This window comes from Puma concolor, chromosome E1, assembly GCF_028749965.1.
Source record: "Puma concolor isolate L17-30 chromosome E1, mPumCon1.1.hap2, whole genome shotgun sequence".
Classification (NCBI taxonomy): Eukaryota; Metazoa; Chordata; class Mammalia; order Carnivora; family Felidae; genus Puma; species Puma concolor.
In genome coordinates this window covers 12,082,495-12,223,217 of record NC_141680.1, presented here as the reverse complement: position 1 = coordinate 12,223,217, position 140,723 = coordinate 12,082,495, and the positions used below count along the sequence as shown (strand labels likewise).

The window sequence follows — 140,723 nt, the reverse complement described above, 5'->3', positions numbered from 1 at the left end:
CCAATTGCCTTCTTCCAGTCGTGGCGCATGCCGTGGCCATCACAGAACAACTGCGCCATTCCGCTGGTGATGTGTAGAAAGAGTCCCTGGATTCGGAGCCCCAGTGAAGTCCCCCCAGAGGGCTCCTGGCTGAAGCATCGCCTGTCCTGGCCGGCAAGCTACGGTTCAAGGAAGTCTGACCGTGGGCCGTCTGAATCAAGGGAGTAGAATCAAGAGAGTTGAATCAAAACGCAGATCCTGAGCAGTCTCCACAAATGCCCCCACTCCACCATGATGACTTAAGTATCTCCAAACCTCGCACCTGGAGCCTGCTTCCGATCCTGCGTCCCCATCTCTCTCTGCCCCTCCCCGGCTCCTACTCTCTCTGCTTCTGCCTCTCTCAAAAATAAATAAATAAATAAATAAATAAATAAATAAATAAAACATTTGAAAAAAAAAAGGAACTCCAACTCACACAGGCTCACACGACCCCCCGAGGTTCTGGGGTCAAGCAATTCCTTCCGCTCTGGTTTTCTCAGAGTGTCCCCCAACAGCCCTGAGAGGCAGGTCTGTGAAGCGGTCCCCCAGGGCCACACACTGGCAGTGAGCGGCGCTTTCCCGAAGGACTTAGGCGTTGGGGCCTCATCTGAAAACCAGGAAGCCCACTTCTCCGGCACCTTTGATACTCACCCCCACATCAAGTCTCATTCTGCCTGTCCAGGGGGATGCTTGGGCTCAGGCTCCGTTTCTTATGCTCCTCACAGCACAGAGTAACTAAAAAGGATCCCTTCTTCCTGCCCCTGCTTGCATACTTTCTGCGACGGGGAGCTCCTCACTTCCAGAAGTCATTCCTTTTGTGGAATCGGTCTCCTTTCTGTGACTGTCACCCACTGGGCCAGGTTGCCTAATACCAAAGAATATGAATCACGAATGACCATGTTCTCTCCTCCCTCCTTCCTTGCCTCCCTTTTGCCCATAAGTCACCCACGGAAGGACTGGATACAGGGGCACTGTCTGGGGCTGTCCTGTCCTCCTGGCATGGTGTGGTGCTTCTTCACCCCGAATCAGGCACGGCTGCCTTTGGGGAGAATCCTGCCGTCTCATTTTCCCTTGGCCTAAAATAGCCACTTCCTTACCGGGAGACGCAGCGTGGGGGGGAGCAGAGAAAGGGACGTGGTAAGCCACCCAGAGATGCCTGGTTTGCAAACATTCCTGGAAAGGTCAACGTCGACATCAGCCAAACACATCAGGCAAGGCACTTCCGGCCGGCCATTAGCCCAGTGTAAACACAATGGTGAGGAAAGTGAAAACAGGGGCCCCGAAGCAAAATAAATGTCATGACTGAATGTATCCTCTGTGGAGTATGACTTCCTTCTAAAGGAGTTTGTAGCTGTCTGCAGATAATATCAACGCCCCCTTTCTCACTTCCCATTGGGTTAAAGCGATAGACAGCTGGACCCCGGGGTCACACTAGGTGAGATGCACGGCCCTTTTAAGAGAATTAAGTAAGTCTCCCTCTTAGGGTTGCATGAGCAATCTCACAGTTCAAAGACAAGCAGTGCCGTTTTGAGGTGACTGTCCTGCTTTCCCCCTGTGTCATTGGTCTCCGGGCCTGGCCTGGGTGATGGGTCCTTGTCCTCCAGGTAGGACCTGGCTACCAACTTCTGCAAGGAAGTGGGCCATGCCCTTTCCTAAGCACAGGGGCACTCTGTGTCACCTTCTTCCAGCCACCTCCCCGCCCCCAGCAGGGTGTCTGGGGCACAGTAGCCTCCCCCCCCACCCTGGGATCTCTGCATCTGGTGCCGCCCACACTGCTGAGGGCTCTCTCCACTTCTGCAGTTGAAGAAATGACATGACTTTCTGGGAACCACTTAAAATACCCTGTGATCTCTACCCAGTCCTCCTGCTGGCCTCAATGTCCCTGTGCTTGTGGTCCTGCTGCACGCCCCCCTCCCCCCCGGCTGGAGGAAGAGAGGCCATATATGTGTCCCCTGGGCCGTCCCCACTGTCCCCACTGTGTGGGTGAGAAGGCAGAGAGTGGGGCCGAGGGCTTGTCTGAGCACTATTCAGAGGACAGAAAAGAGGGGTTGGAGGGCAGGGGGGATGAGGGAGGGGGCGGGAGAGGGCAGATTTTCCCTGAAAGGACTCTGGCTCTATTGGAATTCCTAGCCAAGGCAGGAGAGCCCCTCCAGGATTCCGAAGGCCTCTAGGGAGGAGCAGAATGGAGGTTCGGCAGCTGGGCTCAGTCGTTGTTCCTGAGCATGGAGGGGAGGCTGCTGGGCCGGTCTCCCTGAACAGATCAGAAGCTGCCAGCCATCACTGAAATGTGCACAGTCAGACGCCACCCAGACCTCCTCAGTTGGAATCCGCATTTCAAATGGCACTTCCCGCCATCCTTGCATTTAACCTTCCAGAAGCAGAGCACTGGAGTTTGAGGATCGTGGCCCCGGGCTCGGTGGAGGCCCGCTCTAAGAATGGTCGTTCGGAAGCCAACAGTTTGCCCAAATCTGGAATCCAGAGCTGAGTCGAGGTGTACTTTTGGATTCAGAGCCCCGAACCAGTCTAGGTTCCCTGTAGAAATGAACTTTGAACTAAGGTGGTGTAGCGGGGCCCCCCAAAGATACGACACGTCCCAGAACCTGGGAAGGTGTCTGTACTGGGAAACGGGGTCTTCGCGGATGTAATGGAGGATCTTGAGCCCAGCTCATCACGGATTACGCAAGGGGTATGTCCCAAATTCCATGACAGTGTCTTTATAAGAGACAGAAGAGGAGACGCGCAGGACAATGAAGGCAGTGACTAGAGACAAGCCAGAGATGTCCAGAGCTTTCAGAGGGAGCGCAGACCCGGCCTCCAGAACGGTGAAAGAATCGTGTCGTGTCATTGTAAGCCAACCAGTTTATGGCATTTATTACTATGGCAGCCTTGGGAGACAAATACGGGGGTCTTTTCTGACTGCGGAAAGGAAAAAATAGCCAAAAGTGACTCAAGAAGGAAGCAATGACCTAGCCAATCCCCAGCTATAGCCGTCTTAGCTTTGTTCCCAGAATTAGCTCACTTTCCTCCTCGTTTCCTTATTTCCTTTTTATGCTCCATGAAACCCGAGTACAGTCGAGACCCGGGGCACCTGCTCTTGCGTGTCTGGCGGATCAACAGACCATCAAAGTCACCGGAACAGCTCCTTCCTGCTCCCAAACATAGCGATTTTATTTGCCCCCAGCTCTACCTTGTTTGGAAATTATCTAAAGCGGTTCTGACATCGTAAATGGAGTCATATTTTAACTGCTTACGTACCACTTAAAAAACAGACCTGATCTAACAAGCCCTTTGGCAAATGATCCTCCAGGGCTGAGGCTGCTAAGCTTCGATGACCATCCATGAGGTCAGTTTAAAGCCAGGCACACTAGTGCACTGGATTTGAATGGACAGAAACTCTGAAGGCCCCCGGCCTATTAGATAATTTCATCATTTCCCTTTAAAAAGTTTTCAGAATTCAAAGATCGAGATTCAGGGCAGAAATTCTCAACTCTGACTCACATTGGAATCATTGGGGGAGCTCAGAAATAATAATGGCAGTGTTTCTCCCCAGTTAATCAGAATCTTGGGGGGCGTCCGGGAAATCACCTACCTCGTTGGGCAGAGCCCCCCTCCTGGGGCTCTGCGGAAGTCCCCTGTGCCAGACCCTGCTCTCAGCCTCCCTGTGCAACCTGGGCATGGGCAGGTGCCCAGGGCTGGCCAAGCAGACCATGCCGACCCTGGACTCTGAGTTAGGGGCTGTGACGTCAAGGAGTGGGACCACCCAGGACCCGTGGGCGGTGTCCAGTGTTGACGGTGACGGTGGCACAAGCCGAGGACACAGGCTCAGAGAGGTCCGGTGACTTGTCCAGGGCCCCAGGACTAAGGACTAGCAGCCAGGATCTGAGGCAGGCCTCTCCCGGCTCCAGAAGTTCACAGATCCTCAAATACGCAACTCAACGAATTCAGACGATGCGAACACACCCGAGAACCAGAACCCAGATTAAGAAACGGAACACGGCCAGGGCCCTAGAGGCTCCCCGGTACCCCTCTTCCCAAGTGCAAGCACCGTGGGATTTCTGAATTGGCGCCACTTGTCTCTGAGCTTTACGTAAGTGGAAGCATACAGGTCGCACTCTTTTTGTAGCGGACTCCTTCCGCTCAACATCATGTTGGGGAGATTCGTTCACGCTGTTGTCCATAGTCGGGGTTTCTTCATTCTCCTCCCTGGGTGGCGTGGATGTACCACGATGGGTTTACCCACGCTGTTGTGGGCGGGCACTCGGTATTTCCGGTTTGGGACCGGGACAGACAAACGGCACTGCTCGCAACATTCTTGTGCCTATCTGTTGGTGCCCTGGTGTAACAACCTCCTTACATTAGTAGAGCCGGTGTATGTAGCTCACAACAAGCACCTTGGCTGATGCAGGGTACAGACACTCTTCTTAGCCCCATTTTACAGAGGAGGAAGCAGGCTCGGAGACGTTCAGCCTCTCGCCCAAGGTCACACAAGTTACAAGCAGCAGAGTCTGGGTCTGGACCTGCCCGCACCTGCCCTCCAAGCCACCAGCTCAGGGACGCGTGTTCATCTCCGGTCCCCTTGGCACTGACACCTGCTGAGCGGCAATCTCATAGGTCAGCACCTACTCCTTGGACGAAGCTGGTGGAGCGTGGAGGGGAGGGACAGACAGCTGCCGAGCCCCGCTGTCCCAGGCGCGCCTGGCATGTCGCTGGCACCCCGGCTTCCTGAGGAGAGGATCGGTCTTCTCCCGGAGAGATGTGTCGGGGAGGACAGGATGAGGCCAGCCCTCAGATCTAGCAGAGCATCACCGAATGGCCTGGGCAGAAAGGACATCCCAGACTCGAGACTCACGCCCTACCTCTCACGTGACCCCTAAGTATGGGAATGGCATTCCCACAGCAGGTGCACATGTCTGGAGCGTGTCCCAGCTCTGCTCACCATCTGGCAGCTCTGGGCCAGGGAGCCGTCCCCACCTACTCGCCACCACAAATAGCAGGATGTCATATGGTGGCAGGAGGGAGGGCCCAGAAGGTTGTCCTGGCTGCCCAATGGCCCAAGTGATGAGCCACCCTGTGACTCATTGGAGCAGGGGTCATTTCCTTGCAGGTGGAGGAGTGTGCCAGAGGCCAGGCTCGTACAGAGATCAGTTTTGGGGACAGGTCACGGGCCCTCCGCCACATCCCTCTGTAAACAGCATTTGAATTGGATTCACTCCCACCGGAATCAGAGGTCAGGACCCCAGGGCCTCAGGAGTCGGCACAGAGGTGAGAGGTCACCGGTGGCATGTCTGACAGGATGCTGAGACCAGATGTGCTGTCCTGGTGTGTGCAGTCCAGACCTCCCTCGGGTCCCTTCCTGAGGGGGCTGCACGGCATGGGGCAGGGGTGCGCATACAGCCTTGCAGTCACAAAGTGCGGTGTCTGGCCAGCCACAGCAGCATCTGAAAATTTGCTAGAAGTGCGTGATTTTGGGCTCCTACTGAACCAGACGCCCTGCAGGTCAGGCACAGTGCTGTCGTCATAACCTCCAGGTAACTCTGACGCGCGCTCAAATGGGAAAGCCACGGACACATGCAACCATATGAAGTAGGGAGACTCCAAAGGGTCGAGCCGGTTGTCCAAAATCACACAGTAAGAGGGACTAGATTAGGATTAGATTCAGCTGTGAAAAACAGAAATAAAACCCCCAAAGAACCAAGGCTAACCAAAATAGCTTATTTTTCCTTCATGGTCTAAGATAGCTGCTGGAGCTCCAGCCATTATGTCCACAATCCAGGTGGCGAAAAGGAGGAAAGGGAGGAAGGCCATGCCCTGTGCCTTTAAGGATACTTCCTAAAATTTTATACATGGCTTCTACTTACATCCTTTCAGCCACCACGTAGTCCATTGCTTCAGCTAGCAGAAAGAGGGGCTGGGAGAATGAAATCTGTGTTCTGCCTACGCACACATGCAGATAAAACGCGGGGTTCTACTGCTGCGGAAGAACACAGACACTGGGGCGCGTGAGGCAGTCTCCGCCTCAAAGGCGCAGCTCCGAATCAGAGCCAGAGCTGTTAGTTTTACCGTCTGAAGTCGGGTTATGCCGCTGTTTGAACGCGGTCTTCCTCGTCTCCTTTTAGAAGCCCCACAAAGACCGAGCCTTCTTGAAATTCTTCTTGTTCCCCCCTGCTCCCCACTCCCTAGCACCGAGAACGATGCGTCGCATATAGTAGACCAAAATTTGTCACGGGATGTAAGTTTTAAGTAGATTAAATGAGATGCCGTATGGAAATAAACCCGGTAGAGATCTGGCACGTAGTAGGTACTCAGGGTGTGGCTGCTGCTATTTAACACCAAGCTTCCTGGTCAAGCCCAGCTGGCCCCCATCAGGGTTTCTCTTTCAGGCTTGAATTCTTGCTGCCACCCGCCTGCCTACCTGTAGGGACTTGTGGCAAACGCCACTCCCTGACTTGGGCCCATCCGTGGGCTTTCAAGGTCATCAGCGCTGTTTGACAGGGTCTGGGGAGCTCTCCAGCCACAGCCCAGGCGAGCGACTGGGTCGGTAGAGAAAATTCACATCGCCATTCCCCGTCCAAACCTGAAAGCTCAAGCACCGTGTCGGGCCCAAGCTGCGGTCGGTGCGATGTGCGTCCCCACCTGCGGTCGGTGCGATGTGCGTCCCCACCTGGGTCAGGCATGTTTCAGCCTCTCCCCTTTCTGCTCTGGGCTCTTCCTTCGTTGGTGCAGGTTCCGGGAACTCTGGCGACCCCACCCACCGCGCCAGGGGCCCTCCTCGTGTTCCCGGGTTGGGGTTCGCCATTGCCCCATTTTGCCTAAGTGGGTCAGGCTGGATGAAGCAGGGGAGGGGCTGTGTGCCTTGGCTGCCCTCCCCACTAAGAGGCACAAGCACTAACACAGCCTCCAAAATCCCATTTCACACGAATTTTGCCATTTGCACCAAGGCGAATGGGCCTTATTCAAATTCCAACCATCTATTGCCGAGCTGTGGAGCGGACAATAGTCCCTGTTGTGTCGCTCGGTCCTAACCGTCCTAATTACCGAAACCCACGAATTGCATGGACTATCTCAGAGTGAAGCAACCCGTTAGAGAGAATGGCCCTCATTGTATTTTTTTCTCTACAGATAGGGAAGGCTAGGAGGGCTCATCTGATTTATCGATAATGCAAACCTTGTCAATTCCTGAATCTCTCCGGCCGGACCTACGTAACTCCCAGGGCGATGGTGAGGAGCCAGAGAAGACGAGGCGTCTGTGGAAGGCCACAGCGGGCCCGTGTATTCGTCCTCAGAGCTGCGCCCCCTCAAGGACGACCTGAGACTCACAGGGTCCCCCCCTTAGCGCACCCCCGCCCCCCCCACCCCCCCACCCCACCCCGCGGCTCCCTGGCTCCCGTCACTTTCTCAACATTCAGGTCCAAACCCAAATGCCACCTCCTTGGGGAAGAGGGTCGGTCCAGTGACTCCTGGTCACAGTGCTGAGCCCTCCATTGCTCTTAGCTGTCACTTCTCTCTGAAACTGTCCTGTGCATTTACATGTTCGTTTCTCTTCCCTGCGGTGAGCATCCGCTCCGGGACCATGGGACCTGTCTGTCCCGCGTCCAGGGCACCTTTTGTTTCTAGAACAGTGTCGGGCGCCCAGTAGGGAGAAATATACGTTGGCTGAGTGACGGCTTGAGAGTGTGTTTGGGGGAGCAAGGGAGAAACTCGTCAGCGTGTTCTGCATTCTCTAAGTTCCCGGAGCAGGTGTGTGGAGGAGTATCTGGGACACGGAAGTACCTAGAGCGGAGTTGCGTGACTCTGGGATGCTCGGGGGGCTTACAGGTTAGCACGAGGAAGACTGATCTGCCAGCGTCACATAACTGCCTCGAACGGGTAGGGTGTCGAGTGGCAGGCGCGAAGGACAAAACCCAGTGACGGCTGTGAGGGCGCCCGTGATGCGGAGACAGCGACGGTTCTCCTCGGGGACAGGGCATGGAAGGGACCGTCCCTGTTCGGCAGCCTCCTCTGTCACCTCCGGACACGCACAGCCCCGCTCTTTCCAGCGCCATCAGGTCCACTCCCGGACCTTCCGCGACGCCCGCGCACTGAGCAGCAGCGCTCCCGGCCCCTTGCCCCTGCTGCAATGCCAAGTGCTCTGCAAGGTCCAGCCAGGATGGGACGGCTCCTGGAGCTCAGCGGGCAGCTCTGGGGCTGAGCCTTCGTTTTAGGAGTTTTAAAACACTCTGGATCCTTTTTCCTTTGCGTTTTCTCATCTCATCCTATCGGTAAGGATGGCAGCGTTCCAGGACACTGGCTCCAGGGACGGCAGTCTGGCTAATAAAACCTCAAGTATTCTGTCTTCAAGGGATGCCTTGACCTTGACCCGCATCTATGGGGAAGAACTGCCCGGCCGTGTCCAGTAAGGAGATGATTAAAAAGTATTTAGGGTTGAGACCTATTTTTCTTTTCAAAGCTCCTTTATTAGGAAAAAAAAATGGATTTGGAGGATGAGGTAGACTTCTTGCACAGAGAGGGTGTCAAATGTACTTTGTTTTACAGTCATTCTGCTTGGATAGGCTGCTCAGACCCAGCAGGCAGGGTACTACTCAGTCTGAGGACGGGCCGAACAGGAATCAGGTTGCTTTGGGGTGGTTTTTGTTCTTTTCATTTTTTTTTCTTTTCTTTGTTTAATGTTTATTTATTTATTTTTTTTTTTAAAGATTTTTTTAACGTTTATTTATTTTTGAGAGAGGCAGACTACAAGTGAGGGAGGGGCAGAGAGAGAGAGGGAGAGGGAGACACAGAACCAGAAGCAGGCTCCAGGCTCCGAGCTGTCAGCACAGAGCACAACGCGGGGCTCGAACTCACGGACCATGAGATCATGACCTGAGCCGAAGTCGGATGCTTAACCGACTGAGCCACCCAGGGGCCCCATAATGTTTATTTATTTTTGAGAGAGGGAGCAAACCAGCATGGGCAGGGGAGGGGGAGGGGCTGAGAGGGAGGGGGCAGAAGTTCCGAAGCAGGCTCGCTGCTGAGAGCGGACAGCCCGATGGGGGGCTCAAACTCACAAACCGTGAGGTCATGACCTGAGCCAAATTCGGATGCTTAACCGACCGAGCCACTCAGGTGCCTCTGGTTTTTCTCTTTAAATTCCTTCCAAAAGCAGGGGTGCCTAGGTGGTTCAGTTGGTTAAGAATCTGACTCGATCTCAGCTCAGGTCTTAATCTCAGGGTTGTGAGTTCAAGCCCTGCATTGGGCTATGAATGAATGAATGAATGAATGAATAAAATTAAACTCCCTCCAAAAGCAGAATCTATGTTCTTCTCTTGCAATCACCTTGGGCCTAATCCTGGGCACATCCATCTGTGAGGTCCTTGCGGGAGGAGCAGACAAGAGAAGAAAAGAACTTTCTCAAGACAGCAAAGTAACCACCCCATAATGAGACGACGATGTCACAGTGTGAGGAAGGACTCTGCTGAGAAATGGGGGGTCGGTGGCTTGCAGCTTTGTCCCAGTCTCTTCACCTGGGTGTGCTGTCCCGATCTCAGTCCTTGGTGGCTCCATTAGCTGAAGCCATCCCTCTTTCCTCGAGCCTGTGCTGGTGGGAGCAAAGGCAAGGCATCCACAGCCAGAGGGACGGGTTCCAGTGGCCTTCCCTCCCTGCCACCATCGCTATGTATGTGGCCATGAGTGTGGCTCGGCCCTGCTGCCTCCAGGGAGATGCGGTCATCGACGTGGCCAGAAATAAAAAAGGAAGACTGAACACTGCATTCACGTCCTGCTCCCAGAGCTGGGCTGGGTGAGGGGGGGGCTCAGCAAATGTTAACCATCATGGGGCTCTAGTGGGTCATGGCTGCTCCGGTAATAAAACCACCCCCAGCTTTGCAGTGCCATCATGAAGATCATAGGGACAAAGTTACAGAGCGGTGCACGTGTTATTATGCAGGTGGTTCCAGGCCTTGTTGGTGAGGAGTGAGGAACTAGGAGTTCTGCTATGTGATTAGAAACTCACAAATTTTCACCGACTCTAAGACGGGATTCAGGCCTTCTGGGGTCAACCGCTAATTCACCAGGTGCCCATAGGGAGGTGGAGTTTTGCCCACGAATGTACGGAGAATAGCTCTTCTTTCTCTAGAGAGATGGAAGGGTTCGTGGGTCCCTGTTCCCTAAACACCTAGCCCAGAAGTGTTTGCCAGATGATTTAAAGCAACGAAGTTCAGCCCCCGTAGGACTACACGTTATCGTAGAAATCAGGCCTGGGTTGCTTGTTCTGTAGCCTTAGTGAGCTGCAAAGGCTAAACTCAGGCTCAAGAGGGGACTCCAGTGCCCCGACATGTGGTCCGGCTGCTGATACCTTTGGGTTGATTCTATGGATAATAAAACGTTCCACAGAAGACCACCTGGGATGGGCCTTGGAGACTGATTAGTCAACCCCCTCCCTCTTCCGATGCCGGAATAGGCTGGAAGGAGTTACTAATAATCATCGCCATCACTGTAGTGTAAGGGCCAGTGACCATAAGCTGCTTTGATTATAATGTAAGTGCCTGACATTAAGGTTTGATTGCTGAGGCATCTGTTTCAAAGACATCCACGTCGAATAAGCACAGTGCCAGCTGTGTGACACAGTTACCAGCTATCCAATTGGATAAAGAGCCAGGCTGCCCTACGCATGAAGTTCCCCTTTTAGAAAGTCCTGGGTGACCCAGATCACGGACCCCTTGAGTCACTCTGCTTCTCCCTTCCGGCGCCCTAATTCCCACTCCGTGTTTCAAATTTTGTCAATAAAGAGTGAATCTGAAAAACCCTAGGCTCCCCACCCTCAACCCCAATAAAGGCAGAGCTCTTGGTCTGTTCTCGGTCATCTTTCTCTCTCTCTCTCTCCATGACCTTGCTGTGTGGTCCTGGGCGTGTGGTAATAAACTTTGTGTTTTCAAAGTTCTCTGATAGTTATTGCTGGGGTGTATCTTTCAATCATAATAAGAACCACAAGGGCTGGTCCAGCCATAACACTGGCTCTGGTCAGAGAAATATCTGTGGGGGCTCACCACAAACAATACAAGCCCAGGTGAATGCCCTGGTCAGTCCTAGCGGATAGCATCGCTATTGATAGGCTGAGACCGACACAGGACAACCACTACAGCCATGGTCATTATCGATCACCATCACCATCATCAGCACTAACACCACCATCATCATCAGACCATTATCACCACCAACATCGCCATCATCATAATCGCTAACCCCCCCGTGATCACCATCGTGGTCATTCTCACCAACATCACCGTCATCACCATCTTCAAGAACGCCGTCGTCACCGTCAACGCCATTGTCCTTGTCACTGTGATCATCACCAGCATCCCCCGCACCATCACCATCGCTCCCATCATCATCCTCTTCGTTACCATCAACCGCTGCTGGCACTTACTGAGCACTTACTGTGTATCAGGCACCGTGCTAAGCCCTTTCCCTGATTAATTTAGTTAATCTTTACAAGCCTTCCAGAGTAGATGCTTATTAGTATCTACTAATAAGCGGAGGCTCCATACATACGCAGCTCACCTAGCCAGAAAGTGGTACAGCTGGAATTTGAACCCAGCCGGTCCAGCTTTAGGAACTGTGAGCATTTGGCCAAGACCTTGCACTGAGAGGCAGATGGAGGCTGGAGGAAATATCTCTTGACTGAGTTTTCAGAATGACTTTCTGCTGCCCCACACTTGATCTCATGTAGCGTGGCTTGTAAGAAGTCAGCAGGGTGGGAGGCTGCCAAGTACTGACTGCTGGACCAGATGAAAGACCTTGGGAAATCAGATGGGCGGGGGGCAGACTTCTCCGTTCAGTTTGGTCCAGTTCTGCAACAGCCCAATGCACAGGTCCCTTTCCCCGTCAAAGGGAAGCTTGCTTAAGCCCCAGACACAAGCTGGAAAAACGACCTGACCTGGGCCACAGAAGGTCAGCCATGGATACTCCTCAGTAATCCTCAGACTCAGACTGTGAGATCCAGTTTTCTCAAGTCTTTTTTCTGCAGCCAGAACCCAGAAATGCTGTACTGTATCTTTCGTAGTTCAAACACACCCTTCTTTATGAAAAAGACCGTATAATAACGCTAAAGAACTTTAAAAAATAAAGACTACCTATATTCCCACCACAACATAGCTACTTTAAGGTTCAAATATTTATTGCCTTCCAGTTTCCTGTCCCCTTTAAAGCCACAGAGACTTTTAGCCATAGGACCTTATGGCCAAAAACCTTGTCTAGCTCTTTTCTTTTACTAATGAGGAGTGTGATGTTCCCAGAGTTATGTGATAGGATTTTACATGGAGGGAGCAGGGGTGACATCCTCGGCAGAGTTTCCCTGATGGGCCCTCTCACCACTTCTCTCGCTTGCCAGGCATACTCCAGCCTCAGGGAGGATTTGTTGCTTGGGCAAACTGTTCTTTCTTTATCCAGTCACCAAATGATAGCATTTTGGTCATTTTCAGTCTTAAAGTCTGTCTATTGAGCGGAAATTAAACTTATCAATGAATGAAGTCTATTGTAAAGTCATGAACACGGCAACTGTATAGTCAACTAATCTTTGACAAAGCAGGAAAGAATATTCAATGGAGGGGTGCGTGGGTGGCTCAGTTGGTTGAGCGTCTGACTTTGGCTCAGTTCATGATCTCATGGCTGGTGAGTTCAAGCCCCACGTGGGGCTCTGTGCTGACAGCTCGGAGCCTGGAGCCTGCGTCAGAGTCTGTGTCTCCCTCTCTTTCTCTCTGCTCCTCCCCCGCTCATTCTCTCTCTCTCTCTCTCTCTCTCTCTCTCAAAAATAAATAAACATTAAAAAAAAAAAAGAATATCCAATGGAAAAGGAGACAGTCTCTTCAACAAAAGATGTTGGGAAAGCTGGACAGCGACATGCAGAAGAATGAACCTGGACTACTTTCTTACACCAGACACAAAAATAAACTCAAAATGGATGAAAGGCCTAAATGAGAGACAGGAAATCATCAAAATCCTAGAGGTGAACACAGGCAGCAACCTCTTTGACCTTGGCCGGAGCAACTTCTTACTAGACATGTCACCAGAGGCAAGGGAAACACTATTGGGACTTCATCAAGATAAAAAAGCTTTTGCACGGCAAAGGAAACAATCAACAAAACTAAAAGGCAGCCTGCGGAATGGGAGAAGATATTTACAAATGACATGTCTGATAAAGGATTAGTATCCAAAATCTATAAAGAGCTCATCAAACTCAACACCCAAAAAACAAATAATCCAGGGGCGCCTGGGTGGCTCAGTCGGTTAAGCGTCCGACTTCGGCTCAGGTCGTGATCTCGCGGTCCGTGAGTTCGAGCCCCGCGTCGGGCTCTGTGCTGACGGCTCAGAACCTGGAGCCTGCTTCTGATTCTGTGTCTCCCTCTCTCTCTGACCCTCCCCCCATTCATGCTCTGTCTCTCTCTGTCTCAAAAATAAATAAACGTTAAAAAAATTAAAAAAAAAAAAACAAATAATCCAGTTTAGAAATGGGCAGAAGATATGAATAGACATTTTTCCAAAGAAGACATCCAGATGGCCAACAGACACATGAAAAGATGCTCCACATCACTTATCATCAGGGAAATACAAATCAAAACCACGAGATACCACCTCACATCTATCAGAATAGCTAAAATTAACAACACAAGAAACAACAGGTGTTGGTGAGGATGAGGAGAAAAGGGACCCCTCTTGCACTGTCGGTGGGAATGCAAACTGGTGCAGCTGCTGTGGAAAACAGTATGGAGTTTCCTCATAAAGCTAAAATTAGAACAACCCTATGACCCAGCAATTGCACTACTAAGTATCATTTACCCAAAGGATACAAAAATATAGATTCAAAGGAGTACATTCACCCTGATGCTCATAGCAGCATTATCAGCAATAGCCAAGCTATGGAAACAGCCCAAGTGTCCATCGACTGATGAATGGATAAAGAAGATGTGATACACACACACACACACACACACACACACACACACACACGTGCACACACACAGGAATATTACTCAGCCATCAAAAAGAATGAAATTTTGCCATTTCCAATGACGTGGATGGAACTAGAGTGTATTAGGCTAAGTGAAGTAAGTCAGAGAAAGACAAATGCAATATGATTTCACTCATGTGGAATTTAACAAGCAAAATAGATGAACATATGGGAGGGGAGGGGGAAAGAGAGGGGGAAACAAACCATAAGAGGCTCTTAACGATAGAGGACAAACTGAGGATTGATGGAGGGAGGCAGGTGGGAGATGGGCTAGATGGTTGTTGGGTATTAAGAAGGGCACTTGTGATGAGCACTGGGGATTGTATGTAAGTGATGAATTACTGAAGTCTACTCCTGAAACCAATATTGCACTGTATGTTAACTAGAATTTAAGTAAAAGTTTGAAAAGAAAAATAAGGAAAATTATGAATGAGTCAATTGCTAAAGTAGATGGAAATGTCCTTAACTTACAGTGTTCACCCCAAATCTACAGCAAATATCATATTTAACAGTAAAACATTTGCAGGGTGCCTGAGTGGCTCAGTCTGTGAAGTGTTTGACTTCAGCTCAGGTCATGATCTCGCAGTTTATGGGTTCGAGCCCCGAATGGGGCTCTGTGCTGACAGCTCAGAGCATCGCCCTCTCTCTGCCCCTCCCCCGCTCGCTCTCTGGCTCTCTCTGTCAAAAATAAATAAACATTAAAAAATAAACAATAAAAAAACAGTAAAACATTTGCCATGTTCCCAATGAGTCAAGAACAAGACAATAGTTACTGAAGCCATTACCTACCCACCATTATTCAGGGGGGTCCCCGGCCAGCCACAGAACAAGAAAAGGAAGATTATACAAATTAGAAAGATTGGAAAACAAGAGACAAAACTATCATCAATTGTTGGTAATACGGTTGACAGTCTAGACAATTCAAAAGAATCAACTACAAATTCATAGAAAATCAAAGTTAAAAGGAAACATTTACAAAGATTTACTGGCAATAACCAACTTTAAAAGTGAAGGGAAAAGATCAGTGATTTAAATGACCTTGTGTAGACATCCGACTACTTGGTTCTTACTGGTTGATGTGTCTGTCCTCCAGGCCGAGCCTGCAGGACTGCAGAACTTGGCAAGAACTTGGTACTGGGCCTCCTTCCCTCCAAGTCTCTGTGACGTTTGAGAGCTGGACGTCGGCTGTGTTAACCTCCTGTAGCAGCTACCTCTGGCCTCCCTCCCTCCCTCCCGCAACTGCTCTCTCCAGACAAGAAAACCCAGAGAGCCTTCTCCCTCCTTGGAAGGGCTGAAAGAAAACGCTGAGACCCACCAGACACATTCTGGGCCACGACAGCACCAGCGGGTTATTGTGCTGGTGGTGATCTCCTCCTGACCTAGAGAACTCAGAATACCCCGGGACAAAATCAATGTTGCCGGAGGGAAAAGCCCCAGAGGGCTGTTTGGACAAGGAGGCAACAAAGCTGAGAATTGTAGCCCAGGGCTTATCCTCAGAAACTGTCTGTAAATAAGCAGAAGGGAATGAGACTTGGTCTTTCATAACCTGCCGTGGCTGCCCTTCACATTTCCTTTTGGAAGTCCCCGCACAGAATTAGAGAAGAAGCTCCTGGGGAAAATTGACTTCTGAGACACCTGTTCCAGCTACTGTTGCTGGAAACAAACCGCCACACAGTTTGGTGGCATAAAATAATCCTTTTGTTGTGCTCACGGATTCCGTGGGTCAGACACTGAGATAGGTATAAAGAACCCGCTCGTCTCTGCTGCACCATGTTGGGGCCTCAGCCGGGGAGCCGTGAAGTCAGGGCTGACTTATTGTTGCCTTAACTCGCGGTCCGGTGGTTGAGACCGGCCCGCGGCTGGGACCTCAGCGAGGCTGCAGGCTGGAACTCACGTCTGGGGTCTCATCATGCGGTCTCCTTGCCAGGACTAGTCTGGGCTTCCTGACAACCTGACTACAGGATTTTGAGAGGTGGGCTCTAAGAGAAAGAGGCAAAAGCTGTATCACTTTTTTAAATTGTGGTAACAAAAAAAAAAAAAAAAAAAAACCCGCCTAACATAAAGTTGCCCATTGAATAACAGCTTCCTTTCCCGCCACCACCCCCAGCCCTTGTGAGCACCTTTCTATCTTCTGTTTCTCTGAATTTAACTTCTCTAGGGACTACCTTATACAAGTGTAACCCTTGTCCAAGATCATGGGACCATATACACGAGGGTTTATTTCTGGGGTTGTATCACACTTACGACAGCCTCAGAGACTAGATAGTGTCATGGAGGCCATAATCCCAAGCCCACCCAGACTTGTGGCACAGATCTCATCTCTTAATGGAAGGAGAGTCAAAGTCACACTAAAAACTCGACAGAACAAGAGAGATTGTGGTAATCATTCTTGGAAATCAAAAGCTGTCATGACACCCTCCTCTTGTTACCTAATCTGTCTTGTAAAAGGTTGCGAAAGGCAAGACAAACAGATAGCCCTCAAATAGCGAACGTGAAAAAAAAAAAAACCCAGGTAATATCAAGCGCTGGTGAGGATGTGGAGAATTGGAACTCGCATACACTGCTGACGCGAGCATAAATTGGAATAACCAGTTTGGAAGGCTGTCTCCCAGTATCTACTAAAGCTGAACACATGCAAACCTGTTGCCCAGCGATCGTGTCCCCAGGCCTACAAACGGGCACCAAAAGCCATAGATGAGAACGTTTAGGGGCTGCCATGCGGCTCAGTTGGTTGAGCGTCCGACTCTTGATTTTCAGCTCAGGTCACGATTGCACGGTTTGTGAGCTTGAGCCCCACATCAGGCTCTCTGCCATCAGCTCAGAGCCTGCTTTGGATCCTCTGTCTCTCTGTCTCTCTGCCCCTCCTCCACTTACACACACACACACACACACACACAATCTCTCTCTCTCTCTCTCTCTCTCTCTCTCTATCTCAAAAATAAACACTTAAAAAATAAAAATAAAATAAAATAAAAATTTTTTCCTCCTGGGGCACCCAGGTAGCTTAGTCAGTTAAGCGTCTGACTTGATTTCGGCTTCAGGTCATGATCTCACGGTTCGTGAGTTTGAGCCCCGTGTCAGCCTGCTTGGGATGCTCGCTCTCGCTCTCTCTCTCTGCCCTTCCCCACTCTCGCTCTCGCTCTCTCTCTCTGCCCTTCCCCACTCTCACTGTCTCTGTCTCTCGCAAAATAAATAAATAAACTGAAAACATTTTTTTTTTCTCCTCCTGTGCCATCTTTTGGCATAGATCAGTTCAAGGAAATCCCTGCCCTCTCAGTAAAACCACGTTTCTTTGGGGGTTCTATGAGGTTACTTTATCCAGATTTCAGTTAGCTCAAGCGTGAACTGAATAGATGCTGTTTTCGCATAGAAACTGACTCCTTTAAAACTGTCGCTCCTACCCCTCACAGCCATTATCTTTCTAGGAAGCTTCTTGTTTTCATTATTCGTTTATTTTTCAGTTACACAAGCCAGGTAACACCTGTGTGGCTTCCACTACTCTTGGTCCTTGGAACGCCCTGCTCAGTTGGTCATCGCATATCCTACCGTCGTCACTCAGCCTTGTCGCTGACTAGAGAATGACATTCTCCTTGCCTCTGACGGGGAAGAGCTGCCTCCTGGCCTCAACCACATAATCCCCATCGATACCAGGGAGCCTAGCCTCACGGCCGCAGCTCACACTCTCAGCCCCGGTTTACAGAGGACAGCTGTCATCGAGTTTCCCAGAGATGCCGATGCCCCCTTGCCCTTTTGCGTTAGTGAAGCTGGTGTCCCCTGGGCCCTCCCAAGGCCCAGAGTCAGGAGCTGGGGGCCCCGGTCTCATCCCACATATCCACATTCCCTACCACCACCCTGAACTCCAAGAGCCTTTCCGCAATAATGCGCCAAGGTGGTCCTGGCATCTGTGTCTAATTTACCGGAGGCTCTTATTAGGGACACTCCTGGCAGGGTATGAGAACAGCTCCAGGGGACTTTCTCGTAACAGGGATCCCCGGTCACAGGCGTGTATCTCTGTCTCACTAAATCTCTCCTCCCCGGGGTTCTATTGGACCCCACGCCCAGCTCAACACCCTCAGGACCCGTCCCCACCTCTGTTCCCCAAGCACCTGCTGGTCTCACTCCTTGATCCGAAATCCTGTCAGCATGGGAGCTCTTTCCTCTCAGAGCGGGGGTCTGCATCCCCTCGGACCGCATGGCACCGGGCCCTGGCTGTGAGCGGGGACCCGGGAAAGGGGTGGCAGCAGTGGGTGCTGAGAAGGACACGTACGTCTTGTGAGGCACCCGGCTCAGGTGGAGTCCGTGCCGGGTCCCCGGACTGTGGGAGGCTGCTCCCTTCCTTTCTTCATAATTTTTTTTAATATTTATTCGTTTTTGAGAGACAGAGAGAGACAGAGCGTGAGTGGGGAGGGGCAGAGAGAGGGGGAGACACAGAACGTGAAGCAGGCTCCAGGCTCCCAGCTGTCAGCACAGAGCCCGACGCAGGGCTCGAACTCTTGGGAACCGCAAGATCATGACCTGAGCCCAAGTCGGACGCTTCACCGACTGAGCCACCCAGGCGCCCCAAGGCTGCTGCCTTCTATTAAGACAGAGGTGCTGCTGCTGTGGAAGGATTCAGAGAAATTCTGGAGATTTCCACGGTGCTTGGGCTTGCCCACAGCGTCTCCATGCCAGGATGCAGGGGCTCAACCTGTGCCCTCAGGGCCCTGCCTTCCACGCGAGAGGCCCCCTGAGGCCTTGTGTGCTGTCTCCTCTGCAGCTCTGTCGCCCTGCCATCCAGTCCTCGTCCTGTGGGAAACCGGGCCTCCTTAGGCACTCCCTACAGGTTCCCGGGCCCTGGCCTCGGCACACCTCGCATCCATACGTGGCTGAACCGGTCCCGTCGTTCTTGTTTTTAGGGTTCCCAGGGCAGAGCTAACAGCAACTATCCAATTCTATAATCCCTGCCGTTCCAGCAGGCCACAGGTGGGGACTTCGTGACTGTTTTGCCGCCGCCTGTCACAGCTGTCACCTCCCCCTCACAGCCAGTAGTGGGGGCCCCTCCTGAGGACCCACGTGCCAGGGCCACACCTGGGGTCATCTTTCTTAGCCCAGGCTCCCCACATAGGAGGGCCTGAGGATTTACTTGGGCAGGTGACCCCAGGAAGGAGTGGTGAGTGAGGAGGAGGAGGAGGACCGGGCAGGAGGTGGGGGATGAGTCTCAGCAGCATGCAAGGACACACGATGCCGTTCAACCAGAGGCTGGCTGCTCTCCCGACCAGACGACCCCAAAGCCTCATGAACTGCACCTCGGGGGGCTCTTCAGCTCCAAGATGTTAGCGGTCACACGCACCCCCAATGACGTCGATTTGCTGGCACTTTGGGCCGCACCCTTGTGAGCGCAGATGGACTTCTGCACACCGTCTGCACTCTGCCCTGCGCAGGCCTAAGCCGCCAGGAGGAGCCGGGCGAGTGGGCATGCTCGCTCACACATGGCCACTGCAGCGGAGACGGGCTGAGAGGACACGTGGGCATTGTCCTTCTTCCAAAGCTTCTTGCGATCTGGTGGCCAGTTCGAGACGTGTTCATACACACACTGCTCTAATGTGCTCAGGAAAGGGCCCAAACCTCACTAGGGTGGTTCGGGGGGCATGAACCCCCATGTCCTGGGGGTGCCCGAATAGAGCAGCGGGCAAAGCGCATGCACACACAGAGCATGGACCGTTGGGGGGGGGGCTGCAGCCCCCGCCCCTCTAAACAACGTAGCCGCTCCCCATCCCAGTCTGAGCTGCCACGTGCAAAACAGGGGCAGTGTGGACAACTTGGGATTTTTCAAGAGAAGCTGAAAATACGGAAATGGTTCCATAAAAATCTGTTGGTTTTGGGGCGCCTGGGTGGCGCAGTCAGTTAAGCGTCCGACTTCAGCCAGGTGACGATCTCGCGGTCCGTGAGTTCGAGCCCCGCGTCAGGCTCTGGGCTGATGGCTCAGAGCCTGGAGCCTGTTTCCGATTCTGTGTCTCCCTCTCTCTCTGCCCCTTCCCCGTTCATGCTCTGTCTCTCTCTGTCTCAAAAATAAATAAAACGTTGAAAAAAAAAAAAAAAAAAAAAAATGGAGATTTCCAAAAAAAAAAAAAAAAAAAAAATCTGTTGGTTTTTACATGGTGATTTTTTTTGTTGTTGTTAATGGTGGGAGCCAAATAGAAAGTGTCTTTGGGGGCGAACAAATGGTCCGTGAGAGCAGGGGCTTTGCCGTGTTTCCTGCTGCATCCTGGCATTTAGGAACACCCAGGAACTGTCCGTCAAATTCATAGACTGGATCTGCCACTTAGCACTCTGTCCATGCAAAATCCCCCGGGCCTCCCTCCCTCTCCTCTCGCCCTCTCCTCCCCTGTCTGCTCCTCTCCCCCCCCTCCCTCTCCTTCCTCCCTCTGCCCCTCCCTCCCTCTCTTCGCCTCCTTCCCTCCTTCCCTCCCTAGCTCTCTGCTGGACCTCATTTTCACATTTCAAAACTTAGAGCTTTTATCTGGTAACCCTGGTAACTGACCTCTGGAAGCCTATGCGGGAGTTCTGATGCCTTGTTTTTTAATTCCAGAGAGGGGGGAAAAAAAACCAAAACATAAACCCTGCCCTTGGATGTAATTTCTAATCTCCCCTTCTCTTGTGTTCGTATTTAGATTACAAACTCACCTGGTAGGGGCTGTGTTTACAGATCTGTTTTGCACAGTGGATGGAGGTGCGACAAAGACGCCCTTCAAAGTTCCCCGCCCCCCACCCCCCAGCCACTAGAGAAACGCTTGTGTTTTTACATCGGGGCTTCACCGGGTGCCCATGACAATGCAGTAAACACAAGGGTGGCTGGCTGTAGCCAGGCTGAGGGCAGAGGCAGGAGCTCTGTCCCTTTCCAACGCCTTTTCAAGGGAATCCCCCATTGCCTACTGTCTGAACTTGGAAGAAGCCAGGGCAGAGGAAAGAATGAAAGCAAAGACTGGCCTGTTCCATTCTTGATGGAAACACCAGCAGCCAGAAGGAGACCACGAGGCCAGGCCGCCAAAGGGTGTCACTTGCTCTGAGCCTGTTCCCAGGTCTGTGAGCCAGCGATGTCTCTGATAGAGAACTATGCACGACCCATTGGCGTGTATGCGGGGATGTATATAAATATGTCTAATTTCAAAATCTACTACGTTTGCCCTTTGGCAGACAGAGATCATAATAAACAATTTTCCTTTAAAAAATTTTCAGACACTAAAAATGAGGTCCCAGGACAACTTTAAAAACAGGAATCCCAGAGAAAGTGCAAAATGCTTCCTTTCAATAAAAAATGGTCCCCAAGGCTACCTGCATCACTGTGATTTCTCAGGGTACCTGGTCCCACAGACAATCCTGAGGATTATTGGCTTTTTGTATGAATTTGCTGTCTTTTGTCTTTGGTCTAGTTTTTTTGTGTTTTGTTTTTGTTGTTTTTATAAGTACGCTTCACTCCCAGTGTGCAGCCTGACGGGGGGCTTGAACTCATGACCCTGAGATCAAGACCTGAGCCAAGATCAAGAGTCAGTAGCTTAACTGACTGAGCCACCCAGGTGCCCCTGGGTTAGTTTTTGTCTCATGCTTCCTTTTATTGAAAACCATGTTGGGTGATGGGCGTTGAGGAGGGAACTTGTTGGGATGAGCACTGGGTGTTGTTTGTAAGCCAATTTGACGATAAATTATATTAAAAAAAAAAAAAAAGAAAGAAAGCCATGTTGTGAATAAATATTAGCTGACATGGGGAGCCATTCATGGCAAATTTTTAAGGGGACGAACAACACAGATTACAAGGCAATATGATCCCAAATTGTTTTTTTTTTTTCCAAATTGGTTTTAAAAACACATATACACATTTGTAATACAGGAGAAGATAGGCAACAAATTGTTCATCGTGGATATCTTTAGGTGTTTGAAGAAAGTCTTTATTTTCCTTTGTGTGCTTTTTTTTTTTTTTTTGCATTTTCCAAAAGTTCCTCCACTGAATCTCTATTTTTGTTAATAGATTTTAAAATGATAAATATGTTTATAAGTTAAAAAGTTACCTAAGGAAACTACCATTAAGGATGAATTTGGGGGCTGGCAATAGAATGGCCTCTTTTTCATACCTAAGGAGCCCGGAGGTTGCCCTTTGCAAGCTCTTTGTCTATATGTGGTCTGCCATATAGCTCTTGCACATTGTAGCCTCATGATCCCAAAATGGCTACACTTTTCCAAGCATTGCATCCTCATTCCATCAAGAGAGAAAGGAGGAAGGAGCAGCCCCAGCCACACTTATTTATCCCCTTTTCATACAAGAATGGAAGTTTTTCTGGAGGCCCTACTCGACAGATTTCTGCTGATATATCAACAGTCAGAACCAGGCCACGTGGCCACCTCTAGATCAGTCACTGGCCAAGGGGAATGAGACGATCATTTCAGGCTAGTTCAGGCCCATCACATTTTACCCCTCAGGGCTGGAATGAAGGCTGGGTAGAGCGTGTGTAGACAATGGATAATACTTGACCAAAAAAAAAAAAAAAAAGTTTTTGCAAGAGATGTTCACCTTGCACTGTAGATTATTTCCGTCTCTCTTTTCCACCTGCTCACGACCCTGCCCCCCTCCCCCACCCCGATCACCACAAGATCTCCAGGAGCAGCAACCACGTCTCACTCAGGGCCACCGCACCTGACAGATTCTTCGGGAATGAGATGCTGACTGCCGAAATGCCAAACAGACTTTCAGACAAATGGCGAGTTTCAAAAAGGGAGAGAACCCTTGCGTGCCCAGTGTCCGGCAAAGATCCGGGGGCGGGAAGGATTTGGGCATCTTGAAGGATGTGTTCCTCTCTCTGGTTTTACTAGTTTTTCTCAGAGACTTCTTTACCACCCTGAGGTAGCTTCCCGAACTTACAGGCTTTCTCTTGACTTGTTTTTTAGAAGTTTAGCTGTCGGGGACGGGCGGGGGCTGAGCCCGTTTGGATTTCAACGGTAGCTTTTGGAGGATTCGCTTTTGTTATCCCTGTGCTTTTAGCTTCTCCAGACGAGCTGTGCCAATCCCCAAATCTGCTCATGCCGCATCCTGCCATCTGGCCTGGCCTCCGTTTCCCTTAGAAAACAATCCCACAGGAATCTTCTGTCGCTCTACCCACAAAGGCCATCTTAAGAGTGCTTTCTCTGCACATTTGTCTTCCCCACCCCTTGAGCAGGAGGCCCAGCTCCCTGGCGGGGCCCCCATCATTCAGGCCAGGCTCGGGGGCATCTGCCTGCAGGAGGAGCCGATAGCCGGTAAGCTAACATCTCCACCGGGAAATTCACTCTTGGCTGACCCCAGAGAGCCTTCTCGCTTGTGCAGTATCGTTTCTCCTGCACAATTAAAGGCTTCCCAAGTCCAACATCACTCCTTACGGCCCTCACCTCCTCACAGCGCCCAATGCACAGCCAGCCCGGCACGGGGCAGAGCGTCAGTCAATACTGACTGATACCCTAACCCTCATCACCCGAGCAATGTCATACTGATGACCATACCGCGAGCCTGGTCGCGCCGGTCACCGACACCACGGCTGAAAGGCGAAGGTGCGGGGGAGGGGGAAGGAGAAAAGACGCAGCGACATGACTTCTCTCTGCTCTGATTTTCAATTTTCTTCTCCTGTTCCCCTGGCTGACTTGGAGCTGTGGGTAGCTAACGCCCGAGATGTGGAAACCACAGCCATAAGAGGAAAGAGCAGGAAGCCGCCGGAAGACATCGGTCGGAATCACACCTTTGACTCGGTTCGTTGGGGGCCCCCTGAGCTCCAGGCACAGGGCCTGACACCGGACAAGGATGCGCTCTCATCCCTGGACGCCCAGGCGGGAGGGATGCTACGACTGAGATGCCCAAGTGCAAGATGGTTGAATTACTCGCCTGCCGTCACAGAGCTAGTACTTGGCAGATGTGGGTTTTGGCCTCTTCTCCAGATCTGTCCCCCAAGGCACGCGATTCAGCCAGTGCTGTGCACAGCCTGAGACCACTCCGTGAGGGGCTGCCCTGTTACCGATCGCTGCTTGGCTTCTGGCCTCCTCTTAACTGCTTCATAAATTAATTTTGCACCTTTATGCTTTCCGCACGGGATCATGCTGCAAGAAAACCCAGCTCTCGGCCAGGAAACCAGCGTGGCTCTGACACACAGTCCCAGGGCCCGCGTGGAGGACAGCGCTGCCTCCTGGGGGCGCTCGGACCGCTGCTGTTTTTTTCACAAGCTTGGCGGCCAAGGAGTTTTCAAAAGCCGCCCGTGAATTCACCTGCAGGAGGCTCCTCGGTTCCCTGGACTGGGGACAGCTCTTCCCATATAGCCTCCCTCCCTGCAGTTTGCTGCAATCCCTAGTCAGGAGGTGACATAAGCAGTCCCCCTTGCCAACTGTCACCAAGGCCACCTGGAAAATTGAGACTTACGCAAACCAGCAATGGCTAGCCAGAGGCGCGACACCCTCGTGCGCTTGCCCGTCTACTCCACTCGGGAGCTACGTTCAAGCCCGCCCCTTGCTGCCGGCCCTGGATTTTTCCAAAGCCGGAACCACAACGTACATTTTCTCCAGACTGAAAACCCGTTAAGATGCTGGGGAGTGTCTGGCATAAACAGGCTGGACACTCCATTGTCACGAAAGGCCGGACGTCCCCTCGGGTTCCTGGTTTCTTCCTGATGTCGGCACGACATACCCATTCCTGTGTCAATGTCCCAGTTCTTCCACCAACGGGCCGCACGACCCGAAACGAGTCAGTCATTCTGTCTCCCCAGGCTCCTGCTTCCTCGTCTGCAAAATGAGGGGCTCACCGGAGACAGGCACCGGGACCCCTCCAGTTCTGAACCGACGCGACTGTTCTCCTGCGGTTTGGCCTGGAGCCTTCTCTTCCCTCCCTTCTGTCTCACAGATCCTGACACAGTCCTAGGCACAAAGCTGCTGCCCAAGACATAGGGCCTGGACAGACCGGGGCTGTCTCCTGACAGCTCCGAGGAGCACACAGTGTGTTTGAACCAGAGAACCGGCAGGAACAGTTCACAGCTCGCAGAACCCCATTTTCAAAGTCATGCTGTAAGGAAAGGATGAAGGACAATGGGACAAATGTCGCTGTTCCCTCACCATGCTTCCCCCGTTTCTCAGCTTGGAGCTGGCTGGATTCTGTAGTTTGGGGATGTTATGAATGCCTCTGGCTACACACCGTCTCCTCACGTCCCAAGAGGTCTGGAAGCCCAGCCACGGGGCCAGAATGGGACCAGACACACAGCCTCCTTAGCATTCCAGTTGCCGGTTGCATAATAATTTGTAACGTATTGGGGGGGGAGGGGCAGAGGGAGAGGGAGAGAGAATATCAAGCAGGCTCCGGGGTCAGTGTGGAGCACGAGGCAGGGCTCGATCCCATGACCCCAGTATCATGACCTGAGTCCAAATCAAGAGTCAGATGCTCATCTAACTGAGCCACCCAGGCTACCTGACATAATCATTTTTAATTATAATTTTGCAACCAGGGTTAGTAACCAAGAAGCAAAAGACTTACAGTAAATCCAATGAGGGAAACAAAGTAACTTCTGGGGGGGGCGGGAGGTGGAGGGGGTGGGGAACGCAAAAAGGAAAGAAGGGTGAGAAAAACCAGACAGGCCATCCTGAGAAAAAGAGCATTTAAAAAAAAAAAAAAAGGATTAACAGAAGAGGTTAACGTTGAGGCTGTGGGGAAGCAGCTGGCAGATAGGAAAAAAACAACCACCACCACCTTGGCTAACTAACAATTAGAAAATGACTTAATAAAGAGATTGGAAAGAATATAGTATCAGAATAATAATGACTATTTTAGGAAAAAACCTAGTTCTGAGAACGGATTGTCTCTCATTTTTATTTTTTTAATTTTTTTAACGTTTATTTATTTTTGAGAGAGAGAGAGAGAGGGGGGGGGGCATGAGCGGGGGAGGGGCAGAGAGAGAGGGAGACAGAATCTGAAGTAGGTTCCAGGCTCCAAGCTGTCAGCACAGAGCCCGATGCAGGGCTCAAACTCACGAACCTCGAGATCGTGACCTGAGTCCAAGTCGGACGCTCCACCGACTGAGCCACCCGGGCGCTCCTCCTCTCGTTTTTGTTGTATCAAGGCTGGGGGAAGTCTGATGGAAAATAAGAAGCAGAAGGAATGAGGACTAAACTGAGTCTGAAAGAAATATGGTCGGATTCGTGTGCTGAAATGCCCGAAGGTGATGGCTTCCAAGAAATGAAACCACTAACATAAATGATTTGAGAAATTGGGCATAACAGAGTGTCTTAGAGGAGAGAATGGCTGGAAGGAATACAAAGAAAAGAATGAAATCTAGTTCAGAGAGAGAAGGCAGGCCATCTGCAGCATTGACCGAGGAAGAGGCTTTTGTCTGACGTTTAAGCAGTGAATCGTGGCTCGAGGCAGCCACTTCCTGGTATATGTTGCACTGAGTTTGGCCTCAACCATGACTGCTGCCTTTTTTTTTTTTTTTTAACTCACAAAATCAAAGTATCATGGAGCTTTTCCAACCTGCCTGAGGCTGTAGGCAATGAGAGAAAAGGATGAATCATGTGTAAGAATACGGCTTTGATGAAAAAGCCTTCAATCATCCGATGACATGATCGATGTAACAATCCCCATGATGTCCGTCTGACTGAGAAATGACTATTTTTGGACCTCACGTAGAAGAAATGTATCATAAGAACATTCATGGGTATTTGTGGCGTGGGTCCACTTAGAGCATCTCGAAGTTCCATTCTTAGATGCAGCCCGGTTTTTGTATCTGTTCTTGTGGTAACATTCGTTTTATAAGAAACATTATAAGGGGCTTTTTTTTCTGAAAAAGCAACAGCAGCAGTAGTAGCCAAAACTTAATAGTGCTTACCGTACATATGCCACTTCACACAGGTCTTCACATCCATTAACTCCCGTAACCCTTACAGTAGCCCTAATAGATGGGTGCTGTTATGATCCCATTTTGCAGATAAGGAAACTGAGGCACAAGGCGGTGAAATGACTTGTTCGAGGTCACACGGCCAGATCGAAGCAGAGCCGAGATTCTTCTGTACCAAACTCCCACGTGACTGCTCTCACACTTGGCAACTATTCATACTTTTCCTATTTGCTTCAAGTCTTCTAATAATACATAAAAGAGATAATAACGCTATACAGGAAGTTGCTGTGACATGCCTATCCCCCATCTCATGAACGTGAGGCATAGCCTTTAGCCCCTTTCAAAACACTTTTTTTTTTTTTTACTGATGTGTCTTGTATCTACAGACAATACATAGTATTCATTTTTCATGTTTCAAACACTTATAAGTAGTAATATACTGTATTTCCTTTATGCAACTGCTGTTTTCCTCTATTATGATTACGAGCTATGTTGACACAGATTGATCTCTTAGACGGCACCACCCAGTTCTGTAGCCGCTGGCTGCATTTGGAAATGAGCAGTTGAAAGGTGGCTATTCAGATTGAGACGTACTTTAAATACAAAATACATAGTGGAATTCAAAGCCAGTATGAAAAACAGTTAAGTACCTCTACTCATTTAACACTGATTACATGTTTAAATAATATTATGGACATATTGAGTTAAATAAAATATATTACTGATATTAATTTCACCTGTTTTTGTTTTGTTTGGTTTGGTTTTTTGGGGGGTTTTTTATAATGCGGCCACTAGAAAATCGAAGACAGCATATGTGGCTTGCATTTACGGTTTGTGTTATATTCGCATTGGGGAGCTGTGATCTACCTCATTCCTCCCAGTTGCCATCAGCCTGGGTTTTGCTCATTGGTGAAGGAGCAAGCCCCACATCTGAATAATAAAAACGAATATTTACTGTTCACATACACTTTTCTAAGTAACTTGTATATAATAACCCACTGAGTCCTCCTGGGAGGGTATGGGGCCGCGCACAGTGAGGTCCTTCAGCTCTCCAAAGTCACACAGGCTGAGCTGGGCCTGGAGGCAAGGCAGGCTGGCTCCATAGCCCTGAACTTGTAACTACCAACTTGACTGGGAAGGCTCTTTGAGCAACAGTGTAAATCTTCCCAAGGAAGCAATGACCCAACAGCTGAACTTTGGCGATGTCTCTAACAACACACAGTCCTTACGTATCAGGGAGCATCTGCCTTTTGGGACTCCGGGCAGAGCAGTTATGAACAGACTCACTTTTCAGCTTTAATGAAGCCGGCACAAGCAGATTGTTCTGACATCTGCTAGCAATGTTATGAAGTCAGCTTTACTCTTGGCCACTAATTATATTAACTATTTTTAGGGCGAACTGTCAATGCACCCTACTTGTTTATGCTTCCTACGTTTTCAATTTGTTTTCTGTAGCCATATCTATTTATACTTGAAGTGGTTTTTCGTTTTTTGGTTTTTTTAAAAGAGATGTCCTCATTATTCTGCCAACGATAAAGTTGAGACTTGTGATTAAGTTACAAAACACACCGGGAGGGGAAAGATGATGTGCGGTTGCCATGGGTTTGTTATCGATGAGTATCAGATTGCTTTTTGAATTCTGAATAAAAACTTCACTTCAACCTTTTGAATCATGAAGTTACAGAACCAGTAGAGACCCGAGGTCTCCTAGGTGTTGGTGAAGACCAGAGATTTGGTGTCAGGCCAGCTGTGTGACCCTGGGGCCAGTATCTTAACCATCATAAGCCTTGGTTTCCTCATCTAAGAAATGAAGATACTAACATCTGCCTCCTGGAGCTTTTCTGTGGATTAACTGGGATAACAATCATGACTCTTCCTTGTACCTATTTTTATTCCACAGTGGTTGTGGTAATTACTATTATTATTACCCCATCATTATTTCCCCCAGATGGCTCCAAGCCATTTCCCCAGATGCCTCTTCAAGCACACCTGGTCTGATCCCAACAAGCCCTTCTCCTCCACTCTCTACCAGAACTCTTAAAACTCCTCCCTGACGTGGAGAGGTCCATGGGTAGCAAGAAGAAAACCGCGCAGACCCTCCCTCCCCTTGCTTTTCCTCCGGGGTGCTCTGGGCAATTCTTGCCACAGAAAGCTGTACCAAGGCCCATCACTAAAGAGCCTCTGTAGCACACTCTCCAACTTCGTACTTCCTTCTACGCTCTGGCTTCCCTGGGATCCGCCTCCGTAAACCTCTCCTGATGCATCTGAAAACCTTAGCATCGATGCTTTTCTTGGGAATAGCCACCTTGCTCTTAAGTGCTATGGCTCATCTTGCTACCTGACCGTGGGCCTGCTTGCCTCTCTTTAAGACCCTTGATGGTAAACTGAGGAAGGTTGGGGTTTTCCCAGCTCATGACCTCTCCCACCCCCTAGCTAAGCTTAGGATGGGTGTCCCATTGCCCAGAAATTTATTATACAGCTCCCATATCATACTTGTTTTGTGAAGTATCATTACAAAACCACCAGGGGTCCCTTCCCTTTGGCCTAGGATTCTAGAGGCAAACCAGACCTTTGGAAGTCAGCCATGGATCTGAAGTCAGAAAGCAGTTCTCTGCCATGACCTCGAACTAAAGATTTTACAGATAAAGAAACTGAGACCTAGGGGCTTAAGGAACTGGCCCACAGGTATGGAGAATACCTGACCACTGACTTTCCTCTAGGATATATTTACTCCCGGCATTAGCCAATCCCCTTCTGCCTTGTATCGAAGTCAGGACGGCCTTCCCCACCCCCTGCCCGCACATTTAACATTGCATCTGTCATCTAGGAGATGCATATTAAATGTTAGATTATTAGTTCCTCCCCATCTAGCCACGCGGAGCTTTTAGAGGCATACACGACCTGACCTCCTCGGTCAGGGTTTGCTGCCTCTCCCCCTGGAGGCACGCGCGTGGTGTAGGAGCTGTAGGTTCTTCATCGCTAGGTTGTTAACGCCCGTAGAGCCCAGTGCTTCACACACTTAACAGGTAGTGGGTAAGTTGTTTACTCTGCGTGTGGTTCCAGACGGTTCTTTGGGAGGCTTTCTGGAGGGCTGGCCACGTGGAGCCTTACGTATCTCAGTCTTCCTTTTTTAGCTACTTTTGGACTCTCCTCGTCATGGGAATAGGAATAAGATGTTATTTCTGAAATAAATCTATTTCTGACTACTTAATAATTTAGCTGCTCCCTTTTACAATCAAATCCAAGCCAACCCAGACCCGTCAAACGCCCCTTGCCTAATAACAGCAGCCCCACCCACCGCCCCATTGTCCCGCCCGCGCTGTCGCCCCGCCCACGCCCTAGTGCGCACGCGCACAATCCTCTTCCAAGTCCCTCTCCCCGCCCCGCGGGCTCCTGGTGGTGACGTCTGGAATCCGCGACGCTTTGGGGGAGCTGACGGCCGGGGTCCTGCTGACCGGCGGCGTCCCGAGCGCCATGGCCTCTGCCGGGGTGGCCGCCGGCCGGCAGGCCGAGGATGCGTTACCGCCGCCGGCCGAGCCGCCGCTGCCCGAGACGAAGCCACTGCCGCCTTCGCAGCCGCCGCCTCCGGTCGCCGCGCCTCAGCCACAGCAGTCGCCGGCGCCGAGGCCTCAGTCACCTGCCGGCGTGAAGGAGGAGGAGAATTACTCCTTTTTACCTTTGGTTCACAACATCATCAAATGGTAAGAGCCCAAGAGAGGACCAGCCACGACACGCCCCTCCCTCTCCCCGCTTCTCGTCACCTGTTTCAGAGCTTCAGAGGCCGAGGTGCTCTCGGATACACCCCCATTTTACCGACGGGGAAACAGACCCGGGGGAAGAGGCCTTTCCCAAGGCCACACCTAGTCGCACCGTGAGCTCAGCAAACGGTTGAGCCCCGAGAGCTGCCAGACCTCGTGACTGCCAGGCGCTATTCCTAAAAATGACGCCAGTGTAGGGACTGAATGCACAGGCTCTGCAGTCACTACTCAAGTTTGCATCCCAGCGATCTGGAGCAGGTCAGGCTTCTCTGAGCCTCCGTTTTGTCACCCGATGTGGGTCATCTTCCCTGTGTGGCACACTGCTAAGTGCTGTGGGGTGTACGCCGTAAAAAGGGCCAACTTTCCACCCCCACACTGCTCACCAGTCTGAACGGAAAAAAAGACATGAGTGGGAATGACCCATAATTCAAAGAGATTGTAGGGTCGATGATAGGAATCGTTAAAAGAAACACAGATACAAGTTGCCCTGGAGTGCGGTGTTCTTACAGAGTGCCAAAGACGGTGATGTATCATTCCGTTGGCCAGACTTCAGGTCAGCCCGTTTTCAAACTGACCCTGTAAAGGGGGGAAAAAAAAAAGTACAACCAAAAGTCTTCTTGATCCCCATGTTTGCCTAAATTATTTTTGCCGTCATGTTACTAAATCCACATGGCACTAGGGGTCAGGGACACTAACAACTTATTCAGCCATTAAAAAACCAAAATAAGGTAAATTAAAACAGAGTTTTACTGTTATAGTAACATTCAGGTGAACATGAACGTGCTCTTGGATGTTTTGCTGAAATGGAATTGCTCCCCACGATATGAAAGTCCAGTGTGTCAACGGCCCAGCTTCTTTTGAGTTTAGCCAGACTAGATTCACTTGCTGTGGAATGACTTCATGCTTTTCCACCACTTTTCGAACAACTGCAAAGCCTTTGTTCTCACATTAGACCCTGCCTTCGTTTGGCTTCACTTGGCGTGAGCGTATTGTTGATAGGGTAAGGCAGACTCTGTTCTGTTCTCATTAGCCTGCGGTCCTCAAGTGGCACTTCCTGGCAGCAGTGACATATGGCAAAGAAACACAAATGCAGACCCCAAATCCCAGGGCAGTGCTGGATTATAAATGGCTTATCCAAACTCACCCAAATATATTGGTTTTAAGAAAAATGAAAACACAAGATGTATACAGTCACAGAGACAGTTCCTGGGCCCCTGAGAGTATATTCTTGCACCCCAGTAGAGCAGTTGGGTTGGGCTGGCCTTAAACACGGAGCAGTAAGGTACACACTAGAAAGAACACGGGCTTTGAAGTCAGGTAGTCTGGGATTCAAATCCGCACACTGATGTTTGCTTGCTTTGTAATCTTTGTACATATGTAACCTTCCCAGGCCTTAGTTCATCTCTCTAATACCTGAATAATAAGAATGGACCTCAGGGCGCCTGAGTGGCATGGTCGGTTAATCCTCCAACTTCGGCTCAGGTCATGATCTCCTGGTTCGTGGGTTCAGGTCCCGCACTGGCCTCTGTGCTGACAGCTCAGAGCCTGGAGCCTGTTTCAGATTCTGTGTCTCCTTCTCTCTGACCCTCCCCTGTTCATGCTCTGTCTCTCCCTGTCTCAAAAATAAATAAAACGTTAAAGAAAAATTACAAAAAAAAAAAAAAAAAAAAGAATATAAAAGGGGTGCCTACGCCTGGGTGGCTCAGTCGGTTAAGCATCTGACTTCAGCTCCGTTCATGATCTCCCAGTTTCTGGGTTCAAGCCCCATGTCAGGCTTTGTGCTGACAGCTCAGAGCCTGGAGCCTGCTTCGGATTCTGTGCCTCCCTCTCTCTCTGTCTCTCTCTCTCAAAAATAAATAAACATTTAAAAAATTAAGAAAAAAAAAAGAATGGACTTCAAACAGTGGGTTCAGATTACAGTTTTATAGTATTCGAGCTAGGTGATCTTAGCTTCTCTGAGTCTCTTCTCTTGTGAAATGGGATAACATACTTAAATCATGAGATCGTTGTGAAGTATACTCAAGAGCAGTGTTCTTTGAAAGATGGTGAGCTGATCACATATGTTTGTCTCTGTACCCTCTGAAAGGACAGTGAAGAGTGTTTAATGAAACCAACAAGAACAGGAGAAGAGGCAGTTATCACAAAATAGACGGCCAATGGCGCATCCATCCATCAGCCCCAAGAAGCATCCATAAGCAGCTGCCTTTGACCATGGCTTCCCCCCTGAATCTCAGGAGTTGGCAGTTCCAGGGCCCTCTTGGAGACAGAGGTGAAGTAGAACTATGAACAGGAGGATTACCTAAAGTCTGTTTAAGAGTCAGATCCCATAATTCTCTTCCCCGCTCCAAGCAAACAGGTGACTACCCTTCTTCCATCTTGGCAGACAAAGGGTTACTCTCTCCCAAGATTTATTTTTAAGGATAAGCCAGAGCATCTCTGGACTGGGGAACACCAAGCACATGGCAGGAGTTGGAGAAAGGGAGCCAATCCTGAAAAGAGGGATTAAGAGAAAGTTCACAAACTGAATTCTGAGACCCAGCCCTAGCTTTCTTTCCTGACCTGGCTTCGAGACCGTCAGCCAAAGAGACCGAGATCCCTCCTCTGGAGTGTCTGATCAGCCCCAAAGAAAAGACATTGGGGGCTTCTCAAGAAAGAACTTAGTTCATTTTAAGAAACTAAAAGTATCACTCTTTTTTTTTTTTTTTTAAGTTTATTTATTTATTTTGAAAGAGATAGGGAGAATGAGCAGGGGACCCGACATGGGGCTCGAACTCACGAACTGCGAGATCATGACCTGAGCTGATGTCGGATGCTTTACCGACTGAGCCACCCAGGTGCCCCAAGAAGTATCACTCTTACTAAGAGCTTGTACTGAGCCTTTTAGTGTTTTACTTTTAAAAAAAAAAATATTCTCCATTATTTATTCATACCCTGCTTTTTAAAATATAAAATATAAAATATTTATGTTTTCTATTCGCATTCAGCTTCCCCCTCCCCATCTGATGCAAGTCAAAATCAACACTTTATCATAGGATCATGCCTTTTTCTTCGTTCATTTAGTATAGTGAAAGCAGTGCACTATGCACATAATCCAAATAGTATTTTACTCTTAACTTTATGACTGGGCAGCCAAGGTCACCAAGCATGTGAAGAAAAGCCCTAGCAAAAGATAGGGCAAAACAGAAGAGCAAAAATCCACTCGGAGGAAAATGACTCAGAGAGAAGGAAAGATGCCTTCGCCGTGAAAAAAAAGCTAGGAGATGTGATGTTACAATACGTATTGGCGTGTATTTGGGTCTTTAGGCTAATGAGGAAAGGAGACAGACTGTGGTAGGGCCGGTGAAGGCAGAGGAGGCCTTGGGAAGCCTGGAGGAGTCGGAAGCCTTGTTGGGATGGATGCCAGTGGGGAGTCCTAAATTATGAAAGGGAGGAGGAAGAGCGGGGGCAAGGACGTGATGCAGCGGCCTCTTGGGGGTGGGGGTGGGGCTGGGGCAGAAGCGCGAGGCCAAGGGAGGGAAAACTGGAGGGCCGGGAAGAGCCAGCGCGCCCAGGACCACATGTCCCCCACCTGCACGGTCGTTCTGTCCTCTGGGGAATGGGGAGCTAGTGAGGACTTCCGGCCATGGAGTCAGATTAGTGCTCCAGATGGAGGTGGCTTCTCTGCCTGGAAGCCAGTGAGGACGCCGTCCTGGCAGGCCTGGCCGGAGGCGGTGAGGGCCAGGACCCTCTCGGTCATGCAGGCCCTGGATCTCTTCCTCCCCTGTAGCTTCCCCAGGGGCCCTTTTATTACGTGTTTACTCCTTGGCCAGGTGAGGAAGAAAGACGCTGCCGTGAGCTTAGGCCTTCTCTTCTCATAAAGAATTCAGAGTACTGCACCCTCAGGTACACAAAAGTCACAGTTGCAAACTCAGAATCGTGTGAAGTTCCCTCACCAGTCGTAACTTCTACTAATTGTGAGGATCCTGGCAGGAACCGTATATGCGTGTCTTTTAAAAAATTTCTGGAAACTGAGATCATACCGTACTGTGTTTGTTTTGCACTTGTTAGTCCGTTTTGGACACCTTTCCTTTCTCACACACGAAGGCCTTCCCCAGTAAGGTGGCTGCACCACCAGTTACGTAGCCAGTGTTCTGTTCACGGATACTCGTGGGTTTTCCTGGTTATTGCCGTTGCCGGCCACCCCGGGAAGCACCCTTGTATTTGAGAACGTTTATGAGGAGGCGAACCCTCAGCGGTAGAATTGCCGGAATGGAGGGAACAGGCGTTTTTCATTTTTCATTTTCACTCACAGCCATCGCTAAGTGAAGAGGGCGACATCCTCTTAGCCGTTTCTCCAAATCACAATCCTGTAGACTGGACTCCTTCGATTAACCCAAAATGGCCCAGAAATCTACCATCCAGAGAGCTTTTTTTTTTAAATTAACAGTTGTTGGGGCACCTGTGTGGCTCAGTCGGTTAAGCATCTGACTTCGGCTCAGGTCATGATTTTGCGGTTCATGAGTTCAAGCCCCACGTCGGGCTCTGTGCTGACAGCTCAGAGCCTGGAGCTTACTTTGGATTCTGCGTCTCCTTCCCTCTCTCTCTGCCCCTCTCCCATTCGGTCTCTCTCTCTCTCTCTCGAAACTAAATAAATGTTAAAACAAAAAAATTAAAAAAAAAAAAAAAAAAAAACCCGCTACAGTTGTAGTGGCACCTAGGTGGCTCAGTCAGCTCTTGATTTCGGCTTAGGTCATGATCTCACGGTTCGCAAGTGAGGCCCCCGAGTCAGGCTCTGCGAGGACACCATGGAGCCTGCTTGGGATTTGCTCTCTCTCTCTCTCTCTCTCTCTCCCCCTCCCCCTCTCTTTGCCCCTCCCCGAGTCACGTGCGCACTTGCACACTCTGTTTCTCTCAAAACAAATAAACTTAAAAAAAATACATAAAGATTACCGTTGTAAAAAAAATTAAAACTTTCAGTTGTAGATAGATTCAAAGAGCAACCCACAGATACAAAGTGACAACTGGGCCTGTCCCTCCCCTCCTCCACCTCCCTCCCGGGTCCCCAAACTGTACCGCCCTCCATTTCATGACCATGCTGTCCTTTCTGTCAACAGTTCCCTCCCCAAGGGCACTCCGTGGTCTCCGGCTTTTTGCTGTTGCACTCAGAGCTGCACTGACCCTCTTTGTAAATGCCGTCTTGTAAACTCTTGAGAGTCTCTAGAGTAAATTTCTAGCACAGGGATATGTGAATTTAAAATTTGGATCACAACTAGCAAATTCAGAAAGAATGTGCCAGTGTGTGCTTTACCAGCAGTGTATTTGTGTCTTTCCCCCCGTATCCCTGCCCTCCGCATTCAGCTTTTTCACTGGGGCTGATCTGATAGGTCAGAGAGGATATGTCGTATTGATCCGTGTCTTGCATTATCACATAAGCATCTTTTCGTATGCAACTTGTTATGTCATTTGTATTTTTTCCCCCCCGCAAACTGCCCACTTCCTATTAGGTCGTGCCTCTTTTAATGTGCTCTTTGTACAGCGGGGAAGGTATGCCTTTGTCTGTCAAGTGTATTGTAAATATTTTCCCCAAGTTGTTCCTCTTCTTTTGCCTTTGTTCCTGGTTTTTGTTTGTTTGTTTGTTTTTGTCATTTGGAATCATACCATTTTCTGTGGGCAGATTTCGTAAGCCTTACCTTTATGGCTTCTGAATTTTGGTCCTTACTAGAAAGGCCTTCCCACTCTGATAAAACGATAAATATTGATCCCCTTTTCCTAGGACTTTTACGGTTTCATTTTTTACTTTCAGTTCTGTGAAGCTTCTGGAATTTATTTTGATGGAAAGAAGGGGGCCCTGCTTTTTCATCTTCCCACTTCTCTGACTGAATATTCATTGTTTTCTCTGCTTGAGTCGCCGCCTTTTTCGTGCACTGAATCCCCATATGTGTTCTGTTCTACTTCTGGACATTCTGTTCTCCAGCACCAAACTGTTTTACTTCTTAAATCTTCATGGCACATTTAATGATCTCTCCAGGCTGCTCTTCCCTCTTTCCTTTCTTGGCAACATTTACCCATAGCACCTTGACCTTTCCTGGCCTGCTTCCTGTAGCTGGTCTGAGATGCTAGGAAATGCTGAAATGCTGAGATTTGGTTAGTGGAACATTTAGGCTGGAATCTGTCCCTTTACCTCCAAGTCTGTTGATAACACTCATGGTCCAGGTCTTCCAACCTCATTTTTGGATCTTACAGTCACTTCTTAAATTTTATTTTAATGTTTATTATTTATTTTTTGAGAGAGAGAGAGAGACAGAGCACGATCAGGGGAGGAGCAGACAGAGAGGGAGACACAGAATCCGAAGCAGGCTCCAGGCTCTGAGCCGCCAGCAAAGAGCCCGACGCGGGGCTCGAACTCACAAACTGTGAGACCATGAGCTGGACACTTAACCAGCTGAGCCTCCCAGGCGCCCCATGGATCTTATTTAGTTTCTTCTTAATTAGAAACTTAATTAGAAACTGCCTTTATCTCTCCTGTCTCTAATTCATCCTGTACGTGTTATCAGTTTAATTTCTCTCTGCTCACCAGTCTCTAGGGCTCCCTCCTCTTCCCATACTGTCCTTCCCAGCTGGTATCACTCCATTCAGGCCTCTGTGTGGACCTTCTTCAGAGGCTTGCCTGGACCACGCAGCAGAGAGCCCAGAGCCCCAGAGCGAGTCGCTGTGATCCTAGTGCCTCTGTGTGCGTGGAGTCATCCAGCCCTGTGCACACTCCAGGCCCTCTGCAGCCGTGCCCCCCTGCCCTGTCTCTGCCCAGGGAAATGCCACATATGCTTATGGACCTGCTCAGAGGCCACCTCCCGCACTGGAGGGCAGGTGCGGGGAGGGGGAGGGGGAGGGGTGGGGAGCACTCCTACTTCCTGTCTTCCTGGCTGGGATGCACCTCCCTGGCGCTGGAGAGAGGCTCCACAGACTTGCAGCCCTCCTGCTGTCTGCCCCGTGGTTGAATGAATAATTAAAACTACACATTTGTGTTAATTTTAAAGAATGAGGAAAGGGGAAAGAGAAATGTCAGTTTTATGCCGGTAAGAAATGTTAGCACTCCCAACTCTTTGAGACCTTTCCTGTCATGGATAGAAATCACATTGTAGAAGTACATGTAGAACAAAGGAGGAATAAAATGAGGCTCGTTGGACCAGGGAAAGTTCATTGCTTTTCCCCCTCAAACTTGCCAGATCTAATCTAAGTCTGGAACCAAGTGTCCCAGCCTAGGAATTCTGAATTGCAATTGTCAATACCTTGCCTTGATGGCTGTGGCTCACCTAGTACAAGTAGTCTATCAACGTGGGTACTTAAACAATTTTTCAAGTTGAATTTTTTAGTTCCTTAAAGTGTTCTAGGCTGCTGGGTAGGTAAAGGGGAACCATCTGTGACAGTGCAGAAGTAGTTTAAGTGACGAGAACAGAGCGTTGTCCTTTACCTCTCAAGCTGGGGCCATATCGCTGAAAACAAGTCCCTTTGTTGTCGAGGCAGGTCAGCAAGACCTCAGAGCCCAGGCGAGACCACTTTCGTGGATACGGGATGTTACTGAGCTGCTTCTTCCGATGCAAGGTCTATTTTCATCTGACCGGCCCTCCCTGCCAGCTGAGGCCTGTCCTCCAGTTGAGCAGGAAGCAGCCCTCACATCAGTGGAGAAGGCTGTGAAAGGACCCCACCGGCTCCCTGGGGTTTGTCTGTGCTCATGTGACTGGAGCCCTCTGTGCCCTTCATTTCTCCTTCAGGCAAATCCCAGTGAAAAGGGGGAGCACCCAGACAGGGAATATTTACAGCCTGTTTGGAAGAATTATTTCTGGGCCAGCTTACAAGCCTGTTGCCTCCTCTGCCACTTCATCTCTGTTCATCCAGCATACTTTAGGGAGCACCTGCCTGGAACACAGGCTCCGCGAAGGCAGGCACACAGGTCAGCAGTGACCTGGTGCGGCAGGACAGGTGCCGCGGGGAGCACGGTGCCCACGGAGTCTGGGGACGAGTGGGAAGTTGGGCCTGGAAGGGCCACAGGCTGCTTGTAGCTGGCCCTGAGTGGCCCCTTCAAGTGCAGACTTGCCCGGCAGGTGTTGTCTTGGAATTTTTGAGCTCAGACTTGGATTCTGTAGAGGTGGGTGGGGCAGAGGGTTTCAGGAGGAGAGGACCCAGGTCTGGAAGGGTCTAGAAATTGGTGCCAGTGAGAGGAGGAGGCAGGGGTAAGGAGGAGGAGTGGGCAGGACTGGAGGCTGGGTGCACATCAAGCACATGGAATTGGGGCATGTGGACGCACGTGTGGGGCACAGCGTTCCAGCTCAGCGCCCTCCATCTGAAATGCGGCGTACCGAGGAGGCTGGGGGTCCACTTTGGACATTTGCAGGTGCCCCCAGACTCCAGGGAGAAAACGTGCAGGAACCGTTGGCACAAGGGTCCTGAAATTCAGGAAGGAGGGCATGCTGGGAGTTGTTGGCATCTGAAGAGGTCGAAGTGGATGAACACATTCTGGGCTATTCTGTAGAGCAGTGTTTTTTTTCAAGTTTCTTTTAGCAGCAGAGCCTTTTGTTGCCTCTTCCTAAAGGGAACATTTTTCACATGTAATCCTGTGGGCAGATAAAAGCAAGGGTAGGAGGTTCAGAGCCCCTCTTGGGCGCTGGCAGAACCGAAGCAGGGAAAATACCAACGGCTGCTGGCTGTGTAACAGCGTCGTTGAGGGTGTGAGGGACAAGCGTCGTGTCCATGGTCATGGTACAGTGTTTTTGGAGGGCATTTTGGCAGTCTGTCAAAAATGGTAATGCACACAACCTTCAACCTAGAAATTCACTTCTGAGAAATCATCTTATCAAAATACGTGCACAAGTACTTACGGATATAGGTACAGAAGGTCCGTTGGCATTCTGATTGCAAGTGGTAAGTTACAAACATCCAAATTCCCATCAATAGCCAAATAATTTAGCTGCATAATTGTACATGTGGTAACATGGGAAGACATCCAAGGTGCAATTTAAGTGAAAAAAGCAAGAATGGTAACATTTTTGTCAAAGCAAGTAACAAAAAAGTCTGTATGTTTTGAAGCAGTCCGGAGCAGTACGTATCCCATGTTAACAGAGGTTATCTCTGGAACATGGATTAGAGGGACCTTCCTTTTCTAAGCCTTGGAGTCTGTTTTTTTTAACTGGTTTTCCCTCAAGCACCTATTAAGTAAAAACAACAGCCTCCCCCTCCCCCGCCACCGGCACCACCACTGGTTTAGAAAGACTCCAGTCTCTGAAGCAGCGTGAAAGGAGGAGAGGGTGAGAAGGACTGGTCCCAGGGTGGGTCAGCTATAGGACAGTGGGGGCGTGACACTGGGGGGGTCACAGACATTTTGAGGAGGAAGAAATGGGAAGGGGTCATGCTACCGCGTGGTCTCAAGTTTGGGAGGAGGTTGGCTTCAGTGACCGGCTGGGTTCCCTTTGCTTCTAAGTTACCAGTGGACACACTTGCCCAGCTGATGCCAGCTGGCGTCTTCAAGTCCCAAAGCACCCGTACTAAAACCTGAAGCTGCGCTGCGCTCAGCACCATTCTTAGGCCACCTTCCAAAGCCTGTGATGTTTGCCCCGAGGCTGGTGACACACATACAGAATGTCTGTGTGCACATGATGCCGAGTATCGCCCAGGGTGTGCTCAAAAGATGGAGAAGAAGTGGCCTGTCAATCAAGCCACAGCAGTAGTATTTTTGTCCACCTTTTCAAAACTCCTGCAAGCAGGACCAAAGTTCCCTAACCTGGCCCTTACTTGCACAATTTTTGTGCTTCTCGGCCTGGCCTAGTCTCCTTGTTTTTTTGTTTTTTGTTCCCCACCACCCCCACCCCCCCCTTCTAAAGTTGGCTGATGACTAACATTGAACACAAAGGCAGGCCCACTTGGAGCCTTCTGCCTTTATTCACTCAATATTTGGGCCTCTTTTCTTTTGGTGCGAGTATTTCACAGTCATCCTGGCCTAGCAGGTTCTCGCTTGGTTCGAGCCAGTTCCTGAATAGAGTGTTTTCCTCGCTCCAGGAGCTCTGGGTTATTTACCTTCACCAACTAGGGCAGGCTGAGAAGCTGGCAGCAGGGGCCTTTGCTGTAGGCTGCGTGCCCCCCTTTCCCCATAGCTTCCCTCCAGGCAAGCTTTTACGGGGCTCCTTTACCGAAAGTTCACCGGGTAAAGGATATGGGCAACCCTTGAGATTCAGGGGTTTTCAGAAGCGAGCATCCTAAGCCTGGCCCACTTTTTCTTTCAGAGTGAAATCTTCTTTGGGGGCCAGGTTATGTTTTGCTTCCAGACCTGAACTGTCATTGCTTCTGTGCAAATTCTCATTTTATGTATTTTCATTTGTTTGCTTTTACCGGGTCCTTTCAGACTGATGATGTCCATCAGTTTTCTTAAAACTGTATTTTTTTTTTTTTAATTTCAAAACTCCCTTGGGACTTACATTCGTAACAATGTGTTAACACATATGCCACCCAAGTATAATGATTTCAGAGATCCAGATGGATTCCATGCAGAGTGGTAGATTTGAGCTGAGATCTAAAATGATTAAAATAAAAGATACCCCCCCCTTTGCTTCTTTCTAAATGATTTACAAGTCTCGTGAATACCAATTACTCCTCCCTAGAAACTGGGATAAGGTGTACCATTAACTGTATATTTTTTTTTAATTTTTTTTAACGTTTTATTTATTTTTGAGACAGAGAGAGACACAGCATGAGCGGGGGAGGGGCAGAGAGAGAGGGAGACACAGAATCGGAAGCAGGCTCCAGGCTCTGAGCCATCAGCCCAGAGCCCGACGCGGGGCTCGAACTCGCGTAAACTGTATATTTAAAGCGAGGGCATCAAATGACAAGAAATGTTTGGCTGGTTAACAGTCCCTAGAATGAGCGATTCTCTATCTCTTGCCTCTGAGTTAGAGCTATTGGGAAATAGCGAACAGGGCCCTCTCATTTGCTGGGTGTGAGCGTACCCAGTGGATCACCAGGGAAGATGGATATTCTGTCTGCGTAAGCAGAGACATGATGAATAATAAACATGAATTAGCACCATCTGGGTTGAAATTTCCCATCAGGGATGGACGCTTATTAAAAAAAATAAATGATCATTGACAGTTTTCTCCCTCCTACGCCTCAAAGGGTGACTTTTAGCACAGCTTACCGAGTTGGCTTTTAGTTTCAGTCCCAACTGTTTGTTTGCAAAAGCTCATCCACTCGCTCATTTTTAAAAAATGTACAGGAGCAACCGACAGTCTGTTTCTTTGATCTTAGGTGAAGGTTTTGTTCCTGTTGTTAATTTAGTAGTGACAAGGGGAGCCCGGATCTCTGGGCAGCTGACAATAGCTAGCTGGAAGATGAAGCGAATGATCCTGTCTTTAAAATGAGCTTGACCCGAAGGCAAGGAATTTACATGACTGGTAGGAGAAGCTTGGTACCTGCTGAAAAATTTCCAATAGCTTGTAACTAATTTAAAATGTATGAATAGCTCCGTGGAAATGGGTGCTTATGTTAACAGGTTCAAGCATCAAAACATCAGCTAAAATTAGCTCTTGCTAGCTGATAAGGTTTCCTGATTGGCCTGGAAATGTCTCAAATTCGAAGAAATGTAGTATTTCAGCAAGTTTTGCTTGCCATTTCCTTCCCCCCCGGTGTTGGTAATGATGTGTGCATTCATTCTTGCAACAAATGTTACATGAGTGCCTACAGCGCCCGGGGGCTGGGGATACAGCTCTGAACATGGCAGACACAGTCCCTGCCCTCGGAGCTAATGCAGTGTCAGCGTCTAATTTTGCGGGTGCACCGAGAGGAGCTGCGATGGCAGTGCTAGGTGTGGGGGTGCCTTTAGTGAGCAGCTGTCACCAAAACGGTAAAAGAAAGCCGTGAGACAATGAATATTGTTTTGAAAGACTACAGGGTGGCTTCCTCCCTCCTCCCCCCCACCCCCCCACCCCCCGCCCCGAAATAGTTTGTTTCCTTTTACATTTGAGCGGGTTGTGAGCCCAGCACCTGGTCCCTGTCCTGTGGGGGGTGCACAGCCTAGTGAGGGGACATAGAAAACAAGGCATTCTAAAAGATGACGTAGGAAGACAGCGACTTCTGTGGGGTACAGGGGAAGGAAGCCAGGCGTTGCCGCACTCTGAGCCATGAATGCTAACGACCTCCCTCTGCTCCCTGCAGTATGGACAAGGACAGCCCCGACATCCACCAGGACCTGAACGCCCTCAAAACCAAGTTCCAGGAGATGCGGAAGGTCATCAACACCATGCCCGGCATCCACCTGAGTCCCGAGCAGCAGCAGCAGCAGCTGCACAGCCTCCGAGAGCAAGTCAGGACCAAGAACGAACTTCTGCAGAAGTACAAGAGCCTCTGCATGTTTGAGATCCCCAAGGAGTAGATGAGGCTGGCTTCCAGGAATGCCCGAGAAAGAAGGGGGAGAGCACATGGCCTTACCGTGTTCCCCCCCCCCCCCCCCCCCCCCAGCATAGCTCTTTCGGACTCCAGCTGTGAACTCTGTAACGGAGAGGCGGGGGCTGGTGTGGCTGCTGCCGTAGCTGAACTTGGCATTGACTAGTGTGAGGAGCCAGCGTGCGAGCTTGGCTTTGTCGGGGCCTCCTTGTAGAGTATATATCCATATGTCTAGATGCATAATAACTCGAGTGCCTGCCGGTGGAAGGAAGACTGTTCCCGGAGGCTGGGGAGTGGGTAGAGGGTTCTGCCCCTGCCTCCGGGGAGGGGCCATCTGCTGTGTATTCGGGCTCCGCGGGCACATCTGTAGCGCGCAGTGGGGAAGGAGGCCGCTCCTCTTTGCTTCCTCCCTCCCTCTTCTCCCACCCCTGGGTATGCTCAGTGTGTACCAGGTACACATTGTTCTCTTCACAGCAGTGTCATGAAACATTTGCATAGAATTCACTGGACAAATGGGGGCCACGCTCAGACGGCACGGGTTTAAAACGGTAAAAGAAAGCCGTGAGGCAGCGAATACTGTTTTCAAAGACTACAGGTGGTTTCCTCCCTCCTCCCGCTCCCCAGAATAGTTTGTTCCCTTTTATGTTTGAGCCGGTGAATGTAGCTGTGTCTTTGGGGGGCGTCAACCCAGAGCCCTGGGCAGCCCCCGTCTCCAGGTTCTCTGCCACCTACGTGTTCTTGTTACTTGTAGGTCTTGCTCCCTTTGTCTCCGTCCCCTTCAGTCGTTTTCTTGCTCACGAAGGACCAGCCCACTTCAGACCCCACAGTGCTGCCCACGGGGCCGGAGGGTAGTGTTGTTTCTGCACAGGCTCACACAGGTTCCCAGGTGAGCGGGCCTTGCCTCTTCCAGCGTTTCAGATTCCTGTGGTCCTGGTTTAAAAACTCAGTTTCCCCTCTGGCCTGGTCACTGAAGAGTCAGCCACCAACATTCGCTGCACCGCAGACAGAGGCGATCGTGATGTGCTCTTTGCTCGGAGAATTGCAGCTCTGAGTGACAGCTCTGATCACCCCTCAGCCAGGTGTGAGGGTATGGTTCTGGATCGTTCTGAAGGCGCGGGGATAGCCTACACCCGGAAGGTCTACAGCCCAGTTCTGGTTCATAAATGTTGATAACACCCCTCATTTCTGCCAGATGGGACCCTTATTTCTGCGCTCTTCCCTTGACTGTCAAAGATGAGGGGAGAAGTAACTACGTATTGGTTAGATCTAGAAATGGGCACATAAGCTGTGCTGACCAAGTAGGGGGCTTAACAGATGCCTGCCAGCTGACCTCTTTGGCAGGAATATTGGTTGAAGATGTTTTTAGCAGGGGCCCCATTTGTGTTGACCTGCGGACCTGTGAAGGGGGGTATCCGGTTTCAGTGGCCTCGGGCAGAACAGGCTCTGAATTGAGGTGGGTAGTGGTCACCTCTTAGACCAGTTCCCCCTGGAGACTGTTATTTAACTGAATCAGTTATTTTCGCAAAATCTCAGAGCAGCGTATGGGCCAGTTTTAAGGCTCTGACCAAATACGAAGCACACGGAACTACAAGACCCCCGGGGCCTTTCTGCAAGGCTGAAACAGACCAGGGCTCTCCCTGGGGCAGAGACCGAGCCTTTCCTGTATTCCAGGGTTTTGACTTACGGCGTTTTTCAAGAGTATAATTAAAAGAACTTGTACTCTGCTCTCAGGACATCTTGGTTTCTGTACTGAGAAATTCATTATAGGACACCTGTCTTGGATAGTTGAGAGGGAAGATGTTCATTTTGCTTAGAGGAGAGAGAACAAACTGTGAGAACCTCCACTCTGCACCCCCTCCCCCTCGGCACGTACACGCCAAAACCAGAGTAAAAACAGAATTACTTCCCTACGGAGCTGCGTCTGGCCCCGAGGACGGACGCAGCTGGCCTGGTGGGTCATCCCTCCCGCCTGGGACTGGCCCTGGGCCCGGAGGGGAGTCCAGTCGTGGCAGGGAACAGCCCTGACCAGGGCAGGGCTGAAACCGCTCCCTGGGACAGTACTGAATGCCCTTCCCAGGGCCGAGCACCTCTCGAGACCACCGATGGTTTGCATTACTGGGTAGCAGCACTTGTGCTAAGTACTCTGCAAACACCTCACTCCTCATGGCAACCCCACGCAGAGGGTGTTCTCTATAATTCGGGGGCGACGAATTTGGGGCTTGGCAGGTGTCCCTTGCCCCGAACTTGCAGTTACAAGTGGCAGGGAGAGCTGGGTCCCGAGCCGGGAACGGGTTCCCTCAACTGGCGAGGGGAGACCGGGAGGTGGAGAAAGCGCTGGCAGCGATGTGCTTCCAGGGGCTGGAGGGGCGCATGTGGCCAGGGGATCTTGAACTGTCTCCAGACAGCCACGTGGCAGGCCCCGGAGAGGAGTTGGGGGACATGGTTCTTACAGTTCTTACACGGTTCTTACACTGGATTGGTCTCTCAAGGCTCCGTTTCCTTTGGTAAAGCAGGGCCCTAGTGACACCTCAGGCCGACTGTGGGTTGCAGGTTTGAGGACGTTTCATTGCCCTGGGCCTGTAGGGAGTCTAGGACAAAACAGCTGGGACACATCCCAGAGGCCCTTTGTGGCTGCAGCTCTAGCAAGGACCAGAACCCTTCACCGTCCTGGCTTTCTAAGGAACCATTCCCACATAGATGGGCTTTGGCCCAATCATCTGGAGCTTTTTTGGAGCCATTTCTCCCATGGAGGTGGGTGGGGGGGGGGGGGGGGATATTTTCAAAAGGCCAGGGTCATCTCCAGTCTGCCACAGAAGTAAAAACCCCACCCCTCCCTTCTCACCCTTCTGTACCTGAGCCATTTCCAAAAGCAAAGAAAGCATGACTGTTTTAAATTATTTTATTTTATAAAAACAGTAACAATAACTTTAAGGACGGTCACACACACACGGTACAAACAGCTGGGTAAGATTTTGTTCATGTCCACGATGACATCAGAACTTTTAAAGTGCAAGGTGTGTGTTTTGTTTTCCTTTGTGCAATTTCACACACTCGTGTAAACAAGTCACTTGGCTATGATCTGACCCGCACCTCCTTAAGTTTTGGGAGGGCAGAGGCTTTCAGTAGCTGTCATGGCAACCCAGGATCACAGACAAGATAATGCCCCAGGTGTCCCGTCTTGACCCTCCAGGGGGCAGGACAGGTTTCTCAAAGCCCAACAGGGGTTAACTCACTCCCCCCACCCCCGTTCCTGTCTTTGTCAGAAACAAGACAAATTCACCCTCCGCCGGCCTGTGATCGACCCCCTGTCGCGGGAGTGGCAGGCGCCTGCGGGGAAGGGGGGGAGGGGGGGAGTCCCAGTCTCGTCCAGTTCTCTTTCCTTCCAGAGCAGATGACTGTCCCTTCTTCATTAGTGCCTCCCCAGTGTGCGCGGGCCCAGGGCCGCGAGGAGGGAAGACGCTAGTCCGCGCGCACGCGGCCCCGGGGGGCACGAGCTGGCCCGGACGTGACTTTGAAACAAAAAGGTCCTCCGCAAGTTCGGTCACCGACGCGGGGGGGACTGGGGGCTGGGGGCAGGGGGCTCCTAGCTGATGACGCAGCGCTCCTTGTCCTTGGCCTGGCTGCCGCCGCTGGCCTTCTCACGGATGTACATGAGGTCGCTGTGCACGCTGGGCCGGCGGGCGAAGGGCGCCACGATGCCGAAGGCGTCGCCCGGGTCCCCGCCGCCGCTGCCGGCTCGCAACAGCTTCTTGTTCCGCAGCGCCTTCTTGTGCAGCACGTCGCAGTACTGCACCGACACCTTGCGGTGCAGGTCCGGGCTCATCTCGCTGGGCAGCTTGGCCATGGCGAAGAGCGCCCGGAACATCTGGTCCAGGCTGCTGTTCTTCTTGGCCGAGATCTCGAAGTAGGCGCAGCGCTGGGGGTCGTCGCCCACCAGCTGCTCGATCTCGCGCTGCTCCACCTCGCGGTAGAAGTCCCGATCACCCTTGTTGCCGCAGATGACCAGCGGCACGTCCACGTTCTCCTTGGTTTTGTTCTTGAGACAGGACTTGGTGTCGAGGATCTGCTGCTTGAGCCTCTGCACCTCCTCGAAAGAGTCGCGGTTGTCCAGGCTGAACACCAAGATGAACACGTCTCCTGCGGGGAACACGGAGGGCGGAAAAGGAGCCGGTGAGGGCGGCGGCCCAGGGGACAGCTGAAGTTGGGCCGACAGGGGGGCCGCCCCGGCGCGGGACGCCCGGACCTCTCCACGTGGCGCGCGGCGTCGGGACCGGCCCTCGCCGGGCGCCCTCGGACCAGGGGTCGCCGCCCTCCCGGTGGCGCAGCTCCCTCCCCGCCACCGCCGCCCGAACCGGCCCCGCGCTCACCAGTGAGGATGGAGAGGCGCCGCATGGCGGGGAACGGGTGGTTGCCGGACGTGTCGAGGATGTCGAGCTGGTAGACTTCGCCGCGGATGGAGTAGAACTTGCGGTGGAAGTCCTCGATGGTGGGCGTGTAGGCGTCCTCGAAGCGGCCCGTGAGGAAGCGCGACACGATGGCCGTCTTGCCCACCTTGGACGAGCCGAGGATGACCATGCGGTAGCAGTTCTTGGCCGGGATACTCAGCTCCGAGTCGCTCGGGCACATCTTTTTGATCATCGCGGCCAGTTTCATTGGGCGGAGGGGCCGCGGGGGCGAACGCGGGGCCGAGAGAAGTACGGAGGGTGGCTGGGGGCGCGGCGCTGCGCTGCGCGGCTGGGAGGCTGCGCTCCGCTCGGGCTGGGGTGTCGCCTGGGGCTGGGCTCCGGCTCGAGCTCGGCTCCGGCTCTGGCACAAAGTCGCTCGCTCTGGTTCTCCGCGCCTGGAGGCCGCCCTTATATGCAGCCTGCGTGGCCGCCCCGCCCCGCGCCCTCCCAGCCTCTGTGCGTCACGCCCCGCGAGCCCCCGCCGCCCCTCCCGCGACCTCCGCGGGCCTGTGCCCGCTGCCGCCCGCTGCGCGCGGGGAGAAACCGAGTCCCAGGTCCCGCTGGGGCTAAGGGCGCGCGGACCCCTTTTTCCACCGCGCGGGGCCCAGCAGCCGCAAGGGCGTCGGGTCTGTAGTCCCGGCTGTGCCTCTGACCCTTCGTGGCTTGGGGCAAGGACCCCACCCGAAACGCGCACCCACACAGACCCGCACGCTCACACTCACTCTCTTTGGGCCTCAGTTTACCCAGAGAGTAACAACAGCAGTCCAGTCATAGCAGCGGCGTGATCGCAGGCGCTAAGCAGGGCTAGGCCCCTTGCGCAGGCCCTTGCGTACCCACCTTCTCTCCACCGTACGGAGAACCAGCCCCCGCCGAAGCCCCCTTCCCGTCTGCAAGCGCGCTCCTGTTCCCCGGAGGCAGCGTTGGCGCCGAGGTCGGCGCTGCGCGCTCTGGCCGCCAGAGGGCAGCAGAGGCCCCGCGGGCGCAGCAGGCAGGCCGCGGGCGCCGCTCTCCGGGCTGGAGCGGGCAACGGGGAACGGGGAACGAGCGGCAGGGTGGGGGTCTGCGGAGACGCGGGGCGCGAGGTTCCAGGCCGGGATCCGACATGAGCCGTTCACCGCCCCGCGCTCTACTGCGGGCCTCAGCGTCTCCTTTCGCCCAGCCGGGGATGCTCTGAAGCCGGGCAGGGATTTTCGGGCGGGGGCTGTCCGCATCCGCATCCTTTTCCTGGGCGGACCTACAGGACCAGAGACTTGCCCTTCGTTGGTCAGGCCTCGGCCAACGTCCCTTCCTCCTTCCCGCGTAGCATTTTGTGTCTTGAGAGTCTCTTGGGCGAACATTCCCATTTTAGAGCTGGGGAGCTGGGCCTGCCAGACACGGAGTGAGTGAGCGAGCGAGCGAGCGAGTGCATAAGAAGGCCCTGGGCACAGAGCAGCCTCTCGCCTTCTCTGCGTCCCGGGTTCCTCTTCTGGAGGATGGCGGTTCTGGTTCCCATTGTGGATGAGAAAGTACAAGCGGTTTAGGGGGCAGGAACTTGGTAGTAATAACAACAGTAAATGACCCATGAGATTGCAGGGCTGGGAGGAGCGGGGCGCAGGGGCAAACCCAGCAGGCGGCAGATTGATCAGTAACCAGGAGTGGGTTCACCTTATCCGGCCTCTCTGCGACAAGAGTTCCAACTGAACCTCACACCCTCCCCAGGGCGATGCCAGAAGAGGGTTTCTTTGTGCCATGCGCTTTTACATGGTTGCTTCTGGCAGCCTTAAGGAGCAGGAGCTATTACTGTCTGTATTTTACAGACGGAGAAACGGAGACTGCGGGGCTGGGGCTTGAACCCAGGGAACTGGCGGTCCTGGCTCTTAACCACCGACGGCACGCCTCCTGTGGCTCTGTCCCCCACCGTGGGACATCCGTGGCCCATTTCTCAGAGTACACCCCCATAGCCCCACCCCCTCCACACTTGTCCCCAGGCCTTGTGTCTCCTGTTGATGAGGGGCTTCGAAAGCACGTATCACAAGAGGAGCACCCAAGGGCTCACCCCTTGGGTGTCCTTTATGCAGGAGTTATGTGACAGGCCAGCTGGACTGGGTCCCCCCACCCCTCTTGACCCTGCCCTCCCCATCTGAGGTGAGAAAGAACTGAGCCGGTGCCCTGCACGCAGGGCCGCTGCGGACAGTGGGCAGGGCTTTTCCCCACAGAAAGGGACCAGACAAGGATGCCAGGAGGGGTGGTCACGGGAGGGGCTCACGTCACCCCCAGATGAGGGGCCCTCCCTCTGCCTCCCGCAAAGGCGCAGTATGGGCAGCTGGGCTCTGAAATCCAATGGCTTCTGGCTCCTTCCTGACGGCCCGTGCCAGGGGGCCAGAGTCGAGGTGGCCTCTACTCCTGGGAAGGCCACCGTGATGAGCAGAGGCTCAAGGGCGGCAAGGTCAAGGATTTGAACCCAGCTCTCCCTAAGGAGATCCAGTGGGTGGAACCCAGCCTGGATAGAGCCTCCCTCCCCCATCCCAGGGCAGATGTCAAGGTTGGTGCTGACATCGTGCCCCCAGCCCCCTCCAGCTGGTAAGCGCCAGTGGCAGGTACTGGGCCCAGCCTGGGCTCTCAGCCACAATCCCCGGTACTTTCTGGGCACGTCACCCCACCTCACAGATGCCAGGTTATGACTTGTCCTACGTGCGCCGACTTAAGCCCTGAGCACATCGGTCATTCATTCCCCAAATGGATGCCCCCCAAAGCCTATGCACCTGCCCACCACTGTGCGTGGCCCGTGGGGCCTCACTCCCCCAGGGAGCAAGCAGGGGTGAGGCTTGCTAGTTTGGGCTGCCTCTTTTCTGGCTTTTTTTTTTTTTTGCAAAGGCCTACCTCTTTGTTACAAAAGTAACACATGCTGATGTTTTTGAAGCATTGGAACTTCAGAAAGGAGCTGAGCGAAAGGAACTGGAAGCTGGACCTCCCTCTTAATGCCCACACCTCACAGGAATGAGGCCAACTCTGAGGCAGGCACCCACCCCTGCACACAGGGATGACGCCCCCACCCACCGCCAACCTCTTCGTTAATTGAATTACGCTTTTCTGTTCTTCGGGGTGGCCTTGGTGACTTTACCGCAAGGCCCTGCCACAGGCTGACTGAACCCGAGTGGTCCTGGGGTGGGGACATATTTTCAACAGGTGAGCCCTGTGGTCAGGGAAGACACACGTCGCCATCAGCCTGTCTGATCCACCCGTGGACATTCTGGGCAACGCACTGGGGGAAGGGGGGGGACGTGTGCACACCTCCCCTGCTCCCCCCACCCCAGCTTCCCAGCTTCCCACGGCCCACGACCCGCCAGCCCAAGCCTTGTTTTTATGTTGCCCAGGTTAACAATGGTTACAAATGATTTCCTTTTCTGTGTGTTTGGTCATAAAGCAACAAACAGCATCTGTGAGGCTGAGCCTGCTTGTAAATATCATTTACGGGCAGGGCAGCAATTTTCCTGCTCAAAATGAAATGGGAACTTTTAAAAATATTTGACCAAACGGTGAGGGCACGTTGGACAGTGGACAGCTGGCCCCCAAGGCGAGAAATCTGCAACCCGGCAGGGCCTGATGGCAAAGAGCAGTGTAGGCGTCCTTGAAAAGCTATTCGAGGAGAGCGCCGGGCAGGCCCCCGTCGGGGGTGGAGGTGAGTGGCTGTTTCCCGAGAGAACGCTGTCGTGCCAGCCGGAGCCTATCCCCGCCAGCCCCTTGCACAAAGGTGTCCTATGTCACCCTGGTCCACAGCCGCCACCTGAACGGGAGAATGGCAAAAAAGAGCTGGTGTTCCCCTCGGACAGGGACAGGCTGCCTTCATCAAGCCCAGATCACGGCTGTCTGGCAGCCTGAGCTCTACTCCCTTTACAGCAGGCCCTTTCAGGGGAGCCAGCTCAGCGCATGGCTCTGGCCCCACCCTGGGCCCCTCCTCCCACACCCGTGTGGACCCAGGGGCCAGGACGCCTGGGGCTTCTCTGTTCTGCCCTGACATTGGGGTGGGGGTGGGGGCAGCATATCCTTAAAGGCCATGTGTGCAGAGGGACCTGTGGAGGAGTAAGCTCCCTGCTCTTAGGGGTATGCCAGCAGAAGCAGGGATTGAAGCATTGGGTAAGATCAGACTAGATGCCTCCTGTGGGCCCTCAAGGTCTGAGATAGACTCTGGATTCCAGAAACCAAAGAAAAGGGCTCAAGGAGCTCCCTGGGTGACAGGGGAGGCCCAGCCTGTACTGCTTGGGCGGTAGGTGCATTCACGAGGCAGGCATGGCTATGGTGGCCCCTTTACAGAGTGGGGGGCTGGGGCTTTAAGAGCCCGTGGGCAGGTGGAGTCTGGGCTCACGGCAGTTTCCCAGCACGAATGAGGGAAAGGCCGATCCTGTGTCCTTGGAGGGCTGGCGGCCTGCAGGTAAGCCTGGGGCCAGGAGGAGGGGCCGGCCAGCCCTGTCCACTAGACTCCACAGCCAGGCTTGACCAACAGGCCCCACGTGATCACATGGCCTGCTCCTCTGGTGATTTGAGGCTCACGAGGGATTAGGAGAGAAATGTCAGCATTAACCAGAGATGCTGAGTTCACCCCGGGGGCGGGGGGGGGTGAAGGGAGACTTGGGTGCTGGGCCCAGGACCTCCGGTTCCATCCGGGAACCCCGACCCCACGGCATTGGGATCCCCCACCTCTCCTCGACGCCTCCCGCCTCAGCGGGAGAGAGGGAGCGTGAGCTCGGGGTGGGACAGACCTGCGCCCCCGGGACAGGTCACCGAGCCTATGCTGCCAGACGGGGGTGACCCCAGCCCGTGTGGGAGTCTCGAGATACAGCCAGTGAGGGGCGGGGCCCCAGAGCAGGTGCATGCCGAATGTCCGAGGTCCAGCCGGCCCGGCCCTTCCCCTCCCCCTCCAGGCTCAAGCGTTGCTAGCAGCTCTGGGGGAGCACGTTGGCCTCACTGGTCCCTCCCCACAGCCCGTTCCACGTCAGCCTTCAGGGGCATGATATTTCCATCCAGTGCCAGGCCCCTCATAGGCCAAAGGGGGTTGCACTGTCACCACATTTGGGCTTTTCTGTTAGCCCTCAGATCACCGCACAAGGATGGTGTCTCCAAGGCCAGCTCATCTGGGCTGGACCTGGCGGCTTGGGGTTCAGAGAGCATGAGGGTCACAGCCCAGCTTTCTGGAAATGCCCCAGGGGGCTGCCAACTGGGCCCGCTCATTGGCCCGACCCCGCGGGGCCCAGCACCTCCTGGCTGATGCTCCTCACTAGCTGGGTCCTTCACAGCCTGCTGCTTGTTCTGACCACAGGGCCTTTGCATTCACCCTTCTCGTTGCCTGGAATCCTCCCATTTGCTCCCTCTGCTCCTTTGGGTCTCAGCTCAAATGTCCCCTCCTCAGAGGGCCCCCCGCCCCGATCTCCTTGGCCGACGACAGGCTCCCACCCCCACCAATGTACCATCATGTCACCATTTACATTTTCAGCATAATGTGTTTCAGTCTCTGACGGCAGCTCACAGAGGCTGGGAGCTCCTTGGCGTGTGGGGCTGCTGGGTGGTATGAGGACACCTCCACCTGGAGGCTGGGCAGGCTCCCCAAAGGAAAGGGACGGAAGACGGGGTGCTGGGGCAGGGGGTGAGACGGGAGGCACAGGAAGCTCAAACATCTGGGCAAGTCCTTGCCCTGCCGAGTGCGGATGGTGATGCTGGCCTCAGGGTTGAGAGGCTTCAGGCCGAAGGAGGGCCACACCAGCCTGGCCTGGAGCCCTCAGGGGAATGCTCCCTTCCCAGGAGCCCCAAACTCCTTCCCCATCCCCACCTGGCCAGACAGAGAGCCCAAGGGGATGCTGGCGTCAGGGTGCCTTTATTGTTGAGTTAGGATGTTCTGGGGGCAGCGGGGCTGGGGGCTCAGTGGCCAAACGGCAGCATGTCCAGGGCCCCCAAGGCAGAGGTTTCCAAGGCACTGAGCGGCCCTCATCAGGCACAAACACGGAGCCGCGGCCAGTCGCTCTGCTCCCCACCGCAGGGCTTGGCACTCGGGGCAGGCCGGGGCGGCAGACCCTCAGTGAAGTGGCCGCAGGCCCGGTCAGCTCCTCTTGCGGGACGAGGAGGCTTTCTGCTGGTAGATCTGATCGGTGAAGGGCCTGTGGGGAGGGGGAGGGGCTCCATCAGCAGGTCTCGGGGGTGATGCCACCGCCCCAGGCCGTGCCCCCCACGGCAGCGTGGACAGGAGGCCCGGGTTGCCGCGTCACCGCCTGCCCGGCCCCCCAGGCCCCACTGGGTCCGCTCTGAGCTTCCTGTCGGCCGCTCGGCCGGTCACACTCCTCATGTGTGACGGCGGGCCTACTCACTCCTCGTACTGGATGGCGACCATGTAGATGAGGGCCACAACCACAGTCAGCAGCAGGCCGGTGGGGCTGGCGTGCCTGCGGAGAACACATTATCAGCTCCCGCGCCCGGCCTTCTCTCTCGGACCAGGGCCCCCGCCGTCCTGGTCCTGACCCGATGACCGCCGGCTGACCGCCTGTCTGGTAGGGCTCGGTCCTCCAAGGGGGGCCCACGCTCCCTTTTTTCATGTCCCCGGCCCCCGGCTCAGGACGCAGCAGGGATGACAAGAACATCCGGCCTCTCAGACTTGCCCGAGTGGCCAAGCATGTCCTTTTCTGCAGAGGACGATGTTCTGGCGGGGGGGGGGGGGGGGGGGACAAATGCTATGACTGCCCTCCAGTGACAGTGTTCTCAGGGTGTTTTCTAGAAACGGGTCCAGGGCCCCCCAACCCCCAGCTGCATGTGGAGGGTCCAGGGGGCCCTTCACAGGCTCCCTGCCGGTGACCGCCACACGGAGGAGCCTGGGTGCATCTGCTGTCCAGCTGGTCCCGCTTTTTCCCGTTACCTCTGATCCCAGAGGCTCCACAGGGGCCGGGCTACAGCATCCAGATGGCCGGGAGGAGAGAGGGAAACTAGTTCATGGGGCCACACAGAGCCGGGGAGCCAGCAGGGAACACGGCCCCAGGTGGGCTCTGTGACCCCCGCTCTACCTCCTTCACGGAAGTCCCAGGCTGGGGGCCCCGGGACTTGTGTGCACCGTGCGGAGACCCTCTGCCCTGCTCACTCTCCTCCGCCCAGGGCCTCACCCTGTCTCTCTGTCTGGGTGCTCCAGCAGGGACAGCGAAGGCCCCACCCTCCATTCTGTGGACTCGATTCCAATCGTCCTGCAGGGCCAAGGGGTCTGCCGCCCCTCACCACTGCCGGGTGGAGATGCCAACCCCAGAGACCCTTCTGGGGCTAAAATGAAAGCTGCCCTCCGGGAGCTTTACTCACGGGCCCTGGTTTGTTTTTCTGGAGTGAGCAGAGCCTCCCCACCCAAAAGTCAGGCACCCGAGGAGCTGGGGAGGAGGCCCAGGAGGATGGGGCCAGGGGGCAGGGGCCTGCACCCCCCGGGACAGCCCCCACACTGGGCCCTGGAGCGTGAGCCAAGCGGGTACCCCTTCTCCATTACACCCACACGAAACTTCCCCACTTTCCACGTGCTCTCACACTCTTGACCTTGACACCCTAACAGCCCTGCGTAGAAAGGATCCTCTCCTTCTGCAGACTGGGAGGCTGAGGTCCAGACTGACCCACATGCCTGGCCCCGAGCCTGAGGTGATGGCAGGGCTGGCCCTAGGGAACCGGCTGTGCACCTTGGGGACTGGGGTGTCCCACTCGGGCTAGGGGGTTGGGAAGGTGGAGGCCCGGAGACAGCAGGAGGCCCCGGTGCCCAGTGCCCCCAGGAATCCTGCTGCCCCGGGCCCACCAGGGCTCCCCCAGCCGTGGGGCCCCTGGTGGGAGACAGATAGGCTGCAGGAGGCCTGGAGCAGCCCTGCCGGGTCAGCGTCTGGCAGCCCCAGGCGATGGCGCATCTCTAAGGAGCTCTCAGACGAAAGGAAGGGAAAAGGGAGGGAATGTTGGGTGCACCGGCCCCGGGGGGGAATCAAGAGGCTGCAGGGTGGGTCCTAGGGAGACGTTCTGTGGCCTGAGTGAATCTAGGGGCATGGAACCTTCCCACTGCCTGAGTCAGGTGAGAGGGGCTGGGCTGGGGCAGAGGGACAGGTTCCTGCCTGACCCACAGGTCCCCCTCTAGCGCCTTGCGCTCAGAGCCCAGCGCTCCGATCTGGGCTGCACCTGAAGGCAGGGGTCGCGAGGAAACATCCCGCTCCCGACACGCCACCATTTGAGACTCGTCCCTTGATGTCCTGGAACCTTTCTGGTCTTCTAGGCACGTGGTTTCGAGCGTCCAATAAAAGCAGAACGCTTTCTACTGAAAAACTGTCCACGTAAAGAAGCCCTAACGCAGAAAATAGACAAACAGGAAGTGCTCCGGAGGGGGCGTGGTTTGAGGCCCAGAGCGCACAGCGCCCCCTATGCCTCCCCGCCTGGGGCCTCTGGACAGCGTGAAGGTGAAGCATGAACCCTGGCGGTCACTCAGGACCTGCCAGCCCTAATGTTCCAGGACAGGGTTGGCAGTCTGTGGTGTGTGGGCCAGGAATGATTTGTACATTTTTAAATGGTTAAAAAAAAGAGAGAGTAGACTATCTCACGACACATGACAATTCTATGAAATTCAAATTACAGTGTCCAAGAATGAAGCGGTGTTGGTCCCCAACCACAGCCATTCATTTACCTACTGGCTCGCGGCTGCTTTTGAGCATCCGAGCTCTGCCTATGGCCTGGGAGCCCCGCCTCTCCGGCCCTTCAAGAGAAAGTTCGCTAACCCGTGTTCTAGGATGTTGTTTGTTTCCATGGAGAAGAAAGTCCCAAGGAACACCTCGGCTCCACAGATGACAGAAGGCTGGCCCGTCTTCCTCAGGAGGCAGGGAGGGCGGGCAGGAAGGCCCGATACTCACATAATGGCCCAGCCCAGGTAATTGGCCGTGCTGCCCCAGTACATGGGGTTGTCCAGGATGTTGAACGGGAATGTGGTCACTCTTGCCTCCATGAGGATCCCGAAGTAATCGCCTGTGGACAAGTTGGGGCAGGACCGGAGGGTCACAGCCTGGCTGCGCAGTTACTGAGGGAGGCCCCCAGGGTGGGCACCACGGGTCTGCCCTCCAGGAGGCCCCAGCCCAGCCAAGGAGCAGGTTGTACAGCGTACTGGGTCAAGGGACACCCCAAGCAGTGGGTCCACTCGGGTCACCAGCATGCAGACACCTCACAGGGCACAGGGTCCTGATAGGGCTAAGGCACTGAGCCTTCCCACACCCCCATCTGCTCCTTTCCCCTGTGCCTTTGCACATGCTGTTCCCTCTGCTTGGGATGCCTTTCCCTGCTCTGTCTAGTGAGCATCTTTCCTCCTTCGGCACTTCTCCCTCAGCTGATGTCACCTCCTGCAAGAGGCCCTTCCCTGCCTGCTACCCGGTGTTTCTGCCCCCAGATCCTCCCTTCTCACCCAGTAGGGGCCTGGGTGAGCTCCTCCCACCCCAGGGATCCGGGGGGCCTGCTCTGCCTCTCCACCCCAGCTGCCCACCACGGCCTGCAGCCAGCCCAGAGCAGCCGGTCGCGGTGGAGAGCGTGACCATCAGATGGCCGACCCCGGACAGGCCTATCCTCCACCCCTCCGAGACATGGTGACGAGGCCTCACGTTGAGGCCGCTCCAAGAGGCCCAGGGACATGGTCTCTGGCACTGGCCGGTAGGCAGCCCACACCGCCACGGGCACGGTGCTGTTCATCCGAGGCAGAAGCAGGGCAGGGGCAGGCAGAGGAGTCCGCTGTCTGGGAACAAAGGGTGCGGGGGCACAGGAGCTGCCCGGGGGCTGCGGAAGGCTTTCTTCCCAGGAGGCAGGAAATGGGGCTGCGGGCCTGGAGGCGGATGGCACAGAAACCCGCTTTGGGGCTGACTCACAGGAGGGAAGTGGCCGCTGTGCCCTACATCCAGAGCCCAGCGGCACTTTCCGGCCGTCTCTTCTGGGTGGCGGTGTGCCGCCGGTGACTGCTATTGTCAGGCTCCTTCCCACTGCCCGCCCACCCTGCCTGGCTCCTCTGGGCGATTCGCCTCACACGGCCTTGACCAGGTCCTGCCCCGCACGCTATCCGGGGCTCCACCGGCTCCTTCCCAGCTCTGTGCCCACACCTGTGCCAGGCCCGCATGCCACGGGGCTGTTCACTCCTGGTCTTCCAGGACCTGGGCTGGACAGGACGGCGGCCCCCCTCCCTCTGTGGCCCTTGGCCCCGGCTCTGTGAGGCCTACACCGTGATCCCCACCTCCTCCCTGTCCCCACCTCACTATCCAGCCAGTCCAACCTCCTCATTGCTGGGATGAGATCTTTCCAAGCCCTCCTATGGCCTCCACGTGCCCAGGAGTGAAGCCTCAGGCCCCTGCATGGCCTTAGGGGACACATGTGATGTGGCCCCCACCCGACCTCCAGCCCTCGCCTGACTGCCTCTCCCCCCACCCCCGCCACCACCCCCCCACCCCACCCCCACCCCTCCCCCCGCCCCCCACACACACGCCGGCCAACCTGCCTGCCACCCTGTCCCGGAACTTGCTATTTGCTCCCAGGCCTCCTTCCCACTGGCCCAGTGCCCCACCCCCCACCTGGCAGACCCAGGAGCTCCCACCTTCTCCTCCCAGGTTCCTGCCTGCGTGCCCCTCCCCTAGCACCGGGCACCCTAAAGCTCTGGCCTGAGCATGAGGCGCTAAACCACCCGCGGGCCCCACTGCCACAGGTGCCCAACAGGCCCAGGCCGGGCCTCGGCACAGGCCTCCTGCACACGCCGCTCCCGGAGGTCTCGTCCGCCTGTGAACACAAGCTCCTTCAGAGCTGCAGGCTCCCCGGTGCAGCCCGCAGTACCCCGGGGCCCCAGGCGACTATGGATAGAGAGACCCAGGCAAGCCAGGAGGGTGCCGGGGACATCCCTGGGCACTGGAGGAAATTGAGGCCAGGTCTATGAAGTGGGCTGGGGGCTGAGATTGGCGAGGATCCGGGACCCCCCAGATCAGCCCATCAGAGGGGTGGGTACCTCCCACATGCCGGCTGCCTGCTGGGCCCCCTCTGTGGGCCGCCGCCTCCTTTCCGTTCCTGGCCCCAAGACTGCCCTTGCTCTTCCAGCCTCCCCGGCTGCTCTCTTCCTTGGGCTTCCAAGTTGCTAGAAGCTGCTGAGGTCATGAGGACCTCTAGCTAGGCCAGCACTGGGCTCCCGGCCCAAAAGCACCTGAGCCGTAGGCAGTGGGAAATGCAGAGCAGGAACGGCACCCCCTTATGCCACACCCGATCCAGACCCGCACCAGCCCTGGCTTGGGGCCCAAATGCAGCCAGCGGAAATCCCACCTGGCCTGGCGGCCGACCAGCTGGATGAGATAGGAGAGCCCAGCTTCCCAAGCTGACCAGGCAGAGGCCTGGTGGAGGGAAGGCGCCCTGAGCCCCAGAGTTAGTGGCAGAGCAAGAAGGTGGTGAGGTCCACCCGTGCACCCCACAAAGATGTCACAGAGGGCAGGGAGGTTGGCCACCCAGCCCCTGCTCCCCACTGAGCCCAGGGTACGTCTGCTCGTGCCCCCCAGTCCTCGGGGTCTTACCTAGGAAGGTCCCGGTGAAGCCCAGTGCAAAGAAGCTGGAAAGCACAAACGTGCTGCCTATTCCCAGGAGCGCAAGGCCTACGCGGTAGGCCGTGGGGTTATCCAGGCTTTCCATTTTGGGCTGGCTCAGCATGGCCTGCGTGAAGCTGGGGGGAGAGTCAGGAGATCACTGCCGGGGAGAGGGGCTCCCCCAGCCTTGCCCCCCTCTGTCTCCCAGGTGACCCCCAGAATAGCCAGTCCAGGGGTCTCGGAGCCTGCTGGGGCCAGGCCGGTGACCCAAATGAGTGAGGTAGGCTGCAGGTGGCTTGCGGTGCTCCTGGAGAGCACCATCCTGCCCCTGCAGCCCCCATCCCCCTCCTGCCACCAGTGACCAGAATGAGGAGCCTGGGCCCTCCTAAATTTTTTTATTTTTTAAGAAGCCAGAAATCATGACTTGTATGTAAAATACTCTGATTATTAGAAATAGGCAACAATGACAACTGCTTTAGACTCCCGTGTGACAGTGGGCTCGATTCAGCCCAGAGACCACCAGTTTGCAAACTCTGATGCCTGTCCAGTTAGAACCAGTACTTCAGAGGCAAATGTGGCTCAAAACAGGAAAGATGCATGCCCCTGGCTGTGCCCACGTGCCCTTGCACTTGGCAGAGCGTGCGTGTGGTGGTGGCATCGCACGCCCCTAGAGTGGACACAGTGCCCAGAAGCCTGGGGCACACTCTGCCCCCTTTGCGGCCTCCACAGTCCCTGGGCAGGGCTGGCTGCATCCCAGGTGGCACCTCAGAGGCCCCTTAATGCCTTCCTTTCACCTCTGAAGTGCCCCCACCAAGCTCCTTTTGGGGCCAAGCCATTGGAGGCCTTGTTAAATGGCAAGTGATGAAAACAGGGGGGAAGGGACTGGCTCGTGGGTTTGGAAGTTCAGGTTCTCCAACTGGCTACTGAAGATGGGAAGGTATGGTGCAGGCAGGGCAAAGTGACTGGGCTCATGGTAATGCATAGAAGCAAGGTTCAGGGTCTGCCTCACTAGTGGGGAGCTGGCACTGGGGGGGGCATACTCAAAGGAAAGGATGTGTGTGGGAGCAAGTGCATGCGTGGACCACTAACATATACTTCCCACTCCCCCATGATCCTAACACTCAGAACAGACATGGGGCTCTCCTGCCTCATGCAGGACAACTGCTTGTACTCACTCTTTACCAGGTACCTCTTAGCTGGGCAGCTCACTATCTACCTACCCACCCACACATCCATCCACCTGTCTAGCCTCTATCCATCCACCCTTCCATCCATCCACCTACCCATCCATTAGTCTATCCTCCATCCATCCATCCATCCACCCACCCATCCTTCCATCGTCCACCCATCACTCATCCATCAGTCTATCCTCTGTCCATCCATCATTCCATCCATCTGTCCATCCATCCATCCATCCATCCATCCATTCATCCAACTATCCTCTATCTATCCATCCATCTGTCCATCCACCTACCCATCCATTAGTCTATCCTCCATCCATCCATCCTTCCACCCATCCTTCCATCCCTCAATCTATCAATCTATCCCTCCATCAACCCATCCATCCACTCACCCATCCATCTACCCATGCATCCATCTATCAGTCTATCCTGTATCTATCCATCCGTCACAAGGTACCTCTGTTTGCAAGTCTCTTTCAAGCAGAACAAATTCACCATCCTCACTCATTCATTCCACTGGGAAATTCAAATTATTATAACCATCCTTATTTGAGCTAAAAAACCACCCCCTTCGAACTCTCTTCCCCAACTACTTTCAGCTCTTAGAGAACAGAGGCTGCTTCTGCTTCGCTCAAGTATCTCCCAGGCACCTAGCACGCACCAGACGGGACGGGTTATGGTTCACATCAACTGAAGGAAAAGCAGCACCCGCTACCCACTACCTCCCCTCCCGCTGCACACAGAGGCCCGCATGGTGACCTGTCAAACAGCGGCACACGTATGTCAAAGCACACCTATACACCGGTCACGCTGCCCACACCCCCGGCTCTCCACCCACCACTGCCCTCCCTCAGCCTTCTGCTGCCCAGGCTCAGGGTCACCCCGAAGGTCCAGGCTAAGCCGCTGGGATTGGCTCAGGGTCACGCACACCCTGTTGTTGTCCATGGTCACCACACCCATGCCCCACCCCTCTCTGCCCTCACCTGACTTTCTGGGAAACCAGCAGCCCTCACCCTCTGGGCAGCCCCGTGACGCAGGCACACCTTCAGCCCTGCAGACCCAGCAGCTGAGGCCATGGAACAGGCAGCTTCCCGCCCAGCCTCCGCACCCTCCCCACCTCTCCTGTGTGTAGGAGGGCGCGGGCTCTGGTAAGGCTGACCGCCCCACCCCGAGTGGGGCTCACCTGCACACCCAGCAGAGACGGAGTATGTACGTGGGTGGGTGGGGGTGATGCTCAGGCCTCTGTGCTCTTGTGGGCTCGAGTGAACCACCCCCCGCCTGGCCCCTGGCAGGTTTAGCACCTGCTCCGCCCTGCCTGGGGTGCCCCCTGGCCCCCAAACCAAGGGAAATGAGGCAGAGCGGGCACCCCCTGGCCAGCCCAGCGTACCCATCTGCCTCGAGTGCTCTGGGGGGGGGGGGGGCACCTTATGGCAGCCCAATAAAAGAGCCCCTGGCAAAGAGCGGCACCGATTTTCAGACTTGGGTGCCCCGAACCTTGGCTTTTGCCTCTGTAGATGGTGATGGTAACCCCTCATCGCCCTGTGTGGAGCTGCAACCGATGTCTGTGCACACTCTGGTGAGCGTGAGACATGCCGGGCTCTCCTATGGGGCTTGCGGACAGTGGGAAGGACAGAGGTGTGAACGCAGGGTGACACCGTGTGATGAAGCACCAGGCGCCACGGGACGGGCGGGCACACCTGACGGGCCTAGGAGAGGCCACGGCAAGGCTCAAGCTGGGATCCAATGAAGAAATTCATCAGGAGAAGGGCAGAGAGAGAATTCCAGAAAGAGGAACAGCCCAGGCAGAGGCTGGGGGCAGAGCCCAGCACGGGAGCTCAGGAGCTCGGTGTGAAAGCAGCCTGCGGAAGAGACGCGCCCTGGGGTCGTCTGGAATGTGCTCTGGTGAGTGGGAAGTCACTGGCGGGGAGGAGCAGAGCAGGGGACATCGTCAGCTTACTGCAGCAGGAGGGCAAGTACTGGGGGCCCAGGGGGCCGAGGGAGCCCAGCCACCGCCCAGAGGGGACCGATACGGGGTTCCAGAGAATCCGGCCTCGGTTTCAGGCTCCGCGCTGGGCTGGCTCTGGTTCCTCCACCAGAATTCACTCATATCCTCCAAGAAGCCCGTGAGTCGCCTGGCTCTGAGCGCATGCCGCAAAGGCAGCGATGAAAATGGAAACTTCTCGCTGACGTGCTGGCCTGAAGCAGCTTCCCAGGGGGATGACCCTGCAGGAGAAGCCATCTGCTTGGAAGCAGATGGAGATTCCTAACAAAGGGAAGATCTAGGGCCAGTGATGGGCAGAAGGCCCTGAAGCGGCTGGGCAGCTGCCCAAGACTGGACCCGGGCCTCTGTCCACGTGTGGCTCCTTTTCCGTGCCTTCTCCAGTGGGAAGAGAGGAAGAGAAGGGGCCAGCGGAAAGCACCCTCCAAGCTCCTTCAGCACCCACTCCCCGCAAAGCTCTGCAGCCCATTCTCTCTGGGGTCAGCAGAGAAAGCGGGCAAGGCCCTTCCCGAGGGTTCTATGCAGATGCCCTGTGCACTGCCCGGCCCACGGGCTCTCTGGGACCACAGGCGTCAGGTTTCCTGGAAGGGCAGGGCCCGGCCCCAGTCAGGTGATCCGTCGTGTTCTAGATCCTCCATTAAGCCGGGAAGGCACAGTCCATTCCCTATGGAAAATTAATGCAGGGATGAGTGGCTCTATGAGCCACGCTTCATAATAGAATGAAATAACAGGAGGCAATTTCCTTTGGAAATATTCTGCACGGGGGGTGGGAGTGGAGAGACTCATTCATTTGTCTCGGGTTCTATTTTTAAAACCTGGATTGAGCTTTCGGTCACCCGTGTGACTTGAGGATGTCTGTGCTCTGCTCCCCTGAAATCCCGGAACCCAGAGTGGAGGCGGAGAGAGGGTGTCGCAGCCCGTTGTGTCCCCACCACAACCCAGGCACCCGGCTCGGCCAAGAGACCGGCTGGTGGCCATGTCTGTCTGCAACTGACCAGCGCTGACAAACTTCAGCCCTTCAAGGACGCCCTCACGTGTTCTCCAGGCGAACCTGAACGGCGATTCACTTCACAGTCTACCTTTCAGGCTTAGGTTAGCGCGTTCCTCAGGGTCCAGCCACGCTGAGCAAAACGATTCATGAACGTTGGCGTCTGGTGCGCGGACTTATTTTTTTTCTAATCCACATTAAAATAAACCTACAAGGGGCGCCTGGGTGGCTCAGTCGGTTAAGCATCCGACTTTGGCTCAGGTCATGATCTCACGGGGTTCATGGGTTCGAGCCCCGCATCGGGCTCTGTGCCGACAGCTCAAAGAGCCTGGAGCCTTCTTCGGATTCTGTGTCTCCCTCTCTCTCTGCCCCTCCCCTGCTCATGCTCTGTCTCTCTCTGTCTCAAAAATAAATAAACATTAAAAAGAAATCTTTAAAAAAATAAAATAAAATAAACCTACAAGTGCTAAAGCAAAACAAAACAAAAATGTTCTCCTACGTAACCCCTTGAAAAGTCATCAGGTGCCTAGGATTCAGGGCTATGATGCTGTACTGATCCCGCACATTTAATGAACACGGCACCTTTTCAGAGTGTCTCCAAAACCCATCAGAGCCAAGAGAGGGTCTGTCTTATCTTACAAGTCAGGAAACAGAGCGGTTGGCGGGGTGGGGCAGGGGAGGAGCCCAGGCGACAACCAGCCTCTTAGTGGGCCTCAGGGGGCAGAGGGGTGGGCAGGCGGTGGTGCTGGGGGCAGGGCCCTATTTTTGCCTTATTTTTGCTTTTGCCAGCTGGAGGTCCTCGGCCCCCACTACCTGGGCCTTGACCCCAATATCTGGACCTAACCTGTTGAGATGCAGTGTCCTCGAAATCCAACAGCCAGGCCCCGTGTGCCTCAGAGTAGCCTAACCCAGACTCCCCGGCCCCCCTCCTGGTCAGCAGCCAGTTCTCCAGCTCTCCCACCTGCACTGAGGGGCTTCAGGCCTCTGCTTCCAAAGGTCCCGACACAGGCCCCACCCACAGCTCCCCTGGGCCCAGGCAGGATACACAGAACTCTAGGCATTCGAGATGAAAGGTGTCTGAGGGGACCCCCTCATTCCCACATCAGTCACTTGCCCCATCACAGGACCCTGAGTCTGCGTGGACCTCTGGCTCCTCCCCAGCTCTGGCCTCCGTCTCCACCTGCCTCCTGCCCCAGCCTCCTCCTCCTGGAGAAACCTCCACTCCATATCCCACGTCTAACCAAGGCCCTTCCCCAGCCTGCAGAGTTAAAGCTGACCCCACCTGCCCCTCCTGTTCCCGCCGCCTAGAACTCCTTTCCACCACGGGGTGGGCAGGCCTCCAAGGGGCTCCCCAGTACCGGCCCGCAGAATTCCTCCCGCTGGGTGTGGACTGCCCTCTGAACACCAAGGCATCACTTCCTGATGGGGCTAAGTGAGGGCATTTCCAGATGTAATTACAGTTCATTGGAAAGGAGATTACCCTGGTCAGGTGGGGATGTACTGGGGAACCTTTCACAGAGGGCCTGGAGGGCAGAGAGAAGTCCAAGAGACTTTTTCCCGCTGGCCTGGAAGAAGTCAAAGCACTGTGCCGTGGGGAGGACCACATTCCCGGCAGCAGTGGGGACACTAGGAGCCGAGCACCGCAGCCCTACAGCAAAAGGGATCTGAGTCCTCCCGCAGCCCGGGAGCCCCAGGGAGGCCCCACCCCATTTTCCAGCCCTGCTCTCACTGGACCCTCTGACAGCCCTCCTCTGCAGTGAACTGTCCCCGTCCGCCCCATTTGCTGGCGCCTTTGAGTGGCCACTTGCCCATCGGGCCTGCCCTGTCCACATCCTGTGAGAGGTTCCAGCAGGGCCCTGGATTCAGGAATGACTGGCACACAGATGACAACAGGGACAGAGAGCCACACGTGCTGACACCCACCAATCTGGCCAGTCCGTGCACGCCGTGCACCTGCCCCCGGGGCAACTAGCACACGGAGGGGGAGAAGGTGCCCTGGCCCCGGCCCCAGCCCCGTTTCTGCTGGAGGTGCGCCCCACGCTGTGAGTGGAAGTCACCTGCTCGGCTGTCCCCATACTTTCATGTCCCTGTTTTCACCAGACCTCGGGCAATTCTGAAGGGTCCTGAATACAGCTCCATTGAGTGACTGATCAATATACCTGAGGCCCCCTGATGCCCTGTGCACCTGCACATCTGCCGTGAGGCCGCGATCCTGGCGGAAGGTAGGCAATTGTAGTGCCAGCGCCGGGGAGCCCGGGCCCCGCCTGGCTGTCCACACATCGCCACCCTGGCTCCAGGCCACCAGGCTCCCACTGAGACTGGCTGTGCAGTGGATGCAGCCAGCAGGGAGGGGACTTCAACAGAGGCCCCCCAGCCCGTCAGGCCTCCCTCTCCTTCACAAACAGGTCAGCGCTAATGGCCTCCAGATAAGGAGTCTACTCATCTTGTCCGAGGCCCCCAGACCACTTCTGGTTGCCCGGCTGGGGCAGACCGGCTGACGAGGATGCCTGGCCCTCCCCCCCCCCCCCCCGCCTCCCCGCCACCCATCAGCGGCCACGGGGCCCTGACCACCCAGCAGACCCGCTGCTCAGTGGTCTCTTGCCACCCCTGCCCAGGGCTTTGACAGCCACGTGATCTGAGCTCCATTCAGTTGCGTGCACGTGCTGTATGTGCTCTCTGCCCCCCACCCCGCCTCACTGCTGCTCTCCCCCCCACCCCCGCCCCGCCCCGACCACGGAAGCTGTGGCTTCCACACAGATAAGAACAGACACATTGGAAATGTCCAGAACAGGCAAATCCATAGGGACGGAAAGCAAATTCAGATTTTCCAATGCCCTGGGGTGAAGTGGGGGGGGGGGGGAGGGGGCGTGTGTTTCATGGGTACAGGGTTTTCGTTCGGGGTGAAAAAGTTCTGGAATTAGCCAAAAGTGGTTGTGCAACATTACGAGTGTACTAAACGTCACTGAGCTGTATACAGTCTAAAATGGCTAAGTGGCAGGTGTCGTGCTATGTGTATTTTACGACAAAAGAAAAAGAGAACACATCTCGAAGAATCAAATGAAGCCATGTGTGGAAAGGGGTGCTCGGGATAATGTGGGGGGGCTGTCGGCTACGGGCAGGAGCTGGTCTTGCCAGGATTCTCACCAGCCTTTCTGGAAGCCCCACCCACCCGATCACCAAGCTGGCAAGGGCAGTGGGAGAAGGGCCGGAAGGGAAGGAAAGAGCCTGCTGGTGGGGAAGGTGAACAGAAAACAGTCCTGCCTGTGAGCATCCTCTCTCTCCTCCCAGAAACTTTCTGGGGTGGCCAGTCCAACCAAGAGAAAAGTCATGGCCCGGAAGACAGACCCCGGGCCACACCAACACCAGTACCGAGAAGCCAGGGAGAAGGTAGAGCTGAGGAGCTATCATCTATAAGAAGCTGGACGTGGCGGGACTTCCTCCCAGCTCTCCCAGGCCCCGGATGCAAGAATAAGCCAGAGAGGTCTTCGCTGGTGTATACACGTCTGAAGGTGGCCCTGTCTGCTTGGTCTCCTAGGAACCCGCAGTGCTGGGCTGGGGGCCTGCAGGAAGGAGGCACCCCTGTCAGGAGACCAGGGACCTGGGGCCTTCTAGCTCTTGCCGGAGAAGTTGCCTGATCCAGGCATCACAGATCCTCCGTTACCCACTTCCTACTGGCTCCCTAGAATGAAGCGTGAAGGTCTGACCGTCACTGCCCTAGCCCGGGATCCCCTGCTTGGCCACACACTCGGTGAGGAGCTGGTCAGTGAGGGACGGGTGACCCCTCCTGGGAGAGGAGTCTGCTCTGACTCCCACCGTCTCCCAGGGTCCCGGACGTCATCCTCCAGGTGGACCTGGATGTCCAAAGGCAGTAATGGGACTTTCCTTTCATGGAGAGCAGGGGCTGGCAAACCACAGCCTGTGGCCAAATCTGGCCCCGCTGGCTGTGCTTGTAAATAAAGTTTTCTTGGAACACAGTCACATTCAACTCTTTACATGCTGACGGGCTGTCTCCAGTAGTTCCAACAGAGACCACATGGCCCTCAGAGTCAAAAATACTTATAATCTGGCCCTTACGGAAAAACTTTGCTGACACCTGACACGGAAAATCACACAGTTATGGATCTGAGTTAGAAGGGATCTTAGTCACCCACTAGTCCAGGGGCTGACAAACTTTTTCACAAAAGGCCAGAAAATAAATATTTTCAGCTTTGTAGGCCGAGAGGCAAAACCTGGGATACCATGTAGACACTTATAGAACCATTTAAAATGAAGCTGTGTGGGGCGCCTGGGTGGCTCAGTCGGTTGGGCGACCGACTTCGGCTCAGGTCATGATCTCTCCGTCCGTGGGTTCGAGCCCCGCATCGGGCTCTGTGCTGACAGCTCAGAGCCTGGAGCCTGTTTCAGATTCTGTGTCTCCCTCTCTCTCTGAACCTCCCCCGTTCATGCTCTCTCTCTCTGTCTCAAAAATAAATAAAACATTAAAAAAAATAAATAAATAAAATAAAATGAAGCTGTGTATACAAGTCAACGGCAACAACCTGACTTAAAAATGAGCAAAGGACTTGAACAGACATTTCTCAAAGGAAGATAGACAGATGGCCAATAAGCACGTGAAAAAACGCTCAGGGGACACAGATCAAAACAGTCCACACCCTTAAGGATGGCCATTATCGGGGCGCCTGGGTGGCTCAGTGGGTTAAGTGGCCGACTTCAGCTCAGGTCACCATCTCACGGTTCGTGGGTTTGGGCCCCGCGTGGGGCTCTCTGCTGACAGCTCGGAGCCTGGAGCCTGCTTCAGATTCTGTGTCGTCTTCTCTCTCTGTCCCTCTCCCACTTGTGCTCCTTCTCTCTCAAAAATAAATAAACATTAAAAAAAAAAAAAAAGGGACGGCCATTATCAAGAAATAATAATAGCAGGCACTGGCGAGGGTGGGGAGAAACTAGAAACCTCGAACAAGGCTGGTGGGAAGCTCAAACAGCGAGAAACGGTATGGCAGTTCCCCAGAAAAGCCAACCGCAGAACTACCGTATGCTCTTCGAGGTATGGAAGAATCAAGGGCGGGGCTGGCCCACGTCCACAGCAGCATGAGTCCGGGAGCCGACAGGTGACAGTGGCCCAAGAGTCCGTGCCCAGATAGATGGGTACACAAAACATGACATCTGCTTATAAGAGAATATCATTCAGCCTCAAGAAGGAAGGGTAGTCTTTAAAAAAAAAAATTGAGGGGGCGCCTGGGTGGCGCAGTCGGTTAAGCGTCCGACTTCAGCCAGGTCACGATCTCGCGGTCCGTGAGTTCGAGCCCCGCGTCGGGCTCTGGGCTGATGGCTCAGAGCCTGGAGCCTGTTTCCGATTCTGTGTCTCCCTCTCTCTCTGCCCCTCCCCCGTTCATGCTCTGTCTCTCTCTGTCCCAAAAATAAAAATAAAAACGTTGAAGAAAAAAAAAAAAAATTTAAGAAAAAAAATTGAGAATCCTTTTATTTTTTTACTGGTTTTACTGAGATAGAATTGACATATCCCCTTGCGTGAGGTTAAGGCACACAGCGCAATGACTTCATGTACGCATGTTATAAAATGATTAGCAAAATAAGGTGGGTTACACCTCCGTCCCCTCACATAGTGGTCGTGTGTGTGCGCGCGCGCAGTGAGGATTTCTAAGACCTACTCTGTTAGCAACTTTCAAGTATACGAGACGGTATTAAGCATATAGTCCTCATGCTGGGCATTAGATCTCCAGGACTTACTCGTCTTCTAACCCCAAGTTTGTCCCCTTTGACCAACATGTCCCCCTACTTCCCCCACTCCCAGGGCCTGGCTCCCACACATCTACTCTCTGGTTCGATGAGTTGGATGCTTCGAGATCCCACATATGAGCGGAATCAGGCACCGTTAGTCCTTGTGTCTAGCTCATTTCACTTAGCATTGTGAAGCAGATTCTGACACGTGTTCCTACAGGGACGAACCTTGAGGATGTTGCGCTAAGTGAAATAAGCCAGACGCAAAAGAGGAAATACCGTCTGATTCCACCTGCACCTAGAGGAGCTCGTGAGACGTAAAAAGGCAGGTGGCTAGTGGGCTTGGGCCTTTGGGGCACCGTTTGCCAACCCCTGAACTAGTTCAACAACTAGTTGGGAGGCAGAACAGAGAGGGTATGGGATTCATTCATTCATCCATTCACTCATTCATTCATTCCGAAGGGTGAGAGTGTCTGCAGGCCCTCTGGGCAAAGGCTCCCCAGGGAAGAAAACAAAGGGAAAAATCAGTTAAGCTGGAGAGTGGCTAACAAGGCTGGACTGCACCACGATCGGGGCTGCGGAACAATTCGGAAGGAGCCTGTTCGGGCCTCCCTGCCGGCTGAGTTTTCCGAGTAATTGAGGGAGGAACCCCTCAGGAGAGGAAGGCTGGTGGGCAGCACAGGAGGCCCCAACATGCCCAGCAGCCAACGGGGAGTGCGGGTCTCGTAACCGGAGCAGACACGAATTGGCTGTTGCCGCCTGCACAGCTTCTCTGCTGGGAGGGCACCTTCCTCCACACCCCTTCCCCTCCCTCCCCGCCCCCCGCCCCTTCCCCTCTCTTCCCCCCACCCCTTCCCCTCCCCCTCCCTTCCCCACATCCCTTCCCCTCTCCCTCCCTCTCCCTGCTTCAGCACCCCTCCAAGTGGGAACCCAAAGGGACGTCCGTCTCAGCTGCACAGTGAGAGAGGTTAGCGCAGGAGGGCAAAGTAGCCCCTTGCAAATTGAAAACCCGACCCGGTACGTGAATTCACTGCCCGGGCTCTGAACCCCTCCTGGCTCCCTCTTTCCTACCACATCACAGGTGTGGCCTGACCCCACAATCTTCCCCAACCTAACCCCACGGGCCACCCCACCTCAGCCCGTGCCCAGCCAGGCCAGGGACACCGAAGGATCACCGGGGGTGCATGTGCAGGTGACGGAGGCAGGCCCCCCATTTCATAGGAGCCCTGTGGTCACATGCCGGTCAGGGCCAAGAGTGGGCTGTCTGGGCCAGACCCTCTCTCCCCGCCCCCAGCATCCCAGGCAGCCACGTCCCCATGGGTGAGCGCGGTGGGAGGGAAAGCCAGACCTCGCTGTAACCCTGGCACTGTGACCGCAGCAGAGTGAGTGAGGCCCAGGGGAGAGAAGGACAGGGCCAAGGAGCGAGCAACTCGTTTACGTGTCTGGTGCACTCTTCAGTGTTCAGGCTGCACTGGAGCCTCTGAGCCGTCCTGTGGCCTCTCTCTCCGGGGTCAGGGTTCAGCCGGCCTCCCAGGGCAGGCTCGGTCCACTCTGCATTGAGCCTGAGTGCTCACTGAGCCCCTCTGAGCCCTCTGAGCCCTCTGAGCCCCGGAGACCAACAAGTGGCTGGAGCGGGTCGTCGCACTGGGGCTTCCACACGTAGGGTGCAGCTGGGAGGTGCTATGGATGCCAGGAGCTAAGGCAGGAGGAGAGGCCAGACCCGACAGAAATGAGGCAGCAGGAAGAGTCAGGGAAGGGGCCCTGCCAGGGGAAAGGGGGAGGTGACCCAGACACGGCCGGGGCCAGGTGAGGAACCCGGGTGTCATTCTTTACCGCACAGGGGAGCGGGATGGGGGTGCCAGGCAGGGCTGACACAAATTGACGCCCGTTCCCACAGGATCCCCGAGGGCCTCCATGCCGCGTAATCCAGAGACAAGAAGGGAGAAGGGTAGATCTCAGAGGTGGACCCAGGGTATAGATCCCAAGTCCAGATCCCAGGGTAGATCCAGGATAGATCCCCAGGGGGGATCCTAGGTGTGCTGCTGGACCGAGCAGGGAAATAACAACAAACAGTTAAGGATGCCTCCCAAGTTACCGGCTTGAGCAAGGGGTGAGACAGAGGCTCCGTTACCAAGGTGGTCAGGAAAATGGGAAGTCGGCACTGAGACACAGACAGGCTCCCTGAGAGGGGCCAGCACATCCGAGCCAGCTGGGTTTGCCTCCTGGCTCAACCGCTCCCCAGCCTTGGCCCCCAGCTGACGCGTGGGCTCCCATACCCACCCCCAAAGGGTTGTGGTGAAGCGTGAGGAGCCATGGCAGGAGCCCAGCACGGCTGCCCGAGCCTGGTGCTTGGGGATGGTAGCAATTCAGGGCACTGACGGATGCTTCTGGAGACACCTGGCCTGCTGCCTCTGGGCTGAGGGCCGTGGGGCCCAAGCCCTCCCCGGGGCCACGTGCAGGCCCTGGTGGGGACCCAGCATGCACTGAGACCAGGGAGCCAGGACAAGGGCAAGTTCTCTCCAGCCCTCTACCCTTCCTCGGCCTCACCACAGTGACCGGCCCTCCTCCCGGCCCTGGGAGTGTGTGCCTGGAATCCAGAGAGCAGCCCTGGGGCAGGGCTCACAGAGAAGCAAGCCCCCCATCTGCCAGAGGGGGCCTGGTCTCTCAGCTTGGGCTCAAACGTGCTACTGACTCCTGCCCAGCTGACGGCAGCCCAGGGCCCCCTTCCATCTAAAGGGGCGACACCCCACTCAGCAAGGGTAGGCAAACAGGTCCAACCCCCCTCCCTTGACCCCTCCTACACCCATGAGCCCAGCCCAAGGTCGCACTGGCAGTGTGACCTCCTAAGTGAATGGGGTCTTTTCTCCCTAAGCTGCTGTCCTCCGTGAAGCAGCCTGGTCTCCCGCCCACATCAGGCTCCGTGAGCTGGAAAACCTCGAACAAACCATTGCTTCCTGCCAAGCCTCACTTTCTTCGTCTGTACAACGGAACCCTTCTCTGCTCGGAGACTACAAATGTGAAAACGCTCCCTGGGGTCAGAGGGCCTGGAAGCTGGTCAGCACACGGGCCATGCAGGCCTGGAGGCACCCTAGGCAGGGCCTCGAGCCAAGCCCCTTGCCCCTCTGTGCGGGGAATAAGGCCTCTCTGGAGAAGTGTCTCCAGTGTCATTTAATCCAGGGCAGGGGCCACGCCCTCTCTGAAGACCAGGACCCTTGGGATAGCCATCCTGGCCTGGCCTGGAGTGGAGGAAGTAAGGAGACGACAGGCAGCCGGAAAGGCAAAGAAGCAAAGGCCACGAGTCAAATGGGGCATCACGCCCACGCCTCCCCTCCTCTCCCCAGGGCCCACAGGGGAAGGCAGGGCGTGGGGAACGTGGCGAGCGGCCGCCACTCGGCTCCCCAGTGATCGCTCCCACGTGGGGGCCGGGGCCACCAGGGCTTCTGATCTGTCATGACAAGTCGGACCTTGCAATTCTCCTGTGACATCGCTCAGTTTTTCCAGCACCGCACGGGCCATGTTCAGTCCACAAGCCAGTGTGGCGCCCACAGCGGTTCTCACAGAGCAGTGGAGGTAGGACCCCGGGCTCAGGGGTGGCCTGCAGGGCACCGCGCCTCCTGTCTGAGCATCAGCACCAGCTCCCGCCACCAGGCCCGAGGGCAGCGCTTTATCATCTGGAATGAGTTCCCCTGGCAGGAAGGTAACACGTCAGGTCCAGACATGAGCTGAGCAGCTTGCTGTAAAAAGCCTGCGTGAGGCTCAGTCCCCAAGTGTCACCTGCCTTCTGCCCTGACACTTCCTGGAGGGGACTCCTGCAGCAGCTTGGTCTACACATTGAGACTGGGGACCACCTGGCCTTGTCCGCGGTGCTCCTCCGTGCCTGCACCCCAGGCATGTGGCGCTGTCGCCTTCCTGGGGCCACGAGGACTCCTCTGCGGATGGGAGTCTGATGGCCCAGAGAGGGAGGGGGTGACTGCGTTCGGATGCAATGCTCCCCGTATCTGGATGGACCCACGTAACACTGCCTGCAGGGGCTGCCCCCTCAGGTGCCCTGGATGCCTCCGATGGAAATGGACTTTATCCGGTCTGTCGGCCCGGGAAGTGCTTACCAGTGTGAGCGCAGGACGTTCAGGAGCAAAATGGCAGCACCCAGGGAGTAGCAGGCCAGGTAGGGGGATCGGAAGACCTTGCTCAGCTTGCGGGTTCTCTGTTCCCATCTCGCCACCTAAACGGTGCAGAGGAGAGAATAAGGCAACATAAGATGTTCACTGGGGAGAATCCCGGGGCCGAGGGGGAAGCGGGGAGCAGGTCTCTCTGTGCTCTAAAGCTCTGGAGCCCCCATTCCAAGGAGGGAGAATTGCATACAGCGGCTGCGTGTGGATCTCAGCCCGTCTGGACGGACCACAAGGGCCTTCTGGAAGCACACAACAAACACATCGAGCAGCAAAAAGAGACCTGGATCAGAAGACGCACGCCAGCCAGAGCAGGGCTCTGACCAGCCTCTGGGCCTTGCTCCAAACCCAGCATCCCGCCACACACATTCCCGACAATCTTGGCACATGACACGGAAACAGAGAAGGAGCAGCCGGACAGAGACACACACAGGAGCTGGCGAACGAAGGGAGGCCAAGGGGGAATCACAGACCCAGCGCCTACGCCCCGCCTGCAGGGCGCTCTCACCCCTGGGGCAACCCGCACCCTCACCTCTGCTTCCCCAGCGCCCCTTGAGGCACAGACTTGCAAGTCTTTAATTTTAGCCACAGAATCCTTATTGTAGTTTTTCAAACGGATCCTATCTAGACTCTCAACTTTCAACAGCTAACAGCGGAGTGCAATGAACAGACGGCTCTGCTTGTCTCCAGGACCCCAGCCTCCTTCCGCACACATGCTGCCATTGGACTTCCATTGCACCTGCTGCCTGGTGGGGGAGGGGGGGGCACGGGGGCGGTGCAAAAAGGCAAATACACAGCAGGGGATGCTGCAGGGGAAGTGGCTGGGAGTCAAGGTGGTTGGTCTCTGGTTATGTGAGCCGGTCACCCACCTGGGCCCTGAATGTGTGTGTGTGTGTGTGTGTGTGTGTGTGTGTGTGTGTGTGTGTGACATATGGAGGGTCTTGAAGGTCCAGGGGGCCCTCTGTGGTCCTGGGATCCTACAGGAGGACCAGATCCTGGGGGCTGCTGGGGCCATTATCTCCATCACGGCCTCAGCAATGACTCTGTCTGCTGCCCAGTTCCACTTCCCAAACGGATCTGTCTTTCCCGGCAACTAATCAGTGAGACACTGACTAGCAGATCAAGGCCACTGACTCTCTGACTCTCTCCCTAGAGGAGGCGGCTCCTGTCCTCAGATTTCTTGGGTGGTACAGGGCTAGAGGGAGAGGGTGTAGGCTGGAGTTTACGGGAAGGAGGTAAGTGAGGTGGTTCCTGGGCCTTCCCCTCGATTGCAGATCCGCTGTTGCCATCACTATTCAGTTCTCCCAGAAGATAAACAAACCCTTTGTCCGGCTCCAGGCAGGCGGCCTCTGCTGACCCCACGGGAAGCTGGGGCCTCATTCGGAAAGGAAGGGTTGAGCGTTCAAGGGGCTGCGAGTGCACCACCCAGTGGCCTGCAGGTGGCCACAGGGGGCGCGGGCTCAGACTTCATACTTCTCATGGCCATTTCGAGATTTTTAAAAACATTTTCTGAGATAAAACTCAAAGCGTTTTTCAGCTGTACAACCATCGCCGGGGTCAAATTCCACAACACGTCCATCACCCCACACCGAAACCCTGCACCCATTAGCCGTCACTCTGCACCCCCTTCTCCAGCCCCTGGCAACCACGAGTCTACTTTCTGTATCTGTGGATTTACCTCTTCTGGAAGTTTCACATAAACAGAACCTTGCGACCTTTTGTGTCTGGCTCACTTCACTTAGCATAATGTTTTTGAGGCTCATCCACGTTGTGGCATGTGACTTTGTGACCGAATGATATCCCCTTGTGTGGACAGACCACATTTGGTTCATCCACTCAGCAGGGGATGGACATTTGGGTTGTTTCTGCCCTTCGGCCGCTATGGATAACACTGCTGTGAATATCCAGGTAGCAGTTTGTGTGGACGTGCGTTTTCAATTCTCTGGGATGCGTATCTGGGAGTGGAATCCCTGGGTCATAGGGTAAATCTCTTTTTGACTCGCTGAGGAGCTTCCAGAATGTTTTCCTCAGCAGCTGCACCATGTTGCATTTCCACCAGCAGTGTGTAAGGGTTCCGATTTCTCCACGTTCTCACCAACACTTGCTATTTTCCATTTTAAAAAACTGTAGCCATTCTAGTGGGTGTGAAAGTCACACCATTTGAAATCCCCCCGAATAATGAGCCATGGGCCGTTTGTGTGTCTTCTTTAGAGAAAAGTCTGTGCAAGTCCTTTGCCATTCTTTCTATTGGGTTGATTATCTTTTTGTGGATGAGCTGTACGAGCTCTTTATATATTCTGGATACCAGCCCTTTATCAGATACATGATTCACAAATATTTTCTTCCATTCTGTAGTCTTCACTTGCTTTATAATGTCCTTTTGTTTTAGTTAAAAAAATTTTTTTAACGTTTATTATTGAGAGACAGAGAGAGACAGAGCATGAGCATGGGAGGGGCGGAGAGGGGAGGAGACACAGAATCCGAAGCAGGTTCCAGGCTCTGAGCCGTCAGCACACAGCCCGACGTGGGGCTCAAACTCACAAACCGCGAGATCATCGCCTGAGCCGAAGTCGGACGCTTAACTGAGTGAGCCACACAGGCGCCCCTATAATGTTCTTTTATGCACAAAAGACTTTTATGTTGACAAAAGCACTTCGCCTTGTAGGATTCAACCCAACTCAACCAACTGATGTGTGCTCAGCACTGCACCAAGTACAGCCGTGGCTCAAAGACTCAGTAAACCGCCAGGCCGACCCTCAGGAAGCTCAGAGTCTCCCAAGAAAGCACATGGAGGAGTTTGCATCTGTGTGCCTGATCCCATAGAACGAAATCCAGCCAGGCAGATTTGCACTAAATCCAGAGGGTGTCTGGGGTGGTCAGACTTCAAGACAGGTTGTGTGGCCTGCACAGGGTTCCTGCTGAAGGTCCCCCTGGAAGACACGGTCACCCTCCAAAGCAGCCGACCAAGGGGCACAGACCAAGGGGTAAAGAGAAGCCCTTTCGGCGTGACTGCCCGGCAGAAAAGTGGACGGAGGTGTCCTTGGCCAGAGGAAGCAGCCTGGCATCAAACAGGAACTCCAGACTCAAGCCACAAGGGTGGGCAGGACACCCGGGCAGAGGGAGCTCTGGTGGGAGGAGGAGGGCTGGTGACCATCCCAGAACCCTGGGGATGCCAAGAGGCTAATGATAAAAATCACAATAACCATGAATTCAAGCATCTCACAATTTTGAGTGCTTTTGCTTGAGCTCGCTTAACCCACAAAACGAGCCTGCGGTGGGTGATATACGGCCCATTTACCTGTGAGGAAGCCACGGCCTCCCACTGGTGGGGTCACAGAGCCAGAAAGAGGAGCAGCAGAATGACCCCTTGGGCTCCTTCTATCCAGGGAAGGCCCCTCTCTCCACCCTGCCAGTTAGCCAGCTGTGGTTCAAATCCGCGATCTTTGGCACATCTGTTCCTTGTATGTGATTTTTAAGTTTACCGCTTTAAAGGCCATTGATTTTTTTCCTCCCGGTCGATGGGATTATGCTTTCAAAAGAACATGGAAATCTGTTAGAAATTACATAAGGGGTCGCGTACTTCTAGCTGAGGGGGCTTGTGACCCTCCCGGCAAGCCCAGTCTGGAAAGCGCTAGACGGGGAATCGGGAACACTGCATGCTAGACTCAGAACTGCCCAGCGTGTTCTCCACGCTCGGGGAGGCGTTTCTCTCTCTGGAGCTGTTTGCCCAGCTGCAAAAGGAGGATGGAAGTGGCAGCAGGTGGCATTCTGTGCTCCCGGGGATGGCTCTGCCTCCCAGAAACCCGCCACGCACCGTACGGATTGCACAGACACAGCGTGGGCCACTGGCACATCCTACCGTGCAAAGGGACACTTGTCATCGACCATATGCTGAGCAAAAGGAGCCAGATGCAAAAGAGTGCCTTCTGCCTAATTCCATTTACACGAGGTTCTAGACCAGGCAGAACCCGCTCCAGTGACAGAAGTCAGAGCGGTGGTTGCTGGGGCTGGGGGCTGGGGCTTGGGATGAGGGCTGGGGGCTGGGGGCTGGAGGCTGGGGGCTGGGCGCTGCGGCCACGCGGGGGCGCTGGACTGGAGGAGAGGGGCGTGTGGGGAAGGAAATGTTCTATACCTTGATCAGAGTGGTGGTTACACAGGCACACCCCTTGGTCAAGACTCAAACTGTATACCTGAAATGAATGCATTTTAGAGTACGTATACTATACCTCCATAGAGCTGCTTTTAAAAAATCCAATCCTTGTTGAATCTGAGCTCTAGGGTCAGACGAGAATGGCTTTCAGTGTCACATACCCTGGCAGACTCTTCTACGTGTGACACCACGGGGTCCTGAGTTCAGCCTCTAAAGGAGGGGCCTTTTGGGCTGCCTGGGTGGCTCAGTGGGTTAAGTGTCCACTTTCGGCTCAGGTCATGATCTCACGGTCCGTGAGTTCGAGCCCCGCGTCGGGCTCTGTGCTGACCGCTCGGAGCCTGGAGGCTGCTTTGATTCTGTGTCTCCCTCTCTCTCTGCCCCTTCCCTATGCATGCGTTCTCTCCTCTCTCTCTCTCTCTCTCTCTCAAAAATAAATATTTTAAAAAATAATAATAAAGGAGGGGACGCTCCCCTGTTTCTGTGGGGCTCACTGGATGTGTCCAGGATGCACACCGGACCCCGGCCCAGAGCCCACACTCCTCACTTCTATAACCATAGCACACTCCTGGGTGACCAGGAAGAGGGTCCATTCTTCAGCCCTGCAAACCAAGGGCTGGGAAGGGCCTAGACGAGTACTCAGGCTTCTGGACTCCCAGGCTGGACCCTCTGCCAGGCCTTGGCTCTTCTGGGGATGATGGAACATCTTTCCTCCGAAGGCCCTTTGGGGACCACATGGCCACCTCTGATCTCCCAGGTGGCCCTCCACACCCGCCCCTTCACCTGGGGAACAGTGGGGTAATAAATGTGCTTTCTGAGCAATCTAATAACCAAAGGTGGCAGACCCCGGGACCAGGCAATGCGGGAAAGAGGAAACGAGGAGTCCTATGAATAACTACTATCTGCCTTTCGGTCAGCCTGTGTTAGATTGGGCTGTTATTTCAAGGCAATCAATAAATCAGCAGCCAGCGGCCTTGCTGAAGCCAAGGTTAATTTGCCTCCCTGCCTGGCAGCCCCACCTTCCCTCCCTCGGGCGCCCAGCTGCACACTTCATCCAATTAAGGGGCCGGAAGCAGTCAGCGCAGCTCGACTGCAGGGGGCTGGACGCCAGGGGCCGAGCTGTAGAATGACGCAGGTCACTGTCCCACGGGCTGGACGGGTGGGCGTAGGCACAGGAGGCAGAATGACCAAACGCTCTGCTGTCACCGTTCCCGGCGTTGCTGGTCTTCTAGATTTCCAGAATCCCCCAAATGGAGATGGGCGTTCCCAGCCCTCCCCTACTCTATGCCCACGTTCCCTCCTCCTGAAGTTGCCAGATAAACACAGGGCCCCCCAGGTAAATCTGAATTTCAGATAAACAGCAAATAATCTGTAGCATAGGTTGTCCCAAATGTTGCCTTTGCTGTTTACCGAAAACCCAAACTGAACTGGGGCTCTGTGCTTGTGTTTGCCACATTCGGCAACCCTGCCTCTCCCACACCCCTGAGCAAGGGTCACCAGGCTCAGCTCTGTAACGGGGAAGCCTTCCAAAGTGTTGATTCATTTTCTGTTTTTTTGCAAATGTGTCCCGCGGGCTCTGTGCCGGGGCAGAAGAAACAGGACGTGGGCGGGTGGAGCAAGAATGGAAGGGGATGGAAATCCAGGGACACAAGTCACAATTCCTGACCGCCCCCAGCCGGCTGTGCGTCTGCAGGCAAATCACGGCTCTACCTTAACCGACTCAGCTGTGAAGTACAAAAAATAAGGTAGTAAATCCCTTCTCCACCTCCCAGTATGGTGGGCGGGCCAGAGCACGTATGGACGAAAGCATGCCAGCCCTATAGCTTCGTCCGGGTGGAAGAGACGGTCTCTCCCTCATGTCTCTGGCCCCCGGAGCAAGCTTGGCATCTTTTATACTCCTGCGCACCCCCCCCACCCCCACCCAATGGTGCTGATGACGATGCTGGGTCTGGCCTGAAAGGAGGCAGCTCCAAAGTCTGTCCCCAGAAGTGAGCACCCGTACCTCCCAATAGGGTGTACGCTTCTTTCTGCCACTTTCTGGGGCTTCGTTCTTGGTATCCCTTGCAGTAGCATCCGGTGGCTCAGACAGAGGTTGCAACTGGAAGCCCAAGAAACGTTTGGGTCAAACTCACAGAACTTTAAAAACATGTGACCCAACAACAGTTCACCATGCAGAGTTTTCCCGTTAAAAGCCTGGCATCCGGTCTGAGGCGAAAAATCTGGACAAGGAGGCCACGGCGGGCCTGCCCGCGCACAGCAACCCTTCGAGAGGCGGCGCGGCCTACTTCCGGGCAGATGGGGCGGGCGCGGCGGTCCGGGGCGCGGCGGGCTGCATGCAGGTGAGCTGCTGGCCGCTGGCAGCCTGCGCGTGTGTGTGAGCAGAGTTACACGAGGCGCACGCCAGGGCCGTGCCTGTGTGTGTTGCCCACGCGCCAGGACTCCTCACACGGCCTCCAGCAGGCACACCACGGTGACTTCAGACGTCAGGCCTGCAGCGCGTAAGCCCGGCCCACAGTGTGCCCCTGAGAATGACGGCCCTCTTAGCTGCAAAGATAACCCTCATCGGCGTCCACAGGGAAGGAGAACTCTGCTTTCAGCAAGTCCCCGAGACAATGGGATGTGTTTCAGCCAGGAGCCCCAGCATCGCACGACAACGTGTCCCTCCCGCTCAGACCCAAAGCCTGCTGGGTTTAAGGCCCAGGGAGCAGAGGCGCGAGCGTGGAACTAGGAACGTCAGTGACTCTCGACCTGGAAGTCCTGTGTGTGTAAACCATCAAGGTCGGTGCCAAGCTCAGCAGGCCTGAGAGCCATGGGCTCTTTACAGACCTCGTGCCCTTGAGCCACTCCCTCCGCTTGAAATATGAAGAGTGCCTACCACAGAGAGTTGTGAGATTATAGAAGATCTGCATGATTGCTCTGCCCGGGGCCAGATAAGAATGCGTCCTCGGGAGATCCTTACTCAGGGATGCTGGCAGGCCAGTGGCACCTGCTAGAACCAGGGGGTGCCAGGACCTGCCAAGCATCCTGTGACTGTCTGAGTATCTCACTGGGAACACAGTGGGTGTGGGTGACAACAGCTGAGAAGAAGGGCTGTGGCCACAAGGGATAGAGAGAGGGACATCTGGGATGTGTTTTCAATTTTTTTTTTTTTAACGTTTATTTATTTTTTTTGAGACAGACAGAGACAGAGCACGAACAGGGGAGGGTCAGAGAGAGAGGGAGACACAGAATCCGAAACAGGCTCCAAGCTCCGAGCGGTCAGCACAGAGCCCGACGCGGGGCTCGAACTCACGGACCGCGAGATGGTGACCCGAGCCGAAGTCGGCCGCTTAACCGACTGAGCCCCCCAGGCGCCCCTGGGATGTGTTTTCAGACAGACCAGGGCAAGTCTCCAGCTCTGGAAGGCTATGAGAAGCATCCTTCAGGAGCACCTGGTGGCTCAGTTGGTTGAGCGTCCGACCGTTGATTTCGACTCAGGTCATGATCCCAGGGTTGTGGGATTGACCCTCACGTCAAAGCCATACAAAGTCATTCATAACAAATGGTGCCTGTTTTCGTGTAAAATGTGTAATTTCATAATGATCATTAAAGCCAAGGATGCCTCAATCACTGAACGCACCAGCACCTGCCCCCCCTTCCTCTGGGAGTCCACAGACAAAAGCAAGGGCCATGGGAGGAGACTCTCAGAGTCCACGCTGGGGCCTCGAGAGCCATCTCTCCGCCTTGATGAGGACCTTTTCTGGACACATACCTGCCTCTCAAATTTCCTACATGTCCTTGCAGTGAGGGCCCCTGAGGGTGGATTTTTGAAATACACCATTTGAGGTGAGATAGAGGCTTTTTCACTAGATGACCAACCGTTAAGCGTTCATCATGGCGGCCAACGGGACAGGACACTGGCGAAAAGCATCGGGTTCTGGGTTCAAACACGAGCGAGGGCAGATCACGTTCCCTCTCTCTGCCTCAGTTTCCTGACCTGCACGGTGGAGCTGTACACGATCACATAATACGCTATCGCACAGCATTGCTGTGAGGATGAAGTGAGTTAATGCACACAGAACGCTTGGAGCACATGTCTGGAGCATGGCAAACTTTCAGATGTTAGCAATGCTGTTTGTTTTCATTCTGATGTGGGCGGGTGGGGAGTTGAAAGACCTAAAGAAGGCCTGGCTGTCGGCCTGACAGGCCACCACCATGCAGATGAAGAAAGGCTGATGGCTCAGTCAGTTGAGCCAAATGTCCCAGATCATCCCAGCCACAACCAGGACCTTCTCATACCTCTGAACTCCTGGCACATGCTCACTGAGGAAGTTTGGGCCTGGCTTAACCGTCCGAATGGCATCCCGCCTCTATCTGTACCTAGTGTTGTGTCCGGCACAGAAAGGACCCCAGTGACCACTGGGGTTCGTGAATGATGAATGCGTGAATGTACGAAAGCTCAGAGGCCTTCAAGCCAACATGACTGGTGAGCAGTTTCTCTGACCTTCCCTCTGACCTGCTTCTGCCCGTCCTATAGATGGACTCCGTGGGGCCCACGCAGGCGGTTCCATCTAAAACTGAGCGAGGCCAGGGCACCTGGGTGGCACAGTCGGTTAAGCGTGGGACTCTTGATCTTGGCTCAGGCCATGATCTCACGGTTCATGAGTTCGAGCCCTGCGTCACTCAGCGATGATGGTGTGGAGCAGGCTTGGGATTCTCCTTCTCTCTGCCCTTCCCCACCTTGTTCTCGTTCTCTCTCCTTCTCTCTCAAAATAAATAAACAAACTTAAGTAGAAATGAGCAAGGGCTTGGAAGGGCCAGGAGGGACGGGAAGTCACTGACTGGAAGCTGGGGGGGGGGGGGGGGGAGGGAGGGTCCATGAAGAGGGGAGGGTCCAAAGGCCCTGGAGGAAGGCAAGGCTGCCCAGCCCCAGGGAGCCCTGGGCTGCTCACATCTGCCCTTCCCTGACACCCAGCTCTACCTGGTCCTTTAGGTGCACACAGCCCTGGCTCCTTTGTGAGCCCCACCCCCATCTGACCAGAGCACCCTCTCAGTCCTTGGAACCCTAAACCTGGGCCAGCCACCCTTCCACGACACAGAACCAGTGGCACAGGGTTGCATCCAATGGCTTCCATAGCTACACGCCCTTTCAGTGCTGCCCACAACCTCATGCAGTCATTATCTGCTCACTGGACACTGCCTACCGGCTTCTCGAGTGAATAAATCAATTCCGAGGTACATCCAGGACTTTCCCCCTTGCAGTGAATTCACTTCTGGACTTGACTGCCTGAGAGAGGGTCCCTGAGCCATACTCTGGAAGCCGGGGCACAAAGCTTTTTATTAACCTGACACTGGCCACCCACCCCCAGGCAACCTGCAAAATTTCAACCCAGCAGCACGACCGTCACACCCGAGGGGCCCGTGGCACACAGAAGGTCTCCTGCCTGAGCGTGAGACCATTTAATGTTTTATAAAAACAAAGCAATCACTAAAAATCAAAAAACAAAATAAAGGGACCTAACTATATATGAAATTGTTTTCAAGCAATTTAAAACAGTATTTTGGGGGTGCCTGGTTGGCTCAGTTGGTTAAGCGTCTGACTTCGGCTCAGGTCATGATCTCATGGTTTGCGAGTTCAAGCCCCGCACTGGGCTCTGTGCTGACAGCCCAGAGCCTGGAGCCTCCTTCAGTTTCTGTGTCTCCCTCACTCTCTGCCCCTCTATGACTCATGCTGTCTCTATATCTCTCATGAATAAATAAACTTAAAAAAAAATTTAGAGAAAACATAGTATTTTGACCAATCCCCCCTCATGCAATAAAATAGCCTAAGGACAAAAAGCCCCAGAAAGAAACTCTAAACTGCACCCAGTAAACATATTGTTAGCAATAATATAGGTATTGTTATTTTGACTATATATAAATTATGTTAACATATTTAGGAGCCAGACTTCCCCTATAAGAGAAGAGATACAAAAATAAAATCTCTAAAGTTAAGCAAAAACTTTCAGAGTGGGAATACCAGTATGAACTTATGATTTATTTCTTTCTAAAAACTTCATTTTTCCTAGCTTGATCCACAAAACACGCCTCTCCATTTGCAATGAGCACCTGTAGCATCCAGATTGTGGTCTCTAAATATCATTTTCCACTAAAAGTCACCAGAGCTTCTTGGTTCAAAGGCCAATTCCAAGTCTATAATAGGAAACGTACAAGATGTTGAATGCGGGAATAGAAACTGACAAAGATGCATGCAGAAATGTCAGAATACTGACGAAAACTTCAAGTTGAAATATGTCAAATATATGCACACACACACACACACACACACACACACACACACACAGAAATCATCAATCTCTTTGGAGCTTACTAGGACACTGACACAGTATTCTGAAACTTGGTTTTTAAAAGGGGAAAAATTAAGCATTCATCCTGCCGTTGCTAAGTGCACTTCATTTCAGGGTAACCAAATCACTGATGAGGAAAAGTTTCTATGTACAGAAGAATCACAGCTAATAAATGCAAGAAGAGTGACAGGATGAAAACACCACCATTTTGCAACTCCTAAATGAGATAAGGACCCAAGTGACATGCAATACGACGAAAACCATCAGGAAACATGGGGGGTCTTGATAGTGGAGGGCCAGGATGACCTCTGGAATCCACTGGCCCATCTCTGTCACTCGAAGAGGGGCTCCCAGACAGGACGCAACAGGAAGTGTGAGGCTCAAAAGCAGGGCCATTAGTAGGGCAAATAGTCCAATACTGGCAACTTCATGTATTTCAAATGAACATGCAGCACATTCTATAAAGGATCCTCTAGATCTATCCATTGATAGGAAAGAACATGTTAAAGCAGAAGAACATGTTAAAAAGCATCACAAAGATATAATCACCCAAACCCAGAAAAGTCTGCTGGACAAATGACTCCGTTTCTTCAATAAATAAATGACAGAGAAAGAAGGGATGGGATACTACTCTAGATTATAAGGGATTTAAGAATGCAACCAAATGCAAGGTAGTTCTTATTTGGATCCCGATTCTAACACACCAATTGTAAAGAGATACTTTTAAGACAATCAGAGAAAACTGAACCTGGGGATGAGTATTACATAATATTAAGATATTACAGTTGTCCTCTCTACTTCCAGCCAAGATGGGTGGAGTTTAGCCTCTCACATGAAACAACCAAAAAACAGATAAATACACAATAGATTTCCAGACACCAAACATGAAGGAATGAGGGACACTGATTTAAACTCAACCACATCAATAATCACATTAAATGTTAATGGCCTAAACATCACAATTAAAGACAGATCATTGGATTGCGGGGGGGGGGGGGGGGGTAGGAAGCAAGATCTAACTATATGCTGGCTACAAGAAATATACTTTACTTATAAGGTTAAGAAGTAAAACCATGGTACAAGAGACACCAGGCTCACACTGGTCAAAAGAAAGCTGGAGTGTTATGTTATTTTCAGGTGTACAATTCTGTCCATTACTCGGTGCCTGTCACAACGTGTTAATTATACTGGAATTTTTAAAATAAGCAAATAGATCATTTTTTAAAAGAAAGCCAGCATATTATATTAATATCAGACAAAGTAAGTTTCAGGGCAAACATTCATACCAGGATAAAGAAGATTTTGTCAGAATGAACCAAGAGGACATAACAGTATGTTCTAGGACCACAATGGAATTAACTAGAAATTAATTACATAAAGATCTCTAAAAAAAATTCCCAAACGTTTAGAAACTAAGTAACACATTTCCAAAAAAACCACATGGGAAAAACAAGAAACCAAGAGGGAAATTAGAAAGATTTTTGAACTGAATGAAAATAAAAAAATAAAAACCGACCATAACAAACCCTGTGGGACAGCACTAACGCTGCACTTGGGTCAAACTTATAGCACTGAACATCTCTATCAGAAAGAGAAGAGGGGCACCTGGGTGACTCAGTCGGTTAAGCGTCCAATTCTTGATTTTAGCTCAAGTCATGATCTCATGGTTCATGAGTTCAAGCCCTGCATCGGGCTCTGTGCTGACAGTGCGGATCCTGCTTGGGATTCTCTCTCTCTTTCTCTCTCTTTCCCTCTCTCTCTGCCCCTCCCCTATACGTGCTCTCTCTCTCTCTCTCTCTCTCTCTCTCTCAAAATAAATCAATACACTTAAAAAAAATTTTTTTAAAGAAAGAGAACAAAGTCTGAAATCATTAGTCTCAACCACCTTAAGAAACTAGACAAAGGAGAGAAAATAGAAACCATGTCAGTGTAATTTTGGAGTGGAAATCAATGAAATAGAAATTAGAAAAACATTAGAGAAAAGTCAGTGAAACCAAGCAGGTTTCCTGTGAAGACCAATAAAACCTCAATCCAGACTGATGGAGAAAAAAGAAGACACAAATTATCAATAGAATGAAAGAGATGACATCACGACAGAGTCTGCGGATGTTAAAAGGGAAATAAAGGAACATGTGAACAGCTTTATACCAATAAGTTTGACAGCTTAGAAAAAAATGCATATATTCCTTGAAAAACACAAATTACCAATGCTCACTCAAGAAAAAAAGTATAGGGGCATCTGGGTGGCTCAGTCGGTTAAGTGTCCGACTTCAGCTCAGGTCATGATCTGCTGATTTGTGAGTTTGAGCCACGAGTCGGGGTCTGTGCTGACAGCTCAGAGCCTGGAGCCTGCTTCCGATTCTGTGTCTCCCTCTCTCTCTGCCCCTCCCCCGTTCATGCTCTGTCTCTCTCTGTCCCAAAAATAAAATAAACGTTAAAAAAAAAAAATTAGGGGCGCCTGGGTGGCGCAGTCAGTTAAGCGTCCGACTTCAGCCAGGTCACGATCTCACGGTCCGTGAGTTCGAGCCCCGCGTCGGGCTCTGGGCTGATGGCTCAGAGCCTGGAGCCTGTTTCCGATTCTGTGTCTCCCTCTCTCTCTGCCCCTCCCCCGTTCATGCTCTGTCTCTCTCTGTCCCAAAAATAAATAAAAAAACGTTGAAAAAAAAATTAAAAAAAAAAAGAAAACTAGAGACAAACATCCCTTCTGAACATCGATGCAAAAATTCTAGACAAAATGCCAGTTAAAGTAGCAAATGGGATCTGATGGTAGGTTAAGAGAATAATACACCATGACCAAGTGGGATTTATCCCAGGAATGAAAAGTTGGTTTGGCCATTGAAAATTGCACCAGCCAATGAAATCCACCACATATACCAAACAAACGAGCAAAACGTTATGATCACCTTCACAGATACAAAAGAGTGTTCGACAAAATCCAACACGTGTTCCCGACAAAAACTCAGGCACGCCAGGAACATAAGGACTTCCGCGTCCTGACAAAGAGCCTCGACGCAAAGCCCACGGCTCACACCACGCCGAAAGCTTTCCCTTTAGATCAGGAACAAGACAGCCGTCTGCTTCCGCCACCTACTCAACGCTGGACTGACAGGGTCAGCTAGCTCAATCGGATCAGGAAAGGAAATTTAAAAATCAGAAAGGAAGGGGTAAAACATCTTTCCCGGCAGACACGTGACCACCTATGAGGAAAATCTGATAGGATCTATAAACGGATGCAAGACAGGCACACTGAAGGTGGCAAGGCACTGCTAAGAGAATTTAAGGCACGTGCATGTGGAGAGAGAGACACAGGGTCCCCAGGCCCAGAGGCTCGGTATCGCTAAGATGTCAGATCTCTCCTCTGCTCTACGCCCCACCCCCACCCCACAAAATCCCAACAGCCTTCTTGTTGCAAATGGATACAACCTGACTGTAAATCAGATAGAAATGCAAAGGCCTTAGAACGGCCTAACCCGACCAGATTTCCAGTTGGATTATGAAGCAGCAGTAACTGAGACAGCGTGTGTAAAGACAGACGAACAGGGGCGCCTGGGTGGCTCAGTCGGTTAAGCGTCCGACTTCAGCTCAGGTCACCATCTCGCGGTCCGTGGGTTCGAGCCCCGCGTCGGGCTCTGGGCTGATGGCTCGGAGCCTGGAGCCTGCTTCCGATTCTGTGTCCCCCTCTCTCTCTGTCCCTCCCCCGTTCATGCTCTGTCTCTCTCCGTCTCAAAAATAAATAGACATTAAAAAAAAAAATTAAAAAAAAAAAAAGACAGACGAATAGATCGCCGGCACAGAACAGAGCGTCTAGAAATAAACGCACGCGTCTAAGGTCAACTGATCTGTGGCAAAGTGCAAAAGGCAATTGGGTGGGAAAAGGACAGCGTTTCAACAAGCCTGGAAGTCACAGGCGAGAGTGAACTTCCAACCGGAACTCAGACCTCAGGTACAAAAATGACCTCAAAATGGGTTATAAAGCTAAACGTAAAACCCAAGGCTATAAAAGTTGTGGAGGGAAACATACTAGAAAATGTTTACGACTTCTAGTTAAGGCAGTGATTTCTTCGGTTACAACAGGAAGCGTGATTCACGAAAGAAAAAAAGTCGCTAAACGGGACGCTAAGGGTGAGGTCCCTGGTGGGAGGGCCACCCCACCGTTCCCTCCAGGTCCGTGAGACCTTGGCACGGGTCTGGCTTAGCGAGTGGCTGCGGGTCCTGGAGTCCTCTCTCCCCACATGACCGCGGCGCCTAGGACACAGTCTCCCCTGTGTGGGACGAGCGCTCATGAAGGTGGTGGACACTTGCTTTCCTGTCCCCTGCCGGTGACTCCACACAGCAGCCCTATGAGGGGTATACACCTGGATGCCTGGCCCCCGAGGGCCACAAACCCAGGAGTCACCTTCACGGCACCCCCTCCCTGACGTGGACTCCAAGCCTCTGTCCTTGGCTTCCCCTAAATACTTAAGCCAAGTCCAAAGTCCCCAGAGTTACCTGGGAGACAGCCAGCACCCCTGGTCCCACGTGGGGGCCCGGGACACTTGTCACTCTCTGTCAAGAACTCGCACTCCAGGGGAGCCTGCGTGGTTCAATCGGTTAAGCGTCTGACTTCAGTTCATGAGTTCGAGCCCTGCGTTGGGCTCTGTGCTGACAGCTGGGAGCTTGCAGCCTGCTTCGGATTCTGTCTCCCTCTCTCTGTGCCCCTCCCCCGCTCATTCTCTCTCTCTCCCTCTCTCTCTCTCTCTCTCTTTCTCTCTCTCTCTCTCTCAAAAATAAATAAACATTAAAAAAAAAAAGAGCTCGCACTCCAGGGGCGCCCCCGCTCAAGGCTGGGAGGAGGGGTAAGGGTGAGCTCCCATGAGTTTGGACAGGGCCCTAATGGCATGGGGCCACATTCCCCTCACAAGGCCTGTAACACCTGGGGACCCCATGCCCAGGGGAGACTTCGCAGCTCGCACCCTGCATTGGCCGCCTGTGGCAGAATCAGCTCTTCCTCTGAGAAGGTGTTGATGCTCTCTGTACCTGAGGGAGAAGCACAAGGCCGGCACCCCCAAACCACGGGCAATCCGCCCTTCGGCAGTGCTAAAACCAGGCCCTTGCAGGTCAGGGGGCAGGTAAGACCCGCCTCCAAGCCCGGGGGATGCTCACAGAGAGAATCTGGAGCTGCCCGGGACTGGACAGCAACACTGTATCGGGCTACTTTTCCTGTATCTGTCCAAGTTCCCAAACGAGATCGCTGAGCTGCTGTTTACGATGACGGCCCCATCCTGAATGTTGGGCCAGTGCTGCCCTCGAAAGAAGGAGACGGCAACAATAAACAACGCGATTCAAGAATAGGCAGAGGACTTGGATAGACATTTCTCCAAAGAATGGCGAAAAAAGCACAAGGAAAGATGCTCAACATCACTAATCATTAGGGAATCAAAGCCATGATGAGATACCACCTCCCACCTTAGGATGGCCACCATCAAAAATCAGAAAGTAACCAGTATTGGCCAGGACGTGTAGACAAACTGGCAACCTTGTGCCCTGTTGGCTGGAAAGTAAATTGATGCAGTTGCTATGGAAACCATCTGGCGGTTCCTTTAAAAATTAAAAACAGGGGCGCCTGGGTGGCTCGGTAGGTTAAGTGCCTGACTTCAGCTCAGGTCACGAGCTCACAGTTCATGAGCTCAAGCCCCACGTCAGGCTCGGCACTGAGTACAGAACCTACTTGGGATTCTCTGTCTCCCTCTCTCTGCCCCTCCCTTACTCACGCTCTATCTCAAAATAAATAAAACTTGAAAAGATTTTATAAAAATTAAAAACAGGATTACCATATGATCAGACACCCAAAGGAATTTGAAGCAGGATTTGCAGCGCCTGGGTAGCTCAGTCGGTTAAACGTCCGACTTCGGCTCGGGTCAGGATCTCACGGTTCGTGGGTTCGAGCCCCGAGTTGGGCTCTGTGCTGCCAGCTCGGAGCCTGGAGCCTGCTTTGGATTCTGTGTCTCCCTCTCTCTCTGTTCCTCCCCCACTGGTGCTCTCTCTCTCTCTCAAATAAATAAAGATTTAAAAAATTTATAAAAAAGAATTTGAAGCAAGATCTTAAAGAGTTCATAATGTTATTCACAACAGCTAACATGTGGAAGCAACTCAAGGGGCCACTGACTGATGAGCGGATAAGCAAAATGTGGTGTCTCCATACGATGGGATATTAATCATCCTTAAGGAAGAAAATTCTGCAATGCGCTACAACGTGGATGAACATGCTTGAGGACGTGATGCTAAGTGAATAAACCAGACCCAACAGGACAAACGCCATACGATTCCACTTATCTCTAGATTCGTCTAGATATCTAGAATCGTCAAATTCAGGGACAGAAAGCAGAAGGGCGAATGCTTTTAATACCATGAACTGTACACCCAAAAAGCGGCGAAGATGGTAACCTTCCTGTTACGTGCATCTTAACGCAATTTTTTTAATGTTTATTTTTGAGAGAGACAGAGTGCACATGGGGGAGGGGCACAGAGAGGGAGACACAGAATCTGAAGCAGGTTCCAGGCTCTGAGCTGTCAGCAAAGAGCCCGATATGGGGCCAAAGTCAGACACTTAACCGACTGAGCCGCCCAGGCGCCCCGCCAGCTTAACACAATTTTTAAAAAGAGAGAGAAAAAAGATATTTAGAGAAAACGTTTTAAAAAAGAGAGGGAGTCCCTGCGGGCCAGCTCTGAGGTGAGAACCCTTGCTGCCTGCCTAGCTCCCATGACAAGAACTTGGAACAGCCCGGGGTTGGACAGCGACACTCTATTTGGCTACTTTTCCTGTTCCCGGGCCTTGGATCCTCTGCCTCCCCTAGTCCTGCTGCTGACAGCCCCAAGAGGGCAGACCCCATCCCTGCAGGTCCCCGGACCCCATGCCCTCAGGGTGACGAGGACCAAATGCAGAAGTCACCTGGCCAGGGAAGGGCACGTCCACCCAAAACACCTGCCCTTCCCCACATCCAACCCCACTCGGGAGATGCAAGCCGCCCCAGGGACCAGCAGATTCCGGAGCCCTCTCCCTGCACTGGCCCCCAACAGGATCACTGTACAACTCACCACATTCTGCCTCGTGGCCACCTCTCCCGCCCTGATATTTGTCTGGGGAAAGGGGGAAGTGGGAGGGAGGAAAGGAAAGCCCTGAGGCTCTGCTCCTCTGAGAAGCTGACAGCCTTCTGAAGGGCTGCAGCCCTGGCCCAGGGAGGGTGGGGAGGACGGACAACCTGGGTTCAAATCCGGACTCTGCAGTGGGACCTTGAACAAGGCACTCCACCCACTCCCACGGAGCCTGCTGCATTTGGGACATGGACGGGACTGAGTGCTGGGCCCCTCCCGCCACCCTGCCTTCCAGGGGGCTTGGGCCACATTTGTTGACTTGGAAGATGGTCACACAGCTGTGACTTGGGTGGGACCTCATCCTGGCATCCAGTCTGCTCTCAGGAGGGGACAGCCTGGCTGCAGGAACCCATAGGGTAGCCCACCCTGTCTGATCTGCTCTCCCTGTCCATCCCCGCACCATGGCAGAGGGAGGACACTAAAGGAATGCCACCTGTGCCCACCTTGACAGGAAGCAGGGAGGACACCCAGTTCACCATGAGACAGCCCCTGGAACTCCTGTCACTCACTCGACACACCATGTGGCTTCTCATAAGAAGACGGCCACCATGTGTCCTGGAGAGCCCGGGGCCAGGGCAAAGGTGGACTTATGTATCTCAAAAACACAGCCCTCGCTTAAGCAGACCAAAAATCTATTTTTAAATTTTACTTAATATATACATTAAAGGGGTAGGAAGAGGTAATTACCTTATCAAAAGATCCACTATGAGATCCATTTAAATAGATGCACTTTCCCACCACACTTACAATGCTTGATTTAGGATCTTTTTAAAAATTTATTTCAAATCGCGGCGCCTGGGGGGCTCAGTAGGTTAAACATCTGGCTTCGGCTAAGGTCCTGATCTCGCAGTTCATGAGTTCGAGCCCCGCGTCGGGCTCTGTGCTGACAGCTCAGAGCCTGGAGCCTGCTTCGGATTCTGTGACTCCCTCTCTCTCTGCCCCTCCCCCATTCGTGCTCTGTCTCTGTCTCTCAATAATAAATAAACATTAAAAAAAATTTTTTTTTAATTTATTTCAAATAAAGCAAGGCCCACCTGTACAAAGCTGCTGGAAAAATAGCCCAGGAGTGGCTCTCCAACTACTAACCAAACACAGTGTAAAATCTAGTCTGCCTTCTTTGGTCAATATTTACATGGACTTCAGCCTGACTCAGAAAGGAAATTTGAAAGTATTTGGTTGGAGGCCAGAGTGGTTGTCTGGATACGCAGGGTTTCAATCGCAGCTGGGGCCTTTCCTGGGAATCTTAGGTGGGGCCAGGTGTGGAGATACAACATCAACATCAACATCAACATCACTATAATAATATTAACAGTTACGGTCAGCCAGCCTTTTTTCTTTGTTTTTGTTTTTTTTTTTTTTTTAAATAATATTAGTTTTAATCAGAAGAGAGTTTTTTTAGGTCAGATTTATAGACTTAAAACTAAAACTCACATGCAATAGAAATGTACCCTTTTTAGGGCACCTCGGTGGCTCAGTCGGTTAGACAACCGACTTCGGCTCAGGTCACCGTCTCACGGTTTGTGAGTTCGGGCCCCGCGTCGGGCCCTGTGCTGATGGCTCGGAGCCTAGAGCCTGCTTCGGATTCTGTGACTCCCTCTCTCTCTGCCCCTCCCCCATTCGTGCTCTGTCTCTCTCTGTCTCTCAAAAATGAAAAAACGTTTAAAAAAAAAGAAAAAAATGTACCCTTGTTAATGCAGAGTTCTGAGTTCCAACAAACACATACAGTCATGCAACCACAGCCGAATGAAGACAGAGGACATTTCCATTACCCTGGAAAGTTCCCTGTGCCCTTCGCAGTCAGGCCCTTCCCCCACTCCTGCCCCCACAACGCCTGACCTGTTTTCTGCCCCCTCGTCCTACATGTGGAACCATGTAGTCTCTAACCCCCACCCCTTCAACCTCCCCGGAGGGAAGTTTTCTTTTCTTTTTTAAAATTTTTTAAAAAGTTTTCGTTATTTGATAGAGAGAGAGAGAGAGAGAGAGAGAGAGAGAGAGAGATGCACAAGCAGGGGAGAGGCAGAGAGAAGGAGAGAGAGAATTTCAAGCAGGCCCCATGCTGATAGCACAGCTTGAACTCACGAACCGTGAGATCATGACCTGAGCCGAAATCATGAGTCAGACGCTTAACCAACTGCACCACCTGGGCGCCCTTTTCTTTTTTTTTTTTTATAATGTTTATTTATTTTTGAGAGAGAGCATGAGCAGGGCGGGGCTGGGGGGCAGAGAGAGAGGGAGATAGAATCGGAAGCAGGCTCCAGGCTCTGAGCTGTTAGCACAGAGCCCAACCCGGAGCTCGAACCCAGGAACCATGAGGTCATGGCCTGGGCCGAAGTCAGATGTTCAAACGACTGAGCCACCCAGGTGCCCTCTTTTTTTTTTTTTTTCTTTTTTTTTTTCCCCTTTCTTTCTTTTTTTTTTTTTTTTTTAATTTTTTTTTTAAGGCGGGAACCTTTCCACCGACCCGGTGCCTGCGCCTCAGTAGTTTGCTCCTTTCCGAGGCTGTGAGGGAAGGGATCCGTGGCATGGGTGGACGGCCACGTTTGGTTATCCGCTCCCCAGCCGAGGGACACTCGGCTGTCACGGGACTCTGCTATTGTAAACAAAGCTGCTGTAGACAGGGTTGGCTGTGCACGTGCTTTTGTTTTCGTTCGCCCTGTGGCCTGCTGCCGCTACTGAGGAGCAACTGTGTCCCCTCCACCACCGTGCCAGTCCCTAGGGGGGCGGCCAGGAAACGCGGGCCAGGCACAGGGGTGACAGGGAACACAGCCACCGCTCAGGAGAGCGCCCACACTCCACAGCCCAAGGCCCAGGAGCACGTCGGGGGCTTATAGGGTGGGCGGAGGGGACACAGGCCTGAGCCCCTCAGCCTCAGACCCACTTCCCAGCCCTAGTTCCACGCCTCCCCACAGCCCAAGCTGCCCACCATCCGGGAGGAGCCCTCGGAAGCTCCCCAGGGTTGTGGCTGCTGGGCACCCCTCCCCGTGGCCAGCTGCCCGTCACCCACCTAGCAGGCCGGTGACGACGAGCTGTCTGCCTACTTGCGGGGTGCCCCTGTGATCGCCAGGCCTCAGCAGCAGCGGGGGCGGGGGGAGGGGAGGGAGTGTGGGCGGGCTCCCATCCCCAGGAGGCTGGTCCCCAGTCCCAGCGAGCAGGACAGAGGTGGCGTCCAGCAGAAGGCCACTCACTGGTCTCGAAAAGTCGGCCCCAGAAAAAGAATCCAGCACATATTCTCAAGGCCTCCAGCGAGAACTGTTTATGTGCCCATTTTCCAGGCAAGGACTGTGAGGTTCAGAGAGGGGAAGTGACCTGCCCAAGAGTGCAGCGATGGGGCCAGGACTGTGCCCAGGGCCGCCAGCTTGGTCCGCAACCCCAGAAGGATTTCTTCTGAGCCCCCTGCCCGGAGAGGAATGGGCCGCCCACCCTGGCTCTAAGCCCAACCGATGGGCCGTGGCCACGGGGGCCCAGCACCCAGGCCCCCACCTGCCCAGCGCTGCCTTCCAGAAGGTGCTTCAGGGCCAGTGAAGCCCCATTAGTGAATATTAGAATATTAGTGTCTGAGCCAGAAAGGTGCAGCTAATCTTGTTATCCTTTAAGGCAAGCCCCGGGCTGAGGAAAGTGGTTTGCCTAATTGAGCTCCCTAGAAGTTAATCCAGGAAAAGGGGCCCCGTCTCCGTGGACCGACATGACACAGCCCGCAGAACGCTGGCCCGCTCGGGTGACCCTGGCTGAGCGCGCTCACCTCACCGTGGCCCCCACATTACCTCTCCGGGCCTCACCCTGCCACGACCTGCCCACCTCCCAGGGCGCCCAGAGCTGGGCAGGGCCTGTCTCTGAGAACGGGCCGCGCCGTACCAAGGACACAAACAGGTCGAGTGCAGGGGCTTTGCGTTCTGCTGGGCTTGTCTTTCACGAAGGAAGAAAGACGAGGGCGTGGCCTCTCAGGTTTCTGTGGCTGGTCCACGTCCGTTTGTCCGACCCTCAGCAGGCGGTGAGGGGGCGAGGACTGAGTGTGAACCAAGGCTGAGCCAAGGCCGGGCCTGTGTGCAGCCGTCGGGAGAAGGGGGGCAGGGCCCAAGGCCACCAGGCCACACTGGGTAGCGATGGCGGGGGGCGGGGTAGGGGTCTCCGCTTCCTTTCCTCAGAGATGCTGCCCTCTCTGGAGCCTCCTGAGGCCAGAAGGGGTTCGGACACACGCCTGTGCTCCTCTCCAGCTGCCTTCCCTCGGAGGCCGGCCTCGCCGCCTCCAATCCAGTTCCTCAAACGCAGACCAACAGTGCGGGCATCCCTCGGGAGCCTCTGAGAAATGCAGACTCTTGGGCCCCACCCCAGACCCGCCGAGTCAGTCTGCATTTTCACCGCGTCCCCGGGGATTGCCGAGAAGGGCTATGCTGCCCCAGCATTCGGAGGGACCTCACACTCCCACTCGGTTATTGACTCAACCCCGAAACCGCTTTCACCGCCAGAAAGCTCCATGGCATCGCCCCGGCCGTTCCCGAACACAGCGTCGTGGCTCTCTACCAGGCCCACGGCACCGTGAAGGGACAACCCCCGAGATGCTCCGCCTCTAGAGGTGGTGGTCCTTTGAAGCAGTCGCGGAAGACGGTGCTCGCCACCTCCGGCCCAGGGCCCCTCTGCTCAGAACACAGCAGCGGCAACTCCCTGACAAATACTTCAAGGCCGGTCCCTGTGGCAAAGGCCAACCCTGTGGCAGAGGCAGAGGCAGAGGTCCCTGTGCCTTCTTTCGACCTCTGAGCTTAACCACGCACGTGATTTAAGGCGACCCTAGTGACTGTCAGTTGCTTGTAACAACATGAAGCTTTGCCACCAGGGTGCTGGGGAGAGCTGAGAGATCCAGCTTTAAGGAACTCAGCTACTCAGCCTTGCTAGGAGAAGTCTTAATGCCTCTTCTGGGAACGGCCTAGAGGCTGGAGAGAGCACTGGACAGGCTTCAGGAGAAGCAGAGCCCCTGCTTTGTGCAGCATACCGTCCAGGGATTGTCCCCCAGAGTCCTCACCACGATCTGTGAGAAAAGCACTTCATCTGACACATAAAGGAACAGAGGCACAGAGAGGGTGAGTGACTCAGCCAAAGCCACACAGCTGAGCAGTAGTAAAGCCCAGCCTTGAATCCAGAACCTATGTTTCTAATCAGTAAGCTCCCAGGACAGCTCTCCTTCGGGCTGGGTCCCCCCGATTTGCCGGGACACATCACAACCTCAGTTTCCTTGTGTGTAAAGGACAGGGGGTTAGGCTAACATCCCCACCAGCTCCAACATCCCGCAGGTCCGTCAACGACAGCAGAACGGGGCTGCCTCCTTCACTGCTGGCCAGCAGGCGTGGGTGCCAAGAGCATTCTCCCACCGGACAGGAACTTCACCCCCACCTGAGACTGGGGCAGAAACACAGGCAGCTTGAGCCACCACACTGCCACCTCCGGTGTTTGCGACAAGGGAGCTAGAAATGTACGTGCTTTGGAAGGCTGCATCCAGGCAATGACAGGTGACCACACCTGTGCTGTTCCTGAGTGAGCCCACCTTGGCCCCGGGCCCTCATTAACCCCACGGGGCATTTTCCACTCCAAAGGGCCACTCAGTGTCCTCAGCTTCCACAGTGGGCCGTCTGACGTGCACGTCCTCCAGTCCCCTGCCAGGCCGTACGCCCCAGAAAGCCCGACTCTCCCGGGCACGTTGAGTGCGCCGAGTGGGACCTCAGCCATGGGTGCAAGCCGTGAGGCTACAGCTCCATGTAAAGCATTTTGAGACACCTCACCCACCCCCGGGGGGACCCTCAAAAGGTCAGATGCAACCACCATGAAGCTCTACACGGTCCTGGCGTCCCAGCTCACCCCAAGAGGCCATGCACCTGCACGTGTCCCCAGCACATCCATGTCACCTGGATTCCATGACTCTCTCATACCATTCCTGCCACCGAGAAGAGCTGTCCCTGACCTCTGCCTGCCAACATCACACCTGTGCAGCCGGCCAAGCTTTAGACCCTCCTCTGGTGACCTCATCCCTGGCGGGTCCAGTCCCCAGGAGCCATCCCCACTGGCCTGGGGAGCAACACCATTTGTCCTGCGTCCTGGGTCTTGGCCTCAGCTCCTCCACCAGACTCTCGACAGCAAGGCCTAGGGGCTGGGTACATCCAGTGACTCATTCATCCATTCCATTCGAGAACAAACCCTACTCCTGCCTGCTTCCCAACTTTTGCTCAAAATGTTCTCTCTTGTGATAATGAAGTTGTGCTGAGGTAGGAAATGTCCCCAGCTTCAGAGACGCTACAATGAAAGGATGAGGGGACACGTGTCACTGCACTCATGACTTCAGCAAATGTGGCAAGATGTTCTGGAATCTAGGTGAGTGTTGGGAGGTTTGTTCTCTCCACTGCTGTATACGTTTAAAATCTGTCAATTAAAAAAGTTGCCCCTGCCTGAGAACCCTATCTCTCTCCTGCCTGCCTTTTCCTACCAAAATCTCCCCAACGAAGGGGGTCTGTGCCTGTGGCCTGGCTGCTCTGTCCCCTCCAAGCCCTCGGGCCACCTGCCTGTGCCTTGCTCACAGCATAGCAACTTCTGGGCCCTGAAATCTATACCCACCTTACCTCCTCAAGCATCCTCTGAACCCTGGGAAAGGGGGCCATGCCTTGTTCCTCCCCAAACCTCCCAGGTGCCCTGCACTCGGACACTGGCTGAATCCCCGACGTGCTGAGTGCCCACGCTGAGTGCCACTTCTGCATTTGCGGTGGCCCAGTCACGGAGGAAGAAAGGAAGTGACAGCATCGGGGGAGAAGAGCGTGTGCCGCAGCCAAGGTAGGGGCAAGAATGTGCTGGACACCATCGCCACCACCCTGGCCTGGCCAGCCCAGCCCACACTCTCCCTCCGGCCCCGGTGCCGGCTCTGCAGTCCTGAACCCAGCAGGTGCGCATTCAAACGGCCTGGGCTCCCTCCCAGGCACAGCAAGGCCTTCCCCAGGACATTTGCAGAAGCAGGTTTCAAGCTGGTGACAACCTCCCCTGGCCAGGCCAGGGGGCGCTGGGCGTAATAGGATTTAAGCAACCCAGAGCACTTCTAATGTTTGCTAAGTCTGCTAAGGGCACAGAGAGAAAAAGACAGAGATATGGCATCTGCAGGGCTGTGAACAGCAGCATGCAGCAGCCTTGTCTCTCTCTCTCTCTCTCTCTTTCTCTCTCTCTCTCTCACACACACACACACACACACACACACACACGCTGTCCAGCCCACCAAGCCCCTTGCTCATGGACACAGCACAGAGATGCTCCAAAGCCAACCAGCCCCAGAGGAAGCCACTGTTCATCGTGGGGTGGGGGGGTGGGGGGGGGTGGTGAACAGCTACAATTGTTACCACTGGGGGGGAGGGGTCTGGGCATAAGAGGGAGGAGTGGCTTCCATTCAGGGGGGAAGGCTGAACTGGCCTCTGATCAGACAGCGTGGCCCTTGGTGGCCTGATGGTGCTCACAATCTGGAGCAGTCCACGGACGCCCAGTTACTTCCTGGTAATTGCCAAGCTTACATGCCGGCGAAGGCCGTCTCTTTACCCTCACAGTTGCCATCAAAGCTGAATTGGGATCATTTCATTTGCTGCATGCTGACCCAGGCCTCTGTCCACCGGGCTCAGTTTCCGCCCCCCCCCCCCTTTTAAAGGACAGAGAAGAGGTGGGGAGCGGACTGGGCCTCCGCACGAGTCTGAGCGACCTGCAGGATGAAGCTGGGCGATCCGGTGACGAGGCTTGGGAAGCCTGGGCCTTTCTCGGCACCCCCCCCCCAACCCCGAGCTGAACGCCGCTCTGTGGCTCCAAGTGTCCTTAACAGCAAAGCTCGGCTCCCCCATCGGGTGGCACCTAATGTTCCCTATTAGCAGCTCGCTGTTAATACAAGCAGCGACGGCAGAGACTCGAGAGAATTGATTCAACAGCAAACAGTTCTGCCAGGCAGGAGCTCCGAATGCTGGTTCACGCCTGCTGATGACAGCGCGAGTATTTACGAACCAGCCCAGACTCAGCTGCAAGCGAGGGCCAGCCTCGGCCTTCCCGCCTGCGGGTCTGTCCTCTGGGCGGCTCCGGGGTACCTGCCCATGCCAGGCGTGGCCCTCAGAAGGCCTCCGGGGTGGAGCAGACATGCCAGAGACGCGATCTCCGGAGAATGGGTGCTGGCAGAAAGAATAGCGTGGGCTGGGGGTGTCGAGGAGGCCTCCCTGGCAGGGCGACCCTCACACCGTGGCCTGAAAGATAAAAACGAGACCCACACAGAACACAGAAAGAAGGTTCCTCCGGGCAGGAAAACATGGAATGGCGCTCTCTCTGTCCTGCTCCGACCACACTGCTTTCCTGCCGGGGTGTCCGCACTGCCTGAAGCCCTCACAGCCAAATCCGGGGCAGCGAGAGTGCCAGGGTCACCCGGCCCCCCCAGTGCCTGGGCTTTGGAAGAGGGGTGGGGACAGAGCAGGCGCAAAGGTTTTGTTCTGGATCTCGGACTTGGTATCTAGCAAGGTGAGGTGTCTTCACGACAGAAGCCAGGGGTACTAGGGAGGGACAAGTCTAAGTCAGGCGGATCAGTGACTGAGCTGGAAGGAGAGAATTGCAAATGCGGTGACAAGGGAAACTGGCTGTGGGGGGTGAAGGGGGCAGACAAAGGCCCTAAAAGAAAGGACACCTGAACTCCGGAGAGTGTTATGGAACCAGAAGCAGCAACACATGAGCCGAACCAAAGAAACCCAGAGAGAGACAGGCGGTGAGGGCGTCATCGACCTCCCCCATCCTCACAAGAACCCTCTGCGGGAGGTCAGGACCCACAGTCCACAGACGGAAGACTCAGGAGTTGGTCGAACTGCACACACCAGGCCGTCCGCAAGGGCCACCGGCACCTTGGACGGGGAGCCCCGCGGGCTGGGGTTGGGGGGTGAGGGGGGCGGGAGCAGGATTCCTAGAAGTGTTGAGCAGGGCTGGGGATCATCTCGCCCCTGCCCTCGAGGGACCCAGAGGCCCCATGGCCCGTGTCCAAACTTGTCCCAGAGTCCATGGCAGGCAGTGGAATGCAGAGGTGACACAGGCCAAACACACGCCCAAACTCAGTGACATTTGTCCACAAGGCTTATTGACCAGGAGTGGGACGGACCCCCTGCAGTGACAAACAGCCGCGGCATTTTTAACTAACGTCTTATTCTCAATACTTTCAGATTCCTGGATAAGTTGTAATGTCAGCCCAGGGTTCCCGCGTGCCTCTGGCCAGCTTCTCTGGGGTGGTCACCTCCCGGACCCACGGCCTACTGGTGACAACAGCAGCGGAGACATTTCAGCCATTCTTTGGGCAAAAGCAGTTCTGTTCTGCTGGGTGGGCGGATGGTCAGCTTTCCTGCCCAGCAGATGGGAGGGAGCCGTGTCCCCGTCACCGCCACACGGCCACACTGAGCCCGCGTGGCCCCCCAGTCCCTGTGCCCCCAGACCATGCCCACGCACCCTCCCGGAGGCTGTGAAGCGGGGAGCCAGTGTGAGCTCAGGGAGGTGCGCTAACTCCACCCAATCGCAGAGAGGAACATAAAAAAGCAGCGTCCTGAGGAAACCCAATCCCCTTCACACAGTGGTGTGACTGTCCCTGAAAAGTGCCTGACAGCTGAGGGGACAGAGCACTGAGCACGAGGACTCTCTCTTCTCGCAGGGTACAGCCTAGGTTCAAGATACTGTGTTCTGTGCTAATCACCCACCCCGCCGGAACATTTCTCGTGACCTCCGAGGACGGGGACGTTTTCAGTTCTCTGTCACCCGCAGGGAGGACGAGACAGAGCAGCACAACGTCTGTCTGGCCCGGTCCCTCTGGGGACAACCTCGTACAGCTTCCCTGTGCTGCCATGCAGACTGAGCTTAAACACGAGCCCCCGCTGGACGCGCAGACGCACGGCTGGGACAGCGGTTAGGGTCTCCTGTGGCACTCAGGGGTCAGAGGTCAGGCGCACCAGCCACCGGGGAGGTCTGCTCTGAGCCCCGGGGGGTTGGGCCTTCACACACTCGCCTCCCTGCCAATCTCCGTCACAGTCGCGGCCACACTGGTTCTTTGACCCCCGTTCCACTGAATGCAGATCCGAGATGTACTTGCCCGTGTGAGCAAATGAGCAGGATAAGGATGTGTAACGACAGCACCGTTTACGGTGGTGAAAGTCCATGCGGGAGATGAATAAATTACAGGACACCCATACGACAGAATCCTGCGTAGCAACGGAAAAGAATATCGTAGATCTATGGACAGGAAAGTGAAAATCTCCAAGTGCGCCAAGAGCTCCTCGAAGAGTTCGGTAGAACAGGGCCTAGTGCTGAGGAAACACAACATTAGTTCCCATTACTTTTCTTTTTTTTTTTTTTTTTTATTAAAAAATGCTTAACGTTTATTTTGAGAAAGAGAGAGTACGAGGAGGAGCAGAGAGAGAGAGGGAGACACAGAATCCGAAGCAGGCTCCAGGCTCCGAGCTGTCAGCACAGAGCCCGACGTGGGGCTCGAACTCAAGAACCGTGAGATCACGACCTGGGCCGAAGTCGGACGCTCAACCGACTGAGCCACCCAGGAGCCCCAGTTCCTGTTACTGGTCTAAGATCAGCAAGCTCCGCTTTTATGAAGGAAAAGAAGATGGCCACCCTTGTAGGAAAGAGAGTTTCTCCACACAGAGAAACTCCCAGAAGGGAGGGCCGGGGAACAGAGTTCAAGGGAGACATTTTTACCTTATGCCCCTTGGCACCGTTTGAATTGTTATCATGTGCATGTGTCACTTACACTTACAATTTTAAACACAATAACTGCGGGGATACTACAGACAACAAACTGACCCTGTCCCCAGGGGTGAGGGGCAGATGGCTATTCAGGTAAGGCAGGGACCCCAGGTGGCCACCGCAGATGGCTGATCTTCAAGGTCAACCAAGGTATGCAGCTTTGCACAGGTGTCCACTCCCAGGGCCCTCACCCGTCCAAACCTGGGGCTGGTGGGGAACGCTTACTCCTGCCTCAGGTTGACGTGCTTTTGCTTCACACATGATTCTAACAAGCCTGACTGCGTGGCTGCCCAAAACAGCAGGAAAGCGGCAGATCGGGAGGGAGACGGGACAGGTGCACTGCAGGCGGTGAGAAGCAGGGGCGGACAGGGGTCAGAAACACTGGAACAGGCACGTGGTCCTGAAAAAGTGTAGCGTCTGGGGCCGTGTGCAGAGGGGCCCGCATCCTAGCTCCAGGACCCGCATCATGATGACACAGTTCCATTAGCCCGTCTGTGCTAGAGAGGAGGGACTTTAGAAAGAACATATGCATGATTGTTTTTTAAAGGGGTCTGGGAACCCCCGAGGCCCCACGGGCGGGAATGGACGGCAGCCCTCCTGGGTGAGGCCTCCTGTCCCTGGTGGAAATGTGCTTGCTTCATAATTAACAAGGGGTCAAGGCCAGCCTGTCATTCTGTTCTTTTCTTTCTTTCTTTTTCTTTCTTTCTTTCTTTCTTTCTTTCTTTCTTTCTTTCTTTCTTTCTTTCTTTTCTTTCTTTCTTTCTTTTTCTTTCCCTTTCTTTCTTTCTTTCTTTCTTTCCCTTTCTTTTTTCTTTCTTTTCTTTCTTTCTTTCCCTTTCTTTCTTTTCTTTTCTTTCTTTCTTTCTTTCTTTCTTTTTCTTTCCCTTTCTTTCTTTCTTTCTTTCCCTTTCTTTCTTTCTTTCTTTTTCTTTCTTTCCCTTTCTTCCTTCCTTTCTTTCTTTTCTTTCTTTCTTTCCCTTTCTTTCTTTCTTTTTTTTTTTTTTTTATTTTTTTTTTTAATATTTTTTTTTCAACGTTTTTTATTTATTTTTGGGACAGAGAGAGACAGAGCACGAACAGGGGAGGGGCAGAGAGAGAGGGAGACACAGATTCGGAAACAGGCTCCAGGCTCCGAGCCATCAGCCCAGAGCCCGACGCGGGGCTCGAACTCACGGACCTCGAGATCGTGACCTGGCTGAAGTCGGACACTTAACCGACTGCGCCACCCAGGCGCCCCCCCTTTCTTTCTTTCTTTCTTTCTTTCTTTCTTTCTTTCTTTCTTTCTTTCTTTCTTTCTTCTTTTAATTATCCAAGGCCAGCCTGTCATTCTTTTCTTTTCTTTTCTTTTCTTTTCTTTTCTTTTCTTTTCTTTTCTTTTCTCTTTTCTTCTCTTCTCTTTGCTTTCTTTCTTTCTTTCCTTTCTTTCTTTCTTCTTTTAATTATCCAAGGCCAGCCTGTCATTCTTTTCTTTTCTTCTTTCTTTCTTTCTTTCTTTCTTTCTTTCTTTCTTTCTTTCTTTCTTTCTTTCTTTCTTTCTTCTTTAATTATCCTGCTGCTGTTTTGACATGGAGACCCAAGGTCTAAAATTAGGCCACTGGATCTCACACCTGACTTTCCAAGCTCCCCAGGAGAGGGGGGGCTGTCTCAGTCTGACCGCGGAAGGTGTCAAATCCGTGCTCAGGGAACAGTGTTTTCTGAACACACTGCTCCAGCCCGGCACAGGCTGGAGTAATATCTGTCCCACTACGCACCAGGGGCAAGGCTGAAGGGTCCTCACCCGGGAGGCACAGTCAGGGTCCAACGCCCCCACTCACCACTTCCAGAAACCCCAAGCTCAACCCATTCTTCAAAGTAACCAGCGTGCAGGTTTCTATGCAGGTGTGAAGGCACCTGGTGGGCTGGGGATGAGAAAGGCTGTAAGATCCCCTCACGGGGGCCCCAGGACCAGGCTCTCCTGGTCCACCCTCCACACGGGCCATGGCTCAGATCTGCAGCCAGAGAACAGGGGGCCAGGGCTCCAACAGCCCCCACAGAGGGAGACCGGCCCTTCTGTCAGCCACCTGGCAGTTGGGGAGAGGCCCCCCAGGTCTCCAGCTGGACTCACAGCGCTTAGCTTCTGGAATGCAGGCAGCGCTTGCTCTTTCCATGTTCTGGCCCATAATTATCCTGTAATTATCCCTGGAGGCCGTGAGGATCAGAGAGAGAGAGAGAGAGAGAGAGAGAGAGAGAGAAGGCTAATGTGCACGGGAGACCGCCATTCCCAGCTGCCACCTGGGTTTTGTTTCAGAGGGACGCCTCAAATGAAATCATGCTCCCGCCTCCCTCACCCTCTGGAGCCCCTCTAATCATGCGTCTTTTAAGCCCATGGATGCCCCTGCTGCTAACCCCGCTCAGCTCATCATGTGGGCCCTCCGCAGCATCCTTCACAGCCAGCAGCTCAGCAAGGTGAGGCCCCACGAACCATCCCAACCCTGCACGTCTATTTGGAAAGTCTAGCAAAATCTAGATCCTTCTTCTGTGGCTACCTATCCGTTCCCCTTCATTGCTTTTGCCTGTCTTGAAAGATGTCATATCCTTGCTGCAGCAGGGGATGGGCTACACTGGGGAGAATTGGTTCTTCCTCCCGCTGTCCCTTCCACACAGCACATACCCTGCCAGGGGGCGGGGGCTACACCAGCCTGGATGGTCAGAGGCTCCTGGGGGAGGGGGCATGAAACCTTCAAACTGAGAGGCCAAGCCAAGGGGCCTCGTAGCAGAACCCTGCCAGCTACGGCAATGCCAGGCGCCTTCAACGCCTCCTCTCTTCTCTCCTCTTGTCTGTTTCTCTCGAAGTCACAGCTCGTGCAGGTGCTCAGCTTTTAGTGTGAGGGGACAGCACTAGGGCCCCAGACCCCTCCACCTCTGCCACCTGCTACGGGTGCGGGATCAGGCCTCCCTCCTCCAGAAAACAAGTGAAGGGCTTGGCGGTCGACGAAGGCACTGACAGATGTAAACATCCTAGGCATTTACATCCTGCCCCATCCTGCCTTTGCGCTAGCTGTCATGGGCTCCAGAGGCATAAATGCGGGCTGCGGGGAAGCATGTTCTGGCAGGTGGGGAGCTCTGCCAGCAGGGGTGCGGGAAGCTCGCCTCCAGCTGGGCCCCAGCAAATGGAGCCCTTTCAATGCAAGATTGTATCATCATCAACCAGTGCAGGGTCAGCAGATTTTTTTACAAGAACCGACAGCACGGAAGTGAAAGCGGCTGGGCTGGGGGGAGGGGGGAGGGGGCGGGAGGCATATGTCTATGCATTTATTCACCCAACGCTGATAGACTGTGCACAGCCTCTGTGCCATCTGGGGATGTGACCACAGCACGCATCTGCAAGAGTGCAAACGGGCACCCTTCCAAACCCCACCCAGGGACCAAATCACTGAATTCTCAGAGACGCAACAAGCAGATAGGCTCATTATGCCCATATCACAGAGGAGGAAACTGAGGCCAGCCGGTAAGTGGCAGAGCTAGGATCCACCCCGGGTGTACCCCCCACCATCTCTCCAAGAAGAAAGGTGACATCTAGGAAGAGAAGGCGGCACTGGGAAGTGCAGGGACGGACGGGCCAGGCACGTGCTGCAGGACAGAGCTGCAGCACACGTGGCTTCTGCCCCCAGAGGGAGCCTGTTCAGCAGCCCGGCGAGGGACCACCTCCTCCAGCGCCAGGACAGCCCAGCACTGACAAAGGCCCAAGCACCCATTTGTCACTGGCTCATGGGACACCCTTGGACAAGTGCCCTCCACCCAGGACAGTTTCCTCTTCTGAAAAGTGAGGAAGAACTTTTCCAGAACCAGTCTTCTAGGCATGCATCACAAAAGAGGGCAGGGGCCCCGTCTCTAAGGTCCGGCAGAGGAGACATTTATTTACAGCCGAGTGTCTGAATCTCCCCCTTTCCTCTGGCGTCTGCAGGACCTGTACTGGGGTGCCATTCAGAGAGCACTCCCGGCTTCTCTGAAGGCTGATTTGGCCTCATGGGCCCTGAGGATGGCAGCCTGTCCATGCTGACCGCCCATGCCTGTCATGACGACCCCGGGGCCCAGTCAGACCCTGAGCTGCCCTCCATTGATGTGTGTCCTCCACAGCTGGAGCAGTCTGTTGTGCATTAGGCTCTCCGAAAACGTGTCTGTAGCGCCCTCTCTAGACTGTCTGGCTTACTCATTTCACATATGAGGCCTCTAAGCACCGGCCGCTTCAATGGGAACTAGGGCTCAGCCATGAGCAGCTGACACATTCCTTGTCGGGGAGAAGACAGGACACATGGGCCGCACATCACACCACCTGCCCAGGCAGTGGGGCAGGGAAATGACAAGGGGGGTGACAGGCAGGTAAGGAGCCTCCCCGAGACCGTGATTCCCGATAACAGGGCCAGGTCTGTTTCAAGTTAACGACACAGTCATCGGGCCGTTGGACCCCCAGCCCTGCGACCCCCATTGCCCAGACAGGAAAGCCCCCAGGGGGGGAGCCTGGGTGGCTCAGTCAGTTACACATCTGACTCTTGGTCTCGGCTCAGGTGATAATCGCGCAGCTTCGGGGGTTTGCGCCCCGCGTCGGGCTCTTGTGCTGGCAGTGTGGAGCCTGCTTGGGATTCTCTGTCTCCTTCTCTCTCTGCCCTTCTCCACTTGTGCTGTCTCTGTCTCTCTCAAAATAAATAAATAAACTTTAAAAAATAATACTAATAGGGGCACCGGGGTGGCTCAGCCGGTTAAGCATCCGACTTTGGCTCAGGTCATGATCTCACAGTTCGCGGGTTCGAGCCCCACATCAGGCTCTGTGCTGACGGCTCAGAGACCGGAGCCTGCTTCGGATTCTGTGTCTCCCTCTCTCTCTCTACCCCTCCCTCGCTCACACTCTGTTTTTCTTTCTCTCAAAAATAAATAAACATTAAAATAATAAGAATAGTAATAAAGGAAAGTCCCGAGGGAAGGGTCTGGTTGGGGGTACCAGCCACGGCCGGGACTGTTCCGGGACAGAGCCTGCCTTCTGGCGGATTCCTGTGTGCTGTCCAAAGCCTCCTCCTTCCTTCCAGAGGCCTCCCGAGCTGAAGAAGAGAGCTGAGGTGCCCTTCATTTGCAGGGAAAGCCCCCGGTGGTGTTAATGGGGGAAGTGAGAGCCTCTGTAGACTATGCTGTCACCACGGCCCATGGGCTGCCACCTCTCACAGGGAAACAGAAACCAAGACTGTGTCTTCAGCAGGAAGCAGGATGCTGAAAAGACCTGGAGAAGCCCACAGCCCCAGCAGGTCCCCAGGGCCCTACCAGAGCTCTACACCTCGGACCCCACATCCCTCCTCCGTCTCGCTGGACCCCTGGCGCTCACCGACCCCTCTGACCCCTGCCTCTGTGGAGCCTGTCGGTTTGCCCAGCCCTCCCCTCGTGGGGACGCACCCATGCAGGGGGCTCGCTCCTCCCATGGCTTCCCCTGCGTGGAGCCCACGCCTCAGACTGAGCCCCAAGCCCAACAGCCCCACACTGGGCTCTGCTGGCCTTTGTCCCTACCCCATGCTTCATTCTGCAAAGGACGTGGGGTGCTTACGAAAATGCACACAGCAGACCGACCAGAAATGAGAAATAAAAAATGGCGCTTGGACCAATGCTGGTGATGCACATGGAAAGACCCGGAGGAAGAGAGCCGGGGGCTGGCCCAGGAGCCCTGAAGGCCACGGCCACGGGAAAGCCGTTTCCAGGAGTCTCGTTCTGGAACTGTGACAGGGATGCTCTAGCAGAACATAGCAGACCGTGGGTTCATCGGGCTCTAGAATTGGCTTCCTATTTGTCTCTAACACCTGCCAGCTCCCAGAGCTGTGTGGAGCAAGTGCCCTGAGAGTGTTTGCGGGATGAAGGGTGCGAAGCAAACCTCAGCAGGACTGCAGGGTGGGCAGTGGGGGGCGGTGGGCAGAGTGGAGCAGAGAGCGGTGCTGCGGGAGCTGGGTGCCACGACGGGCCACACTCCCCAACCTGGGCAGAGGCAGAGGTCCAGGACTGGCAGGTGTTCCCTCGGGGCGGGGACCTGGGGGAGGTAGCCCTTGGTAAAGGCACCAGCATCCCAGGGCCCGTGGAGGCTAAGTGCTTTGCTCAGGGCCGGCAGGACCAGGACTGGAGGCCAGGCAGCCTATCTAAGGCCACGTTCGTCCCTCAGTGGCACTCCGCGGCAGGAAGTTGCTGGGAAAGGGGGTCCACTGGCCAGGAGCCTGGTGCGAGTGAGGGATGGAGAACATTTAGCTAGATTGCAGTTCAGGGCTAGACTCCTTGCCATAGGCCTCTGGGCCTTCACACAACAGTGGGTCCTCAGAAGCGTCCAAAAGCCAGTGTCACAGGCATGAAGGGTGGACGGGCCATCATGGTGGGTGGGGAGGCAGTTTGGATGGCGTATTTGGGGCTCTGGAGTGGGGTGAACATTCAGGCCTGTCGGCGAGTCATGGCTAGGATCCCCAGGAAACCCGGGGCACAGGATAGAGCCAGAGAACAGCCTCAAATACATAGAAGCAGAAAAGACTGTACTATAGGGGCACCTGGGTGGCTCAGTCGGTTAAGCATCAGACTTCAGATCAGGTCATGATCTCATGGTTCATGAGTTCGAGCCCCGCATCGGGTTCTGTGCTGACAGCTTGGAGCCTGGAGCCTGCTTCAGATTCTGTGTCTCCCTCTCTCTCTCTGCCTCTCCCCACTCTCTCTCTCTCTCTCTCTCTCAAAAATAAACATTAAAAAAAAAAGACTGTATTATAGCCTACCTCCCCCAGTTTCTACATGGGGAAACTGAGGCTCAGAGTGGATGAGCCTGTCCCAGCTGCCAGGTGGTCAGTACATGGCTGGACTGGAACCGCACAACGAGGTTCCGTCACCCACGCGCTCCTGGGGCCCGGGTGACCCTCCTGGATCGTCAGAGCCTTGGAGCCCTACTGGCCACTCTAGCTCACCTGATGTCTCGCCAGACCTGCCAAGACCCGGCCTCGTGGCCAATCACAGCAAAAACACAGCTGGCCCAGGCTGGAAGGCTCCCAGATGGCCAGGACCGGGACGAGTCTCTTGTGCAACACCCCCCACACCACCACTGCCAGTCCAAACGGTGACCAGCAGGTATCCGACACAGCCCAGCGGGCAGGCCCTGGGTTCAGCAGGGAAAGGCTCCAACATCGCACCCCTGGGCACATGGCCTGGCCATGCCTGGGAAGGGCAAGCCCTGCGTGACGGTCCCCTAACCCCACCACCCCCACCTGTGGACCACCAGGCCCTGGGCCCTACCCCTGATGCATATGTTTCCTCACCAAGGAAACTGAGGAGCAGAGGCAGGTCTATGCAGCCCCACGGCCCTGTCAACCACGCTATGCTTGCCTAAAGCAGGACTGAGAAGGGCCAGGAGGAGGACGACGGTGCAGAGCCCCCAGGTGCAGGCATCAACGCCTTGTGACCAAGTAGGCCCTGACACAAAGCCACACACAGCCAGGAACAACGCAGGGACTGGGCCGGGGTCTCTGACGTGCCCACAGATCCAGTGGGCGTCATGCCTCCCCGCCTCCATCGGCTCCCTGCCACCCCCAGCGCAGGTACAAACTCCCCGGAAGGCCCCCGAGACCACCCATCCAGCCTCAGCTCCCACCACCACCCCCGACCTTCCCGAGCCTCGGATGAGGTGCGGCCCACTCTCCTCCACCCCTCCTCCACTCACACCGCCCCGTGCTCCCGCACACTTGCCCTCCCCACTCTGGAACTGCCCTGTCACCGGCCATCTCCATGGGCCCTGGAGCCTGGGCCCAGCTGGGCACAGGCCAGGGACCCGGCGGCCACGAGCGATGTGACCGGCAAAGGCCAGAACTTGTGCGCACGCTTTCCCATCTCTTCCGTCCTCTACAAACAATTCCCTGCCCCTTCCTCCAGGCCCCATGGTCACATCACATGATTGGCAGGGCCAGCATGCCGGCCAGTCACCAAGCATTTCCCCGGCAGCGGTCAGACGGGACCCAGACGACAGCTCACACTTATCCGGCTTTGACTCCGCCTGGCACTGCCCTGCGTTCTGCACGTGGATTACTTCACTCATCTCACCACAACCCTGGGACAGAACCTTACAGTGAACCTGTTTCACAGATGAAGAAACCGAGGCACGGAACTTAGGTTGAGGACTTCGCCTGAGGTCGTGCGGTCAGTAGCCGGTCATGACTTGGACCAGGCCATCGCCTCCCAAGCTGGGTGGGAAGGCCCCTGCAGGCCTGCCTGAGCCCGTCCCGAAGGACGAAAGCCACAAAGCTGCAGGACAGCTCCACAACAGAAGCTCCCGGCCGCCAGGCCTTGAAGAGCTGCCAGGCACAAAGGGGACAGTAAGAAAGAGCGAGCCGCTGAGCTGGCTCAGGTACTGTTCTACCTACCTTCTGGTCCAACCCTTGAGGCCCTGACTACTGTACCCATTTTACAGATGAGAAAACCAAGGCTCCGAGAAGCCAGAAATCTTGCCCAGGTCCCTCAGCTAAGAGGTATCATCAGCGAGACAGCTTCATATGCTCAGAAACGCACGCCCCACCCCTCCCTGGCCCGGCAAGATGGGCCAGGGGGACTTGTGGGGGGACAGGGGAGGGGGACATGACTGCCCTGAGCTCCTGAGGCTGAGCAGACCGAGGACGGGCCACGAGGACACCTGTGTCAGCCCTACCCCAGCAGAGCCTTCCCTTCCAGGTGGCTGGCCTTCGTGGCCACGCACTTGTGGCCCTGCCCACAGGAAATCCACGTGCGGTCATAATATTGACACGGGCAGCGTCTACAGCAGCCCAGAAGCCGAGCTGCCCAGAAGTCAGTGCAGGATACACTCGAGCACCCCAGGCTCCAGGGGCAGGGGGGCCGCAGGGCAAGATCCCAGCAGGTGTTCTGAGGGCCTCTTCCCGCCAGCAGGGCCCCAGCGTTCTGCCTCATCCAGGCCAGGCCATGCTGCCACTGAGGGCTGTGTGTGCACCATGCAGGCCCTCCAGGGGACGGGATGGGGGCAGCAGGGTAATGCGCAGGAGCAGAAGCCCCAGCTGCCAGGCCCAGTTCTGCTCCCACAGCTGTGCGACCACGGCAGGCCAAGCAACCTCTCTGGTCTTCAGCTGCGGCTTCTGGAGAATCTGGGGCGGTGCCCTCCGCGGACGGCACTGTTCCTACCTAGGGCTGCTCTGCCCCTTCACTGTAGGCCACCGTCTCTTGGTCCCTACCCTCAAAGACTGGTGGGGAGACACAGAGCAGGGCCACCGCATCCAACCAGCTGGCTGACCGGGGCAGGTGCCCACCCCTACCCACCTCCTCTGTGACCACGCCCAAGATTCCTACCTACGTGACCAGAGACAGATTCTACAGAACAGAACACAGAGGTGTCTGCTCGGGACAGTACCAACGCCCTTCTCCAATGCTCTTCATCGCTAAGAGAAGAAAGCCTCGAGAAGGCACTAGTGCCTCGGACGCCTTTTAAAAAGGTCCGCTGAGGCTGAGCAGTCTTTCTCGCAGAAACAGGGGAAAAGCTGAGGGGCCGGCTCAGCCTGCCATCCTGCAGGAGATGGGGCACACAGTTAAGGGTTCCCACGTGTTTGTCAAGGTCACCGCCATTCGCCGCCGGGCACAGGTGGGGAGGGGGGGCTCCATGCTCTGCTCAGCAGGCAGGCAGGGTCGTAGAGGCAGCACAGGCGGTCCCACGGGGTGGGAAAGAACTCGGATGTGCGCCCTTCCTCGGCAGTGAACCACGGCCCAGCTCAAGCTGCCTTTCCCGGGGCAGCACGTCCTCTGGGGGCTCCCCGGGGCCCTCAGCATACATCTGACCCTGGAACTGCTGGGGCGCCTCCGGGGAGACCAACCCACCCTGCCCCTAGCCTCGTGCAGGCACACAGACCTCGAGAACCGGTGGCTGGTAACGAGTCACACCCTGCTGATGGCATCCAGCCCAGGCCGGGTGGGAAGGGGTGGGCACAGGCAGGAGGGTTCAGGCTTTCCTAGACAGCAGGGGCTTCTGGGCCTCACCGGGATCCATATGAGTTCCTGTGGGTATGGCAGGCAGGGGGCCAGGGGACGGGTCTCAGCACTTCAGCGGCACTGGGCAAACCCTCTCCCCTCACCTCACCCCTCCCACGGAGATGTGACCACCACTGGGGCTCTGTGACCCACCGTGCTCGCCACCAGGATACTCAAGAAGTCCCAGGCTTTTGGAGGGAGAAGAGCAGACACCCCCCCCCCCCCCCCCCCCCCCCGCTCAGGAAGAAGGGGCAAGTCTGGGCCTGAAATAGAGGCATGGTCAAAAAGGCAATGAAAACTTCATGAGCAAATAGGGACGCCTGGGTGGTTCAGTCGGTTAAGCGTCCAGCTCGATTTTGGCTCAGGTCCTGATCTCATGTTTTGTGAGATTGAGCCGCACGGCGCAGAACCTGCTTAAGATCCCCCCTCCCCCCCCCCAATAAATACATCAACTCTTAAAAATAATCAAAGAAAAAACTTCATGAGCAAATAAAACTAAAAGTTACAGTAGCCTCCGATACGTGTGCTTTTCCCACGACCATCAAACAATTAACTCGGATAACCATCCCACGAGACTGCCCCTGACGTCTGATGCCGAGTTCAAGTCCGGTGGTCATCCATGCTTCTGACCGATGCATATAAATTAGGGGGTCCAGTGACCACCTCCTCCTCCCCCAGTTTGATTAATTTGCTAGGGCAGCTCACAGAGAAAAATTCACTTCCAAGGTTACCAGTTTATTATGAAGGATGTTAACTCAGGAACAGCCAGGGGGAAGAGATACAGAGAGCGAGGTGTGGGAAAAGAGTGTGAAGATTCTTTTTTTTAAACGTTTATTTATTTATTGGGGGGGGGGGGTGGTGGTGGGCAGAGAGAGAGAGAGAGAGAGAGAGAGAGAGAATCCCAAGCAGGCTCCATGCCAGGGAGGAGCCCAACCCAGGGCTCGATGCCATGAACTGTGAGATCGTGAACTGAGCCAAAATCAAGAGTTGGAGGTTTAATTGATTGAACCACCCATCCCAAGGGTGTGGAACGTCTATGCTCCCCAAGGCTGCCACTCTCCCCTAAACTCCACATGTCCACCAACCTGGGGAAGCTCTCCAAACCCTTTTGGGTCTTTATGGAGGCTGCATTACACAGGCATGAGAGATCAAAGCATTGTCCACTGGAACTGAACTCAATCTCCAGCCTCTCTCCCCTCCTGGGAGGCCGGGGATGGGACTGGAAGTTCCAACTGTCTATGCAGGGTTGGCTCCACCGGTACCCAGCCTCAGGTGACCCAGGGATTTCCCATAAGATACCTCATTAACATAGCAGAGACTTTTTTTTTGCGGCTCTCATCGCTTAGGAAATTCAAAGGCTTTAGGAAGCCTGTGCCAGGAACAGGAATGAAGACCAAATGTATGTTTATTATAAATCACCTAACTCCTTCTGTTCGTACTTTGCTTTATTGCTTACAAATCCCCTTCATGCCTCTTAATCATGTAATGCCCATGACAGCTCTGCCTGCCGTATGGGCGGACAGATGGGGACTCAAGGCAAAGGGACTGATGCCTATTACGTGCCCGGAGTGTCACCCGCCCACCAAGCTGTATTCCCATCTAAGCCACAGGATAACCCTGAAGGATAACATCCCCCCTCCCCAGTCATGAAGCCGAAGGGCTGGCATCCTCACGGTCCTCACTCCATGATCCTCTGCCTGTGAGCACAGCCCTGGAAGGCTGGAGAACCTCACACTTGCTGTGTGTGCCATTTCCCGGCCAGTTGGGAATCAATTCAAATGTCGTGCCGCAGTGGCCAGGAGGGTGAGAGCAGAGGCTTCTGCATACCCAGCCAGCACGAGCGGGCCCACCAAGTGGCATTTGCAAGCAGGGGCATTGGGACAGAGTGAAAAGTAGCAAAGATGTGTTAGCAGGCGGGGTGACCACCTAAACACCTGCAGAGCCTTGTACGGGGTTAGAGCCCCGGACAAGAGGCACCTGACTTTGGAAACTACCGTTGGGACATTTGCATAGGCTCCACCTCCCACCCTCTGCTCCTTGCCTACCCCCCCCCCCCCAGGTCCTTCCTAATTCCCCATTTTCTAACAGCTGGCCTGGATTCTCCACTCCTCTCCACCCAGGACTTCCAGACCAGCTGCTCAGCTTTGGTTCCAGCCTCTCTTCATGATCTCTGCCCCCTGCCCAGTGCACACCTCAGTGTCTCCCAGTCAGTCCAGGCTCCCTGGACCACCAAAACCTCAGGAACCCAGCACCCCAGGCCTATACTGTCCCCTCGTTGAACAAACTACAATTGTTATCCCATGTCCAGCAGGCACACATGCATGGGAGCCTTCCCTGAAATGCAACGGGGCATCACCCAGGGGCTTTGGAACCCAAGCCCCACATTGGTCACGGCACCTGACCACCTCCCATCTTAGCCCTCTTGAGTCTCCCTGTGCCAAGACAGGGAAGGAGGAGGGCAGGAATCGGAGACAAAGGTGGCAAGAGCGGGGCCGCCTCTCGGGCAACTTGGTGAACCGGAACTCCCCAGCAAGGCAGAGGCACCCAACAACGTAGGAGAGCCTGCGGGTACCGCTTGGTGAGGCGTGGCCCCAGAGCACTGGCCAGCAACGTGCATCCCCCTCATCTTCTGAATCAAAGTCTCTCCCTGGCTGATTCCTGACTCCTGGGCACAAGGAAGGGGTCACCAGCTCTAGAACTCCCTCTCCAAGGGGTATCTGTAGGCCATGGAAACTTTCTGGGCAGGAGATTCTGGAACAAGTGAAAGCACTTGGCCTAAAGCTTGGGGAAGTGGCTGGAAGGATAAAGGCCCTGGGAGTTTCCACTGATGCAAGAGCTCTTCTGGGCGTGCCTGCGACCAGACAGCCCCCACGGCTGCCCCTCCTCCGAGCCAAATATGACACCGGACACTTCGTGCCTCCAAACCCTTTTGCACCCATTCCCTCCCCGACAGCCTTGCTGCCAGATGGCAAGGAAATCGGGCAAAGGCTGCTCCCCCAGACCTAAGATGAGGCAACTGAGGTCTAGGGAAGCAAAGTGACTTGCTCCGGTCTCAGAGCAAGTTAGCAATAAAACGAGACAAAAAACTCAAGCCCTGGAAATTTTCCATGGAATCTCGGCCTCAGAAGAAGACCCGGGAAGGAGGCAAAGCCAACAACACCAGCAGGCCAGCTCCTAGGCTGCTAAAACGCTCATGGCTGCATCTCATTACTTCCCGACAGGGCACTCAGGGGGGCATTAGTGGGGTCAGGACCTGCCACCCTCCTCACAGATGGAGAAAGGAAGGCATGACCTTGCCTGGCCCACCACTCCCCGGGCTACTCAGAGCTCACCCTCGATGAAGGAAGGACATGTTTCCATCCACCCCTTCTAGCGCTGGGCTAGACCCTGTCCTGAGCTCCAAGACACCGTCCTCCACTTCCAGGAGCACTCAGTCTGAGGGAGGAGGCGAAACATGAATGCACAGGGCACGTGGGCGAGCAGTGCAGCTGGGCGGGAGAGCCACAGAGGGGATGCTCAGCCCTGTCTGCTCGGGCTCAGGGCTCAGGGCAGGCTGGCACAGAATACCCAGGAAAGGCTAGGGTAATAAAATTCTGCCCTGGACCCCTCCATGAGGGAAGGATCCCAGGATGTCCCCTTCCCCAAGCCTCTCAGCGGCCAGGAGCCCTTTCCAACGTGCACATTTCAATCCCACACGTACTAACAGTGCCTCATGCCCTCACAAAGCCACAAAGTCCAGAACGAGAAACAAATCATTAATGGAAAAAGGTGCTTGGACCCCCACCCCCCACCCGGCACGGAATTTGTAAGAAAACTCAAATGGCATCTCCAGAATATCAGGAAGCTGAGAGCAAAGATGAGGTCATTGCAGAAAGCTGGGTCCACCAGTGTTTCGCCCGGGCTTCACGTAGGAGACAGCCTCCTTCTGCTTTTCCCACTTCTGCTCTTAACTATGTCGCTCCAAGGGATTCTGGCAAAGACTGTGAGCTGACCCAGTTCGAGGCGCCATATGCACTTCATCACCAGGTTGCTCAGACACAGAGAATCTAAAGTTAGACATGGCCAATGTCACGACGCTCCCCCGCCAGGCCACTGCCCGCAGCCCCACAGAGTGACGAGTGCAGCTCTCCGTTCAGACAGGGATGGGGCCGCAGGGGTGGCCAGGACTTCATCCAGCTAAAAACACCCATCTACTCCCTGGCTCAGAAAAGAACACACACACACACACACACACACACGTCATGGGGCATCTTGCACTTGAGCCGACATTGAGATGTCAGAGGGGCAAAGCACGGGTCCCTGGTGACAAGGAGCTGACCTCCCCAGCCATGGAGCCAAGACCAGACATGCCATTAGTTCTGCAGAATCCAGCTCTGAGCACAGCTCAGGCAGGGACAGGGAGAGTGCCAGGGCTGGGGGAGGGCTATGGTGTCCCAAGTGACACCAGTCATAAGAGACAAGTGGCTGGCCAACCAGAGTTCTGTGCTCTCTTGGCTCTAGGAGCCAAGGTCTCAGTCATGTCCAGACAGCCAGCCAGCTCTGCGCAGTGAAAAGCCCTTCCTGTGCCACGGGCTATACCAGCAGGCCCAGCTCAGCATTCCCACAAAGGCAAGACGCACCCTGGCAGAGGCAGATGTTTTCAGATCCGGAAACACAGCCTCAGAGCCAAGTGGGTACATGGCCATGCCCTGGGAGCCAGCTCTCAAAGCCAGGTGGGGGCGAGGGTCTCAGACAGTCTGGGTTCACGCCCTGTCCCAATTCCCCAGCCTGTCTGGATGAGATGCACACACACACACACACACACACACGCATGTTCGTGTACACTCACACACTCTCACGTGCACAGCCACACACTTACACACTCACACACACACACACACACTCACTGCCAGCCTATAGCAGACAATCGGGGTTGCAAGCCAGTATTCAGGGTCCTGCCTCCGGTGGCCCATCTGTCCACCTTCTCTCCATACACACCCCCTTCTCTTGGGTCTTCTCAACTCTTGCCCCCACCCTTCGCCCCTGCCACTTGTCTAGAAAGCCCAGCCATACCTCAGCAGGCCCCATGCAGCTCACAAGCCCGGGAGATTCACAACCCCTCTCTTGTCTCCTCTCTTCCAGATTTGTCTCTACTGGCAAGCTTTATTATCAGTCAAGCCCTGACTTTTAGATCGCACTCCCGATAAACGACCTTACCTCAGTGGCCCAAGAGCAGGTTCCAGGTGGGCAGGGACGTCTGCTTCCCCTGGACCCAGCAAAGGGACATTCCAGGGCAGCACTTGGTAAAGTGGGTGGGTCACAGTGTCTCAGAGCTCGATAGGACCTCAGCTGAGGGTCCTCACCTCACAGATGGAGAAACCAAGGCCCAGAGTGGGGTGGGAACTACAGGGGATGGGAGCCGGGCCTCCCTCCCAGGGGCCCTCCCAAGGGCCAGCTGGTGCCCTTGCTTCAGCCCAGCGGCGTCTTCAGGGTCAGCTCCCTGGCACCTATGGGGGTCCTCTGGGGCACCTGAAATTAGCCAACAGATTGCTGGCTGGGGCTCTGAAACCAGAAAATGAGGGAGCAAGGCAAAGGCACACTGAAGGCAGCAGGCCCACCTGCCCTGCTCTGCGCTCGCCTTGCCCACAGCGCCACCTACTGCCCTGCCTTTCTGGCTCCCTCCAAAGTCCCCGGCGGCCAGCTCAGGTATTGAGCCAACAAAACATCCCTCTGCGGAGGGACCCTCCACCACCGGCTAGATGGCCAGTGCCCCTACTTCCTGGAGAGGAAGAGCTGCCTCCTCCCACACTCACCCTCTGCAGATAGGGTGCCCAACCCAGGACTGACAGGCTCTGGGGATGCAGTAAGTTCAGGGCCAAACCCAGGAGAGGCCTGGCCAACAGGCAGGCTGGCCATCCTGCAGATGCGGGCTGCCCTAGACACAGGCTGTAGATCCCACCCTCAGAGAGAGAAGTCTGAGGCTGGGACACAGTGTGGGACAGCCGGTCGTGGGGGGCTCTGGGGGGGGGGGACGGGAGGGGCGCTGCATGTGGACCCTGGAAGGATGGGTGGTGGGTCTCAGGCAGGAGAAACCCCGCAAGCAGGCTTGGGTGTGAGACAGCAGGCACTCCAGGAGGAGCAGAAAGCTGGGCCAGGCTGGCCGGGGGTCCCCATTCCCACCTGCCGTCCCAGCCAGATCAATAGTAACGCCCCCATAGCTCTCCCAAGGGCGAGAGTTCAGCACAGGTCCAAACATGCTGATAGGCTCAATCAGCTTTGACGTCTGTGACAAAGCAATCTGCCTTCGATAATAGTTAAGACACCAAAGCCTGCAAACCATTTTCTTTTGTAAACAGTGAGAGGGCTCAAGGCTACCTCATCATCACCTGCCGCTGGCTCGCTGCGTTCTGACTCTGGAGGGAGTTCCCAGAGCTAGAATGGCGCAAGGCTTCGTCTATCTTATCTCTACAGAGATGCCGTGAATAGCTGGGCCCACTGTGTTTCACTCCCCCCACCACCCCAGATCCCTTCCTTTGCAGAGTCTCAGTACGCAGATGCAAATGTCACAGATGGAGACGCCCCCTCCTCCGATGCCACGGCAGAAAACTGGGGAAGAGGCCAGCTGCTGAGAACCCAGTAAACGCTGGCTGCAGGTCTGTGCAGGCAGTTCTGGGCGCACACACGGAGGGGTGAAGCAGAAACTCTGCCCTTCCTCATGGCACACAGTGCCGGGCACAGGCCAGGGTTGGGGGGACAGGGGAGCAAGGCGGGGGCTGCTCCGGCTCTCTTGGAACACTCAGGCCAAGGGGAAGGCCCAGGGGAAGCAGTGACACCAGAGGGAACACAGGACACATGCAGGGGACACAAAGGGCTGCCTCACTCAGACCAACCAGGGCAACTGTGCCCCTCAGGGACCCTGGCAACATCTGGAGACATTTGAGGCTGTCAGGACACCTAGTGGGTAGAGGCAGGCGACAGTGTTAAACATCCCACAGAGAAGAGGATGGCCCAGAATGTCAACAGTGCCAGTGTTGGCAACCTTGACCCGGAGGGTGGGCTGGGGAGGGGGTTTGTGAGAAGCAGGGACAACTGCCTGGAAGAGGTGACACGGGGTATGCAAGAAGCCCCCGGCAAGAGGCTGAATCACCAGGGAAGGGCAGGGACCAGGATGACTGAGTGTGCAGACAACGGGATGCCCAGCAGAGGGGCTCCAGGGGCCGGGGAAAGGGCTCACACCTTCTGCTGGAAGGTGTGGGGCACCTTTAAGCAACTGAGAGCTGGGGCACTGGGTGGTTTGGCCCTGGGCCCTGGCCTGTGTTCGTTCACAAAGGAGGGAGTGTGCGGTGTGGAAGGCTGGAAAGGCACAGGGGGTTCCGGGGAACCTGGCTGGAAGGCCACAGTGCTGACCAGGCGAGCAAGTGGACTGCTGAGGACAGGTCCTGGCGGGTGGGTGACAGTGAGGAGTGAAGGCTGGCCCCTGGATCTCTGCCCTGGGCCCCTGGTAGGGGAGCACACAGGGAGGTTCTTGGCCGGAGTTCAAACAGCAAGCTCTCTTTTGGGCCTGGACATGCCCAGGTGGAGCCACAGGTCCTGGTGCCCTGAGATGACTAATTGGGAAAAGCCCCAATTAGTCCCTCTGCAGCACCTGACCTTTTCACCATTTTAATTACAAACCTATTTGTGACCTCTAACAATGGAGACCAGGCAGCTTTATTCCCTGGGTCCTGCAGGCTCGCGCAGTGCCTGGCACACAGTTTGTTGTGTGCTATGAACGTTTGTGGAATGAGTGAATGAATGAATGAATGAATGAATGAATGAATGAATGAATGAATGACAGGCAGAGGAAAAGCTGTTCACAAGAAACAGCCGAGCGAGCCAGAAAAGCAGTGTGCGGCACAGGGTTTCAAGAAACAGTGAAGGTCAATAGTGTTGGTTTCCCCAAAGCTTCAACAAGGAGAGGGCAGAAGCAACAAAGAGTCCTTTGCGGGGAGAGGAGGGGGCGGGAAGAAGAGAGAGATGGGCCCGGGGCCGGTGCCAGTGGGGAGGATGTGCCTACGCATCTACCCACCGACACTGACAAGTGGGCAGGCCCCTCCAGCCAATGGCGTAGCTTCTTCAAGGAGCTACAGCCCCGGGGAGGCAGACAGTGGGCCATGGAAGAATCGGACAGCCTGGAGCCATGGCCAGGCTTGGCCAGGGCGGCCACTCTCTGTGACTCCAGACATCATCACCAACCCCAGCCATTCCACTGCCCTGAATTCCAGACCCTCAAGGCCTGCGTCCCCACCGAGAATCTCCCAGGCACGGGCAGAACAGAGGTCTCTTCCTCGCGGCCCTCAGCCCCTAGGTTGTCCCACGTGGCCATGCCCTCTACAAGTCTGTACCCACACATCCAACCAATTCTCTGACGCTCGCTGGCGGGCGAGGGGGGGGAGGGGGAGTCCTACAATTCAACGCAAGTCTGACACCATCTGCCCAACTCACAGACCTCAGGAAACCATTTTATTTGCTTGATGACCAGTTTATTACAAAGGATACTAAAGGGTAGGAATTGTCACCCAGAGGAAAAGATGAATGGGGGGGGGGGGGCGGACGGGGAAGGGGTGCAGAGTGCCCACGCTCTCTCATGCCACTCTCTTCACATCTTCATGCTCACCAACCCAGAAGCTCTTGGAACCCATCGTTTCAGGTTCTAACAGAGGCAACTGATTACATTATTTGGTAGCCATTGGCTACTGAACTGACCTCCAGCTCCTCCCCCCTCCCCGGAGGTCAGGCGGTTGGTTCCTCTGGCAAGGTTGCACCCTTCCCCAGTCCTTAGGATGGTGTGGGGGGGGTCACCTCATTAATAAGTCATTAATAAGTCACCTCATTAACATAACACAAGACACCTTGATGACACTCAGCACCTAGGAAATCTCAAGGGTTCGGAGAGCTGTGAGCCAGATTGAAGACCAAATACCCATTTCTTAGGTCCCAACTAGAACCCTCTTGCACTTCCCCACCGAACCAGGGTAAATCCGGTTGACTCTTCCTGCTCTCAAATCATGCCCGGACTCTGACCACTTCTCCCACTCCCGCTGGTGCCACCCTGGTCCAGGCCACCATTGGGTCGCAAGCGCTGTGACAGCCTCCAGCCCCGCCCTCGCCCCACCCTCACCCCTCATCTGCTCTTACCAGCCCACGCCAGCCTAGAAAACCCGAGTCAGATCAGGCCATTCATTCCACGGCTCCCCACTCAGAAACCATCGCACGTGCTGCCCACGGCCTACAAGGCCTGCTCTGTTAGGCCAGCCCCCTCCCTGACCTGCCGCCCTCCACGCTCTCTCTGTCGGATTCCAGCCTTGAAACCACCCAGGACTTTTGCACTTGCTTCCTCTTCTCCAGATACCCGAGGGCTCCCTCCCACACGAGGGCAGGTTCCTGCTCAAAGGTCACCCCTGCCCTGACCAGCTTCCCCCCTTTCCCTGCCTCATCGCACCCCCCCCCCCAGCCCCATCCTGCTGTATGCAGTGCGTGTTTTTACCCACACGGTGTCTGCCTCCTGGAACGTCAGTTCCTTTAAGAACCAGGGCAGTGTGCCGCCCGCGCCTGGCATGCAGTGGGCCATCAGGAAGTAAGAGATGAGTGGACCTCTTGGAGGCTGGTTTCCCAAGGGGATAACAACAGCCTTTGCTGTGACAATCAGCTGAAATCCTGCGTGAACCGCACTCAGCACAATGGCCAAGCACGGGGAGGGAGGACTGAATCAATGCTCATCAAAGGCTTTCACAGGTGTGACCTCCCTTACTGCTGGGATTCTCGTCCCCAGGGTGTCACAGAGCTGGGGTCCCACTCAGACCAGTTCTTCCAGCCTCCCGGTCCCGTTCCCACTGCCCAGCCAGCGGCAGCCCGCTAAACCACAATGTGTTTCCGTAACTTCTCCCATTCTGAACCGACCGAAAAGCTCTCCCTCCCGCTAATGACCACACACCGTGCCAGCGTACAACTTTTGCAGAAACAAGGCAAATCAAACGCTACGACAAAAGAAACAAGCCTTACGGCGAGCGCACAGACACGAGCTGCCTGCCTCGCAAATCTTAAGCACCTCAACCTGGCTGTGGGCCACCAAGTGACTTCAAAATGAACTTGCAAAACCACACTGTTGGAAGGCCCAGCGGGAAATAATGGAAGGGGCTTGTGCATGAAAAAGTGTCCCGGAGACCCACTGCTCACCCAGCAGGCCGGCGAGCTGAGCCCCCAGCGCGGGGAGGCCAGTGGGACTGGCGGTCAAAGCCAGGCCTTCCAGGGGAGGACGGTGAACAGGGGAGAGCACTGCACACTCCTAGCCGACTGCAGGTTCTCCTCGCAGGGACCAACAACCTGTCTCATACCCTGCACCAGTTTCCTGTGGCTGCTGTAACCAATCACCACGAACCAGGTGCTTTAGAGCAACAGGAATTCACGTTCTCACAGCTCCGTGGGCCACAAGTCCAAAATCTGTGTCTCTAGGCCAAATTAAGGAGCCAGCAGGGCCCCACTCTCCCAGAGGCTCTAGGTGAGAATCCAGTCCTGGCCTGTGCCAGCTTCTGGTGGCCCCGCCTTCCCCACCAGTGACCCCGCCTTCCTTGGCTGGTGGCCGTTTCACTTCAGTCTCCAAAGCCAGTGTGTTCACATCTCCCTCTGCACCCCACCCTTATAAGGACACATGTGACTACATGTCAGGCCACCCCAACAATCCACGGCAATCTCCCCATCCAGACACCCCTAATACCTGCAGAGCTCCCCTTTTCTGCCATCCAAGGTAAACCTTTACAGGTTCCAAAGATCGGGGTGTGGACATCTTTCGGGGGCCATTTTTCAGCCTGCCACATACCCTTTTTACCCTTCCTTGTCTTGTGCTGCCGGAGGAAAGCTGGGGGGTGGGGACGGTGAGTGGCAGAGAAGGAACGGAGAGCAGAAATGAACAGGGAGGCGGTCCCGTGTGGGGTGTGGCGGGGGTCCCCGAAGGCCCGAGGAATGGTTTTAGGCAAAGCAAGCCCTCAGAGCTCATCCCGCCCCTCAGGTCGCCTTCAGCCGGGGGCCGCCACCAACCACCTCAGCGTGGGCCCAGCGTGTTCAGGGCGGCCAGAGGAGGGACAGAACATTCCGAATGCGGCCTCCTTGAGATGAGCAGCCCCGCCCCCACCCCACCCCACCCCCGCTCCCACCCACCTGCGACCTCCCCAGATAGAGAAAAGACCTAACTCATAAACCAGATGAAAAACATGTCCTGTTCCGCCCCTGGGACCAAGTGGTCACCTGAAATGAAAACAGTCTGGAACAGCGTGTTGCTAACGCTGAGCTTGGCCTTATTCTTCAGGCTACCCTCAAGGGTGATCACAGGATGTCCGTGGCTCTGCATCAGCAAACCCGAGATCAGGCACAGGGCAGGAGCCTCAGGGGGCACCGCTGCCGCCCCTTTCCATGCTTCCAGAAGCCCCATGAGCTTCCCCCACATCCTGGCAGGGGCCAGGAGAGACTGTCCTGCATTCCCACACCTTCCTCAGAGGGTTCGGGGCCCCCTTCCCACACAGCCTGGTCCCACCCGGCTCTCCGTGCTCCAAGCGTCCCCTGGGCGTCCCCTGGACCCACAGAAGAACTGGGTGCCGCTCTGTCTCCTGTTTTCGCTGCCACCCAGCACACAAAGTCCAGCGATGTGCAGACCCTTTTGCAGGAAGCCTCATTCAGGACAAATAATCACGTTTCCGGAGCACATCCGAGGGGGCGAGGATTCCCAAGAAAACGGCTTCCCTGCGAAGCATGGCAGAGGAGGAGGGCAGCCCCCAAGCCGAGGCCGTCTACTTCACGGAGGAGGAGGCTGAGATCGTCGGGCACAGCTGGGCAGCCGCATCACAGGACAGCCCCGCTGGCCCAGCCCACAGCAGCCCAGGGCTGTCGCTGTCAGGATGCTGTGGGATCCCCCAAATGAGGGGCTTCCCTGGTCCGCATCCCCTACCTGGGCTCTGAGACTGATGGGGAAACAGAAAGGACGATTCCACGCTGGCAGAGACAGACGTGGGGAGGGAAGAGCCATCCATCTGTCCGTCCGTGCAGCTGGCCCAGATAATATGGGCGCAGGGTACTTACCACATTCCAGAAGAGCGGGTTGAAAGTGATGGTGAGGATGGCAGCCACAAAGCAGGGATCCGAGGGGTCCACGTAGCCCAGCAGCCGGGTCATAACGCAGAGGTCTGCCTGCAGGGACACAGCCAGCGTCAGCAGGAGACCTGCCCAGTCCCCGCCGGCCCCCACCTGCGGGACAAGGAGTGACAAGCCTCCGGAACTCGGAAACAAAGTTACCCTCCGGGAACACGCCGGGAGGCGCGGGCACAGGCAAGTCCAGCGAAGGTTACTACTGTGTAATCATAAAACGGAAGATAAAAGGCGAAAGCCAATCAGCCGTGTGGTGCCCTGTCGAAGGGTGGCCGGGCTTGCAGCAGCAGAGCGGAGTGCGGGGACGCTATGCCTGGAAATCGGTGGCTCTGAGACAGGATGAGCCGCCAGCACCCTGCAGGGGGAGTGACCCCGCCAGGACCAATGTCTGGGTCACCGGGTGCTGTGACTGGGACCGCGCAGAGGGCTTTGGAGCAAAGGCGAGGGGCTGGCAATCAGGTAAATGCAAACTGAAGCAACATTAACGAGCCTCCTCTCGCCAAACCTGACGACACATAGTCTTGAGTGCGGAGGAAGGTGTGAACTGAAAGCTGTGCTCCTACTGCCTGCGATTTCACTCCCGAGCACCTGTCCCAGAGACACGCCCATGAGTGTGCAAAGCGCATGTGCAAAGATGTCTCCATCTGGCACGCCTGTCACGAAAAGCATGACCACTTAGCTGTCCACCCGTGGAAGAAGGATAAATGGAATGTGGCCCATTCCTAACGGAGCGGAACTACAGAATTTAAACAAACTAGCCGTTTGTGTCAACTTGTGACATATATATTTTTTTAAGTAGGCTTCACACCCAGCATGGACCCCAACGCGGGGCTTGAACTCACCACCCTGAAATCAAGAGCTGAGCTGAGATCAAGAGCTGGATGCTTCACCGACTGAGCCACCCAGGCGCCCTGACTTGTGATATTCTTCAAAACATGTGCTGGGGCGCCTGGGGGGCTCAGCCGGTGAAGCGTCCAACTTCAGCTCAGGTCATGATTTCACTGTTCGTGAGTTCAAGTCCCGCATGGGACTCTGTGCTCACAGCTCAGAGCCTGGGGCCTGCTTCGCATTCTGTGTCTCCCTCTCTCTCTGCTCACCCCTGCTCACACCCTGTCTTTCTGTCTCTTTCCCTCAAAAATAAACATTAAAGAAAAGCATGTCAGATGAGGGGCACCTGGCTGGCTCAGTCAGTGGGAGCATCGACTCTTGATCTGGGGGTCGTGAGTTTGAGCCCCATGTTGGGTGGAGAGATCCCTTAAACAAATCTCAAAAAAAAAAAAGTCAAGTGAATAAAGAGAGCTGTAGATTTCCCACAGCATATATACCCATGTTTAGAAAATAACACAAACCACACGGTGCTAAATGTTCTTTCTGTGCGTGTGTTTTAAAAAAAAAGACTGGCATGCAACATGCTAACACATTCACACTATTTTCCACATCCGTAGTGGGGTCTCCTGCCCTCCACTTTGACACTTGGGGCAGGATCACTTTCTGTGGCAAGGCCATCCCTGCACCCTAGGGTGTTCAATCGCACCCCTGGCCTTCACCCACTGGGTGCTGGTAGCTCTCCCCAGTTGCGACAACCAAAAATGTCTCCTGGCATGGCCCCAGTGCATCCCCCCACGGGCAGAATTGAGACATCCTGCCTCTGGGGACAAGAAAACAGAAGAGCTGAACACTTGGAACACCTATTTCTTTCTTCAAAAAAAAGGTAGGGGGTGCCTGAGTGGCTCAGTCAGTAGAGAGCCCAACTCTTGATTTCAACTTCGGTCACGATCTCACAGTTTGTGAGTTCAAGCCCCGCATCAGACTCTTCACTGACAGTGTGGAGCCTGCTTGGGATTCTCTCCCTTTCTCTCTCTGCCCCGCCCCCACTCATGTGTGCCTGGGGGGTGGTGCACTCTCTCTCTCTCTCTCTCTCTCTCTCTCTCTCTCGCTCTCTCTCGCTCTCTCGCTCTCTCTCTCTGTCTCAAAATAAATAAATAAAAACTTAAAAAAAAAAAAGATAGGGGCGCCTGAGTGGCTCAGTCAGTTAAGCGTCCGACTTCGGCTCAGGTCATGATCTCATGGTTCATGAGTTTGAGCCCCGCGTCAGGCTCTGGGATGGAGCCTGGAACCCAGTTCAGATTCTGTGTCTCCCTGTGTCTGCCCCTCCGCTGCTTGCACTCTGTCTCTTGCATTGTCTCAAAAATAAATAAATATCAAAAAAAAAGATAGTAGGACACTTCCGATTTCGAGTGGTATTTGCTGTATCCCTACATTACTCTCTGGACTTTTTCTTTCTGCTTTTAGAAAGGACTTGAGGGCCAATGCACTGAAAATATGGTGACTCTCCACGTCAAATCAAAGTAAAAATAAGCCTAAATTGTAAAATAAGTCTAAGTCCATCAGAGTGACAGCGTTGTCATAATGTTGGCTTTTTTTTTTTTTTTAACGTTTTATTTATTTATATTTGAGACAGGGAGAGACAGAGCATGAACAGGGGAGGGTCAGAGAGAGGGAGACACAGAATCTGAAACAGGCTCCAGGCTCTGAGCCGTCAGCACAGAGCCCGACACAGGGCTCGAACTCACGGACCGCGAGATCATGACCTGAGCCGAAGTCGGCCGCTCAACCAACTGAGCCACCCAGGCGCCCCTCATAATGTTGGCTTTGATGGTATTTTCTGTTCTGTTTCGCTTCGTTTGGGGATCCTAATAGTATCCTTTCAAGGAATATCTCCGTCTCTACCTTTCTTGGGGATTGAGTAGGCAATGCCCCTGACCTGGTCGGCCCCACAGGTCACCCAGCCCTGGAGGACAAGCAGCCCCCTCTACTCCAACTCTTGCTTCGCCGAGCCCCCTTCTCCCGGTGTAACTCAGCCTGCCATCTAGACAGTGCCCAAGAGTGTGGCGTGGGAAGATTCTGGAAAGTCACTGAGCATGGAGGACGCGGCCCGGCACATCCTTCCCAGGCAAGGGCAAACCTTCACCTCTACGAGGCCAAGGGCAGAGCTAAGAATGAATGAACCCAATGCATGAACCAGCAAAGCCACAAAGGCACCACTAAGTAAACACGTGGATAAGGTGACTGAGGGGCAAAGTGGCCACACGGCACACAAGCCCATTATTAATAAACAAATGACGCTTGAGGACCCACTCAGCGAACGGGGAAGGGTGACATTCAAACAGACCCTGGCCTCCCAGGGACCACAGCCTCTGGGCACCCCGGGCGCTGCCAACACCCACGAGGCCGGAAACCCCTTGGCCTGCCTTCCAGCTTCCTCCTCCGTCTGCTCCCAGGTCAGAGGTCCCCCTGCGTCAGTACCAAGCTCTCAGGACAGGCCCCTCATGAAGCCTCGGGCCATGACAGAAATTCCAAGTTGCCCTGGAGCACAGGCCAGGAGAGGCGGAGCCACTCATGAAGGACAATGAAGGACAAAACAGCCAGAACAGGCCTCAAAACAGGCTGCCCACCCTAGAGAGAGACATGCACACCTCAGCCCCAAAGCCTCTAGAACCTGGGACTGAACCAAAGGGCGTTCTGTCTTCTGTGTGAAAAGAAACATTCATCAAGCACCCGGGCCTGGAAGGACCCGCCCGTTGAGAGTCTGTGATGGGGCTGAGGGTGGGGTTGCGGGGGGGATGGAAGCAGAGCTGGTCTGGGGAGCCACCAGAGTGCTGCTCTGGGCCTGCTCAGCCACTTACAGAGCAGCACCTGCCCCACTGCCCCTCCTCCCCAGTCCCCATCTCAACCCTCAACACCCAGCCACAACTTGCCCATCATTGACCCTTCTCCCCTCTCGTCCATGACTCCGATATGTCCGTTGACCCCACTGATCCCACTGCCCTCCAGGCTGGGGCACTCTAGCCCCAGCCAGCTTCCCATGCCTCACCTCCTGCCATGCTCTGATCCCCAGGCCTCCTCCCCTGCCCTGGGCTCACCCATCCCAGCGCTCACTGACAGGCGACGAACTCCCCTGCGTCCATGTCACCTGCCACCCTTCCTGCCCCACCCTATCACTCGCACCAAACACCTTGCTCCAGACCCTTTTACCATGGGTCTGCACATGTCTGAAATACTCTCCACGCCTCTGACACCTCTAGGCAAACTCCTACCCATCCCTCAAGACCCAGTGGGAGTCTAACTCCTCTAACTTCACCCAGGGCACTCTCTTTTGTGCCCTTAGTGTCCACCCTGTTATGCGGATTTGGTCATCTGTCCCTATAGCATAATCGTTCCTCCAGGCTAAGGGCATTTTTTCCCTCCCTCTCTGTACCTTCCACGAGTGGCTCTCATTTCATCACGAGCAAAAAGCAGGGGCTAAAGGTACATCCCTAAGGGGCCCTCCAGCTCAGCTGCCTGTGCTCCTGGGACTCCGATCCCCTCCCTCCTGGTTTCAAACTGAAGGCAGGAAATTGCCCAAGTGGCCACCGTGGAGATTCTGCCGGTGGACAGCCGGCAGGCGGCCGGTGGATCCCTCTGCTTCTGAGGCCGCAGATTCACCAGCCGCCCAGATGCTGTGCTTCGGAAATATTTTTACGGCATCTTTTACACTGGGAAATCAAGCAGTGTTCACAGGCATTGGCGGGAGGTGGTTTGGCCAGACCAGGGGCGGGGTAGGGCTTTCTCAGGTTCTCAGAAACCCCAGGGATGGGATCTCTTCAAGACAGGTCAGTCTCCCCGGGTGGGGCCTGCCCGTCCGTAGGGTGTACAGCTGGGTGGGAGGTGTGTGTAGAGAGGAGCACCAGGGATTACTAGGAGTCCTGAAGCCCTGACACCCCCCTTCCCTGAATTCCACTACCCATCGTCCCCTCCAGATACTACTCACCCCATTTATCAACTCTATAAGCCAGGCGTCCTCACGATCCATCCACCCACGGCTGCCCACAAAAGGTCCTCTAAGACCCAGGCTTGCCCTCTGAATCATCAAACAGCGGAGCTTAGGGCCAGCACACCTGACACGTGAAATGTACTTTTCACCCTTGCTAGCTTTCACAAGAGCAGACACTTCCCACGGGAATACATACGGCAACGGGACAGACAAGGATTTTATTGTTAGCCAGACTCCCTTTTAGGGCCACTATTCTTCTAAGCCAGAACTCTCTGTTCCTGTTCGCCTGCCCTCCAACACAGTTAAGGCAGCGTTTGCTCATGACAGTGAAAAGAACAACAGTCAGGGTCTGCAGCTGGCAGTGGTCTATTCTCACGAAGTACAGAGAAGGAAAATATCCTCTCCCACAGCCCTCCCTCCAGCCCTCTCCCCCGCCATCATCAGCATCCTCATTTCAAGGATAGGCAAACTGCGTTATCTGCGGGTGTGATTCTCAGGGCCCCATTCCATGCCCACACAGCCTGCGCTGCCTTGGGATTCCCAGCTCCTCATCGCTTTTTGCCGCGAGCTAGTGGCTGGCCGAGGACGAGAAATCCCAAAGTCCCAGGCAAACCTGGCATGCCCTCAGCGTGGCGCCTCCCATCCCACGGGCTGACCCTGTGCCAGCGTGATCAAGCCAGAGGAAAGAGGGTGAATCGTGAGGTACAGAGCAGAGTCCCAGGTAGCTGGAGACAGGGTGCAGACGATGGCCAGGGCGTCACGGCTGGAAACCCAGGCCTGGGGACACTGAGCAGGAGAGAGCCGGACCGGTGGTTCAGCGCAGGCCTAAGAAGGCACAGCCACCTGGACTGTGACCGCCTGGGAAGCAAGGTGGGGCACTGACTGGGAGGAGCACAGGGAACTTTCTGGGGTGATGGAAATATTCCCCATCTCAACTGGAGCCTGGATAGCCAGTCAGGAGCTTGCGTGTCAGACCTTCCAACTGGGCGCTAAGGTCTGGGCATTTCACTGCGTGTAAATTACACCTCCCCAGGGAGGAAAGTGAGCAAGAGCCTCAGCCTGGGAACTGGGAACTGGGAACTATGTCCCCTATTTCCCCACCAGGCCCTTGGGGGAAAACAATGTCCTCTGGAAATGCGGCAGATATTTTTAAGGATTCAACTCAATGTCTTTCTGAGCATCTACTAGGGAGGCCCTACTCTGGGCGGGGGTCTGAGGACTAAGACCTCCTTCAAGAACCTTCACGATGCCAGGTCCCACAATCAAAAAGCATTTATTTAAAGTTCACATACCTCATCCCGGCAAGCACTACTGTAATGCCCACTTTGCAGATAAGAAAGCCAAAGGCTCAGAGAAGCTCCCAGATCACAGGAGGAGAGCAGAGCCAGGCCTTGGCCAGATCAGCCCTTCCGGATTCCTGACAGAAACTGGGGCTTTCTGTTGGGACTCAGAAGTGCTGCAGCCACTGCTTGCTGCCGGTGGGGCAAGGACAAAAGTCTTGAACGCTCCCAAAGAGACACCACAGCAGAGGAGCAGGAGAAATATGCTTCTTTCTTTCAGCCTTTGTGGGAGCTGAAGCAGAGAAGGGAAACTGAGGTACTGAAAGGTTAACCAGCTAACACCTGCCGAAGCTGGCAGCAGGTAACATCAAGCAGGATCCCCCAACTAGGGCTGAACGGGTTAAAACCGAAACCTCGGCTCCCACCCAGGTCTCCGTGCCCTGGGGTCAAACTGTCTTGCTGGGAAGGAAGCATCCGGTCACCTCGGTCACCTTGAGAGCAGGGGGGCGGGGGGGAATCTGCATTGCCTGGAGAAGGGCCTGCTCAGCAGGGGAGAATGACTAATGGTCCACAGGGGTATTCCGGGCAGCAGAGGGGAGGCCCTTCTGGCTTCCCACTCCAGAGACCTGAAGGTCCTTTCCTGATTGTCGTCACTTCCCAAAACTCACCTGAAAGGGCGGACCTCCCGCCTAAAACTGGATCAGCAGAAAAGAACAAAACACCCGGGGTCACACTTGAGCAGATCAGGAGGGTCCTGGATCCCTGGTTCCTCGGTCACCCCTGCACACAAGTGGGCAGCCTTGACTAAGGGGAGGGTCCCCCACCCCTCCCGTCCCTGCCCCAATCTTGTTAAAGCAGCAAAAGTCCTGGCTTTCTGTACCGGCTAATTCTAAGAATGGAACTCCGCTCCAAGGTCACAGACTGCAGACCTCTGTGTTTGAACAGAGGAGAGGCGCTACCTACCCAACCACGGAAGAATTCCACTCAGGTCACGGACGAATGGGCTCAGCTCCCGAAACGCTACAAGTCGGCAAGGAAGCGGCTCATGGCAATTTCACTGTACTGCCTCCAGGCTTTGAGGACACTTCAGGGAAGGATTCGCCGCAGGTCAACAGCACCCAGGGTCACATTGTGACATCCAAACAAACAGTAGAGGCCCAGAGAGTCAAAGTCACATCGATCGCAAGTGGGATCCACACACCACAGACAGCAAAGGGCAGGAGGAGCGGGGTGAGGGTGGGGGCTGCCTTTCCCGGGGGACCCCGCGGGCCCCTGGCGTTCTCGGTCGATTCAGGCAACATTTACTGGGCAGCTTTTGGTTAGAGCCCTGTGTCTGACACAAGAATGAATGTGCTGGAGTCTTTTTCCTGAAAGAAGTTTTATACTCAGGCAGGCTCCCAACCGCGTTTTAGCTCCTCTGCATGGGGCGGGGGCGGGGGGCGGGGGGGGAGTGCATCTGGCCCAGAAGAAGGTCGCCGGGCAGCTCACAATCTGGGCTGGGGTCAGGGTACTCCCAGCCTCCAGGAAGGACCACTTGGGCAGGCCTTCCGTGACCAGTCTTGGCCCAGGGTTTCCCTTTGATGACGTAGGGGTGACAAGACTGCCCCTCGCCCCCAAGGTTACATTCTGGGCAGAGGAGAGAACAAGCATCAGAGTACGAGGTGCAGAGGGTGCTTCTAAGGCTGAGGCTCTTCTGTCCCCTCCCTCTGTTTTGCTGGCAGACATCTCGCCTCTTCTGGAGAGGCCCTCCAGGAATACAGTCATCCTAAGGAAAAGGTAGAGAGGGGACACGGATCCAAGGAAGGTATAGCCCCCAGCTGGCATTTGAAGCGCTCCCAAATCCCACAACAAAAAGAAATGGCCAGCAGCTGCTCTAATGCCCCCAAATCCGCAACTCCTTTCAGGAAGGGGGAAGATGTTCGTTCATGCTTCACTCAACTCGTGTGTCCCGGGCCAAGTGCAAAACCACTCTGGCGGCTCACGGGCACCCTAATCAGTGAGCCCCGGGCCTGGGAGTGGCATCCACGGGTCCCGTGCTCCTCAAGGCCCTCGCCTCGCCTTGGGTGCCCTCTCAACTCCGCAACGTGACCGTGAGCTGCAGGCCCCTTTTCTTTCGTTCACCCTCAAGGGCCCAGGACACACCCCACTAGGCCGATGCTGCTGAGTACATTTATTTAAATAAGTGTCATATATTAAGAGTAATCATGACAATAAGCCAGCTGACCTTCACTGGGAAGTTACCGGGCACCCAGCAGTGGCTTTAATGAGGCAGGACAGAGCACAGTCCTAAGACACGGTGCACCCCAGCCTGGTCGGGCTCCACAAACCCTTCACAAGCTTGGGCAAGTCAAGTGCCCTCAGTAAGCTTTGTTTGTTTGTTTGTTTTATTTTTTTCGTGTTTGTTTGTTTATTTATTTTTTTAGAGAGAGAGAAAGGGAGGGGCAGAGAAAGAGTGAGAGCAAAAGCAGGCTCTGCACTCTAGGGCAGAGCCTGATGTGGGGCTCAATCCCACGAACCCATGAGATGGTAACCTGAACAGAAATCAAGAGTCGGACGCTCAACTGACTGAGCCACCCCCCACGAGCCCTAGTAAACTTTGGTTTTTTTAATGTTTATTTATTTATTTTTGAGAGAGAGAGCGTGAATAAGTGGGGGAAGCGGCAGAGAGACAGGGAGGGAGAATCCCAAGCAGGCTCCGCACTGTTAGCACAGAGCCTCACTCGGGACTCGACCTCACAAATCGTGAGGTCATGACCTGAGGAGAAAATCAAGAGTCCGGTGCTAAACTGACTGAGCCACCCAGGTATCCTGCCCTCCATAAGCTTTGAGGTAGCGGTACCTCCTTCACAGGACTGTCAGGAGGATTAAATGAGATAATGCGAAGAAAGCATTTAGTACCGTGTCTGGCACCTGGCAAAGTCGGATCGATGTTAGTTATTATTACTGTGTTATTCAGTCCACACGACAACACTGTGAGACATGCCCATCTTGCAGATTAAAAACTGAGGCCGACACATGAAGAAAAAACCAACGGAACTGAAAGAAGAAACAGACAAATCCACAGTGACAGTTGGAGACCTGTCTCAGAACTGAGGGAGCAGCTAGGAAGCAGGAGGGAGCAGGTAGGAGCAGCAGGAGCGAAAATCAGTAGCGACGAGGACGGTCTGAACAATATTGTCAACCCCTTGGCCTAGCTGACGTTCATAGAACGTCCCACGATAACAGCAAAACACATTCTTCCCAGGCGCATGGAAACATTCACCAAGACAGACCAAATCGGGCTGTAAAACAAATCTTAAATTTCCAAGAATCAGGGGGCACCCGGGTGGCTCGGTCAGTTAAGCGTCTGACTCTTGATCTCAGCTCAGGTCATGATCTCGTGGTTTAGGCTCTGTGCTGACAGCGTGGAGCCTGCTTGGGATTCTCTTTCTCCCCCTCTCTCTGTTCCTCCCCCACTTGTGCTCTCTCTCTCTCTAAATAAATAAGTAAACTTAAAAAAATTTTTAATAAATAAAAGAATCAGAAAGCATAAAAGAATGCTCCTGAATCATGACAGAATTAAACTAGAAATCAATAACAGACAGATATTTGCTAAAGAACACACTTCCAAATGATCCATGGGTCAAAGGGGAAGTCTGAAGGGAAATTTTAACATATTTTGAACTGAACGAACATGAAAATGCAATATCAGAAATTGCGGGCCAGAGGGCTAAGAGATAAGTGTTATCTTGATGAAAAAGAAAAGGCTCAAAACAGTAACATAGGCTTCACCCTTAACATAAGAGAGAAAGAGAAGTAAATTAAACTCAAAGCAAACAAAAGGAAAAAATAAAAGCAAAAATCAATCAAACTGAAAAGAGAAAAACACAGAGGAAAAAAAAAATCAAACCGAAAACATGTATTTTGGGAAAAAATACCTCTAGCTACATTGACCAAGGGAAAAGGAAGACACAAATTACCAATACCGAGAATATAAGAGGGGCCTCCCCTACTGAACTCACAAACATTAGAGGGGTAATAAAGGCGCTTATGCCCATAAGTCAACAACTCAGATGAAATGGTCCAATCTTGGAAAGACATAAGCCAACAAAGTTCATCCAAGATATAGCCCTATATCTACTAAAGAAAATAAATTCCCATTTAAAAACCTTCCAAAAAAGAAAGCTCCAGGCCCTGATGGTTTCATTGGATGAATTCTACTAACATTTAAGGAAGAGATAACACCAAAACCACACAATTTCCCCCAGAAATCAGTATAGGAGGGATGATTTCACAACTCACACTAAGAGGCCAGCATTACCTTAATACTAAAACCACACAAAGGCACAAGAAGAAAACAACAAACCATACTCCTCATGAATATAGCCACCAAAATCCTCAACAATAAAACAAAGCAAAGCAAATCTAGCAACATACACAAAGGATTAATACATCAGGATCCTGAGTCACCCCCGGAATGCAGGGCTGGTTCAACAATCAAAGCATCAGTGTGATTCCCCACATTAGCAGACAAATAAGGAAGAGCCGCATGATCATTTCAACAGAAGCAGAAGAAACTGAGGTTCTGTGAGTTTAAATGACTTCTCCAAGGTTACAATGAGGGGCAGAAAAAAGCCCCAACCCTCCTGTCTTGACTGATCCAAAATACCGAAGATAAAGATTATGTCCTTGAGAACTTCACAAAATAAGTCATCCAATAAAATGGACTGATATTTATTTAAATAAAGTAATAGCATCAGAAGATTTTTTAAAAATTCATTTGACAGGGAGAATCTTTTTTTTTTTTTATTTTTTAAATATTTATTTGTGAGAGTGCATACATGAGTGAGGAAGGGGCAGAGAGAGAGAGGGGGAGAGACAGAATCCCAAGCGAGCTCCACGCTAACAGCAGCAAGCACGATGTGGGGCTCGAACTCACGAACTGAGAGGCCATGACTTGAGCCAAGACCAAGAGTCAGATGCTTAACGGACTGAGTCACCCAGGTGCCGAGAGAAAGAGAGAGCAAGAGAGACAGAGAGAGACAGAGAGAGAGAGAGAGAGAGAACATCTTAAGCAGGCCCCACGCTCAGTGCCATGCCCAACGCCGGGCTTGATCCCATGACCTTGGGTCAGGTCTGAAATCAACAAGAGTCAGAGGCTCAAATGACTGAGGCACCCGGGTGCCCCAACATCAAAAGATTCTTTAAAAACAATTTGTATCGCAGGCAAACATCTTCCCCAAAAGGCAGTCAAGACATCCCACACCTGCCACAGGGATTTTGTCTCCAATGGTTTACTCAGGCTCCTGTATCACAAACGAGGACCGTACAACTGTTGCCCCCATTTTACAGATCCAGAAACTGAAGCGCGTCTCTTGACACCTACGCTAAGTGACACCATCCATCTGCTCACGAGAGCAGGTGAGTCCGTATGGAAAAGCGCATGAGAGGGGCGCCTGGGTGGCTCGGTCGGTTGAGCGTCCGACTTCGGCTCAGGTCATGATCTCACCGTCTGTGAGTTCGAGCCCCGCGTCGGGCTCTGGGCTGACAGCTCAGAGCCTGGAGCCTGCTTCGGATTCTGTGTCTCCCTCTCTCTCTACCCCTCCCCTGCTCATGCTCTGTCTCTCTCTGTCTCAAAAAATAAATAAGCGTTAAAAAAAAAATTTTTTTTTAAAAAAAAGGAAAAGGGCATGAGAGGCGCCCATGTGACTGTGCCCTGCCACACTGGGTTCTCCAAGAAGCCGGGACCCCTAGGCCCCCCTGGAGCCATCTGCTGAGTCCTGGAGGCGCCCCTGCCTGTGAACAGCAAACTGGCAGGCTGGGGAGCAAGGCTCTGGCATCCCATGGCAGGGAGGGTAGGGAGGGCCAAGAACGACCTCGATCGGTGAGGTCACAGCAGGTAAACTCCTCATCCCAACGAGGGACTTTTTGAACTTAAAAACAAAACCAACATTCCGTACCAGCTGGAACAGGCACAAAAACTAGCTGGTTAAGAGCGTCGTACCCAAGGGCTGCCCTGTTCCGTCGAATACGGCAGCCACCTGCCACAGGTGGCTATTGAGAACTTGCAGTGTGCCACATGACGAAATAGTATTTTTCAGGTATTAGGCTAAATAAAATATTCTGTCAAAAATAACGTCGCTGATTTCTTTTTTTTTTATTTTTATTTTTTTTTAATTTTTTTTAACGTTTATTTATTTTTGGGACAAAGAGAGACAGAGCGTGAACGGGGGAGGGGCAGAGAGAGAGGGAGTCACAGAATCTGAAGCAGGCTCCAGGCTCTGAGCCATCAGCCCAGAGCCCGACGCGGGGCTCGAACTCTCGGACCGCGAGATCGTGACCTGAGCCGAAGTCGGACGCTTAGCCGACTGAGCCACCCAAGTGCCCCTTAGACAAGCTTAAATGATAAACGGGACACATTTTATTTCTATCGGATGGTGCTGGGCTAGCACAGATGTCCATGGAGTGAAGAGAAACCTTGGTGCTCACTTGGGCCAGGGACTGATTAAAACCAGAGATTTTGGGGGGCGCCTGAGCGTCTCAGTCGGTTGAGCATCCAACTCTTGATTTCAGCTCAGGTAATGATCCCAGGGTCATGGGATTGAGCCTCGCATCGGGCTCCCTGCTGAGTGTGGAGCTTGCTTGGGATTCCCTCTCTCCCTCTCTCTCTGCCCCTCCCCACCTCCAAATAAATAAAAAATAAACATTTAAAAAAAAAAACAGAGAGATTTTGATTGAAGGAGGAGAACTACCACAAGACAGATACATAATAATGTTGTGTTGTTGTCGTTTTTAAGAAAAAAATCCTTTGGTAACAGGAAGCTTATCTGTATCAACAGCAGTGGGAAAAACTGAATTTTAGTCAGCTAGGGTCACCCTGACCTGTCCCTGGAAACACTCCCCGTTCTTTCTCTCCGACCGCACAACCCCACCAAGCTCTGGAAGGGAGAGAGCAGAAAAGCCCTTCCCACACACACCCAGTTAATCATCCCTTCCCCATGGCTGATTCTCACCCCTGAAGCCAGGTCTAGAACACAGGCCTTGCTCAGATCAGCCGGCAGCACCCTAGCATTCCACTGGGCCTGTGCTGGGCCCGCTGCCCCCTCCCATGGTGGCCTCCGGCTCAAAGACGTCCCACCTCAGGTCAATGGCGACCCACCCTTCCACCCGGAGTCATTCATCCAGGAAGCATCCGCCCCCTAAGCCAGGTCCCTCTGGCATTCCAAACTCCTAACACTTGCTAAGGCAGAACACAAGAATCGCAGTCCCACCACGGATCATGTGGCCCAGAGATCCCTGGATGGCCATTTACAGTTCATGAGTGTAAGGGGGCACCTGGGTGGCTCACTTGGTTGAGCGTCCGACTGTGGCTCAGATCATGATCTCGCAGTTCACGAGTTTGAGTTCCACGTCCGGCTCTGTCCTGACGGCTCAGAGCCTGGAGCTTGCTTCCGATTCTGTGTCTCCCTCTCTCTCTCTGCCCTCCCCCACTCACGCTCTGTCTCTCTCTCTCTCTCTCTCTCAAAAATAAATAAACATTAAAAAAAAAAAAAAGAGCATAAGGATTCCATGGGATAACATCATCCTCACGAGGCCACCTATCCACTTGAAGTCATCCTGCACTCTCTCAGGGTCAGATGCTAGCCTGCTCTTTGTTGGATGAACAAATACTCCCCCCCTTCAAGGCCTTTGCCCTGCTGTCCCTCCACCCACGGCATCTGGCCCCGCTGACTTATCACTCGGGTCTCAGATTGCAGGTCAACTCCTCACAGATATAGGGATTTCAATCCCACCTCTCCACCAGCTACTCTCTAAAACATTGACCAGTTGTACCCCCATCAGAGAAGGTTCTATGCTTCTGGGCTTATTGTCTCTCAAAGTTCTCAAAGACTGGCTGTATCAGTGAATGAATAAAGGGGGGGAAGATGCTCTAGATTAAAGAAAGACTGCTTGGGGCAGAGGCACATCTCCTGGGCTCCTTAGAGAGTGGCTGACAAGTGAAACAGGTGGAAAGGTGGAAAGGTGGAAAGGAAGCTGCTCTGATAGGAGGGAACACCCTGGAGAGAACAGCCATTGGAAGGGGGAGCCTGGGGAGAGACAGCAAGAAAACACAAACTCTCTGGCCTATGACTTTGCAAAGGGGCTGACTCGGGCAGCTGGGTCTCCAGCCAGCAGGGCCCATCCCACCCCATCCTAGCACAACACTGAAAGGTTGTAAACTCTTTCCACCCATCCAGCCGGGAAGGAGGCGACGCTCTGCAGCCGGCTCAGCGCCAGGGGGTGGCGATGCCAGGGTGCAAACCTTTCTCTTGACTCCGCTGCAGAGCTGGCCTCCAGCCCGGGGAAGGGGGGACGGAACTGCGGCAAGGGCCTCCCATGTCCCACACAGCCACATGCTGCCACCACGCACACTCCCAAATACACCTGCGTGGCCTCCCTCACACGCTTCCACGCCCAGTCCCAGTCCCACACACTCACACTCACTCTTGGGGCAACTGACCACACAATCCCAGAGGCGCGCGCGCGCACACACACACACACACACACACACACACACCCCGCCCCCCACACACAAAATCTCAGGCACTCGTTCTGTGACATCCACGATCCCTCTCGCACGCGCGCACACGCCAGCGCCCCGCCCCCGAGCGCGCAGTCCCGCCCCCACCGCGCCCCGCCCCCGCTGCCTGGTAACGGGTGGCCCCGCCCACTGGGCGTTGGCGGCGGCGGCAGAGCCCGGAAGACCCACCTGGCAGCGGGATCCCTCTCCCCGCCTCCCCAGCCGCGCGGCCCGGTCAGTACCTGCCTAAAGTCAACATTGCCGAAGCCTCCGCAGCAGTCCGGCCCCGCCACCGAGCTGCTCATAGGCTCCGCTCCCGGGCCGCCAGATGCTCTCAGCCGGGCCGCCTCTAGAGAGCCTACGCCGGGGCCTCGCGGCCGCCGCCAACTCGCCCCCCGCCCGAAGCCGCCCTGTCGTGCCGGGAAGCTCTGCCGCCCGGGGCGCTTTGCCTGTGACCCCCAACTCCTCCCGGCCTTCTGGGAAATGTAGTCCCCTGTCCTCGCGAAGCGCCACTTTCCTGGAGCTCGCGACGGCATCTCGCGGAGCCCAGAGCTATATGTCCCAGGGTCGTGCGCCGCAGTGACTGCCAGTTCCGAGGCGGCTCTCGCCTAGACCCTTCGGTCCCCGCTCCCGCACCCGGCCCGCAACTGACCTGGCCTCCCTGTCCTTGGCTGGCGGTGGGGCTCGGAGGCGGCGGCTGCGGGTCCTAGGTATAAGTAGCTTCCTGCGCAGCCCCCTGCGGACTTGGACTTTGGCCCAGGCTCGGGGTCCCCTGCCCCCTTCTGAAATTTGCTTTCGCCCAGAGGCGGTACAGGACGAGCACACTCTGTAGCCTCCAGCAGAGGCTACTCCTCGGGACCCTGGGCCCCCGCCCCTGCGGCCTCCCTATTCTTTGGCTCGGGCAGAGACACCTCCTCCACTTCTTTGTTCATTCATTCTCTGGTACACTCACCGGGTGCTTGCTGAACTTGTCTGTGTACTGCGGGTACAGTAGGGAACAACATAGGTCCCTGCCCTCACTGTTTCCTAATGGAAGAGACAAAACATGAATAACGGATTATAACTTGGGTAAGTTCTAAGATGGAAGGAAACTGGGGGCTGGGTCAGATGATGGCAAGGCAAAGTGCCTGAGAATCCCTTGAGGGAGGCCTGAACACAGGACAAGGTGCAAGGCATGTGAAGTGTGAGGGCAGGACAAATTGGGAAGAGAGGCAGTATGTGCAAAGGCCAGGAGACAGGACAGGACTAGGGATATTTCAGGAATCCAGAAACGGCTGATGATCTGTGGAGTGGTGGTGGAGGAGGTGCCCACCAGAATGGGAAGGAAGTTTAGAAAAGTAGGTGGGGTTTTAGATGGTCAGGTCCCAGAGAGCCCCTTCTGTAGCCGGGTGTTACGTATATAGGGAAATAGACTCAGATTCCCAGAGATTTGTGCAGTCACCCAGCAAGCTGCCAGCCCACGCAGGACGTTTGCAAGGCCAGCTGCTTCCTGATTTGGGTGGCTTGCTTCTCTCCCCCTTAGCCCTGGTGTGCTTGCCCCTGTGCTGACTGCTTTACACCGAGTCCCAACCTTCACCACATCCTTAGGATGGAGCAGGTCCACCAACAAGACAGGAAGGGCAGGAAGGACGCTGGCTTTGGAGCATGCACCAGCTGTATGACTATGGGCAAATTTCAGTTTCCTCAAAAGTGAAAGGGAAATACATGTCAGTGAAACTCAGCACACATGATCTGACCCACGGGAAGCACTTAATCACCACTGGCCACAACAGAGCTGAGTACCCAACAGGTGCTCAAAAGCTGGTTTGCCTCCTGTTCAGTTAGTTACAAGAGTCGGGGGGGCTCTCTTCCTCGGGGTGTGCAGGCTGGGCCTCCTGGACCCAGAGTCCGTTCTGGGGAGCCTGCCAAGGTGGAGTGCTCCTAAGGGCCTTTCCCCTACCCCCACCACATGTCTACTTTGCCGAAACTCCAGTTTCCTCCTGACCGACCTGGCTGCTCTGGTTGTTTTATGAAGCCAGAAAAATTAGTTTGTGTGTGTTTGGTTTATCTGGGAACAAAGAAAGGTAAATGTCAGAGGTCACACCAGAGCTGATGCAACTAGAGAAATCCACTCCTCCACCCCTAATCCACCCCCTGCCATCTTCTGTGAAAAGAAAACACCCAGGCATAGAGAAGCCAGACTGCAGACTCAAATGTGATTGGGGCTGTTCAGATCAAAAGCCTCCTGCGGAAGATAGTTTGGGGCAGAAGTCTTTGCTCGACCATTGGAAAACTCCCAGGTCTGAAAGCTTGCAGAAATCATCCAGGCCAACCTCTCTCACTGGAATATTCCTTTCTCAGCATCCCTGGCAAATAGAAAAGCCACTTCTGTTTACATGCCCCAAGTGATGGGAGACTCATCACTTCCAAAAGTAACCTGCTCCACTGTTGAACAGGGTGTATATTAATGATACAAACCCAAAGTCACCCTTCCTGAAGTGGTAAC

The 140,723-nt window shown here is 54.3% G+C and overlaps 3 protein-coding genes across 9 annotated transcripts; 1 reads left to right on the top strand and 2 right to left on the bottom strand.

Annotated features, from left to right (window-relative positions):
• The first annotated feature begins 30,268 nt into the window (after positions 1-30,268).
• On the top strand, positions 30,269-44,749 carry MED9 (mediator complex subunit 9). The gene is made up of 2 exons (XM_025920437.2): positions 30,269-30,566; positions 42,798-44,749. Exons 1-2 carry the CDS (start codon positions 30,340-30,342, stop codon positions 43,012-43,014), a joined length of 444 nt encoding a protein of 147 aa, XP_025776222.1. The 5' UTR covers positions 30,269-30,339; the 3' UTR covers positions 43,015-44,749.
• Positions 44,750-45,909: 1,160 nt separating this feature from the next.
• Positions 45,910-48,382, bottom strand: RASD1 (ras related dexamethasone induced 1). 2 transcript variants are annotated; one of them, XM_086686216.1, is made up of 3 exons: positions 48,193-48,382; positions 47,393-47,831; positions 45,910-47,162 (listed from the first exon to the last, which is right to left on the bottom strand). In XM_086686216.1, exons 2-3 carry the CDS (start codon positions 47,676-47,678, stop codon positions 46,609-46,611), a joined length of 840 nt encoding a protein of 279 aa, XP_086542342.1. In that variant the 5' UTR covers positions 47,679-47,831; positions 48,193-48,382; the 3' UTR covers positions 45,910-46,608. The 2 variants fall into 2 exon arrangements, with proteins under 2 accessions (XP_086542342.1, XP_086542343.1); XM_086686217.1 differs by lacking the exon at positions 48,193-48,382 and having other exon boundaries at positions 47,393-47,847.
• A 4,914-nt stretch (positions 48,383-53,296) lies between these two features.
• PEMT (phosphatidylethanolamine N-methyltransferase) lies at positions 53,297-139,014 on the bottom strand. Of its 6 annotated transcripts, XM_086686212.1 has the most exons (8): positions 130,663-130,792; positions 130,368-130,479; positions 123,541-123,648; positions 73,021-73,136; positions 59,005-59,150; positions 56,338-56,449; positions 53,803-53,877; positions 53,297-53,595 (listed from the first exon to the last, which is right to left on the bottom strand). In XM_086686212.1, the coding sequence occupies exons 3-8, from the start codon at positions 123,631-123,633 to the stop codon at positions 53,538-53,540; spliced, it is 600 nt and encodes a 199-aa protein (XP_086542338.1). In that variant the 5' UTR covers positions 123,634-123,648; positions 130,368-130,479; positions 130,663-130,792; the 3' UTR covers positions 53,297-53,537. The 6 variants fall into 6 exon arrangements, with proteins under 6 accessions (XP_086542338.1, XP_086542341.1, XP_086542335.1 ...); XM_086686215.1 differs by lacking the exons at positions 130,368-130,479; positions 130,663-130,792 and adding an exon at positions 138,891-139,014; XM_086686209.1 differs by lacking the exons at positions 130,368-130,479; positions 130,663-130,792 and adding an exon at positions 138,481-138,645.
• Between the last annotated feature and the right edge of the window lie 1,709 nt (positions 139,015-140,723).

Coding starts and splice junctions, on each gene's coding strand:
- MED9 (XM_025920437.2), top strand. CDS start 30,340: ATGGCCTCTGCCGGGGTGGCCGCCGGCCGGCAGGCCGAGGATGCGTTA. Junction 30,567..42,797: donor GTTCACAACATCATCAAATG/GTAAGAGCCCAA, acceptor TGCTCCCTGCAG/TATGGACAAGGACAGCCCCG.
- PEMT (XM_086686209.1), bottom strand. CDS start 138,543: ATGAGCAGCTCGGTGGCGGGGCCGGACTGCTGCGGAGGCTTCGGCAAT. Junction 73,137..123,540: donor ACCCGCTCTTCTGGAATGTG/GTAAGTACCCTG, acceptor TGCACCGTTTAG/GTGGCGAGATGGGAACAGAG. Junction 59,151..73,020: donor AACGTCCTGCGCTCACACTG/GTAAGCACTTCC, acceptor CTCTCCCCCCAG/CTTCACGCAGGCCATGCTGA.
- RASD1 (XM_086686216.1), bottom strand. CDS start 47,678: ATGAAACTGGCCGCGATGATCAAAAAGATGTGCCCGAGCGACTCGGAG. Junction 47,163..47,392: donor GCGCCTCTCCATCCTCACTG/GTGAGCGCGGGG, acceptor TGTTCCCCGCAG/GAGACGTGTTCATCTTGGTG.